Source organism: Sminthopsis crassicaudata, chromosome 1 (assembly GCF_048593235.1).
Source record: "Sminthopsis crassicaudata isolate SCR6 chromosome 1, ASM4859323v1, whole genome shotgun sequence".
NCBI lineage: Eukaryota > Metazoa > Chordata > Mammalia > Dasyuromorphia > Dasyuridae > Sminthopsis > Sminthopsis crassicaudata.
In genome coordinates this window covers 386,336,600-386,442,472 of record NC_133617.1, presented here as the reverse complement: position 1 = coordinate 386,442,472, position 105,873 = coordinate 386,336,600, and the positions used below count along the sequence as shown (strand labels likewise).

Here is a 105,873-nt window from a genome sequence, read left to right as displayed (position 1 = left end):
CAATTGAGACTTCTCTCCTCAGATACTAAATCATTATTTCCAACTGTCTACTGGATCTCCTTCTTAGATTAACCATGTTTAAAACCAAATTCATCTTTTGTTCTACAAAATCTATTTTTTCAGACTTCCTTATCTTTCCATGATAACACCATCTCCCAATCAAAAATGCTTATAGCCTTATGGATTTTTTTTTAATGTTATGTTTGACTATTCCCTTTCCTTTGTCCCACAACAGGCACTAAATATATTGATTCTACATCAGTGACTAGTGTTTCCATTAATCCTATCCTTAATTACCCTCATCATCTCTAAACTAATTATTCCAGTGGTCTCCTGGCAACAATTAATTATTAGTGCTTATTAGTGCCAGTCACTGTGTTAAGTACTTTGTGATTTTATTATCTCATTTGATTTTCACAACAATACAGAAGGTGAGAACTATAGCCATCACTATTTTACAAATAAGGAAATTAAGGCAAAAAGAGGTTAAGTGAGTTGCCCAGGGTCACATAACTAGTCTCTGAGGCCAGATTCAAATTCAGGTCTTCTTATCCCAGACTCACTCTATCTACTGTCCCACCTAGCTGCAATTGTATAAATGAATAAAGCAAGCATTTACTATGTTAAAATACACACACACACACACACACACACACACACACACATCCCATTGGTACTAAGCAATATGCTACAAGGAGAATAGTAAGGCAGCCTGCTCTTAATGAGCTTAAATTCTAATACAAACATATGGAGAGTTTCAGCTGTAAGTCAAATAGATGCCTCCTATAGTCCTTAGCTACAGCCAAAGCAGAAGATAAACTTCTTCTTTAATGTCATTTCCACTGATAAATCCTGCTGTTGTTGAAACATTTGACAATGTCAAGGATTTTGATGTAAGACCTTTCTTTTCAGGGTCTTCAATAGCACCAGCAGGAGTAGTAGCTGCTGCTCTCTCCACAGGGGTTGCTTCACTGGATCATATCAAAAGAATTGGGCTGGAAGCATTGCTATCCCCAAGATTCTTGAGTTCATAGTCTTAGAATGTCCCAGCAGGGTCCCCCAGCAGTTAAAATGATAGAGTTAGTGATTTGACTTGCTTGGTATTTATTGCCTTCTATGTCTCCCTCAGGGTGACCTTAGATAGCAGTCCTTGTGTGTATTCACTGTTGCCTAGTTGTTGGCAATGGAGCTGACCATAGATTTGCTTCCCAGGATGATGGTTGCAGAGGCTGGCCATAGGAATAGGGACAGTGGTTTGGTGGATGTTGCCACTCTAAAGATCCCTGGCAAAAAAAAAAAAAAAAAAAAAAAAAGCAATGCAGTTGACATCCAATTTGTCCATTCCAATCCTATAAGAATTTCTAGTGAATTCTATTTCTTCTTCTTTTTTTTAAATAAAAATAGTTTTTTTTTTTTATTTTTCAAACTACATGCAAACTATTTTCAAAATTCCTTGCAGACTTTGTGTTCCAAGCTTTCTCCCTCTTTCTCCCCCTCCCCCTCCCCCTATACAGCAAGCAATCCAATATAGGTTAAACATGTGCAATTCTTTTAAACATATTTCCACATTTATCATGCTTCACAAGAAAAATCAGATCAAAAAGGAAAAAAGAAAAAACAAGCAAGCAAATAACATCAAAAAAACAAAGAGAAAGAAAGAGAGAGGAAGGAAGGAAGAAGGAAGAAGAAAGAAAGAAAGAAAGAAAGAAAGAAAGAAGAAAGAAAGAAAGAAAGAAAGAAAGAAAGAAAGAAAGAAGAAAGAAAGAAAAGAAAAAAGAAAGAAGAAAAAAGAAAGAAAGAAAGAAAGAAAGAAAGAAGAAAGAAAGAAAAAAGAAAGAAAGAAAGAAAGAAAGAAGAAAGAAAGGAAGAAAGGAAGAAAGGAAGAAAGGAAGAAAGAAGGAAGAAGAAAGGAAGAAAGGAAGAAAGGAAGAAAGGAAGGAAGGAAGGAAGGAAGAAGGAAGGAAGGAAGGAAGGAAGGAAGGAAGGAAGGAAGGAAGGAAGGAAGGAAGGAAGGAAGGAAGGAAGAAAGAAAGAAAGACACTCTTTGCAGATGATATGATGGTATACTTAGAAAACCCCAGAGACTCTAATAAAAGTTATTAGAAATAATTCAGAACTTTAGCAAAGTTGCAGGATACAAAATAAATCCACATAAATCTTCAGCATTTTTATACATCACCAGCAAAATGCAACAGCAAGAGATACAAAGAGAAATTCCATTCCAAACAAATGTTGAGAGTATAAAATATTTGGGAATCCATCTACCAAAGAAAAGTCAGGAATTATGTGAGCAAAATTACGAAACACTTGCCACAAAAATAAAGTCAGATTTAAATAATTGGAAAGACATTCAGTGCTCTTGGATAGGCCGAGCGAATATAATAAGATGACAATACTCCCCAAACTAATCTATTTATTTAGTGCTATACCGATCAGACTCCCAAGAAACTATTTTAATGACTAGAAAAAATAACAACAAAATTCATATGGAAGAATAAAAGGTCGAGAATTGCAAGGGAACTAATGAAAAAAAACTCAGAGGAAGGTGGTCTAAGTGTACCTGATCTAAAGCTATATTATATAGCAGCAGTCACCAAAACCATTTGGTACTGGCTAAGAAATAACCGGTAGATCAGTGGAACAGATTAGATACAAAGGACAAAAAGGGTACAATATAGCAATCTAATCTATGACAAACCCAAAGATACCAACATTAGGGACAAAAATTCATTATTCGGAAGAAACTGTTGGGAAAACTGGAAATTAGTATGGCAGAAATTAGATATGGATCCACACTTAACACCATATACCAAGATAAGATCAAAATGGGTCCATGATTTAGGCATAAAGAATGAGATAATAAATAGATTAGAGAAACAGAGAATAGTCTACCTCTCAGACCTGTGGAGGAGGAAGGAATTTATGACAGAGGAGAATTAGAGATCATTATTGATCACAAAATAGAAGATTTTGAGTATATCAAACTAAAAAGTTTCTGTACAAACAATACTAATGCAAACAAGATTAGAAGGGAAGTAACAAATTGGGAAAATATTTTTAAAGTAAAGGTTCTGACAAAGGTCTCATTTCCAAATATATAGAGAACTGACCCTAATTTATAAGAAACCGAACCATTCTCCAAATGATAAATGGTCAAAAGGATATGAACAGACAATCTCAGATGATGAAATTGAAACTATTTCCACTCATATGAAAGAGTGTTCCAAATCACTACTGATCAGAGAAATGCAAATTAAGACAACTCTGAGATACCACTACACACCTGTCAGATTGTCTAAGATGACAGGAACAAATAATGATGAATGTTGGAGGGGATGTGGGAAAACTGGGACACTGATGCATTGTTGTGGAGTTGTGAAAGAATCCAGCCATTCTGGAGAGCAATCTGGAATTATGCCAAAAAGTTATCAAACTGTGCATACCCTTTGACCAGCAGTGCTACTACTGGGCTTATATCCCAAAGAAAATACTAAAGAAGGGAAAGGGACCTGTATGTGCCAAAATATTTGTAGCAGCCCTTTCGTAGTGGCTAGAAACTGGAAAATGAATGGATGTCCATCAATTGGAGAATGGTTGGGTAAATTATGGTATATGAAGGTTATGGAGTATTATGGCTCTGTAAGAAATGACCAACAGGATGAATAATACAGAGAGGCTTGGAGAGACTTACATCAACTGAACTAGGAGCAGAACTAGGAGATGGCTGTACACTTCAACAATGATACTGTATGAAGATGTATTCTGATGGAAGTGGATATCTTCCACATAAAGAGAATCCAACTCACTTCAGTTGATCAATGATGGACAGAAACAACCACACCCAGAGAAAGGAACACTGGGAAATGAATGTAAATTGTCAGCACTACTGTCTATCTACCCAGGACCTTCGGAATCTAATTCTTAACGTGCAACAAGAAAATGGTATTTACACACATATATTGTATCTAGGTTATACTGTAACACATGTAAAATGTATGGGATTGCCTGTCATCGGGGGAGGGAGTAGAGGGAGGGAGGGGAAAATTTGGAAAAATGAATACAGGGATAATGTTATAAAAAAATTACTCATATATAAATATATATATATGTATATATATATATATATACTGTCAAAAAATTTTAAAATATAAAATAAAAAAAGAAAGGAAGAAAGGAAGAAAGAAAGAAAGGAAGAAAGAGAGAAAGAAAGAAAGAAAGAAAGAAAGAAAGAAAGAAAGAAAGAAAGAAAGAAAGAAAGAAAGAAAGAAAGAAAGAAAGAAAGAAAGGAAGGAAGGAAGGAAGGAAGGAAGGAAGGAAGGAAGGAAGAAAGAAAGAAAGAAAGAAAGAAAGAAAGAAAGAAAGAAAGAAAGAAAGAAAGAAAGAAAGAAAGAAAGAAAGAAAGAAAGAAAGAAAGAAAGAAAGAAAGAAAGAAAGAAAGAAAGAAAGAAAGAAAGGAAGGAAGGAAGAAAGAAAGGAAGAAGAAAGAAAGAAAGAAAGAAAGAAAGAAAGAAAGAAAGAAAGAAAGAAAGAAAGAAAGAAAGAAAGAAAGAAAGAAAGAAAGAAAGAAAGAAAGAAAGAAAGAAAGAAAGAAAGAAAGAAAGAAAGAAAGAAAGAAAGAAAGAAAGAAAATACTAAGTTGTAATCCACATTCAGTCTTTCTCTCTCTGGATGCAGATGGCTCTCTCCATCACAAGTCTATTGGAATTGCCCTGTAATTCATTCTATTTTTAAGTTTCATTCATGCCTTCTACTTTTATATCACATTCTTTTCCAAATATACTCTCCTACCATCCCCCACCTAGGGAGCCTTCCCTTGTAACAAGATTAAAAATAAAAGCAAAAACAGTTTAGCAAAATCAACCAACACATTGACAGTATATGGCAGCATATGCAGCATTCTATCCTTAGAGTCTGTCACTTCAACAAAAGAAGAGAGAGGTGTATTTTTTCATGTTCTCAGAAAATAAGGTTGTTCCTTATATTTACATAACACATAGCTTTTTACATTTTTTTTTATTTTACGTGATATAGTCATCTTGTATTTTGTTTTCTTGACTTAGTTCATCACATCTCTCCACAAATCTTTAAGTTCCTCATCCTTCTTTTTTTTTTTTTTTCTTATGGTACACCTATATTCTATTACATTCCTATACAACAATTTGAAGTATGAGCATGAAAGCATTTACTTTCTTCCCAGTTTTCTGCTACCATGAAAAGCATTGTTATGAACATTTTTTTGTGTATACAGGACTTTTCTTTCTTTGATTTAGCAGGAATATAGAAACCCTTAGTGTTGAGGATATTTGGGTCAAAAAGTATAAACATTTTAATCATTTTCACACTTTATAAATCCAAGGAGACAGAGTAGTACACCAGAAAAAACATGGATTCTAGAGTTAAAGGTTCTGCATTCAAATCTCTCACCTGACACTTATTATCTGTATAATGTTAGGGAAATCATTTAACTTCTCTTGGTCTCAGTTTTCTCATCTAAGAAATTAAGGGAGGGGCAGTTAGGTGGCGCAGTGGATAGAGCACCAACCCTAAAGTCAGAAGGACCTGAGTTCAAATGTGGCCTCAAACACTTAACACCTCCTGGCTGTGTGCCCCTGGGCAAGTCACAATTGTTTCAGAAAAAAAAAAAAAAAAAATTAAGGAGTTGATCTTGATAACTTCAGATTTCCCTTCTCATTTTAAATCTATGATCATATGTTCTCAACATCAACAACAGTACTAAACTGGAACCTGGATGGAAAACTCTATGCCATGAGACCACATTGCTGATGAAAGCATTTTATTCTATTGAATTTAATAAGTGCTAATTAAGTGACTAGTGCAGCTTAGTCACTGTGCCAAGTTCTAGAAACAGATACTAAAATTAATAGTTCTTGTCCTCAAGGAGTTTATATTATGGGAGTGACTGGGGGAAGAGCTTGTGCATACAAATAAATGCAGAATGCATACAAATTGTTCTGGAGGAAGGGGAAGGTAAATCTTTGTAAGGAACACTGTTAAGAAGAATAGATGACAAAATAGTTTGGACCCATGAAATCCCTTTGGAATCTAGACCCATAGTCAATATAGTTACTGATTTGCAATTCCACTCCAACACTATTTTATTTTGTTTTGGTTTTTTGTTTGTTTTGTTTTGATTTTTTTTTTATTTTTATACCAATAGCTTTTTATTTTCAAAATACATGCAAAGATAGTTTTCAAATATTCACCCTTGCAAAACCTTGTGTTCCAAAATTTTTCCCTCCCTTCCCCACCCCCCCTTCCCAGAGAGAAAATAATCTAATATCTATTCAACATGAGCAATTCTTCTACATATTTCCACATTTGTCATGCTGCAAAAGAAAAATCAAATCAAAAAGGAAAAAAAATTTTAAAAAAAGGAAAAAAATGAAAAAGAAAAAAAAAGGAAGCAAACAACAACAAAAAAGGTGAAAATCCTATGGTGCAATCTACACTCAGTCCCCACAGTCCTCTCTCTGCATGCAGATGACTCTATTACAACACCACTGGAACTTACCTGAATCACCTCGATGTTGAGAAGAGACAAGTCCATCACATCCAACACTATTTGGGTCTTTTGTCATCTCTACTATTTTTCTGGGTAGAAACTTTAGAGTTATTTTGATCTTTTCTCTTATTAGAGATTTGGTGTGATCACAATTTGGCTATTAATTGTTGTACTTCTTTTGAAAACTGATTGTTCATATCTTTTGACCCCTAATTCATTCTTATGCTTGCTTCATCTTACTAATTTACAGGTGTACCTATTATTCCACTACAGAAAATCCATTAGTTCCCAATTGTCTAACAAAACCCAAACTCCTTAGCTTACATTGACTGTCATCCTTACCCCACTCCCAATTTCATGGTTAGGGTATTCTTCTTCTCCCACTTTTATCTATTAAAATTTTAGCCAAACTTCAAGAAACATTATTCCAGTTCTAGTTTCACTTTCTTCCTTCACAGTATTAGGAGTGTGCAGTAAATGGTAAATAGCTGGTTCTCCAAAAAATAAAAAATTTAAAAATGTACACACAACATATTTTAAGCTTAACCTACATTACTAACATCTTCTCCATCACTTTCTTTAGTCAATTAACAAAACTATTTCAAGATAATTTGTAGTATTTGCCGATTTCTAAAGTATAAATGCTCACAATGAAAATTTAACAATTAGCTCTTGAATGCCAATTTTGGCTAACTACAACACATATCTATAAATTATTGGCCCTATTGACTAGTTCATGTCCTACATCTTTGTATCCCTTTCCATTTTGTCCATACCTTGCCAGTCCCTTGAAGCCCCACCACTATTTATCTCTTTTACTTCTACTAATTTGCTATTAAATGCTGCAGGAAGTCACTGGATTACTAAGTCAGTAGTCTGCAAAATGGGGGCTATGGCTTGACCCCAGAGATTATTCAATCAACCAATTGGCAAGAAGGGGATAGGTCATCCCACTCTTGCTCTGCTATAGCCAATTATGAACTTGTCTCTAGTGCAACTCCCTGATGTTTTACTCTCTCCCATCAATGGCATCTAATGTGGATGCTTTCCCTTGGTTCTTTGGGCTGGTTGTAACTAACTTGACCCAAGTGCCCATAACTGCCATACACGTAAAACTATTTAGCATCCAAACAATTCCCAGACTCTATCCATAGTTGCAACTCTAGACTTTGAGTAGAGACTAGTAGGAAAGAGTTCCCCATGCACTTTTTTCATTTTGCCATAGGAAAGGGTGAACAACACAGGATGAGCAGACTCAGGTAAATTTCAATTGTATTATCTTTTTCCCTCACATCTACCCTAGTCCCTAGTCTAATTTCACTATCTCCATCAAAGTCACTATCATCCTTCCTGGCTCTCAGGTTTTCAGACTGTTTCTTGTTCTTGAGTTCATTATTCATATGAAACATTTCTTTTCAAAGTTACTAGTGATTTCTCAATAAGCCAAATCTGATGGCCATTTCTCAATCCTATTCTTTCTTGTCTTTGCAACATTTAAAATTGTTGAACTATCTTTCCTCTTGGATACTCTTTCCTTTCTGGGTAGTCATAATCCCTTTTCTCTCTATTTCTTCTCTGTTTCCCTCTCCCTCTGTCTGTCTCTGTCCATCTGTCTCTATACATACACGCACATATGCATATATATATATATATATATATCTCATTCTCTTTTTCTCTGTCTCTCTTTGTCACACAGATTTGACTGGTCCTTTTTAATCTCCTTTGTTAGATCTGTATCATGACCGATATCTGTAACTATATACTCCAAGCCTCTGTCCAAGCCTACTCTCTTTATGCTACCTTGGTGGCTTTAGCTCTCATGGTTTTAATTATCATTATCATTCCACACCTTCCACATCAGCAACTATTGGATATTTTGAATTAGATGTTACAGACATTTCAGACTTAACATGTCCAAAAGAGAATTCATTACTTCTCCTCCAAACTCATCCATCTTCTGATTTCCCTTACTTATTTTGAGGGCAAATAACATTTTTCCAATCATACAGGTTTGCAAACTTGGCATTTTCCTTGACTTTTCACTTACTGTCAATCCACATAAACCAATCAGTTACCCAATTTTGTCATTTCTATTTCCACAATATCTCTTTCATTCACTTTTCTCTATTCACAAAATCACCACCTAGTTCGGGTCCTCATCACTTCTCACCTGGGCAATTACAAAATCCTCCCCATTGTTCTCCCTTACTCAAATACTGTCTCCAATCAATTCTCCACATAGCTGCTAAATTGATATTCCTAAAATACAAGCCATTCCCTCCCCCTCCTCAGTAAAATCCATTGTCTCCCTGTAGACTCCAAGAACAAATATTATTTTTAAATTGTTATTGTGTTTTATATCATTCATAATAAATACATGTATATGCATATTAGAATATGTATATCGTATATAAGAATAAAGATGTAGCCAATGATTTCATTAGTATAATGAACTTCCCAATGAGGAAACACTCTCTACCATAGCAGTTCACTACTTTCTCTGCAACATATAGTCCTGGAGAATTGCCCAGAGATCTTGAAGGTTAAGTGACTTGCTCTTGGTCACACAGGGAGTGAGAAAGTATAAAAATAGACAAAAAAGAGTTTTGGTTGGGAAGAGCTTTAAAAGACAGAGCATTTTTACATTTGAAAATGTTGTTATTTAAGTCATTCAGTTGTATTTTATTTTACATGATCCTGGAGACATTGTCATTGGGGTTTTCTTGGTAAAGATACTAGAATGGTTTGCCATTGCCTTTTCAGTGTGTTCCTGATGGAGTCCTTAGGAGTTCTGTGGGCCATTGAAAGGAGCAGTAACAGGAGAAGGGCTGAATTACCATCCAAGCTACTTCCTGAGGTAAGCAGGGAGGAGCACTGACAGGATTATCTCTCCTTTGGGGGACATTTGTTCCTTGTTGAATTCCTTGCACTGAGAAAATTATCATGATTCCACAGTTAATGTATTCAATCAAAAGGCCAAATGGTGATATCTATCCCTAATGTTATTGGATCAAATGAGATAATATTTTAAAATAACTTAGCACAATGTCTAGTATACAATAGACACTTTATAAATACTAGCTATTATGTTGTACAGTATTAAATTGCATTGTGTTGTGTTGTGTTTGTTATATAATGTTATGGTATTGTATCATTTTGTATAAGATTGTATGATATATCATATCATAAGTTATCACTCACCCTCTCCTTCCTTGCTCCAACTTCTGGGAAAGCTATGAACCTTCTCCTTTTGAAGACCAGCCTACTACTGATTCTTGATCTTTTCTCCCTTAAGAGGTCACCCCTTCTTTGCCTATTATTCCAAAAAAATTTATTTAATATTGGAATATATGTTTGGTAGAATTCATCAGTTCAGCTAGTCCTGATGTTTTGGGATTTTTTTTCCCCTTAAGACTCTCACTTATGGCCTGTTCATTTTTTTTTTCCCCTAAAATAGGTTTATTTAGATATTCTATTTCTTCTTCTGCTAATCTAGGCAGTTTGTATTTTTGTAAGTATTCTTCCATTTCACTTAAATTAAGTTTATTGGCATATAACTGGGCAAAATAACTCCTAATAATTACTTTGGTTTCATCCTTATTAGTGGTAATTCATCTTTTTCATTTTTGATTTATTTTCTTCCCTTTTTTTAAATTAACCAATGATTAATCTATTTTGTTGGTTTTCACATAAAACTAACGCCTAATTTCATTTATTAATTCAATGGTTTTCTTACATATAATTTTATTAATTTCACCTTTATTTGTTAGAATTCTCAATTCGATGTTTAATTGGGGATTTAAAAAATTTGTTCTTTTTCACGTTTTTTAAATTGCATACCCAATTCATTTATCTACTCTTTCTTTGTCTCTCTTTTTTAAAATTGATGTAAACATTTAGATATATAAACATTCCTTTGATTGCTGCTTTTGCTGCATCCCATAAGTTTTGGTATGTTGTCTAATTATTATCATTTTCTTTAATAAAATAATTTATTATTATTTTTTTTTTTATGAATTGCTCTTTAACTCACTCACTCTTTAAGATTAGACTATTTAAGGGGCAGTTGGGTGGCACAATAAATAGTCTGGAGAATCTGAATTCAAATCCAGCCTCAGATACTTGACACTAGCTGTGAAATCCTGGACAATCATTTAACCCCAATTGCTATGCCAAAAAAAAAAAAAAAGATTATTTAATCTCTAATTAATTTAAGCTTAATCTGTATGGTCCCTTATTAAATATAATTTTTTGATTATGATCTGAAAAGGATGAATTTAATATTTCTGTTTTTCTACATTTAAATGTCAAGTTTTCATGTCCTAATATATGATCAGTTTTTGTAAGGGTACCATATACTTCTGATAAAAAAAGTAGATTCCTTTCTATTTCCATTTAATTCTGTCTGATATCATGGTATTTTGGCCTGATCTTATGTGTTTATATTCTCATTTATATTTGTTTATATATATGTCTATTAGATTATAAAATCCTTCAGAACTCTCTCTCTCTTTCTCTCTCAAATCTCTCTGTATGTGTGAGCAAGAGAGTGAGATGTGTCTGTGTGTCTGTGTATATGATAACACCATCTCAAACTCTCAAAGCTGTAAGGAATTTCAGGAGTTATCTAATCCAGTCTAAACAAGAATTCTTCTTAAAATTCCTGACAAGCACTCATTCAAGTTCCCCTTGAAGACTGGCAATGTAGGGGAATCCACAACTTCCTAAGGCAGATCATTCCAATTTGGGATAGTTTTAATTGTGAGAATTTTTCCCCTTATAACGAACTGAAATCTAGCTCTTTGTTCTTTCTACTCTTTGCTCTTAATTTTCTAGTCTTTATTCTTAACTTCTATCTTCTGAGATCAAATACTGTAGAGCAAGCCTAATTTCTCTTCTACATGAAAGCCCTCAAATACTTAAAGGTGGTTATCATGAATTTCCTTCACCATCTAAATCTCTTCAACCAATTCTTGCTTGGTATAATCTTAAAAACTCTTATCATCCTGGTCACCATCCTTTGGACATGTGTCACCATATCAATAGTCTTTCTAAAATATGGCACCCAGAAGTAAATTTTCCAGTTATAATCTAACAAAGACAAAATCAGCAGAACTATCAGCCTCCTCCTTTTACTTTGATTCTATTAATGCATCTTGATTTCATTTGCCTTTTTGGCTACCATTTTTCTTATATGAGTCATTGTTATTAATATGTTACAACTACTTACACATAGCAGATATTTTTCCACTTTCCATCAGGTCATCTGTGATTCTTATTATTCTAAGAACATGATGTCCCATGATTTGTAATCATAAAGACTTACTCTAAAAAATATGAGTTTTTGTGGAGAGAAGCAATTTAGCATCATTGAAAGGATTTCATAATTTTCCACATTCAATGCAGCCCTCTCTCCTCTGCCCAACATGTATTATTTATTTGTACTACATATCCTATGTATTGATAGATTAACTCAATGAGGTATTTATCACAATTTGGGTAATGTGTATTTTTCAGTAATTTGTAACAATCCTATATATATATTAGAACAATTATTTTAAAAACAAGTCTTATTGTTGGCTTTTATTTTTATTCTGCAGTTATGTATATTCCACCACACACATACATTTAAGACAGAAAAACATTTAAGCAAAAATAAGTATGATAGTAACTGTGGTATATGGAACATTCCACAGCTATAGGCCTCCACTGCTTTTTCAAAAGGAAGGTCTGGAAAAATGCACCATTCCTGGAATTAGGAGGACCTGAGTTCAAATCTAGCCTTTGTCACTCACTAGCTATGTCATCTTGGACAAGTCACAATCTTGATTATCTCCAAAAAAAAATTTTTTTTTTCAAAATGAAGGTTTGTCTCATCTTCTGTTCTCTCCAGGCTTTTTTGTTTGTTGGTTTTGTTTTAAATGATCTGATTGAGGGGATCTTGTAGTGTAGTACAATCAGAAAAATGCCATTCGTGGACAGAGGAATCTAAAGAATTTACCACCTTTGGGAATGCCTCTAAATTTAGTCATTTAGTATATTGTATTCAGTTTAGTTCATTTTTGTTCAACTTAGTTATGTTTTTAATATTCTTAAAAACATCAGTGAATTCTTGCGACTAGCATTGATTCTTCCAAGGATGGTCCATGATTTGCACTGAAAGAAAATGTAATCAAGTTATGTGTCTTGTTTGTAGTAATAATTATTGAACAGGTGATATCTATGGAGGAATTTTACATTATTTTAACTTAGGTCATAGAAAGGCAGGACAGTATTCATTGCTAGAAGAATTCTAAAATGTTATAAGGAAAGACTTGGACTTAATTCTCAGTTCCAACATTTAGTAGTTTTATGATTTGTCTAATATCACGTACCTTTTTTGTTTCCCCATATGGCATATAGAGATATTTGCTTTGCCAAATCAAGTGATGTTTGTTGTAATCAACCAACAAGACAGAAAAATCTTGTGTTCGCTCAACTTCTCAGTGTGAAGATGTATTCTGCTGTAGGAAATCATTTGCAAAATGTGCTCCTTCTCTTCTCATAGTTTCATCAAGGGTATATGCCTAAGCCATTCCAATGCAGATTTATAGATTAGAGTGCAAGCAGTTAATAGTTGATGTCTCCTTTTTGATAATATTACCATTGCCGATCTTTTCTATTCTTTAGCGATTCTCTCCTTTTTGAGATATCATGAAAATTATTCTCTAAATTTCTTGTGAATTAATGTCTAAAAGGGTTTCTTCTGTGTATGTTTGATTAGATCCAGTTACTTCCCCCAATTTTATCTTCTTAAGCACTATTTCTTCTACTTATACAGCATCTCAAATTTTGAAGGGGTGGGGTTGAAATATAGTGTAAAAGATGAAAATAGATCAAGGTAGAGCCCTTGGCAGGTCTGCTCCCTTTAGTGTCTCTTTGTTGTACTCCTGCCACTTACATTAATAAATGTTCTCAGAACAACTTGACTTAGACAGTCTTGATTTCTCTTCCTCTGACTTGGGCACTTTTGTGAAGCTATATTGTTCTTAGTTTTACATAGTCTACCTTCTCTGAGATTGCTCCTAGTTCGGTAAATTGAAAGACTTTATTGAATGAATCCACTATGAAATTATGTGTTATATAAATTCAACTTTGTCTTCATTTCCAAGTGTGACCCCTCTTATTCTTCCTTGCTTCGTTCTCTGTGCTGATCTTCAGAGTCCATCCTAAACTTCTCTCCTTATGGCACCAACACCAAGTGTCCATGCTTCTCTCAAAAGGGGAATGTGACTCATCCTTTGTTGAAAATATTGAGGCTGGCTGTCCTGAGTTCTCTCTTCTTCCCATTTAATTAATTCATTATGTCCATGTATCCCTTTCTCCCATATTCTTCTTCTTTGCTCCAATTTCAAAGGAGGAAACTTTTTCTCCTTGGGAACACTAACCCTTCTACTTTTGTTCTTGATCCCATCCCTTCTCAACGGTTGTAGAAGGGAAAAGATTCCCATCTTCCAGAGGACTGTCGTGTCTCCTGTTCTCTTCTTTTTCTATTAACTCTCTTTCTATTTCTCTCTGACTCTGTCTCTTGTTCTTCAATCTCTATATGTCAATCTCTCTCTCTCCTTGCTCTCATAAGGTCATCTTATATTTACCTCCAGATCTATATAGCCAGCCCTATTTTCAAGGGAAACTCTGACTCCCATTGCCAAATGTCTATTAGCTATCTCCAACCAGATGGCCCAGAAGCATGTAAAACTTAAAATATTCAAGATAAACTCATTTTCTTTCCCCCAAATATACCCCTCTTCCTCATTTCTCTTCCAGTCACTCAGGTTTATTATTTCAGGCCATTCCCTTGTCTCCCCTCCCCTTTCATATTTAATCAGTTACCAAGTCTCCTAGCAACTGGCTCCATAATATATCTCACTTCCTGCTCCAAATCTCACTAACAAAGTCATGACTTTCATCACTTCCCACCTAGACAATGGAAGGAACCTCTTAGTCTCCCTACTACTAATTTCTCTTCTCTTCAATCTATTTTCCAAAGAGCTGCTAAGTCAGTACCCTTAAAACATTGATCTGATCACATTACTTACTTGCCTGTTCAAGAAGCTCTAGTTAGTGGCTATCCTCATACTTCTAGGGTAAAGTGCAAATTTTCCTGTTTGTCTTTTAAAAATCTTTACAATATAGTTCTTTCCTACAATTCTGTATCATGCACTTTGGTTCCAACCAAAATGCCCCATTTTCTGTTCCCCAACATTCCATCTTCTATGTCTGATTCCATTCCTGGGTACATGCTCTTCCCCCCTCCCCCAGGGCCTGATCTCTGCCTCATAGGATCCGTAGCTTCTTTCAAAACTCAGTCTGTCACCTAGCTTAATCTCCCACTCCCCTGCTTTTCTAATGTCCCTCCCTGGAATTAATCCATATCTACTTTGTAGAGATTCTACACGGAACATTGTAGACTTTCTGTATTTAATGTTCTTTGTACATGTTGTTTTTAAGTTCCTGCTCCAAGTCCCAGCAGGGGTCCGACATGTGTGAGTACAAAATAAATACTTGTTGAATAAATTAATGAGTGAAATGATACTTTTCCTCCATGATGCCTTTCCAATGAGCCTGCTACCTCTTCTCCAGATGATTGGAGGCTGGCTTCTTTGAACTTCTGGTTAAACTTCCCATCTAGACATTTCCCCAAATAAGGAAATCACAGGTCCTGCCCCTTTCCTAATATGAAGACTTTTCTAAGAGATGGTGATAATCAATCTGTGGTTTTGCTTTTATTGCATTCAACATGCCAGAAACTTTCCAGAACACAAAGCAAGCTCCTCCCTGGCTTCTTCTTCCCTGTATGTGTTCTTTCTTTCTATATTAGAATATAAACTTCTTGAGGGCAGGGACTGGTTTGCTATTGCATTTGTGCTTATTACAATTTTCAGTACATAGTAAATGCTTAATAAGTGGTTTTTATTACTTCATCCATTTCTCATTTTTCAGAGTCAACAGCTTAATTAAATAAATCAAGTTGAAGCTGTTGTAATTGTTATCCGAGGACACATTTCTGCCACAAGGAGACAGAGTAGGACTTCTGAGCTTAGTATAGTTATCATAGGTTAACTAGAATATTTGATTAATTACAATATCCTCCCTGTTACATTCTTATGCTATGCTGCATACCAGAATTAATTGTAATGAACAATCTTCATTCCACCCTTAAAATCTCTTTTTAATGATCTTTTAGCTTGTGTTCCACCTATCTGAGTAAATTCCAAATCGAACATGAACTCTTCTAATACAGGTTGATTTTTTTTTTTAAGTATCATTTGGGATGGTCTAAAAAACAAAACATGGTTGCTTAATAGTAGATATTAATGTGATCTCTTCAAATGAACTTTCTTTTTTTTAATTTTATTTATTTATAATTTTTTTCACAGTATATATGCATGAGTAAATTTTTTTTATAACATTATCCCTTGTATTCATTTTTCCAAATTATCCCCTCCCTCCCTCCACTCCCTCCCCCCGATGACAGGCAATCCCATACATTTTACATGTGTCACAATATAACCTAGATACAATATATGTGTGTGAATATCATTTTCTTGTTGCACAATAAACATTAGAATCCGAAGGTACATGCAACCTGGGCAGACAGATATTAGTGCTAACAATTTACATTCACTTCCCAGTGTTCCTTCTCTGGGTGTAGTTATTTCTGTCCATCATCAAATGAACTTTCAATCAGAGACGAGCTAGGGCACTTCCTATGGGCTGTCTCACTTCTGGAAAATTCATTCTAGTACTTTGTAGTGAATCTCCTAGCATTTATATCACATCCTAGAGAAGGGACCTAAATGGACAAGCCCCTCCCACATTTTTGCCTTCCTGGTTCACTTGCTCTCCGTGAGGAGTGAGCCACATTCCCACCGGAAACCAAACACAAAATTGATGCTACAAGCCTCTATATTAGACAGGTGATTAACAACTGTACAACTTTTCTTTGCCTTGTAACTATTTGCAATATCAAACCCCAGTCAGTCTGTGCCCTGAAAACAGCTCATCAAAATTCCAGACTCATCGAAATTTCTTAAAAAAAAAAAAAAAAAAAGTACAATTGTAATATCCTATTGTGGGAGTTATTCTATTTACAGGAACAAAAGAACAACATGCTTTCACTGAACACCGATAACCTTTGCTTTGGGCAACATTAGGAATCTGGAATACAATGCTATTCATTCTCTAAGAGCACAAAAAAGGAATTAACTTTCTACATTTTATCTTTCTGAAAATGGAAGAAATAAATATCTTTGGAGCACATATTGAGTGGGATGTTAGGGACTCTCAGATTTCTACTTTTGAGGGTCATGAGAAGTGGTTTAAAAAAGAAAAAAAAAAAGCAACTCGGACAGTCTTCCTGGACTGGCATGGGTAGTGAAGATCTTGTGCTATTTTGTTTGCAAATATTAGGGGTAGAGTCTGCTTCACACAACCAACTCTTTAACCATCTCAGTAGGAAGTTAGGACAAGAGAGGAAAGGAGGTTAAAGAAGTGCTGGAAGAGGTAAGGAGGGAGATGGATAAGTATGAAAGGTTACTAAAAACAGGTATTCGGGAAAGGAGACCACCAGGGGGGGAAGAAGAGAAGTAAACAAGTTAAGGCAGTGGGAATGCTAAAATGGTTAGGAGCAGAGCAGGGGATATGTACGAGATCTGTGGGATTTCTGGGGCCGCACGGCGGGTGGGTGTAGGTGTGGGTGGCTGTGGGCGTGATGGGGGGGGGGCCCGGAACGCTAAGACAGAACAACGTTTCGGTTATTTTTGGAAGGGTTTTAGTTTCATACCACTTCTCCCACTCTTCTCTCCCTTCAGTCTCTAATAGAGGTTAGAAAAACGTCCAATTCCTAATTCCCCAGTTAAAGAACCGCTGAAACTGAACCGACAAGAAAGATGCAGAGAGGAAGAGCGGAAAAAAGAGAGGAGTGAAAGAAGATAAGCCGAAAGTGAAAATAAGCGAGGATACTTCAAGAGTAGGAAAAGGGGGGGGGGTAGAGGAGGGGGAGAAGGGAGCGTAAGGAGAGAAGGGAGAGTAAGGGGAGGAGGAGTAAGGGGAGAAGGAGGAGTAAGGGGAAGGACGAAAGCGGAGGGGGAGTAAAGGAGGAAGGAAGAGGAGGAGGAAGAAGAGGAGGAAGGAGAAAAAAGGAAGAGTAAGAGGAGGAAGATAGAGAAGGGAGAGAAGCAGCAAGGGAAAGGAGAAGGAGGAGAGAAAAAGAGGAATAAGGGGAGGAAGGTAAAGAAGAGAAGCAGGAGGAAGAAGAGGAGGGAGGAAGGGAGAAAAGGAGGAGGAGGGATTGCCAGGAGGAGGAAGAAGAGGAGGAGGAGGAAAACGGAGAGGCAGAGAGAGGAGGTGGAGTGGACTACATCTCCCAGGGTGCCCACGACCGGTAGCGCCTGCGCAGTGAGAGCAGCGGCGGGTCTGTTCTCCGCCGAGGAGGAGCCGGGTAGAGGAGGGGAGGCAGCGGGTGAGAGTTCAGAGTTCAGCAGCAGCAGCCCGAGCCCATGATTCCCATATGCCCTGTAGTTTCCTTCACCTATGGTGAGTATAATTTACCCCCACCGTGAGCCCCTGTCGCCCCTAGCCCTTCTGACGGGGATGGCGAGGTGAGGGGGGGGTGGGGAGGCGGGGAGGGGAGGAGGCCTCGGGGTGTGTGTGAGGCGGGAGGAGGGAGGAGGAGGCGGCGGCTGCTGCGGCGGCGGCCTGGGCCCCGCGGGCGAGGGCGGCTTCTCACCCAGCGTGTCTCTCTCTCTCTCTCTCTCTACCCCCTCCTCTCCGCTCCCTCCTCCCTACCCTGTCCGGTGTGTGCGCCCCTCCGTGTCTCCCTCCTCCCGCCATGGGACCCGACTCTCCGCGGCGCCCGCCGCAGTGCCCAGCCGGCTGGGGGAAGATGCCAAAATGGCGACCGGCAACTACTTTGGATTCACCCACAGCGGGGCGGCGGCGGCGGCGGCTGCGGCCCAGTATAGGTAACGGCCCCCTAGTCGTGCTGCGCCCTTGTCCGAGCCTACCCCTCCCGACCCCCACGCCCCTCCCGACCGAGCCCGAGGAGGAGGGGGAGGAGGAGGAGGGAGAGCGACCGCCGGCCCAGGCCTCCATCCGCCGCCCCTACCCCCCCCCCCCCCGCCCTCTCAGGGCTCGGGTAGACCCCGGGGCGAAAGAGGCCCCGGGGGAGGCGGAGAACTGAGCTGCAGGCCCATAAACTAAGATGGCCTCCCGCGGCCTGGGCCGGAGTGCGGAGCCGACGAGCGACGGGCGGCCCGGCACCCGGAGAGGAAGCGCCCGCAGACCCCTCCTGTCGCTAGTCTCCTCCTCCGCCTCCTCTCTCAGCTTCCTCCCCTCTCTCCTCCTCTTCCTCTGCATCCTCTCCTCTGCTCCTCCTCTTCTCCTCTCCCTCCTCCTCCTCCTCTTTCCTTTCTCCCCTCCTCCCCCTCTTCTCTTTACCCCTTCCTCCCCATGCCCTCTACTCTTCACCATTTCCTCCCCATTCCTGTTTCTCCATTCCTTTTCCTCTTCACCCTTTCCTCTCTATCCTTACTTTTCTTCCTCTCTATCCTCTCTTCTCGTCACCTCCATGCCTTCTCCTCTTCCTCTCCATTTCTTCTCTTCATCCCTTCCTCTCCATCTCTTTCCTCGTCACCCCTTCCTCTCTATTCTTTCTCCTCTTCACCTCTTCTTTTCCATCCCTTCTCTTAACTCCTTCCTCTCTATGCCTTCTCTTCTTCCTTTCCATCCCCTCTTTTCCTCTCACCCCTTCCTCTCCATTCTCTTTGCTTCCTCTCCAACCCCACCTTCCCTCTCATCCCTTCATTCTATCTCCTTAACTCCATCTCCTTCACTTCCTCTTCTCCACCCCCTCCTCACCTCTCTTTTCTTCTTCACTCTTTCTCTGCTCCTTTTCCCTGCTTCCATTCCTTTCTTCTCTTCCTTGTTCTTCCTCCTCTCCCCTTTTCTCTTTTTCATCCCTTCTTTTCCCATTTCTTCCATTTCCCCCTCTCCCTTTCCCCATTCTTTCTCTTTATCTCTTCCTCTATTCCTCATCCTTCTTTCCCCTCTTCTTTCCTTCTATTACCTTCTCTCCATCCCTTCCTCTTTTTCCCCTTTATCTCTTCTCTATCCCCTCTTCTTCAAGTCGAGAGGACTTTGGGCTAAGGAACCTTGGGAAGTGAGCCAGATCACCTACCAGCCTTTTAAGGAATGGGAAAAGAATAAGTCTTTTGAATTTCCCTTAGAACAGTACCTACCTCTCTGCTTTCATCCTCTCCCCATCTTCCCCTTGCCTTGCCATCCTGTTGTGGTGTTGGGGGGTCAGGGTGGGGGTGAGTTTTTCTGGTGAATTTTTTCCCCTTCTTTGGAAACTACTTTGGTGGTCAACTTAAGTCTCAGGAATAAAAAATAGTAAGACTATTAAGTTCTACAGTGAGACATTTAGGCTTCAATTTATCTAAGACCAAAGAAGTTATCCTAAAAAGTACATAGACAGAAGGTATCAGATCCCACTAAATGTATAAGGTACCTGTATTACAGGATGTGTGTTTGCAGATAAAATAAGAATCTTCCTTAGTGTTATTGTCTTACCATCTTATGAAACATGTCTAGTGCAAACATTATAGTTCTGAGTCATTGATATATCTATCATTCTTTATTATTTTAGGAAGATCGTTTTAAGGTTTCAGCACCTACAAATAAGGGAATTTTGGCATCTGCCTCAGGGAGAAAATAGATGAATAGGTCTTAATGTAAAATAACTGAGGGATAGAGATTCAACCTATGGTTTCATTGGTATTGGGAACTCTCCTAGCAAAACATATTGGTTTCTAAATTTTGTCCTATCCTTTGCATATTTTTTATCTTATCATTGATTTTCTTCTTTACCTTTGAAGTAATCTTAAAACTTCTTTTTAAAGCTTGTCTTTAAAATATTTTTGAAATCCCATTTCATCACTAGCTACAGAAAAAAGGCAGTTTTTTCTTTAATTTTTTTTCCAGATAAACTCAAAAATAGCTATTTTAAATATAAGCAATTAGAGAGACAGCATGGTGTAATAGTTGGAGAGTTGGCCAGGAAGTCAAGAATACCTGAGTTTCTAGTATGACACCTATTGCTTGCATAATCCTGAGCAAGTCTCTAAGATTTGAAGTTGATAGTGTTTGCTTTGATAGAGGAAGGGCCTCACTAAGAGAGCTAGATCTACCAAGATTCAGTTTTTAACAAACCTAATAAAATGTAAATACTTGTCAAACACTCTAAATGCTCATATCATTGTGTTAGTCTCTTTACCTAACCAGTATCTGAGGAGTGGAAGGAAATTAAAAAAGAAAAAAGCAAAAACTCAAACATGTTACACGATAGCAAGTTGTTTTTTTGTTTGTTTGGCTTTTTTTGTGCCATCAGTGTTTAAAAACTAGCAAAAATTGCATTTGATATAATTGTTGAGAACCGGGATATTGCTTGGATGGAAATTTTTAAGAGGTATTTGGAACTTCCCTGTTCTTAACTACAAAAGAGGTTTCAGATCAAAATCAGTGGCAGTAAATCAAACTGCCAAGTACTGAGTGTTCTTTAAAAAAAAAAAGGATATGGCTCTTTTACTGCTTTTATATAGGAAAAGGCCATTTTTCTGGTGTCTTATCTCATTAGATGCTAATTCTATTGGAATTCTAGTTGTTAATTGATACATTTGATTGGATAAGAGAGCAATTTAAAAAAAATTTCTAAAAAGTTTTGAAGTAGAAATTTGCAGTATGGGAAGAAAATTCACTTAGGATGTACTTAGCTATTATTTATTTTTGAATATGTTTGCTAGCTTGGAACTCCTAAGATATTAGGCTAATTCTGTGGAGAACCTTCTATGGAATATATTTTTATAACCTTGAATAATTAAAAATATGTGATTAAAATTTACTGACCATTTTACATATTAAGTTCATGAATATGTCACAAAAATAGTACCTTAAATTGTACTTAATGTTTGTTCACGTTATCAAAAATAGTTAAGACAGCTTGTCTTTTTAATCTCACAATCTGGGAAGCTACAAGATGCAAAGGAAAGTGTGCTAAATTTAGTCAGACCTAGATTCAAATCTCAATTTTGCCACTTGTGTGTATGATCTTAGTCACTTGATTTCTCCAGACTTCATTTTACCTAATTTGTAAAATAATGGGGATTGAATTACAGGTCCTTTTTAATTGTAAATACACTGATATTGCATAAAAGGAAAATTGCTTGTATTTCACAAGTATTTCTAAATTACACAGTAAATAAAATGCATTTTTATATAGTAATTTCCTTGACAATCTCTTAGAAACAAAACAGGAGGATTAATTTGGCTTAATTGTACAAATCACAGTTAATACATTTAGCAATTAGTCTTCCCTGACATTAATGCCATACTTTCATTAAGAGTGATTATGAGACTAAGAAAATAGATGTTCATACATTTACCCCTTGTCCAACAAGATCAGATCATGGAGGAAAAACTAAACTATTCATATATTCCTTAAGAGTTACATTGAGCATTTACACATTTTATGTAGAAACATGGGACATCTATGTGTGCTATTATCTTGAAGGATCTTGAATTTAGCAAAGTAAAAATATGGGGGTCTTTAAAATTTTAGTGCTATTTTAAACTTCTATAGCTTTTGGAACCTCCAATATAGGTATAACTGTGTGTGTGTGTGTGTGTGTGTATAAAACCTATATAGATTTGAGTTCTTACTGTCTTGAAATGTACTTACTGGAAATGGAAGCTTAACCAGCTACTAAATGGATTTATCTACAAAGTAATGTTAAATTTTTGAAACTATGTTCTCATTTTTTCATGAGATCCAGAATGTTTAAAAATTTTCCTCAATTTCAGGCAAATTTGAGGATCCTACTCTTACACTTAATTTTTTTTTTTTTTTGGTTCAATGTCAGAAGATCTATCGATCAGACATTTATGTTTTTGCACTTAACAATGGGCATAAAAATGGTCTGAAGAATTTTCTTTTAGGGGTGAGGGGAACACATGGTTACAGAAAAGTAAAATACACGGTATGTGCAAAATATGTATTTAGTAACAACAGTTGAGGGGAAGGTAATTACTAATAACTAGAAGAATCAAGAAAGGATATAGCATTTGAACTAAGCCTTGACAAGACCAAGGAGTTGAGTTCTAAGGGTGGAGAGTAAGGATGGGGAAAGCATTCCTGGCCCAAGGGATAAACTTTTCAGGCTTAGAGGTAGAAGATGTAATGTCATTCTTGGAACAACAAGTAAAGGAAGCTTGTCTGGAGCTTAAGAGTGTGAGGAAGAGAATAATAGATAAGTAGCCTGCAAAGTTAGGCCAGAACCCGAGTATTAAGAACCTTATCTGTCATACAAAGTGATTGTTATCCTAAACACTGGGGACTCACTGAATAGAGATTTGACTTGGTCAGACTTGTGCTTTATAATTAACAGCATGCAGTTCTACGAAGAGTAAAGATGCTGGAGGTAGGGGGACCAGTTAAGCTATTGAATAGTTCTGAGGAGAGGTGATTAAGGCCCAGACTTTTGGTGTTAGTGAAAAAGGTGTGAAAATGAGAAATGTTTAGAAAGTGGAATTGATAAGAGTTGGTTACTGGTTGTGAGGAGGGTGAAGTTGGGTGACCTATATTTTACATTCTGGATAACTTAAAGAATCATATTACCCTCAACAGAAACAATGAATTTAGGAGGAGAGAGAGGCAAAGGAGTAAAGATAAATTTTGTTTGGAACATATTAATTTTGAGGTGCCTGTGGAATATAAGTGGAAATATTTAGTACGCAGTTGGACATTTCTGGAGAGGGAAAATTTTATTCTATTTGTCACACCTATTTTTGTTTTAACATTAAAAACAATCCTTGATGTGCATAAACACACACGTGTGTGTGTATGTGTGTGTGTATATATATATATGTATACATATATACATATATATACACACACACACGTGTGTGTGTGCTTATTCACATCTTCTATTTTTGTAATAATTAAACCAATTTGTTAAGCTATGTCACATCCTCACATATTAGGAAAAATTGTTGCATGTTTTTGCTGATGTTGCCATCATCAGTCATATGAAAGAATCATGGAGGACAGGAGAAGAAACCCAAGGACTGAAGAAAAAAAAAAATATCCCAAATTTTTAAAAAAGGGAATAGTCAGAATCTAAAAAACTCTACACTAATGAACTTGATTGTGATTCTTGGGAAAATTCTACAATAGATTATTAAAGAAATGGTTGGTAAAAAACTGGAAAATGAAGTGTTGGTTACAGAAAATCAGCATGGCTTTGTCAAGAACAGGTTGTGCTAGATTAACTTTGTTTAATGTTTTAACAGAGTTATTAAATTAGAAGATGTGAAAATGCTATGGATATAGGGTTTTTCGTAAGGTTTTATGCAAAGCAAATGTATTCTTATGGAAAATATTCTTCTCATGGAAAAAGATGAATCAATGACATAAAATTAGTTTTAGAATTGATTGAACTCAAAAGTAGTCATTAATGTTCTGTATTAACTTGACAGAAGATTTTCATTCGAGTGTTTCAGGGACTTGCGCTTTGTTTTCTGCTCTTTTAATATTTATTCATCACTTTTTTTTTTCTTGCCCAGGGTCACACAGCTAGGAAATGTTAAGTGTCTAAAGTCCTGATTTCAGGGCTGGTGTTCTAACCATTGCACTACCTAGCTGCCCTATTCATGACTTAATAAAGGCCTAGATGACATGCTTATCAAGTTTGTAAGAGATAGAGTTCTGAAGAAGACACAAGAGCACAACAGTCAAGATCCAAAAAGATTTTGACAGTCTAGAAGAGTTCTTAACTTCTTTTTGAGTCATATGAACCCATCCTGAAGTCTGGTGAAACCTATGAACTCCTCCTCAAAGCAATATTTTAAAATACATATTAACTACAAAGGAAACCAATTACATTGAAATTCAGTTATCAGTATATTTTAAAAAGCAAAACAAATTCATATACTTGAGGTAAAAACCTGGGCTAGAGCTTTAGGCTAAATCTTGTAAGCTGAAATTCAGTAGGAATAAGTAAACTTGCCAAGTTTAGGTTTGGGAGAAGCCATAGTTAAATAGTATTTTTAGTGAAAAGGATTCCACAGTTTTTAGTATATCATAGATCCAGTATAAATCAGCTGTTCACGATGGCAGTTTCCAAAGTCAAATCTTGGAGTAGCATTTATAGACTCATAATTTATAGGAATACAAAAGTAATAATATATCCTTTAAGGGAGACCATAGATCAGACCACTTTTTTTTTTTCCTCAGTAGTATTTTATTTTTCTAAATACATGCAAAGATAATTTCCAACATTTGTTTTTGTCAGACTGTTCCAAATTTTTCTCCCTTCCTTAATTTCCCCTTCCCCTAGGTAGCAAGCAATTTGATATAGGTTTGATATGCAATCCTTTTAAACATATTTTCATATTTGTCATGTTGTAGAAGAAAAATCAGACCACAAGGGGAAAACCCACAAGAAAGAGAGCAGACCCAAAAAAAAAAAAAAAGGTGAAAATGATATGTTTCGGTCCACATTCATTTACCTTAGTTTTCTTTCTGGATGCAGATGACATTTTTCATCCCGAATAAGATCTTTTCTAATAGATCATATTCAGATCTGAGGACCAAATTTTAAAAGAACACTAATGAGCTGAAGAACATCTAGAGGAGTACAATCAAGACAATTAAATACCTTGAGTACATAATCAGGAAAGTGAATGAGTAGACTGGAGTTGCTTAGTGTGAAAAAGAGAAGACTTCAGGGAAGATAGTATAACTTTCTTCCAAGTAATCAAAGGACTCTACTTTGAAAGAGGAATTGAAGGTGGGGTTTTATTGGCTGCAAGAGCAGGAGTGATTGACAAAAGCTGAAGGCTACCTTGGGCTTATTAGGAAAAACTTGGCAACCAGCAAACTGAATTATTCATCTTGGGATTGTAGGGAGAAGGGTGTTCCTCATTGAAATTTTTTGGACAGAGGCTGGTTGGCCACATTGATTGAAGCTTCTGTTCAGGTGTAAGTTGAACAAATGATTATTGAGGTCCAATCCAACACTAAAATCCTGTGACTTTTAGATTATTTTTTCCCCTTTCTAACATTAAAAACCAACTTTTGAGTAGAAATTCCTTTACATTCACATTTGTTATTTTTAAGCCTTTAAAAAATATATGAGGACTATGACAAAAATACTGAGAAAACTTGAATGGCAGTCTGCTAGAAATTAAATGTAGATCAGTATTTCACATTATACACCAATGCATGTATGACCAAAATAAAAGAGGTCATGGGGAAGAAGAGTTCATTACATTTGATAAAAAAGATCACATGAGAGAAGACGGACAATTTATATAAAATTTAAAAACTATTGTACAAACAAATCTAATGTAGTAAAAATGAGAAGGGAAACGTATTGAGGGAAAATCTTTGTAAAAGCATGATAAAAGATCTTATATCCAAGATATATAAGGAACTAATTCAAATTTGTAAGAATGAATCATGCAAAGCCCTTTGTTCCAAACTTTCCTCTCCTTCCACCTCCTCCCTCCCTACTAGCTGGACTAGGTAGTCCAATACATGTTAAATATGTTAAAATGCATGTTAAATCCTATATATGTACACATATTTATACAGTTATCAAGGTGTAAGAGTGGATGGTGGGCAAAATCACCAAGACGACAGTTCCTTTTAGGAAATTCTGACTTTTGAGAAGTGGACTTTCCTCAGCTTCTGTCCATCCCAAAATGCTTAACTTATCCTTATCCCGAAGAGTCTTGCTTATAGTATCTCTTTCAAAGCCATAAATTAGAAAGGAGTTTCCTTTCTTTTGGAGAATGTCTGAACAAATTGTTGATATATCAATGTAAAGAATATTATTTTGCCATATGAAATTATGAAATGATAAAGAAATGGAATTGTAATCATTGAGGAAAAACAACTTTGAAAAACTTTACAATTCATAAAGACAGTGATAAACTACCAATTGAAAAGAATGAAGCTAAAACAACAACTCACTTGTGTTATGAGCTTAAAATGCAGAGAGAAAAATATGATTTTAGAGTTGGCTAGGCTACTGTGGACATATACTTTACAGGATTATGTAGCTATACATTAAGCCTTTTTTTTCCTTCCAGTTTTTTAAGATGGCAATACTCAATTGAATTGGGGGAGTGTAGTGAAAAGGATAGATTAACAAAAATAATTCTTAATTGAAAAAATAAACAATTTTTTAAAAATCAAAAAAAATATACAGAGAAATAAATAGCTTTGAATAGTGGATAGAAAGCTATCCTTGAAAACGGGAAGACCTGCATTCAGATTTCCCCTTTGATATACTGGTTTTGTAAGTGTGGGCTAGCAACTTAACTTCTCAGTGGACAACTTCTCAGTTGTCCACGTTAGAGTTGTCAGACGTAGCAAACGTAACTGGCAACACAGCCAAATGAGAGTGTGATTTGAACCAGATTAAAATGTTAATTAGAAAAATATTTGATAAATATTATAATTACTTTTTGAGTTTGACTTGAATAGGTTAGGCAAATCCCTGACACTTAAATTGCCTTAAAGATGCACACTTGATTTGATTTATAAGAGAGAATTTGCTTACTCTGGTAATCCTTGTGCCATGGAAATCACAGATGTAGTCATTATTCCCATGAAAACATACATCTTTCTAATTGTACAAACATGTTTACATATATTAGATTTAACATATTTTATATGTAATCACACATATTTGATTACTTGCCCATCTAGGGCAGTGGGTAGGGGGAAGGAGGGGAAAATTTGGACACAAAGCTATGCAAGGACCAATGTTGAAAAATTATCTTTTCATATGTTTTGAAAATAAAAAGCTTTAATAATAAAAAGAAAAGAAAACATACATCTTTCATAGAGTAGTAGTTTTCTTTGTGAATGAATTTATAGTTATAAGGAACACATCTCGCTGTGAAGTGAAAATCTTTTTTGTTATACAAGCAATTTGTTTATAATAATGGGTTTTGGAAAACACTCAAAAGGTATAAAGTGTTCTAGAAGTTTAGATAACCAGAAGACACAATCCTATATATAGAAAAGGATAGTTTTAAAGTAGGGGGGGAAATCAACTTTAATTTTAGCCCTTAATCAGGACCAGCATTTTACTTTTCACTGATAGCATAATGGCCTGGTATCAAATCCTATCTCTTCTACTTATTCTTGAAGAATCATGAGAGAGGTCATTTGCAATCTTTGGCCCTCAGTTTCCTTATTTAGAAAATTGGAGATTTGGACTAAATGATCTCTAAGTTCTTTTCTAATTTTAACACAAATCCTGCCTGTTCTTTTGTCTCACACACATAATTTAGTATGAATAGTATTGTTTTTTCAAATGCATATGTTCAAGAAAACTGTTTTTAAAATTATCTCTTGGTAGGAATTTTAACTGTGCATTTCTTAGAATGTGCTCTCATTGGACCATAATGAAACATTATGACTTTTTACCTTAAGCAGATTTTGTTTTCTTTTGTTTTTGTAGTCATCACTTGAAGTCCAGTCTAGCCAGTTGAAAGTGACATTTCTTGATTCTTAAGATATCTGTAAAGGACAAAATGTGCTTCAACTTTTCTCTTTGAATTACTAAGATTCAGTGAGTTCAATTGTGATTAGTGAATAGGCTTTTTTTTTTTTTTTTTTTTTTTTTTTAAAGATGATGTAAGGGTTTTTAACTATAAAGAATAAGAGTAATGTGAGTAAGATAGTTCTGTAAACTTGATCATTAACTTTGAAATTTGACAAAGCCAGGTGAACTGGTTTGGGAAATCATGTTGATGGAAATTTACTGGCCTTACAAATGATCTACAAAGTGGAATTCTGAGTAATGCAAGACTTTTAAGAGAGCTCTGTACTTTTGAGAAATGCTAAATATAGTTTCACAAAAATGAAGTTAATAATATGTTAAATATACATTGTTTTGAGAGCTTGGTTGGTATGATCTATTGCCAATTAAATTTTTTATTTGAAGAAATATTTTCTTTAAGAAGCAGGTAAACCTGTTTTTCAATCTTCAGTCAGCCCATTAAAGTAAAAATAGTCATAGCAAACTTCTATTTGTTTTACTATAGTAGTTGATATAGTTTCCAGAAGATTTTAGATGAATTCATGGATGCTAATCATAACAGGCAATTAGGAACATTTTAATCATCAGTAATGCACCTTCTGTGGTTATTCCCAAATTGTCCTTTGATACCACAGTTAAGTGGGAGAATAAAAGACTGGATGTATATTGTATATGTCTGACTATGTTTCTTAGTCTCATGCCACATAAGTCACTTTGTAGAGACCAAATAAAATTTAAAGATTCATTTCATATTTACTTTAAATTTAAAGTCTTCTCATATGTTGTATGATGTAATCAATTTTGAGAGGTTGAGATTAGAGATTAAATAGTTACAAGATTATAGTTGATGGAACATTGAACTTTTAAGGCCAGGAAGTTAGGAGTAATTTTTTTGAATTCTAAAATTACTGATCTACATATTTGATTTAAATAGCTTTCCTTATTCATTTGAGTTTTTATTTAAATATAGAAAAGGTCAACCTACTTTAAAATTCTACACTGGTGCTTCGTGAAGGTGACTTAAAATTTTCAAAGGCTGTGTTAGTCTTCTTGATCTTACTAAAATGGAAAACTATGACTATAGATTGGATGATGGTACTGATAGGCTTTTCTGTGGAGGATAATCCTGACTTTGGAGAAGCTCAATCACAGGATAACTTTTATTTTGTGTACCAGAGGTATCAACATTATGACCCACAATACTTTTCAGTGTGATCCAAAGCCAGATAAAAATGCAGCTGGGAAATTAATGAATATGTGAGTTTCTAAATCAGTATGAGGACTAGATATTGTTATGTATAGTTTAGTGGTCCCCAATTCTATTTGAATTTGACACCACTGTTGTAGACTGTGAAGAAATAAATTCAATTAATTGTTTTCTGAGTAAGAAAAATGTGTTTTTTCTTGAAACAAGCTAGAATTATAATGGACCTGAGGTAAATGGTGAAAGTCTGATCTTTTTGAATTTACCTGAGAAAATAATATATTCAGCTCACATTTTGTGTTTTAGTTTTTAAAAAGTTGGCCTGTACCATAGAATTATGCTACAAATAATTAAAACAGACATTAAATTAGAAGCTGTACCATAGTTGATAGAGAGTTTAAGAAGACCTAGTTTTAAATATTGTCTTTGAAACATTGGCATAATGATCCTGAAGAGGTTACTTCCTTTTTATTACTTTAGAGCTTAGGGTCTTGGCAGCTCTCCAAAACTCTTAAGATGTAAGTTTTGAAGAAAATGGGTAAGCATTCCTTCAGAGTTCCCTATTTCACTAAAATTAAAAGTCCAACTTTTAACTATGCTTAACTATATAATTTGTGATTTTTCCCATTATTGAAATAATGATTTTAATTTAGTTACAGTCAATTAACAAGCATTTATTAATCACTGCACCAAGCATTATCATAGTTGCTGATGATGTGAACACAAAAAGCAGCTTCATGTAGAACATAAATAGAAACAAAATCATATGCACTATACATACTATATAAATAGAAACAAAATACATATTACCCCAAAATCCAAAGAGCTGGAGTTAATAATGTAAGCCAGCAAGACTAGTTAAATTCTCACATAATACTTGGGCTGAACTTTGAGAAGTGGAGCCTGAGCAAAGCCATAGATTCTATTTTAGCTGGACTATATATAATAATTTTGGAAAGATATGCTTAAATTAAGTAAGGACTCTTGCTTGATGCAAGGGGGGGGAGGTGTTATTTGATTGTAAGGCAAGTGAGAGCCATTGGAGCACGGGAGTGGCAGCAGACCTGTGCTTTACGAAATGATTTAACACCTATGTAGAATATGATTAGAAAGACAGTCCAGGCAGCTAGGTGGTGAAGTGGATAGAACATCAGCCCTGAAATCAGGAGGACCTGAGTTCAAATCTGGTCTCAGACACATGACACTTCCTAACTGTGTGACCCTGGTCAAGTCACTTAAACCCAATTGCCTCAGCAAAAAAAAAAAAAAATTAGACAGCCCAATTAGTTTACAATTGCAGTAGTTTAGGAGAGGTTATGACAGTTTGAATTAGTGGTGGCTATGAGAGGGAAAGAGATAGTGACGGATTCAAAGACGATAAAATTGTGAACCTTGGATAGTGCAAAGATAGTGCGACTCATAGAAATAAAGTTAGGAAGAAGGATGGGATTAAGTAGCCTTTGGACTAGTTGAATCTAAGATGTTTCTGAGATACACATTTGGATATATCCAATAAGCCATTAATAGTGTAAAACTGGAGTTCAAAAAAGAGAATAGAGATGTATTTGTAGATTTTGGGAGTTTCATGCATAGGCATAATTAAACTCATGGGAGTTAATGAAATCATTGAGAATATCTGCTTTAACTCAAAAGCAGGGACTGAGTTCAATTGTTTGGTAAACCGGGGAAAAACTTCTGGAGGGAGAAGGTAGGTTAGCAGTGTCAAATATTAACAAAGGATGAATAAGAAAAAGCCATTAGATCTAATTAAAATATTGTTAATTATGGAGAGAAGAGTTCCATTGAGTGGAGTTGAAGCTACATTTCAAGGTGTTGAGAAATGAGACAAAGTAAGTGCATAATTATGCTCTTGGGATAAAGACAGTCTTTCTGAGAGTGTGTCTGTGAACAGGATAAGGAGAGATAGATGTTGGGAGAAGAAATTGGATTAAGTGAGGATTTTATAAAGCTAGAAGAGATCTGGATATATTTGTAGGCTTCAGGGAATTGGCAGATAAGAATTTGAAGATGACAAATTAATTCAGTTGTAATAATCTAATGGGAAGTCTGTATCAGGTGGACATAATTAAGACAAAAATAATTGGGCCTTACCATCAAAGAGCTTACATTTTACTTTGGCTTTGAAGTAGGTATTTATGTGTCAAGTCAAAGTACTTCCAGGATGGAGATTGTACTAAAAAGGAGAAGAGTATTTAAGGAAGGCATTTAGGAAGAGGTATGAGGTATCAGCCTTGCCAAAAGATAAAAGACTTTTAAGATGAAATTGTACTACAGGAATAAAAAATAGTTCATATGAATGTTGGAGATTGGATGTAGAATGTCAGTTCAGAGAATATGGAGTCCAATTTGCTTGGAATATGGGTAAAGGGAAGTAATGTGAAATAAGCCTGGAACTATATTTTGTTAGTTAAAGGATCATTCATGAGCCTAAGAAATTAATTATATTCTAAAACTTATGCAGTTAGAATTCAGCTTATTTCCCCATAAATATAAATAGCTAAATTCTCAGGATAAAAAACTTGGGATGTTATGGACATAATGTATTTGTAAGGAAAAATTAAGTGTTTTCCTTCTGCCATTTTAGGAATAAAAAGTTTCTTAGCAACAATAGATATGTATCATTTCCTGGTGTAGTAGCTGCCTAACTCACTACAATACACAAATGTTAGCTTTCCAAAGAAAATTGGTTCATGGGACGGACCAGCAGTATAGGACATTTGTAAGTAAGCTTAGTGGAATATGGACTACAGCCAGAATATAGAGGAGGCTGAAAGTGAGGCCCAGAACTGGGAATGAGTTGAATTGACTGAAGCCAGCAGTAAGATTTAAAGCTAGATTCATAGGTTTGAAAGGAGGTTGTTGATAGGTGTAGGAGTCCCAGTCTAGGGTCTTTCCATCCTTGCCATTCTTCTTCTTATCTTGTTATTTATAATGACAATTTATTTTATAATTGGCTGTTGAATATCTTAAGTATAGACTCAAAATTAGCTGAGGTTAAAGAGTAAAAGGTAAGGACAACAAAGAATTTTTGTGGGAGTTTTTTTAAACTACATTTAGGGAAAAAAGAGAACTAAGGAATGGTTAAGACCCAATGAAGATGAAAGGGTTAAATGAAAGGATAGCTAAAGCTAGCCATGGATAGTGTTCTGTAGATGGGACCTGTGTGCCCTCAATGAGTTCATATCCAAGGTACTTAAAGAACTGGTAGGTGTCTTTGAGCTACTTTTACTGATCTTAAAAAGAATGTGATGAGAGAAAGTGCTGCAGAACTGGCAAATAATTTTTTTTAAAGGGAAGAGTGAATCTGCCAGCAAACTTGAGTTTGATTTCTGGCAAAGTTCTAGAAAATCTGCATTACAGGGATGCAAAATGAATATGTAGAAAAGTCTTTGATCATAAAAAGCCAGAATAGTGTGGATATGAAGAGACCATCTGGATTAATCTCATTTTAGACTAGCAAGAAATTGTAGGAATAGTTTGCTTAGATTTTAGCAAAGCATATGGCAAATCTTTTATACTTATGGGTAAGATAAAAATGTGGCACAAATGCAGTTTGCTGTTTTTGGAAATGGTATAATAGCTTGACTCATAAGGGAGTCATTGACTGCTAGATGTCAACTTTGAAGGAGTCTTGAATGGAATCTGAGCATGGCACTGTGCTAGCATTATTATTGCCTTGGGGAAAAGTATTAGTTGGCATTTTTATCAGATTTGTACATAACACAGTTGAGAGGAATAACCAACATATTGACATTTTAGATGATGGAGTCAGGATCAAAATTATTTCAGAGTCAAAACCAGTAGATTAATTTAAACAAGACTAATTTGTAAAATCTCACATTTGGTTGTCTTTATATTCCCTGTACTTAGCATGATGCCTAACATATGGTAGATCTTTTTCCCCCTCCCCCTAGGCAATTGGGATTAAGTGACTTGCCCAGGACCACACATCTAGGAAGTATTAAGTGTCTGAGGCCAGATTTGAACTCAACACATGATAGGTCTTAATAAAAGTTAATTGAATTAAATTAGGTTCTGAAAAAAATCAAATTCAAGTACAAGATGACAGAGGAGTGGCTAGGTAGTATTTTATAGTATCAGGGACTGATGAGATAAAAGTATATAGATAAAGTGTGTCTAGAGGAAAGTAACTAGAATAGCTTAAGCACTGATAAATGTACTAAATGAGAATTGATTAAAGTAGCTGGTAATATTTAACTGGAACAAAAAAAAAAAGTTGATTTGGGGAGGGGATATGATAGGTTTTCACATATTTAAAGAGTTGACTACCAATCATGGCTTTCTCTTTTAGTTGAAGTCTCTTGAGAGGTGGAATCAGCCTTGACATAAGGGGGAAAGCTATTAGAATTGACCAAAAACTAAAGGCCTTCTGTCAGTAAGATTATTGTGAATATCATAAGCTTTATTTGTTTTTTTTTTTTGTTTGTTTTTTAATGGGATTCAAGCTAATACTATAATCAGTGAAAATACCTAGTTTTAAATAATTTAGCATAAGAATAGTAATATAGACTGGAGTACATTTTGTTCATTGGACTTAGCAAAAGCTAGTAAAAGTCAGTAATGGTATAGATATTTTAAATTGATGGATAAAGATGTTAGTCTCTCAGTAAAAGAAGTTTGTCATGGGAAATGAGTCCTAAACACTCCACTATTGTAGGTATCTGACTGAATTATGCTAGTAGTCCCACTCCCAATTTAATGATGTTGGAGAAGACTTCAGATTGTTCTTAGACTAGTATAGAGTTGGAGAACCCTGTCAAAGTGAGCAGAGGAAGGTGTTTTGTTTTGGTTATTTTAGTGTTCTAATGTATTGTAGCTCAAGATACAGCAAAATCTATCCCATCTAATTCTCCAGGCTATCTAGATCATATAAGGCTAGGGCCAGAGACAAAAATATTTTTAAAAAAAATCCGAACTAGAAGTAGCTTGGTTCAAATTGACTGTGCCTTATTCCCACTGTTTCCATTCTGCTTTCTTCTTAACCTCCTTCTTGCCCCAGGACCAATAAACTAGTTCCAGCTCAGGACCTTGCTGTGATATAGACTACAATGAATATTGGAAGGAGAAATGGAAGTTTAGAAACAATATCAATAATCTTAATCTATCTGAACCACCATATCATAAAGCAGTACAGAAGAAACATTGCTGAAAAACGACGAAACTACCTACAATATTAAATATTTTGTTTTAATTTTTATGCCTTTAAGATTAGTAGAGCTTTTTATTATATAGCCAGGAAAAGTATTTTCAACCTCAGATTTCTTCTATACGTTGCATTTGTTAATCCTAATTTCTTAGTATAGATTTTCTCACTCCATTATCAGAAGCAGCTGTTTCTTAATATATCATATGAATTGAACTTGGGTTAAAGGTTCTAGAACAATATGTAGTATTTTATAGTATAATACCACATTTCTATACTTTATATGATTCATGCTACTGTTTTATTTAAATATGTTGAGGTGAAGAATTAATATTAAATGGTATTAAATTTATTTTTCCATTCTGTAACATAGCCAGCAGCCAGCTTCGGGTGTAGCCTACTCTCATCCAACTACAGTTGCTAGCTACACTGTCCATCAGGCTCCAGTAGCTGCTCATACAGTTACTGCTGCCTATGCACCAGCAGCCGCCACAGTTGCAGTTGCCAGGCCTGCTCCAGTAGCTGTTGCAGCTGCTGCAACAGCTGCTGCTTATGGAGGTTACCCCACCGCTCATACAGCAACAGACTATGGTTATACCCAGAGGCAACAAGAAGCTCCACCTCCACCACCTCCAGCCACTACACAGAATTACCAGGTAAGAAAACTCATGCTTTTGAATATTGGACAAGAAGAATTGGAAAGGGTCTTTAATAGGACAACTAGTTAAGCTCCAGGGACTATTATTTTCTTAAAAATCATTAGGGATATAAACCCAGGAAGCCATTGAAGAGGTTTTGTAAAAACCTCTTCTGCTTTAATTTAAAGACGTTGTTTTATGTGTACATAAGGAACAGTAAGTAAAAATCTTTTATGTATATGAAAACAAACACTAGGTTGCCATTTAGCCTTCTGTTTAACATAACCAAGCCAAAATGTCTGGAATTTCTTCTGATAAACTTAATTTTCCATATCTTGGATAATTTCGATCTCTCATTGAGACCTTTCCTACTTCTTTTTGAAGTATGCTACAAGAAATATGTAAATCATCCATTATATCTGCACTCAAGTATTTGAAAGTATATTTTTAATGACTAATTTTTCATTTCCATGCACAGATTTTGTTTATTTTTACTTTAGGAAGCTGTAGTCTCGATATGCCCCAATACAAAATTAAGAAAAAAAATCACAAAAGAAACTTTGCCAAAAATAGCTGTAATAAGAATCTCAAAGAATTTTTAAGTATTAATTCATGTGTATTGGATAGTAAAATTTGACTTGTAGTCATTTTGTTTTTTCTCGGACCAAATCTTCATGGAGAGGTCCAATATTGATGAATTTAATGCCGAATTCAGTTTCATGGTGTTATATATAAGCTTCCTTTTATACTCATTTTCTTTTCTTTCATCAATATTTTCTTGTAAACTTTGTCCCTTACTTGTCACCATTTTTTTTGAGTATTTACTTGCAACAAGATTTTCTTAAATTCATTTTTTACATTTTTAAAGGACTCATACTCATATGTGAGATCTACTGCCCCAGCTGTAGCTTATGACAGTAAGCAGTACTATCAACAACCAACAGCAACTGCCGCTGCTGTAGCTGCTGCTGCTCAGCCTCAGCCTTCTGTTGCTGAATCCTACTACCAGACAGGTGGGTTGTGTTCAGATAACTTATTCAATGTGTAAAGCATTGTACTCTGTATAATTTGTTGGGAACTCCAACTTTATCTGTGAAAAGGTTTGATTTTGAATTTCATGAAGCTTACTTATTTTGAAATGTTATCACAAAAGACATGACTTGAGGGTCTAAATTGGCAACTTCAAATATGACTTATATCCCCTCTGGAAATATCTAAGATAACGGAGACCTTGGCTTTGATTTTTAGCCATGCTCTTTTTCCTTGTTGAAAATAAATATATGAGAATAACAGCTGAAATATTAGCTGCTACTATGATTAGTCATTTAGGGACCCTTTTGGCAATTTTTTGTTAGTTCCTATTTTATGGATCTCATATTTAAAGTTATTTTTTTCCTTCCCAACACAGTTTTACTCAAATTGCAAACATAATTCTAGTGGTTTACGTTATTGTCCACAGCAGAAACTAACTTTCTCTAAATGAGTGTGCCTTTCTGGAAACTGGGAAGTAATATTTGTCTAAATATATAGAAATTTGGTTTCTGGCTTTAAAAACATTTTGGTTAACTTTTATTTTGCTAAAATCTTCTTTTGCAAAATGATACTGTTTCTAATAAGAATATCTCTATGGCTGTGGAATTACAGTATGGGTTACTAGAGACTAGCCATGCTATCTAAACCAACTTGTACTTGGAATAGAAATCCCCAATAAGTGTATCTCAAACTTTGCTTAGTGATCTTTTTTGAGGCTGAGTTCTTTACTTCTGGAGTAAAGCCCATTAAACTTTTGAAATAACTATAGTGGTTAGAACTTTTTTCACAGAAATAGAACCTAACACTACTTTATGCAACTTCTATTCTTTCCCAGTTCTCTTAGACATCTGGCAAATCAAACCTTAATTCCCTTTCTACACGATAGCCTTTCAGATACATAGACAAACCTGTAATGTAACCTTTAAGTTTTTTTTCTGAAGTAAATACTGTAGGTGCTTCAACCTACTCTTAACATTGTTATTTGCTTCTTCACCATCCTAGTTACTTTATTCCATACTCATAGCAGTTTGCCAAAGTGTTCTTCTTAAAATGTTCTTTGAATAGTACTTATGATTCAGAGTATATATAGTAGGGCTGTAATTTCCTTTGTTCTGGACATTCTCCTAACTCAGCCTAATATTGCATTAGCCTTTTCACTTATTTTTTATTAGTATTTAGATGGTGAAATGACTGCCTCTTGTGGTAACTAACATAAGATCTTTTAATTATTGAGCATGCTCATGTTTTCACAGTTACAGTGATTATAATTATATAATTCATAACTATATTGATAAAAGTGTTTTTAAAATTATTTGTTTTCTTCTTCTAATTATCTAACATCCCCGTTTCTCCTTCTGTTTAGCTCCTAAAGCAGGCTATAGCCAAGGTGCAACTCAGTATACTCAAGCCCAGCAAACTCGGCAAGTGACAGCCATAAAACCAGCCACACCAAGTCCAGCAACAACTACTTTCTCCATATATCCTGTGTCATCCACTGTACAACCAGTAGCAGCTGCAGCTACTGTAGTGCCATCCTATACCCAGAGTGCTACTTATAGTACCACTGCAGTTACTTATTCTGGTAAGTATAATATGTGATCTTTTTTAAATAAAAGATTAAGGAAATCTAAATCTTTTGTTAGATATCACAGATAAATGTGTTCATGAGATAGTGTTCTGCTATAGAAATCTAATAGTAAAGATAATAAAAGGTTTTAGTTGTAGTGTTGTAAATTGTAATGAAATAAAACTCTCCCCAGTAAGAGAAGAATTCAAAGACTGTTTATGGTGACTAGATATAAAAATTTGCTTTTGTTATTCTTTCCTTTATTAATAGTAGATAGCTACATTGATCTGGAAAACTATGGGAGGAAAAAAAAAAACTTAAGCTATTGTGTTGCCAAAGGAGGGGAAGGTATTTGAAAGATTAATAGTTATCATTATGGGGAAAGGAAATAGAAACTAGGTGGTGAATAGATGAAATAACATAAGAATGTGAAATAATTACTAGTTTTTTTAAACTTTTTATTTTCAAAACATATGCATAGATAGTTTTCAACATTCATCTTTTCAAAACCTTGTGTTCCAAATTTTATTCTCCCTCTCTTCCCCTCATACTCTCCCCTAGATGGCAAGTAATCCAATATATGTTAAACATATTGCACTAGTCTTGTACCTAGATTTTAAACATCTTGCTTTACTGTTTCATTCATCCTGTTTTACTTATGCCTAAATTGAGCATCTAGGTGGGGCAGTGGATAGAGTGCCGGGCCTGAAGTCAGGTCTGATCTTTAACACTTGTTAGCTGTTTGCTACTAGACAAGGTACATAACCTTGTTTGCCTCAGTTTGCTCATCTGTAAAATGAATAGGAGAAGGAAAGTGAGAACCATTCTAGTATTTCTTCCAAGAAAATCCCAGATGGAATCAGAAATAGTTGGATGAAACTAAAACATCTGAAGAACTACCACCACTTTTGGTTAGCAGTAGTCTTTTTTTTTTTTTTTTTTTGCCTGAGACTGGGGTTAAGTGACTTGCCCAGGGTCACACAGCTAGGAAGTGTTAAGTGTCTGAGACCAGATTTGAACTCAAGTCCTCCTGAATTCAAGGCTGGTGCTCTATTCACTGCACCACCTAGCTGCCCCATGGTTAGCATTAGTCTTAGACTTGACAGGGACTTTGGAGGTTTCCTAGTCTAATGTGGATCAAACTAAGAATCTTCTAAAATGGTCATTGAGTCTCTGACCTGAATCCCCCAAATAAGGTTATTAAGCAGCTTCTTCCATTTTTGGATAGTTCTATTTGTTAGGAAGTTTTTCCTTATATTGAGTCTAAATTTGGTGAGCTGAAATTTCCACTCATTATTTCTGAAGCTGCCTTGTTTTGCTAAATACAAATCTAATCTTAATTAATCCCTCTTTCATGACAATTCTTTGGACACTTGAAAACATTCCCTAAATGTATGTATCCCCTAAATTTTGTTTTCCTCAATCTAATAATATACCCACCTAGTCAGCATACAGTAAGTTTTTTAGCCCCTTAAAAAAGGAGTCCTCTTTGGACGTGATTCAGGCAGTCTTTGCTGAAATGGAATGAGTAGTACTAGAGGGTTCCATTGTGACCTGACAAAGTCAAAATATATTAAGAAATTCTACTTCTCTCATTCTGGAAACTATACTTCTCAGTTCATTAGCTTTTTTTGACTGCCATATCAAACTACTGGTTCCTATTGATATTGCTATTCGCTAAAATTCTCCTTTCAGAGATATTATCATCTAGTGATACCAGTACCATATTGTAGTTGGGAGATCGATACTCAAGTATAGAACTTTGCATTTATCTTTGTTAATTATTTGATTTGGCTTATTCTGGTCTATCACTTTTTGGGGGGATAGACTAATTCATATCTTGTTTTTTTCCAAATTTCATTATTTGTAAATATAAGTATATCATCTATCTTCAAGTCATTTATTGATAAAGTTATTAAATTGTACAATGACAAGGATAAATTCTTGGAAGATTTCACTAGAGACCTCCTTTCAAGTTGATATGGATCCACGTCTGGTTATTCAAACAGCTTTATATAGGTCTAACTTTGCTTTATGCTGTTGCATATCTGTGTAGCAAATATACAGATCTATAGCATTCAACCAGTATAGTTAGCCTCCACTAAAAAAGAAATAGCTAAATTTGATGTAACCCAATCCATAATAGCTTTTAGTGTCTACTGCTTCCTTAAGTGCTCACATGTGAGTTTCATAATTCTGGAATTTGGCTATATTTTTCGATCTCTTTCAAGAAGTGATATTGGTAGATTATTTTAAGTGTTTATTTTACCTTCTGATGTTAGGATACCAGAACAGTTTTCTTAGGTAATTTCTTGAAGCATGCTTTCCAGGTCTTTTTTTTTTAAATCATGACTTTCAGGTATTCCAGTAATTCTTAAATTATCTCTTCTGGATCTGCTTTCCTGATCAGTTGTTTTTTCAGCAAGATAGTTTTTATTTTTCGTGTGTGTGTGTGTTTTACTGTTGATTTTGATTGATTCTTGATGTCTCATGTAGTCATTTGCTTCTGCTTATCCAGTTTTATTTTTTAAGAAGTTATTTTCTTCAGTTAGCTTTTTAATCTGTTCTATTTGACCAATTCTACTTTTTAAGGAGTTAGGTTTTTTCCCCAGTAATTCCAATTTTTTTGTGTTTTCCTTTATCAAAATATTGTCTTTTTTCATGATTCTCATATCATTCTCATTTCTCTCATTTCTTGTTTTACTTCTACCTCTTAGTTGATTTTTTTCCCCCTGAGGCAATTAGGGTTAAATGACTTGTCCAAGGGGGATTAAGTATCTGAGGTCAAACTTGAACTCAGGTCCTCCGGAATTCAGGACTGGTGCTCTATCCATTGCGCCACCTAGCTGCCTCATTAGATTTTAAAAGTCCTTTTTGAGCTCTTTCAGTAATTTTTGGGGATCTGAGACTAATCTTTTTACTTGAGATTTTGAATGTAGTTATTTTAGCACTGTTATTCTTTTCTGAATGTGTTTTGATCTTCCCTGTCAGCATGATTACTTTCTATGGTCAAGTTCTTTTTTTTCTTTTTTGTTAATTTTTCTAGTCTGTTTTGTTATTTTTAAAGTTGAGTTCTGCACCTAGGATTGAGGGGGCACTGACTTATGCTTCTTGTGACTGCAACTGAAGGCTTGGCAGTTAATCTGGTGTTGTTCACATGCCACACGAGGCCTGGCTAATTGGTGCTGCTCTAGTGATCGCAGAGAGGGTAGAGCTACCCTCTCACTGCTACACTGGAATTTCAGGGCCTTCTTCACGGACCTACACTGGAGCTTGTCTGGATGTTCCCTGCTTTGAATTGTGTTCTCCGTTTCACCAAGTGAAGTAGAGCTTTCCTTCTGACCTTCCAAGTTGTTTTGAGCATGGAAAATCATCCCATCTTTTTGTTGGTTCTGCTTTTCATTTTGAAGGTCTGGTGTTACAGTTATTGGTGAATTTGGTTGAGTTCAGGCAATATCTTGCTTACTCCACCGTCTTGACTCTCAGATTCTATCTGCTATTTCTTTCAATACTATAAGGTATTGTTTGTCTAGACCAACTAATTAGAACTCATTGAGGACAGCTATGTATTGCCTGAATATATCCCTTATTCACATTCCTTATTTGCAATAATTTTTGTGTCCCAATCAAAAGATTATTAATTGGAAGAAACAGTTGAAGTAGACTTTCTCATTACCATTAACCTCAAGGAGTAGTCCCATCTCTTCTTTATTCTTCTTCTTGTCCATAATGTAGATCTTTTAAATTAAACTACCTTTTTATTGTCTATAATTTATAAGCTTAGGTAGCATAATTTTTAGATAAGGTTTTAGTGGCTTTGTGGACAGAGCACTGAGCTTAGAGTCAGAGAGACCTGTTCTCAAGCCTATGATAATTCCCTATCTATGTAGCCTCTTCCAAAAAAAACCCACCAATAACCCAACCTCTGTTTGCCTTAGTTTCCTCACCTGTAAAATGTGAATAATAATAGCATTGACTTCATAGGGGTCAAATTAGATAATTGTACAGTATTTATTGCAATACCTGACATATAGCAGCATTATATAAGTGCCTATTCCCTTCCCCTTGGAATCAGGAAAACCTCAGTTCAAATTTGATTTCAGACACTTGTTAGTTGTGTGATTCTGCATAAATCACTTATCCTCACTTAACCTAAATTTTCTGTCCTGTAAAATGGAAATAGATAACCCACTTCTCAGGACTGTTGTGAGGATAAATTGAAATAATATTTGTAAAGTACTTAGTACAGTGTTTGGTATATAGTAGGTTATAAAATGTTGACTATCACTATTCATATTTATTAGTATTACTATTACCAGCCTCGTTTAATTTTGGGGATTGGTGTCATTACATTTTTAGTTGCTATCTTCTATTTTTATATAACCTACTCTTTTCATTATCCCTCTGCTCCTTTCTTCCCAGAGATCCTCTTCTATAACAAAGAATGAAAAAGACTTCTTTTTTTTTTTTAATATGAAGTCAAAACTTATATGCTGTATTAAATACTCTTAGCCCCCTACTTCTACAAAGAATGGAGAATGAGTGTCTTCTCATTTCTTCTTTGGAGTCAAGATTAGTTATTATAATGTCACACCATCCAATTGTACTTGGTTTGTTCACATGTATGTTGCAATTATGATGTATGTTGTTTTCTATTCTACTTTCTTAACTTTTCATCATTTATGTTTTCTTGTATTTAACACAGTTGTAATACTTTATCCTTTCATATTCATGTAAAATCATTTCTATTTTGACACAGTTTTGCCAGTTTTTCTGTATTCAATCTGACTTTAGCCTGTGTGTGTGTACCTTTTAAAAACTTGAATTAATTTGAAAGTATTTACTCCTACCCAAGATGCTATATATAAAATATAAAGTCCTTTCTCTCAAGAAACATATTCTAACTGGGAGACAACAGGTACATATTTAAGTATATACTGTAAACATATAAAAAACAAATATAACTCAATAGAAAAAAGGAAGTGGGGGGATGATTGCAGCAAAAGTTTTATGTAGAAGTAGAGCTTCAACTCAGTCTTGAAAGAAGAGAAGGATTCCTGTGTATCTACTTTAATCTTTAATCTTAGGTTTCTTTGGGGGTGGGAGAAGAATGCTATGAATTCCATACATTACAGTCAAAATTGTGTTTTTCTGCTCTTCTCTGCATTAAAGTTTCATTGGTTCTTTTGGCACTGAACCCCTTCTATTCTTTTAGTCACCTCTTTCCTCCCCTATGCTCATTAAAAACTAAGAGAAAGGAACGGAAATAACCTGCTAATAAAGCATAATCAAGTAAAATGAATCACCACCATGGCAATATCCAAAAATGCTTGATACTTTCTGCACCTTGAGTCCATCACCTGTCAGGAATTGCTCCATCCTTCTCTGGAGATACGGTTGGTCATTACATTGACCAATTTTGGGATTTTTCAGAGTTGTTTTGTAGCCAAGATAGTAGATTAGAAGCAGCATATAAGCTGAACTGTCCCAGTATACTCCTCCTCAATTGAATTCTAGAGCAGCATAGCCAACAAAAGACTAGGGTGAGTCATTTTTCTAGCCAAGACTTAGAAGATAAGGAGAGATCTATGACACTGGGATGGGGACTAATCAGGAGCATAGAGGGCAGCAAGATTAGCTATGTACTTTGGAGATAGATGGTAATAGCAGCAGTTTGTGGAGCTCTCATTACCCAGAGGCAGTAAGATTGGACAACAATGTACCTCCCATCCTGGCACTGAGCACAGAACCAGAAGCTATTTAGCAACCTGACTGCCCATTTACCAGTTCCAGGTCGCATTTCAAGGACAGAGAAGAGTGCTTGCAGTCACAAGGAGATCAGGAATCTTAGTTGCAATCTAGAACAAGTGGAGGGATGTTGCACTTTCAGTTGCTATCTGGACCAGGGTGCAGATGAAGGAAGAGAAGAGACCACATCTCTCCCTGGATCACACCATCTTGAAACCCTTTTTCCCCCAGCCCAGTATTAACTTTGAAAACAGGGCAAAAAAAGCCTGAAGCTAGAGACAGTCTTTTGCCCCTAACAACTACACCCTTTTAACATAAAATTCGACATCAAGAAATAAGCTAGAAAGATATGCAAATAATAACAACAACAATAAAAAAAGGGAACAAAAAAAGCTACCATGGTGACAGGGAAGGTCAGGACATAAACTCAGAAGACAGTGGTAAGAACACTTTTTTTTTTTTTTTTTTTTTTTTTTTTTTTTTTTTAAAGCAAAATCTCAAAGAAAAATGCAGATTGGATACAGACCTGACAAGAATTCCTGGAAGAGCTAAAGAAAAAAAAACTTTTTAAAGATTAGAAAAAATTGGGGAAAGAGCAATACGAGAAAATCATGATTAGAGAAGTAACATCTTTGTAAAACAGGTGTAAAAGAAATAGTAAATAAACTAACTTAAAAACCAGAATTGGCTATATTGTAAAAACAGGTACAAAACCTCACTGAGGAAAATACTCTCTTAAAAATTAGAATTGGGCAAGTGGAAGCTAAAGACTCTATGAGACACCAAAAAAACAACAAAGCCAAAAGAACAATAGTGAAAAAAAAATATGAAGTATCTCATTGGAAAAACAACTCACATAGAAAATGGATTGAGGAGAATCAACCTGGATATGGAAGTAATAATAATAAGCACAGTGATTTTTATGAAAATATAATTTTATTTTCTGGGTTAGTAAATAATGGAATGTATTAGGTTATGTGCGTGTGCATACAAAGATTGAGAAAGAATGAATAATAATAGTTTTCTTTTGGTCAATCCAGAAAAATATAAAACATAAGTTGGTTATTTTGATTTGTTTTGAGGTTTGTTTGGTTTTTGTTTTCTTAGCCTGTGGCACTGATTAGAATAATAATTTTTAATCTTTATCTCAGACTATTTTAAATATCTTTGATTGATGGGTTCTAACAATTCTATATATTCTTCTTTAGGTTTCCTTTTTTCATGTCTTTCATTTCAGCAACATATTCCAAGAAACAAACCCAATTGAGCTTTTCAATATTACTTAACCTTCATATCATGTTCCTTTTGTTGCCTTTCTAGATTCAGCCTTACTTACTTGGCTGTTTTTAAATTCTACCTATCTCACCTTTTCTTCCAACTTATTTTTATTTCTTGGTTTGGTGATAGATTTCAAACCTCAAAAAGGCCCACAACAGTAGAATCAGATTTCTGTAAAGTAAAAAGTGCTTCATTCCTCTTTGTTCTAAAAACATTTCTTTCCCTAACATAAATCTCTATCTCTCAACTCCCAAGAAAGAACTGCAAACCAAATATACTATGAAATGTCAACTTAGCAATTTTCACTTTCAGAGATTTTAATTTAACAGAATTGAATATTATGGAGATGAGTGAATTTTTTTGATTTTAAATAGACTTATGAGTCACAAAGCTCTTTTATCATGTAAAAGAAATTTTAGCTAAAACTATCCTATTTAAAACAAAAAGATTATTCAGAGAGCTAGCAGAATGTCATAGGAATATCATGGAAGCTAGGATTTAGGATAATTATTCTAGAACTCTTTGCATTGTTGGCCAAATGAAATAGAATTTATAGTGTCTGTTCAATCTATGGGAGAGGCAGAAAAGGCCATCTCTTGTTCTTTGATAATGCTTTCAAAGCCATTATAACTTGGCTTTAGTGTACCTCTCCAAACTAATTTCCCCACTACTTTCCATTGCAAATAAATCCCTCACTTCAGGCAGGCCATTTCTGAGGCTTTCATGTTTATTCATGCTTAATTGTATGCCTTTCTTCCTAAATTTTACTCCTCCATCCAAACTCAATTCAAGAATGCCAACTCTGATGCTTTTCTAATATGCCCTTTTTTGAATTCCTATAATATACCCTAGACTTTGCCATTTGAGTATTTTCTTTTTAAAAGTTGTTAATTATGTCAAGTATATGTCCTTGTTTCTTTTGCCCAAAATTGAAGAATTGTATATCCCAGAGCATCTAGCTTATTTCTAAGTGCAATAGGTAGGCATGAATGCATAGAAAAGGTAAGTACGGTTCCTCTTGGGTTCCACGAAAGTAGTTATACAGTGTTTAAATTATATATTTGAATATTATACCTATTAATTGAATTTCGGTAATATCACTTGATAACGTAAACTTTATTACTGAATACTTGATTTTAATTATTATGTAAATAATATTTGTTTGATTTTTATTTGTAAGGTACCTCTTATTCAGGTTATGAAGCAGCAGTATATTCAGCTGCATCCTCCTACTACCAACAACAACAGCAGCAACAGAAGCAGGCGGGCAGCGGCAGCAGCTGCTGCTGCTGCAACAGCTGCCTGGACAGGGACCACCTTTACTAAAAAAGCACCATTCCAAAATAAACAACTGAAACCAAAACAGCCTCCCAAACCACCCCAGATTCATTATTGTGATGTTTGTAAGATCAGCTGTGCTGGACCACAGGTATCTACATTTTATGTTACTGCAAGTCTTAATGATCATCTTTGATAAGTGTGGACGGCATTCTAAGATTTTTTTCCTGAAAATATTAGTATTTTAGACAAAACATTTTTCTATGAAAGGAGTTAATTGCTATTAAGTTTTGAAAATAATAATTTAAGAGAACAATGATTGATATTAATGTAAAGGAGAAGCAAAGATAGCTATATTGTTAAAGGGTATTTTTTTTTTAAGCCAAACTTCAGTTTTTATGTCTTGTTTTGAATTTTGCCTTCTTTCTTTACAAAAATATATATTTTATAAAGCCTTTGAAGAAAGCTCCTCCAATTTTGGAAAGAAGATATCTTTTTTTCTTAGTCTCTCTGAAGTTCTGTTTTATTGCTGAAAATTTCATAAACTCATAGACTTTAGGAACTAATTTCTTCATTTTAAAGATGAGGGAACATTGTTTAATGCAGTATTTTAAGGGATATAAACAAAGATATGAAATTAACTGAAATTTCTGAAATATTGTAAGAACTTTGAGAGAACCACTTTTAGAAGAACTGTAGTCCACCCCAATATAAAAATGGATTTTTTTTTTTTTTTTTACAAGTTGGGACTAAAATGACAGTATGCATGTGTAGCATGTACAGAACTATCTAGTTGTTTTATAGTCATATCATGTATAGTGAAAGACTTAAAAGATTTTGGCAGCAAGAAAAGTGCAGTGAAAGCTTATTTAGGGTGCTGAATAAATTATCATGAGACCACCTGTTTTTCCTTGCTCTTTTTTTGTTGGTAACTAGTAGTTCTTGTTGTATATGTGATATGATTATGAGCCTATCTGTGTCAGTATCAAACATTCATCTCTCTTCCCAGGCATAATCTGTTTTCAATTTTTCTAAAGGGATTAAAAATATAGTGAGAATTTAGTTGCTAGAAAGTTAAGGTATGTTTCTGGGAAGAAGGCCCTTGTTTCCCATAGTGAGTCTTCAAAACTTTTAATTCGTTTTAAGCCTATAGGATTAGTTTGTTTGATAGGTCTTGTATTGCCTGTAGTTACTGAACCCTTGGGTCATTAAGAAAAACAAATACAAGCACTGACCAAGTTGCAGGCACCCAATTTAAGTATATTTTGTGTATGTGTATGATTGATGACTGATTATATCCCGCCTTCCATCCTCTATCCCAAGAGAGTATGATATCATTGGGGTTGAGTACATGTATATGGCATGTGAAGGGGTATTGCCATTGAGGATAAATATGCAAGGCCTCGGTCTGGGTATATCATGAGATTATTGTTTTGGAATATGAGTATACAAGGGTTAATGTGGAATCCTCAGGTGAGTGTAAGATAAAATGATATTTTGAGATTCAGATGTGAGGTTTTTTCAGGATGAGTATCAGAAATATGTTTTTTGAGAGAGGATGATAATGGAATGAGAGAAATACTTTGAAAGTTGGTAATAATTTTATGTCCTTTTTAGTGAGACGTAAAGACTAGAGCATTTCATGTGAGAAAATGTTCTTAAAACTGGGTGTGTATTACTAGACATGACTATAAAATAGTAGAATATAATGGATATGGAACACAAAAAGAAATTAGGAATTTAAGGCTGGATATGACGCTTGTTGATCAGGAATGATTACAAACTGAATGAATAGAGGTAGTATAGCGTTCACTTCAGCAAACATTAAGCTGCAAGACACTTTTAGTCTCTGGGAATAAAGAAACTGGAAAAAAATCCCCAAAATAAGACCATTCCACACGTTAAGAAAGCTTATACTTTTTTGGTTAAGGGTATGGAAGGCAGAGCAGGCATACTATTAAATAGAAAATTATTTGAGGGAGGGAATGCATACCAAGGCAGAGTGGGTGATAAGATAGCTAGGGTAGAAGATGAAGCATGGATGAGTCTTGTCTAGATATTATATTCACTTGAGTTTGCACTTAAAAGTTTACCAATAAAGACAACATAGGCCCCAGGACAGAAATTCCAAAACTGAATAGGTTAAGTCCCCCAGGATATGTAGTCTCTGGAGTTAACTTGGTCTGGGGGAAATGGCAAGAACATAGTTGGACTGATGAGAGTGTCTGAAGCTGTCTAGGAAAAGAGTATTAACATGGGGGGGGGGGGGAACACATGTATAAAGTATTGGACTGACAGTCAAGAAACAATATACTAGGTTTGTCTGCCACTCAGAACTGATTTGGAAGTATTTTAACTTGACAAATGTTTATTAATCATCTGTGCTGTGCGTAGCTCCTGTTGGATCACAAAATAGAAACAAATTTAAATATTAGAACTAGAGACTGTAAGTTTGACATCTCTTATTTTTTTCATCTATAAAATGAAGGCATTGGATTAGATCTCTAAGGTTCCTATCAGTTCTGAGTCTGTTGTGTGTATGAGTAAAGGCATAAATTTTGAAATCAAATATGATGTGAATAAAGTCTCACTGTTAGCCTTTAGAGTCCTGGAAAATATCTTAAAGACCCTGACTTGGGCAAGTCACTAAGTTTTGTTAGGCCTCAGTTTCCATATCTGTAAAATGAGGGGGTCTAGATAGCTTCTAAGGAAATCACTAGTTCTATTATTTGCCGCCTCATTCTCTTATAATTAAAACTGCTTTTATTTAGGTAGTTCTAAAATTGAAGATGTGTTGAAAATTTTTTGCTCTCTTTTTCTTGTTAATGTTAAAATTTTTTCTTCTTAAAGTACAACATATTTCAGTTAGGTTATAGATTAAGTGAGTTTTTATGAACCAGTTTGTGAACTTTTATTACCATTTGCAATGTTTCTCTGGGAAATTGTATAGTTCCAAACAATTAAATGACAAATGGCATTTTGGAACTCAGCCTATTTGTAAGTTGGTGTCCTCCTATGTATTAGACTATAGCTAGAGTTTTTGTTGATGTAGAATATTTATTTATGGAATAGCAATGTTTTTTTCCCCTACTTGCTTTTGAAACTCTTGCTAATGGTATAAATACATTTACCACCACTGTCTTTTGATTTAAGAAAGAGAAGCATATCCTTTTTGTCTCATCAGTTGTGTTTTTGGTAAAGGACGACTCCCATGATTCTGAAAATTACTGCATTTATTAGGAACCATAGTCTATAAAAGTCACCAATAAGGTGGACTGAATTTGCCTAGTTTGTAAGGAATTCTATAATCCATTCTTCAGCTATTTCTGGAAATTAGTTATCTTGACTTTTAAATGAGTGTTAAGAGATTTGTAAATTTGATAATACTGAATGGTGTACAAATGAAAGAAAATGTTTTCTTTTAAAACAGACTTATAAAGAGCATTTAGAAGGACAGAAACACAAAAAAAAGGAAGCTGCATTGAAAGCTTCTCAAAACACCAGCAGCAGCAGTACCTCCATTCGTGGGACTCAAAATCAACTACGTTGTGAGCTGTGTGATGTGTCTTGTACAGGAGCAGATGCATATGCAGCACACATTCGTGGTGCTAAGCATCAGAAAGTAGGTGCCTTTTCTCACACACAGACACAAACGTATACACACACACACATACATGTACGTACACATATACACCTCTTATGTCATCATCTTTGGGATAGGAATTTAGGTAGAAGTAAAGGTTATTTTTCAAATTTCAGAGAGCTTAAAAGCATTGTTTCATAATTCATGTGATAATTAGGGAAAAGATTTATCATCTTTACTTTCACTAAAATACAAGATGCATTACTGAAGTCTAGTTATAGAAGCTGAATTAAAGAACTCATTTTATTACTTAAAAATTATCAGGTGCTAAATTTCCTTTCTATGAAATTGTTGCCTTGGTTTCCTTATCTAAGTAAGGTAGAAGCAATGAGTAGACATACTTGCTTCATAGTCATGTTGTGAAAATAAAAATTCCTTAGAAGCAAAGTATTCTAGAAATTTAAAAGAAATCCTCTTCAAAGAAAATTGTGTCCAAAGATACATGTGGATGTACTAGGAATTCTATAGTGAGGTTAAAATTTATGTTTTTATTATTGAGAAATTTAAAGCAAAAGAATAAATAGTATTTTTTAGAGCTTATCACGGCTCCCTAATTTTACAGGTGAATAAACTGAGGCCTAGAAGTTTAATGAATTGCCTAAGGTTACCCAGCAAGGTGATAGGCAGATTTAATTTATACATGAATTTAACAGGAAGCAAATAAGTAAAACTATGTACCACATTATTATATTAAATTGAAAGGAGATAGTTGGACTTGGGTAGTTGGACTTCATGTTAAGTGTTGTTTATTACTTTAAAAATATGCATGCTCAAACAACTGTCTGGTCATGTATACATATATTGTATTTAATTTATACTCTTAATATATTTAACATGTATTGGTCGACCTGCCATCTGGGGGGGGGGGAAGGAAGGGAAAAATTGGAACAAATGGTTTGGCAATTGTCAATGTTGTAAAATTACCCATGCAAATATCTGGTAAATAAAAACTATTAAAATTTTTAAAAAAAATATGCATGCTCTACACAGTTGACTGATACTAATGAAATGTATTTTTATAGGTGGTAAAGTTACACACAAAACTTGGAAAACCTATTCCTTCAACGGAACCAAATGTTGTTACCCAAGCTACTTCTTCAACAGCTGCATCTGCTTCTAAATCAACTGCCTCTACTTCTGGTATTGCAGCTAGCAACAGTACTGTGAATTCTTCAGTGGTAACATCTGCAGTCAAAGTTCTTACACCTGCTACAAACACAGGTCTCAACACAGCATCAAACACTAAAGCATCAGTTGTGCCTGCAAGTATGGCTGCAAAGAAAACATCTACACCCAAAATAAATTTTGTTGGCAAGTATAGATGTTCTTTGCTATCAGACTTCTATTTAGACAACTCAGAAAATTCACAAGATAGTATTTTATATAAAAAAAATAATTGGAAATATAAACAATAAGATTACTCATTTACACCTGTATACTTTTACTTTTGTTTCTTTACCTATTCAGCAGGGTACTCACCACCAATAGTTTTAAAAAGAATCTAAGTGATTTTTTTTTTTTTATTCATTTTTATAAAACACTAAGCAAAGTGAGATTGAGATTAGATTTCAAGTAAACAGAAATTAATAAAAATTTGAAAAGAATTAGAAAACAAGACTGTTTTCTTCTGTCAGTTGTTGAACTCAACTTGGACAGCACAAATTTTAAAAATGAAAATTCCACCTAAAAAGTTGGTAGTGTACTTCTAGCTCTATTTGTGAAGTAAATGTAAGTATTAAATAATTATATATTATACTTATAGTATGTGTGTGTGTGTACTTATAGTATAAGTAATAAAAGTAATGAAGGTGAACTGTTAAATAGGTTTTTGAGTTTCTCAGTGAAGATATGTATACTTTCAGGTAACTTGTTATTAAACATCAAAAGATAAATATTTTCAAGTCTCAAGTCCTTAAGCTTAAATCCCTAATTACTAAATAGTGGTATCATTATAGGAAGATTATAGACATTCCAATTTAATTCATGTGAAATTTGCTCATGTTTAAATTAAAATTTGCAAATTTATATATGTTCTTTTTCTAGGTGGCAATAAGTTGCCGTCAATTAAAACCGAAGATCTGAAAGGTACTGAAAGTATTAAACCTACCCCTGCCACTTCTGCTGTACAGACCCAGGAAGTAAAATCGGACCCATCAGACCCAGTAACGCCTACAACTCTTGCTGCTTTGCAGAGTGATGTGCAGCCTGTAGGCCATGACTATGTTGAGGAGGTATTGAACTGAGAATATGCTTATTCCAAAATTCAAACTAGATTTGTTATAAAAATGTGTTTCTGGGGAGAGGATTTTACAAATCTCCTTCTCCCCCCTCCCCCACAATAATTTTTGTGTTAAATAAGATGATAATTTCAAAAATTTGTTCACTGCAGACTAACTCCATACTATGGCCTAGAAAGGCTTTTAGTTCCTTTATTTTTCACCTTCATATGCTGCCTTCTAGCAATTCACTTAATGATGTTTAAGTTTCCAGAATGGGAAAATAAGCACAAAAAAGCCTGTTATTAAAGAAGATAGCTCCAGACAAATCGCTGACATTTTACTTCATAGAAAAGAAAAATAGAGCTTAGTATTTATTATGTGTAAAACTGAAACCTCATTCTAAAAAATTATTTAATTAGGAAGCCAAAATATCCTTGAGAATGAGAATTTGGAAAACAGATTTAGTTTCTCGGTGTATTCACTCGTATGAGAAGAATTGGAAGAGATAGCTTCAGTACTCCCCCCTAAATTTGTGATTCTTTGAACCTTCCAGATGAAAAGACAAATAGAGTCTTAGCTATAGGAGAAGGCTTCAAAAAGCAACACATTGAAGCAGGGGAAACTGTTATCTAACCACCAAAAACAGGAGCAACTGTGCTTGTTAAATAATTATACTTTGTAAAAGCATGGCTCTTTGAAACATCTTCTTATATTAAGATCATTGTCATAAGATAGTCTATTTCAGTAGCCTCCAAAAGCATTGTTGTATTATAACATTGCATGATAGTTTATATTCTCAATTATGACCCTAAGTCATCAAGGAAATATTATTGTGTTCTTTATCCTCTGTATTTTGAAAAAGGAAAAGTTTTAGGGGAAATGATACTATAAATTACTGAATGAAAACTATGCTAGATTTTTAAGGGGGTGCTATTATTAAGGTTTCCTGTTCTGAAGGAACTTACAACTAATAAAATAAGCTATCTGCAAGTAACTAAGATTATATTTCAATTAACTTGAAAAGTCACTCATCCAAAATAAAACTTTTTATGTTTCTGAATTAATTAAATTATAAAAGGGGTCTTACTTTACCAATAGAAACTATTTATAGGACAGAGTCAAAAAATGAATCCTAACTGAAATTCTTACACAGGCCATCTGGTCAAGATCACAGGCAATTAAGACATTTTGTGTTTTTTTAGTCTGGCTACAACTAATTGTGATTAATTATTCTTTTTATCATTAGGTTTCAGAAATTTGGAAAATGAATGAATAAATTATGTCAGTTCTATCATATAAACATATCTTTCAATGTTAATGTTTTTCATTTTGTTTCTTTAGGTACGAAATGATGAAGGGAAAGTTATTCGGTTCCATTGTAAGCTGTGTGAGTGTAGCTTTAATGATCCCAATGCCAAGGAGATGCACTTAAAAGGAAGAAGACACAGACTTCAATATAAAGTTAGTGAAGATTGCTATTGTTACTTTATATTTGTTTAGCATTTACCTCCTAGAAAATAAAAAATCAAAATGATAGCATTCTGATCATATGGGAGCTTTTAAGGGTAGTGTAACTCACAGGACATGTCTAATTTCTCACCTAAGTCTGTTCAACTTCCTAGTTTTTACATATTTGAAACTATATACCTATGTGTCAGTCCACTTCACTTTTGGAGCTTGAGTTTATATTATAAAATTATATTTATGTTGGATTTTATTTTTAAAGAGCATACTAAAATGATAATTCCTTGACTATTGAAGTATGTCAATTCACAGGGTCTTGGGTATAATTTATGCACATATATAGCACTTTGAGAGTCTAATTTGAGTTACTATATGTGTATCTGAAAACTATAGTGATTTTACCAACTTTACTGAATTTTTTTTCCTCAATTATTTTGAATTAGTGAGATATTACTGTAATGTAATGTAACTGTTTTCCATGAAAAATTTTTGAAATACATAACTAAATGAATGCATAGAGTATTAAAAACATTGTGCTGAAATGACTGATGAAAAATTTATCTTAAAATGTTTATGTAGAAAAAAGTAAATCCAGATTTGCAAGTAGAAGTAAAACCCAGTATTCGAGCAAGAAAGATTCAAGAAGAGAAAATGAGGAAGCAAATGCAAAAGGAAGAATACTGGAGAAGACGTGAAGAAGAAGAACGCTGGAGAATGGAAATGAGGTATTATTTTTCACTTTTAATAAAACGGGAAATTGTTTCATACTTGCTAAAATAGTTGAATGGCTGAATGAACAAATTAATGGCAACTGGTGTTTTTAAGCAAAGTAAGTTTGCTTGGTGTACTTTCAGGGAATAGCAGTAGGGATCTCATATTGTGGAACCTTAAATAAGATATTAGGAGCTTTTTAAGCAAAATTAAATGAACAATGTTAAATTTCATGTCTGAGGAATCATTAGCTGGCCTCAGGTACTAGTAAAGCTCAGAGCTAGATCTCTACTGACTTAGTAGTATCTCTACTGGTACTAGAATTGGCCTCTTCTAAGTCATTGCCATCTTTGATACCACCGCAATCCTTACCCCTCTCCAAAACTTTTCATGTCTCTTTCCTCTTCCTCCTTTTTCTGTGCCTCCTCTCCTTTGGGTCAGGTTCTTCATATTTTTCAGTGTAACAATAAATCTGACAAACTTGTGTTATTGATATAATTGGGAAAAGCTATAAGAGTTCCCTTCGGGTCTTAAAGTTTCTAGGCCTCACATATGCATTACAACAAAGACTTTTTAAAGACAAATAATTTGATCTTTTGGTTCTCGTGTATTAACTATTATAAATTAAATCAGTTAATAAAAATGTACAAACTAGTGCAGATGAAGCTTTGGTATTAATTGAAAAAAAATCATTAGGATACAAATACTCAAAACATTTTAAGACTTTATATATTGAAAATTGTTTTGATAATTATGTAAATTTTAGAATCTTTGTATTGATAATCAGGTAGGTGAAGAAACAATATAACAAAAGTAACTTTCTTCTTTGAGAACAGAATAAGAAAGAACAAACTTCATGAATTTGCATTAATTAGATTATAATAAATAACATTATATTGTTTCCAAGAAAATTGATACTCACATACTCAAAAGAATATTTAAAAATATTTTCTTAAGAGTTTCAAATTTAGTGATTTACAAAATGCTGAAATTTTGTGACAGCATAGAAGCAGTTTTATTAACTCATTTGGGTCCAGTTGACTAAATTGTTCTTAATTGTAGTTTTCTTAAATGATCATAAGGTAACTGCTCTCTATATTTGATATACCTATAACACAAGACAATGTAGTGAAGTCAATAGTAAACTTGAGTGACTTCACAATCAAGAAAACCTGGGTTCAGCTTGCTGAGTGTTTTGTCTAGGGCAAATCATTTTGTCTTTCAGTCTGTTAGGTTTCTCTGAGACTATAAATTGCAGAAAAGGTACATACCTGTGTAGAGGGCCACAGACAGACAGTAGAGGAACTCTGGGTGAGGCATAAGACCCTTCGGCCCAGAGGGAACCTGCTAACAATGTTTGGTTTGGCTCCCATATCCCCTAAGAGTTCTTGGCCTTCCTGAGAAGTCAGGGGGTAATGACAACCTGTGTTGTGATTGAAGCAGTGTGATACCAGGTGGCAAACTATGTACAATAACAAGTTATGTGGTCCCATGTGCTCAGTGTTGTTTTGGTTACATAAGGGTATGAGGGTATAAAAAGGGGGAAAAACTGGGAATAAATGGACTCCATGTTACCCCTATCCTCGGGAGTCTCACCATATCACTTCTCCACTAAGATGGTATATTTTAATCACTCCAGCATGGGGGTTCTAGAAAGCACAGTACGCATTGTCACTCCAATTTGGGGACTCTAGGAAGCAGGACACAACATATCTTCACTTTCAAAGAGTTCCAGCTATCAATAAAATCACACATCTAGGACCTATCCTTGCTCATAACACATATATACTAGTTTCTCTTCTTTTTTAATACAATTTCATTTGGTGATCTTTTCCATGCATTTTATTATCATCTCTATACTGATCATTCTCAACTTCATTCATTCAGCCCCTACCTCTCTATTGACCTCTAGTCTCAAATCTCCAACTACCTATTAAACATCTTGTCCCATAGACAATCTTAAATTCAATGTGTTCCAAACTGAATTCATTAATTTTTCCAAATTTCTCTCTTACTTTCAAGGATACCACTATCTCCCCAACCCCCCAGTCTCAGAAGCTAGGTGTCAGCCTCAGCTCCTCATTTTTATTTTGGCCATATGTTACACATATTCCTAATTCTCTCTGTTACTGACACCACTCTTGTGAGGCCCTTATCACCTCATTCCTAGACTTCTATAATAGCCTGCTGATTTCTCCTGCTTGTCGCAAATCTTTCTTTATTCTTTCTGTCCTTCAATCAGCAATTAAATAGCTTTCTAAAGCACTTCCATACTCAATAAGCTCCTATGATTCCCTTTTTGTCTCTTGGACCAAATAGAAAATCTTCTCTTTGGTGTTCAGAGCCCTTCATAACTTCCCTCACACCTACTTATCCTCATCTACATACTCTTGAGATTTCATTGACACTGGCTTCCTTACTACTTTTTGGACAAGGCACTCCTATCTCATAATTCCAGGCCTTTTCATTCCCTTCTCATTTTTTGCTTTTTGACTTCTCTGAATTCCTTCAAGTCTCAGCTAAAATCTAATGTTTTCTTAATCTCTTGTAGTTCTAGCACTTTGTCTGGGTTAAATGTTTCTATTTTGTCCTGTATATAATTTGTACAGTTATACATGTGTTGTGTTCCTCTTTAAACTCATAAGCTGCTTAACAATAGGAATTCTGTTATACTTTTCATTGTATCCCTAGCACTTACCACAGTGTCTGGCACATAGTAGGTGCTTAATGTTTATTAAGTACTGAAGTAGTCCCTCCCATATCAAACTGACTACCAGCCACATGTTTCCTGAAAATTTGGTTTGTATGAACCCAAATCTAGAGCCTTCACTTGCACACAAATTTAGTTTAAGCTTTATTGATCTCATCAGTAGTAAATTGGTGCTATATAATAACATACGTGTAATATTTTATAGTTTACAAAGTAGAGTCTCGGTTGATCCCCATAGTAAATCTTTGAAATAGATACTACAGCTAGTATTCCAGTTTTACAGAAGACAAATCTAAGGCTTAGGTTAAGAGAATTGCACATGGTTATAGAGCTCTGTTGTCAACAGAATTTGAATGCATTTTTGAGTCCCAAGACCTATTTGTCCTGCAGTATACTATACTACACCACACACACACACACACACACACACACACACACACGTGTATACATGCACTTATATATGTCACATGTCATTCCTACTCGAAGAAGAATCAATCTGTCCTTGTAATCTCTGAGCCAACTGTCTACAGCTCCATTAGCTCTTAGGACTTTTCATGGCAAAATAAAATTGTCAGTTCTCAATTTCTATTTTGTAGGAGACTGTCATTAAGACTTTAGCTTAGAGTGAGGAATGGAACAAGAAAGAATAACTGACTAAGATGGCCAGGAAGAATTAAAAGGAAGAAGTTGGGAGAAATGATACCTTTTCTCCATTCAAGTCCCCAAACACTTCCTTTGTTGTTGTTGTTGTTTTTTTTTTTTTTGTCTGCTACTGCTCCATAAAGTATTGCTTTCATTATAATATCAAAGGAGTGTGATTAGATAAAGTAGAGATGAATGTGTAACACATACATTTAACATGAATCTTCTCCAGTTTTTGTTTTTTGCTCTTCATTAGCATAATCTAATGGCTAATCCAAAATTATTTTATTAGCAATATATGTATTTATATTCATAAACTAATTTCAGACGCTATGAAGAAGATATGTACTGGAGAAGAATGGAAGAAGAACAGCATCACTGGGATGACCGCCGTCGAATGCCTGATGGAGGATATCCACATGGTCCTCCAGGGCCACTGGGCCTCCTTGGGGTCAGACCAGGAATGCCACCTCAGCCTCAGGGACCTGCAGTAAGTTTTTGTTCTATAAATTTTGAATGAGATTGAGTGAATACCATCTTGGCCTTAGAAGAGGGGGGAAATGTTCTTGAGCACTCATTACTGTTAATATTTTCATCTAATCTACTACCTTGGTTCTGGGGTATATGAGAACTTCCTGTGAGTTCCTTGATTCTTCTACAGAACTCTTTTATTAATATATTGGTTTTCACTTGTCATCAGCTTGACCAAGATTGTCTTAAATTATTTTTTGTCACATAAAAAGCTACCTAGCTCTTGTTGTCTTCTAGCATAAAAGTATATAAGAAAGATGGTACACTTTTTGCTTTGACCTCAAAGCACATGCCTTTATGTTACAAATAGCTCAGATCCTTTTGATTTCCTACTTTTACTGATCATATGAACTTGTTCCTATTAAATATGTGAAGAAAAAAGTTAAGTAGCTCTCTCCTCATTTAAAAAAAATTAATTTTAATCATGCTTCAAATTTAGCTCTCCTTTTCTCATCAGGAGAGGTGCAAGTCATTCAAGGATCAACAACAGGAAAACAACACATGAATGTTAGGGCCATGTATAGAGGAAAAAACCTTAATTCTGGAGTCAGAGGATTAGGGTTCAAATTCTGCCTCTGCTGTTTTGCTACCTCTGTGACCTTGTATGGTAGGTTACTTAATCTCTCTCTCTCAGCTCTCAGCTTCCTCATCTCTAAAATGAGATTTCCCTGGTAGGTATCAGAAGTCTCTTCCAACTCCAGATTTATATTCTTATATTAATACATTTCCTAGGGGAATGAAATCAAGAGTGGGAGAGTATTTGTGCATAGAGAAAGAGAGAAAACTTTTCTTTTTCACTTCATCTTTCTCACTTGTGGCTCGTGGAAATGTATAGAAGAAGAGGTATCATGGTGGGAAAACTGATAACCATTTACAGGAGAAAAAAAGTATGAAAATGACTGATTTATAAAATAAAAAAGCATACCAAATGGTTCTTTTAACTTTAACTTTTATGCAGCTTAGTGTACTATTGATAGATTCTCTGTCTCACAAAAATTTTATTTGTTTTAGGAAAAATCCTCAATAAAGGTTTTATACACAAAATATCTATGTAAAAACATTGTATGTTGTAAATTTGCATTTTTCTTTTTATAGGTATAAAAAAGCATAAGGGTAGATCTTAAAAGTTTTGTGTAGTTATTGCTTATTTAAAAATAGAAGAAGAATTTCTGGGAAAAAAAGTCAATTCAATTTTAGGATTTCAATTTAGGATTTTTATTTTGCATTTTTTTCCTTAGTTGTTAAGCATTTCATTCTTCCCTCTACCCACTCTCTGCAAAAAAATTATTGTAACAAATATACATAATATTAAAACAAATTCCTATATTATTAATGTCCAAAAATATGTCTCATTCTGCATGTTTAGACCATATAATAATTCTAATTCTTCTTCTCCTAATTTTATGCAAGTTCACAAAAGTCTTACTCAGGTTTGTCTAAAATTCTCCCTTTTGTCATTTCTTGTGCATAATAATATTCTATTATAATCATGTGCCACAATTTACCCATTCCCCAGCTGATGAGCACTCCTTTTAGTTTCCACTTAATTGCAACTACTAAAAGCCATTCTATTTTTACCTACTTAAGACATTTATTTCTTTGAAATCTTGGCAGTATAGGCCTGCCTAGAAGTGATAAAATAACTGCATCAAATGGTGTCCATAGGCATGATTCTATATTTCTTCATAATTTTACTAACCATGCAGCTGTGTCCATGTTTTTCTAATAGTTCCACAAATATTTATCATTTTCTCTCTCTTTTTAAACTGTAGCCAATTAGTGCTTTAATTTGCACTTATTTTGGAAATTAAATATTGTTTCGATAGAAGTAAATTATTTCCTTTGTTTAAATGAAGTAATAAAGATTTTTCTTCTATATAGCCTTTACGCCGTCCTGATTCATCTGATGATCGTTATGTAATGACAAAACATGCAGCTATATATCCAACTGAAGAAGAATTACAAGCAGTTCAGAAAATTGTATCTATCACTGAAAGGGCTCTCAAACTTGTTTCAGACAATATGTCTGATCATGAAAAAAGCAAAAGCAAAGAAGGTGATGACAAGAAAGAAGGGGGTAAAGACAGGTATGGGTTTTTTGGTTTGTTTTTTCTCATTTTCAGTAAATAAAAAAATCTACCTTTTCCCTTTCCTCCCTTTTATCTCATTGAAAAAAAAGAAAGAAAGGGGCAGCTACTTGGAGCAGGGGATAAGAGCACCAGCCTTGAAGTCAGGAGGACTTGGAGTTCAAATCGGACTTCAGACATTTAACATTTCCTAGCTGTGTGACCTGGTCAAGTCACTTACCCCCAATTGCCTCAGTCAAAAAAAAAGAAAGAAAAATCAACTCTTAACAGATACGTATTGTCGAGTATAACATTGACCATATTAAAAAACCATGTCTTGGTATGCACCATGGGTTCATCTCCTATCAGGAGGCCAGTAGCATGTTTCTTAATGAGTTCTATGGAATTGATTGGACATAGTTTATCAGAGATTTTCCGTGTCAAAAAAATATAAACTGTCCAGATTAATGGAAGAAGAAATAGAATATTTAACCCTGTTTCAGAAAAAGAAGTTGAGTAATCTATCAACAAATTCCCTAAAACAAAATACTTAGGGGGCCAGATGGATTCATAAGTGAATTCTACCAAAGATTTAAGGAACAATTCAAAAATCACATAAACTATTTGAAAAAAAAAAAAAAAATAAGAGCCCTACCAAATTCCTTTTATGACACAAAAATGGTTTTGATTAGCTTAAGCAAGGAAAACAAAGAGAAAGAAAAGTATAAACCAATTTTCCTTAGTGACTATCAATGCAGAAATTTAAAATAAAATACTATCAAAGAGATTATATACCAAAGGTCATACCTATGACCCAGGTGGGATTTATTCCAGAAATGTCGGGTTAGTTCAGTATTAGGAAAGCCATCAGCATAATTAACAACATAAGTAACAAAGAGCAAAAACCACCTGATTATTTCAGTTGATAAAAAAAAGCCTTTGACAAAATATAACAGCCATTCTTATTAAAATCACAGGAATCAAGTGATCTTTCTTTAAAAGACAAAGTATCTATATGAAACCAAAAGGAAGCCTAATCAATGAGTATAATCCTTCCAATAAAACTAAAAATAAAGCACAGATGTTCATTATCAGCAGTGTTATTCAACATTCTATTAGAAATGCTAGGATAGATATATAAGAAAAATAGATATAAAAATTGAAATGAAGAAACAACATTATCCCTCTGCAGATAATATGATGAAATAGAGAATCAACAGAAAAATTAGTTGAAATAATAATTTTAATAAAATTGTAGGATATAAAATAAACCTATTTATAAACTATCAATATTTCTATATACTACCAGCAAAATCCAGCAGGAAAAGGTAAATTCCACTTAAAATAATGACAAGTAATAAAAAATATTTGAGAATCTTAAGTGCCAAGATAAACCTGAGATTATATGAGCATAATTACAAAGCACTTTTCACAGAAATAAAGCAGATTTAAACAATTGGAGAAATATGAATTACTCATGGATAGCCATATAATAAAAAATGGCATTTCCATCCAAATTGCCAATAAAACTACCAAAAGAATTATTTTATAGAGTAAGAAAAAATAGTAGCAAAATTAACGTGGAAGAATGATAAAATCAATAACATCAAGAGAATTAATGGGGAGAAAAATGTTAAGGAAGGTAGCTTAACAGTTCCAGATTTCATATTGGTTCACAAAGCAGTAATTTTTACAACCATGTGGTACGGGCTAAAAATTAAGAGTGGTGGATCAGTGGAATAGATTAGCTACATAGTATATGATAGTAAATGACTAGTGTTTGATAACACTCAAAAATCTCATCACCATTTGACAAAAATTTCTAGGAAAACAGGAAAGCAGTTTGGTAGAAACTAGGCTGTATACCAAGATAAAGTCAAAATGGATAAATGATAGAAATTAGGCTGTATACCAAGATAAAGTCAAAATGGATAAATTATTTAGACATAGTGATATCCTAAGCAAATTAGAGAGAAAAAATGCCCCTATTAGATCTATAGAAAAAGGAAGAATTTATATCCAAATGAGATAAAGGGATTACGGGAAGTAAAGTAGATAATTTTACATGAAATTAAAAAGCTTGTACACAAACAAAATCACATGGAAAATAGGAGAAACAAGGAGGGAAATTGCAGCAGGTTTCTCTGATAAAGGCCTTATTTCTCAGATACTTGGGGAAATAGAGCCAAATAAATAAAAGCCATTCTTTAGTTGAACAGTGGTCAGAGGATATGAACATGCTATTTCCAGAAGAAATCAAAGCTATCAATTATCACCTGGAAAAAAAAAAAAGGGCTCTAAATCACTATTGATTGTGTTGTTGTTCAATTGTATCTTGACTTTTTGTGACCACATTTGGAATTTTCTTGCAAAAATACTGACTTCTCCAGCTCATTTGAAGAACTGAGGCAAATTAATGCATACAGGGTTAGGTGACTTGCAGGGTCACATATTAATATATAACTGACTGAGGCCAGATGTAAGCTTAGGTTTTTTTTAAATTCGCACTAAACTACCTGCATCACCTATGTGTCCCTATATTACTGATTAGAGAAATACACATTTAAACAGTTCTTGAGATTATACCTCACATCAGATTGGTGGGTCATACAACAGAATTTTGCTCCCAGAGAACGATTATAATTTAGAGAAACAGAACATCACACTTCCCCCCAAAAAAACAAACAAACAAACAAACAATTTTTTTTTCAAAGTTGTTAATGGTTTTGTTTTGGTTTTTTTCAAATTTTTATTTTCATTCCCAAATTTTCACCCTTCTTCAAGTCATTCCCCCACTGTTGAGATAGCAAACAATATGATACCCATTATATGTGTGTGATCATGCAAAACATTTCTGTATTAGCCAAATTGGTCCCCTTCTATCTCTGGGGGGGAAAAAAATAAAAAAAGTAAAAAATAAGGCATGCTTCAATCTGCACTCAAGAGTTCTTCAGTTCTCTCAAGAGATATCATTCATCATAGGTCCTTTGATGTTGTGAATCATATTGATCAGAATAGCTAAGTGTTTCACAGTTGATCTTCTTTACAACATTAACACTTACTGTGTATAATGTTCTCTTAGTTATGCTTGTTTCACTTTCTCAATTTATAGAAGTCTTCTGAAACCATACTGCTTGTTATTTGTTACAGCACAATAGTATTCCATCATAATCATGTTCCATAACTTCTTTAGCCATTCCCCAATTGATAGGAATCCTCTCAATTTCCCATTCTTCGCAACCACAAAAAGAGCTATTTATAAATATTTTTGTTCATATGGGTCTTTCCCCTTTTCTTTTGATCACTGGGATACAGATCTAGAAGTGCTATATTTGAGTCTCTTTTGACACTGCCACCATCCTATGGCAGGCTCTCATCACTTCATACTTGGACTGTTGTGGTAGCTTTTTAGGTGGTCTCCCTGCCTCATATCTCCCTATTATGGTTAATACTTTACTTCACATTTCATTAGTTCTCTGTTACCAGCAACATCACATATAAATCTATCTCATTGGCTTTTAAAATCGTTTAAAAACCTGGCCTCTTCTTATCTTTCCAGTCTTTATTCTCTTCTATATATTTTGTTCAGTGACATAGCTATTTTTGGAAATGGGAAAGGAATAACAAGCTAGTATTAAATATCTCCTGTGTGCCAGGTACTGTGCTTAGCACTTTACAAATATTGTCTTGTTTGAGCCTCAACAACCTTGAGAGATAGATATTCTTATATCCCCATTTTATCATTGAAGAAATTGAGACTGACAAGATTACACAACTAGTAAGTATTCAGGGCTAGTTTTGAATTCAGGAATTCCTGTTTCCATGCCCAGTGCTCTCTATCTACTGTGCCTTTGGCTGGAAAATATTTCATTTCCCATCTTACGTTTTCACTGCTGATCCTCATACAATCAATCATGAATGCCTTGTCTTTCTTTGTGGGCCCAGTGCCTGGCACAATGTTTTTGTCCAGTAAGGTCCTGCTCTTTGTGACTACATGGACCATACTCTCCGTGGTTGTTGGATGTGATTGTTATTGTTTTGACAAAGATATTGGAGTAATTTGCTGTTTCCTTCTCCAACTCATTTTGCAGAAGAGGAAACTGAGGCAAACAGGGTCAAATGATTTGCCATGAGTTACACAGCTAGGCAGACTTAAATTCAAATCTTCCTGATGCTAAGCCTGTGCTCTATTCATTGAGATACCTAGCTGCCTCCTAAGGTCCTGCACATATTAAGCCCTTAATAAATGCTATTGACTTTATTACTCTGTAGCTAAAGCATGGTTTCTAACCATATTCTTCCTTGCTGTTGCTGGAATGTGACACTTCATCTTTTGCCTCCCTACCTTCATATTCTCCCCATTCTGTCTCCCCATTTCTTGAATGTTTTGTTCCTATTAAATGCTGACCATTATTCTACCTTACCTTAGCTTAAATCTTAGCTTCCAAGCTTTTAGAGGACTTTGCTCATCTCTACCTGTTTTTCACATAACTAGTTACTAATGTCTTCTCTGACACTACTTTCCATCTACTCTGAATATAGCTTGTATGTTCTTAATTATTTGCATCTTGCCTTCCCAATGAAAATGTAAATTCTTGAGAGCTGAGAACTTCATTGCTTTTCTTTTTATCCCCAATATTTAGCATATTATCTGGCATAGGGTAATATCCTTTATAAATGGTTATTGACTGACAAGTTGAATTCTAATTTTGATAATATAGACTGCAAATTTTTAGTGGAAACTTTAATTGTGTGGCAAATTTTTATCTTAATTTTATATATTAGCTGGTAGATATTCTTACTTTTAATAATTTTATTATTTTCCATATATATCTTCTGATTGATTCTTTTTCTTTCCCTGTGGCAATTGGGGTTAAGCCACTTGCCCAGGGTCACACAGCTAGGAAGTGAGTCCACAGTTGAACTCAGGTCCTCCTTATTTCAGGTTTGGTGCTCTATTCACTCTACCACCTAGCTGTCCCTATTTATTTGTCTTTTAAGGCAATTGGGATTAAGTGACTTGCCCAGAGTCACACAGGAACTGTTAAGTGTCTGAGCCAGTACATAGATGTTCTTATTGGATAAAAGAATATTACATTGTGATGAAATTTGATTTTATTTCAGAGCTTTGAAAGGAGTCTTGCGAGTAGGAGTATTGGCAAAAGGATTACTTCTCCGTGGAGATAGAAATGTAAACCTTGTTTTACTGTGCTCAGAGAAACCTTCCAAGACATTACTGAGTCGTATTTCAGAGAATCTTCCCAAACAGCTTGCTGTGAGTATTATCTGGAATGTTAATTTTTGCTCCTTGGTTGGGTTTAGAGTTATTGTCAAGACTGATCTTTAATTTATACCTAAAAACTCAGCATTAACTAATGTAAGCTTTCTAGGCAAACTTTTTTTTCCCAATCATGCATGCTTTCTATCCAAGTTTTTTTTCCCCCCTCATTCTACAATTTTATATTTTGTAGTGAATGCATTTGGCATCATATAATTTACCAGTTTACTTTTACAAGGTAACACTGAAACATTTTATCTTTAGTCTCCTCTTTTTTTTTTTTTGAGACTTGAATAATGAAGAGGAAAGCCATTTTTAATTGGGACTAAAAAGTAGCTATGTAAGTAAGTATATCTTTTTAGGTTTTAAGCCATTTACCAGTAATCTCTAAGTAAATGTCATCCTGCCTTTCTGATATCTTTTTGCCTTTTGATGATGCCCTCTAAAACTTCCCTTTCTGAAAACTTGTAGTGCTTTGGAATGTTTCTAGTGAAGCCTAAGAACTCCAGATATAACTGATAAAGAATACTTTTTGTTCTCTTTAAATTTTTTTTGAATTTTCTGAAATTTGGGTTCTATTTAAATTTTTGTCAGTAGAATTGATTATAGCATTAACAGCACTTTTAAAATTCCTCATATAGTTTAGATTGTCCTGAAGTTTATGAATTTTTTTCCCCTGGCACCAGCTTATCTGTAATTTTGGGGTCAAACAAGAGTCACTTAATATGTAATCACTTTGAGACCTCTATTTTAAGTGTTGAGACAATTCCCCTTCTTTTCTACCAATGCACATTCTTTAGTGGCAGTTTTGTTGTGTTGATATTGTTATATTTAGGCCAGTCCACAAAATATCAGAGTGGAACAAAAGTGATAGTTCTACTACCAATGACCTGACTGGGACCTTGACAAGATAGCTAAGGACAATATTATAGAATGGGTCCAGTGAACCATGTAAAAATTGTGGGGCTTTTAATGGTAATTAAATCAATGCAATCAATGAATTAAGAAATTTGCCTCAGCCAGTAACTTTATGCATTATCCCCTATTCACTCAATTCTTATGCAGGTGAACAATTAGAGGATTGGAGAGAGAGGTGAAAGGATCATAAACCCTGAGCCATATGGAACCTGAGGGGCCATCTAATCCAATATCTTTGTTTTAAAGATGCGGAAACAAGGCTAGAAAAAAGTGTCTTTCCCAATGGCCAAACTAGTAGTCAGTAGCTAGTAAAGAGTCAGAAGTAAGATTTGTACTTATGTTCTCTGACCATCCAAAGAAATTAAATTCATAGGAGTTCTTTTCACAGTACTATCTAGTTTATAGGAATACCCATGAATTAGAAGGGATATGAGTTTTGTGTTCATAAAGGAAATGAAAAGCCATAAATGGAAATACCAATTGATAATTTTCTTAAAATTATTTGTTTATTTTCTAAACAAATGCTTTTTTTCAGTCTTTGTGTCAGATCCCAGAGTCTTTATTATTATTGTTATTGATGTATCTTCTATTAATTAATTATTTTATTTTTTATTTACAAAACATGCGTGTCTAACCCTTCTACACCAACCCTGGCAAAGCTTTCTGTTACAAATTATCCCCTCCTTCACCCCACTCTCTTTCCTAGATGGCAGACAGTCCAATACATGTTAAACATGTTAAAATATGTTAAATCTAATACATGTATACATATTTATACAGTTTTCTTGCTGCACAAGACCAAAGAGTCTTTATGACACCTGAGCATCAAGGGACCCTTCTCTTATGACCCTGTAAGATTGCACTTTACAGATATTACTCCATGATCTAGCAAGAATTCCTTTTGATTTCAGGAAGTTTGTAAAAGAAATTGTTTCTGGTTTGTGATGAAGTTACATTTTTTTCCCCATATATTTTTCTTTTTAATGAGGAGGCAAACAATGATCATATTTCCATTGGATGCTTAAAAAAATGAAACGAACAAAAGTAAGATCCCTAAAATAGGGTCATAGAGTTAAGGAAACTATTTATATTGTTAATGCTGAAGGGAGATGAAAATTAGATAATCCTCAGTCATACTATTACCAGGCTATAGTATAAAATTCATTGTTCAGGTTTAGAACAGAAACTTCCATTTTGAGGATAAATTTATCTCCTGGCTTCTGAGCACACCCATTTCAGACTGAGCCACAATGTGGTTATTCTTGCATATTAAAAAATAGCTAGAATATTCATAGTGAGGGATAAGATAAAAATTTTTTTTTTCCTTCACAATTTTATGCCAACCTCTCTGCCATTATTCTCTTTTATCCAATTGGGTCAAGGCTGTGTTTCTACTCCTCACAGTTGATTGACAAGCATATTTTGGCAAATTTACAAATTTGTTTGTGTAATAGAAAATTGGAGATTGAAAAGCACTGCTGTAAATATGATTACAGTTAAAGCACCAAGAAAGCAAATAAAAAATATTCCCTTTATTTGACAATACTAAAGGTGTCGATTGATAGATTTTATTTTATTATTATTATTATTTTTTTTATTTTTTTTTTGTCACATAGGTTATAAGTCCTGAGAAGTATGACATAAAATGTGCTTTATCCGAAGCTGCGATAATACTGAATTCTTGTGTGGAACCCAAAATGCAAGTTACTATCACGCTGACATCTCCAGTTATTCGAGAGGAAAACATGAGGGATGGAGGTTGGAAAGTTGTTAAAGATACTACTTTTCCAATAATTGTATCTATTCTGTTTAAGATGGCATTAAGCCCTAGAAGGCAACATGCTGGCATTACATATGTATTAGGGAGAATTGACTTAGCAGACATTTCTGTTTGTGACCATTTCCTGAAAAGTTAATATTCTATTTGCTAATGTACTTTATTTCTTGATCAAACTTCATAGCATGATAGATTTTGCTTTTTTTTTTTTTCCCTTCCTTTTTTTTTTTTTTTTTCTTTTTTCTTTTCTTTTCTTTTTTTTTTTTTTTTTTTTTGCTAACCTCAGTTTTCTGGAAAAGTTCAAAATTATTTTTACCTGAGAATTTCAGGTATTTGGAAATTTTAGAAAAGTGTTATTTGTAGCAAGGGGACTTTATAGAAGTTTTTGCCCCTGCATTATAATTTTTAAGACTGAAATATTTTAGAAACTACTGGATTTTTTAACTAGATAAATAATGTTTAATACATTCTTAAGAGGCATTGTTACGCATCTAACGTAGCTTTTCCTTTTATATTAAAATAAATGTCATTTCCAGTTTTCTGAGGTTGCTCTTTGGTCTGGAGTGCTTTCATAAATACACAGCCTCCTGACATTTATAGGTTTGAGCATTTGACCCAGACACTATACAGGAAATATTTTAATAATAAATGGCATAGTTAGTGAGTTCAAGTCCAAGTCCGAGCTCTTAAAATCAATTTATATTTATAGAATATTAAATCCTGGTGCCAGCAGTGTTGCTTTAGGGACTGTTCTGTAACACTTTCAAAGCTTCCAAAGCTTTTAAGCCAACGAGCATGATCAGTGTCTGCAGTATGTTGGTTCTATCATTTTATGGGTCAGATAAAATTTACTTTGTTTCCTTTTATGTTGTTTCCGCACATCTTACTAATTTGTTAAAATTGAACTTAGTGTAGATCAGTATTATTGTTCATAATGTAGTCTTTGGGAAAAACCAAAGTAATATAAAATACATGCATATAGCAAGACAATTAAGAACTTTTATATAAAAAATGGTACCAACAGTTTTTCATTTCCCTTAATATATGAGGGGTTTTATCATAGCAGTATAATTTGTAAAGTCAAGAACTTTGTGATAACAACTGCATTATGCTTTGTTGTCCAAATTCTTCCATGCCCCAGAAAACAAAGTTTCATTTCTTTTAACGTGTTCATTGGAAATCTGTTGAATTTCATGTGCTACACATTTCATTTCATTTTAACAATCTTTAAAGATAAAATAAATTTTGTGTGAAGAATTTTTTCTGGGGGCTTTTTGTTTTATTTTGGAGGTTTTTTGTTTTTTGAGTTTTTTTGTTTGATACCCCTCCCATCACTCCTTTCTTTTAAAACAGACCCTATCTGGTCTGGTCATGGCTTTTGCCAAGAAAATACTGTTTTTAAATTGGTCAAATCAAGTCATATGTAATATGTGACTCTTCATTTAAGATTTGGGAAGAAAAAAATTTTGCTATTTTATAGTAGAGCAAAAGTCTTTAGGTTATGAGCTATAGGCATAATAACTTAAAAACTTTAATAACTTACCCCTTCCAAAGGAAACAAAACTATTTTTGTCTGACCCACATTTGAATTAGAATTACTGTTCTGAGTTTCATTTATCTGCTAAGTATTATTCTGAAGGAAAATAGCAAAACCAAAAATTAATAGATTTCACTTCAAGACACTGAGCTGAAAAATGGATATACAAAAATGTCAGATGTTTATATGAGTGTTGCTTCACTGCAAATAAGTGCAGTAAATCATGTCTTCAGTTTTATTATGAAGATTGCTTCTTTCTTGCTGCAGAATAACGGTATGTGTGGTTTTTCTCTTACTGCAGCTCCCAATGCTCTGTGTCTTAAAATGGTTTAAAGCCTTTAGCTTGCTTCGGGGAGTTAGTTCAGTTGGTAAGGAAGGCTTTGCCGGAAGAATTCTTGTAAATGAAGACTTTGCATATAGTTTGGAATCCTGCTGATGGCCCCATTTAATTCCCCCTCCAAAAAAAAAAAAATGGCTTTTAAAAATCAAATTAAATTATTGAAATAACTGTTAATCGCACAGCAGTCATATCCTTCAGTAGTTTGCGTTTGACAGTTATCCATTTCACAGAATTGACTTTAAATTTGATATGTTCAAAATGCTCTAACCCTTGCTGTGGAATCTTTTCTTCAGCAAGTCAAGTATGTGTGTGTGTGTTTTTTTTTCCATCCTTAGCTTATCAGGCCCGGTCCAAAGCCTTCTAGCAGAGGGAATTGATTCCTGTCAGGGGTTGCTGCCAAGACATCGGAAGGATTTTTGACCAAGGTTTTCAAAAGCTCAGTGTCACACCTGCCATGTTGAATAAGGAGGGGTTTTGGATGCATAGTTCTAGCATTTTACTGTCCCTTTTGTGTGTTTTTTTGTTTTTGTTATTTTTTTGTCCTGGTCTCTATCTTTCATAGAATTAAGCGGTGTTCACACTAGCTTTAAAATGGTTGACTGGATTTTATAACCACATTTACTGAAATTCATTTACCTGTTAACTTTAATTAGTAATTTAATTAGTAAATAGTGTGGACACAGCATGTTTTCTAACTGACGATTAACCCCTTATTCATATATATATATATTTTAGAATACATTCACATAGGGTAAGAATTTGCCTTCTGTTTTTGTAAATTAACCTAGTCTCTGTTGTATGTTAACAGGGTGTTAAGCAACAAATGTAATTTTAGTACATACAGTGAACTTTATTAAGGGGTTAATCCATTTGAAATGTAAAATGGGTACAAAAATCCACATAATAAATTTTATTTCAAATTCCCTAAGATATAGCCCTAATTTATTTTGAAATTGCAATAGGTGTCTTGGCATCTTTGGACTTAGATTTATTAGCTAAAAATTTCAAGCTTATTTATGCTGTCCATCAGTGATATATGGAATACTTCTGAACCACAATGTAGAATTAAGATTTTCTGCTTGTGGATTGGGCTGGGGGTGGGGGGAGGTTTTGTATGAATTTGGAATAAATTACAAACAAAAAATTTTAAATTAATAGGAATTAAAATCTACTTTCAATTCTAAGTTTTTATTTTTTTTTTAAAAAAAGATTGCACAGTATCACCTATTTGCACTCTAGTTTTAACCAAGTAAATATATAAGGGACCTTAAAGGCTTTTGGCACATTATGCCTTTTGTTCTTTTCTGTTTTTTACTACTTTCCTGGCTGTGCTTTCCAGTAGTCCCTTTTCCTTTCTCAAAAAGTGGCACAACTATCATTTTGTTCAGTTTATATTCTGGCTCCCAAAATTTGTCTTTACTAGTTTTTCTCTGAATGTCTGTTTACTAATAATTTACCTGAATATCTTAATTTTCATTACATTTGCTTCATAAAATATTTTTTGTGATAATAGTTTATCTTCTGCTTTATATTAAAATGCCACAAACTTTTCATTCCTAGTATTTCTCGACTTTCAAAAGATTCTGAAATTTCTTTTCATCTCATTATTACCTTTTTTACCTTAATCTGGGTTGTAAAAATTAAAGATATCCCAGATTTTATAATAGAATTGATAAAGTGTAGCCTCTTACTTGACACTTAAAATATGCCCAGTATCTTTAAATATTTCTGATTTAAAATCATTTAAAACAATAGTAAATTTTCTAATTGAAAACAGTATTTTAAAAATAAAATAATAACTTTTTTTTTCTTAATCCTATTGCAATGTCCTGCCCTTAACTTGTTACATTAATGATTTTAGTTTTTCTGTGTTGTTTTCTAAATTCCCATTACATTTAGGGGTATATTGCTTAAGCATTATATGTAATCAGTAAGTTATATAATCTAAAGCTTTTCCAAGTGTAACATGTCTTTATACTGGGTTCAACAAACAGTCCCTATGAGTTAGGCTACATTCTACCTTTTAAGTTTGCCAGCCATGCAATTTTTAACAAGACGTAGGGAGGCAGCATTATATAGGGCAAAATTATGGAACTTAGAAATCTGGGACCTCTGGTCTAATCCTTGCCCTGCCGCTTACATTTATGACTTTGGGTAAGGCAGTCTGGCTCTCTTGGCCTCAATTTTATCATCTGTATACAATGAACTTTGATCTCTAAGGTGTTTTTCTACTCTAACATGATGAATACTAGTAAGTCACCAGTTAAGATTTATTTCATTACCAACTGTGGATATTTTTAGATGTATACATTCTTGCATTGAGATATGTTAATTGAATATTGAACTGGCTACCAGTACCATTAAAAAATACATAATTATTTTCATTACTTGAAGTAACTTGTTTTGCCCTGATCTTTAGGTTTTCTTCCCAAAGACTTTTGTGTTCTCCCTCTAGGGTGACAAATACATGATATCATAACCTAGAAATCATTTATTGAATTAAAGTATACAAAATATACTTTCTTTTTTTAGTAAAACACTGTGCTTATTGCTTCCACTTTTTATTATGCTTTTATCACAATAGTACCTGTTTCTCCTTTTCTGCTTTGTATACATCCTCTCCAATTCTACCATGATGTGCTTTATTAAGAATTTTAAAGGGCAGTTCATAATTCCTTTTGCAGTAAGTCAAACTCTCCAGGAAAAATATTTCTTCAACTCTTTTCCTTTATTTAAAATCTTCCTTTTCTATAAATTTCAAAATCTCTTTCAAACCTTGTTCACAATGATTTCCTTTCTGAAATTAGGTCCAAAATAGCCTGTGACCATTTAAGATGATGAGCAAATTCCATAAGTTTGTTGTAAATTCTACTTTATTGAAGTGGATTTTTGTGTTCCCTCTGTCTTGTGTTCTTTGTGCTGGTGCACTGTGTCCAACCATCCTTCCTTTAACATTTAATTTTGGAGGGGATTTATTTTTCTAGAACATTTATTTTAAATCTACACTGTTGCAATAATTACAGTGAAATAATAAAGTGACTGAGAGTTAAACTTCATTTTGCTCTCAACCTTCATATTGGGTTAACATTCTATGAATTCAAAAGAATTTTGCTAAATATATAATCATTGGTTTAAAAGTGCTAGTAAAATCTCAAATGGCATGTGTGACATTGAAGCTACTTTAAGGAAGTGTCTTGCTCACCTGGTCAAACACCCATTCCTCACTGCATTTTGCCAATTCAATCCATTTTAGATGTAACCTCGGGTATGGTGAAAGACCCACCGGACGTCTTGGACAGGCAAAAATGCCTTGACGCTCTGGCTGCTCTACGCCACGCTAAGTGGTTCCAGGTTCGGAACATCATTTTACTTTTTTCTTGTAGCCTTATGAGAGAGTAGTTCAGTTACAGTATGTTTAACTGTATATAAACACTCAAAGGTTGCCTATGGCAATGCTACTTTAAATTAAATGAACGGAAAAATGTTTAACATAGTTCAGTACAGATCTGCTTTATGCAGCTATTGCTGATTTGACAAGAAACTTACATTTTGGGGTGTTTGGTTTTTTTTTTGTGTGTGTGTGGTCATTGAGAAGGCGATGTTGAAAGCTTGACTCGCTCTGGATCACCATATGCTGTGTATTTATATTATATTCCATAAGGCTGCAGAGTACCTTTGCTTTAAATAATGGAATATGTGTTTAAAGCTTTGTGTTTAGTTTTAAGATTTTTTTTTCCTGTTTCTCTAAGTTTATAAGTGTAGGGAGTGAAAGGTGAGGAAGCAGCTGTTTGGTTTAGTGACTTTGCAGTCTTGCAAAGGCACAGTAAAGAAACCAAACAGATTCCCTCAACCTTTCAGTCCCTAGACAAAACTTTTTAGCTCCTTACTTTATTCCCTTTATTTCTAATATAGGCAGATTTTTAATTTACTGTTATAAATGAACATAGGTCAAAGTTCACAGGAGATCAAGAAATATTATTCTTGTATAATCTGTGCACTCTGACTTAAAGTACAGCTTAAAGTACTAACCCTGGCATAAAATACTGCTGTAAATGGCAGCTCATGGAATGAAATTTTGGAGTGATTTATTTCTGTCATTATTGCTGAGCTTCCATTGAACAGTGGTGTTTTAGCTTTTTTCATCAAGGGATATTTTCAATAGTTTCTAGGATTAATTAATTTGATTTTTGTATTGCTCTCAAGGCTAGAGCTAATGGTCTGCAGTCCTGTGTGATTATCATACGTATTCTTCGTGACCTCTGTCAGCGAGTTCCAACTTGGTCTGATTTTCCAAGCTGGGTAAGTTATTTAAAACTTGTGTGCTGTGAAAAAAATGTGTTGGTGATATTACTAATTTTTGAACCTAAAATTAACTTTATTTTACTTTTTATATTTCGTGTCTTAAAAATAGCATACTTTTTTCCCCCTATGAGGGGGTGGGGCGGAAACCAGGAACTTTGATTTTTTTTGTTTTTTGAAAAGAAAAAAAGTTCATTTCTTCTAAAATAATTTACCATCTAAATATAAAGTTGCTAGCTAAACAAACTGTATTATTTCTGAAGAAGATATTTGATAGGTGATTATAAATTTTGTCCTGAACATGCATGGTGTTAGGGTTCCAATAACTTATTTTGAATGATATTTTTGATTGACTGCTTCAGAGTCATTTCATTTACTGATGCCAAATAGCTTTCTATATTACCTAAGATTCAACCATTTTGCTTAAGGTACCATGACCCTTTAAGGCTTTATATTTTATAGTGGCTATTTGGTGGATAATGCTGAAATAGAATTATTTCATATAAAATTTTGCTTTGAGAATGAAACAGTAAAAATTCTATACAACCTTATTTTTGAAAAAAGGAAAAAAAATACTTTTACTATAATATATAGAATTTAAGGATTATTGGAAAGACCTTGGAGGTTATCAATTCCAGCCTGCATCTGAAAACAATCTTCTACAACACATTAAGTTGTCATCAGACCTTTGGTTGAAAGTTTCTAATTGTAAGTGGGGGGAGGAAGGGAGTTGGCAGCAGTGTCTAATCTCCCTGGGGAAATCCATTCATGGAAGTTTTTACTTAAGATAATCCTAAAATTAGTTCTTTGTAACTCCAATTCATTGTTGCTGTTTTTGTTCTCTGGAATAAGAGAGAACTGGTCCAATTGCTCTTTTATGTGACTAGACTTCAAAAATCTAGAGACAATTGTCCTCAGTTCCTCTAACAATCCTCATTGGGCATGAAGCTGAAACTAGCTCATCATCCAACTTATCAATAGCCTTCTGAAACAGGTGGTTGGTTCCCAGGTCCTGAGCACAATCATATGGTTTCACACATTAGAGAGTAAGGGGCCCAAGACCTAAAAGCACTCTGCTTCTTTTCGTGGCAGCCTAAGGTTACATCGACGTTTGACATTATCTCTTCAGCTTCTAGACCTGTGACATGTCCACATTCTTTTCCATTGTGCTTCTATCAGGCTGTAAGCTTTTTTCAACTTCTACTTTGAGTTTGACTCAAAAATATAAGACTTTAAATATTTATCCCAGTTAAATTTAATCTTAGATTCAGCACAGTATTTTAGTGTGTCCTGATCTTTTTCCCTAGTACTGTATTACTTAGCTATTAGCCTTGTCAGCTTCTTGTTTTTGGATGATTAGGTAAGCTGCCATCTATACTTTGATTCATGTCATTGGGGAAAAAAAGCAAAATAGCAGAGCTCCCATGGATTATAGCTCCTTGGAATGCATTTAAAATAGTCATAATTGTACTGCTTAAACACAATAGGTACAATTCAATGCCTACTCTGGTACCTCATATGTAGTAGATACTCAAATAATGTCTTTTGATCTGAATACATTATCAGTGAGTCATAATTAAGGTAAGGGCTTCTTAATTTTCGTGATGTGTTAAGGATTCCTTTATCAAATTAACAGAAACAGTATTTTAAAAATGTTTTTAATAATTATTTCTAATTTTAAAGTCTGTTCTCCAGGCATAAGTAAAAATAAAGAAGGATTAGTTTATGGATATGTGAAATACAAGGAAAACTATGCTAGTTTGGTGATTAATTTCACTTAGTATTCTTCTTTTTAGACCAGATGGTTGACATTTGAGTACAGATGGGTTATTAATTTAAGCTAATATACTTTGCTGATTAATGCAAATGTAAGTCATCAAATAAGTCAACAATCAGCATGAACAATCTGAAGAAGTATCAAAACTTGTTATAAATCACTAGTAAAAATGTTTGGCCTCAATCATAATTAGAAATGAAAGTGGCAGACCATTTTGAGGTCTCTTTCCATCGCAGCACAACCAACAGATTAGGCAAAGTAATAAAAGGCATCAAAACAATGCTGACAGGGTTGCAAAAGAAAAAGTATACTTGTCATTAATGCTTGAATTATAAACTTGAGAAGAATTTTACTCAGACCTGTTGATTTAGTAATTCTATTGAAATATAACTTGAAATTATTGTGAAAAACTAAACCAAAAAAGTCCTTTTCTCAGAAATTTATGTCAGTTATATATGAACTTGTAAAAGAAAATAATCTAGAGGCGGTCTAAATGTCTAATCATAGGGAAAATGGTTGAATAAATAGTGGTACATTAATATATACAATACTATATTGCAGCTAAGACCAAGTATAGGAATGCAGTAGAATCTGAAAATACTTTTATAAAATAAAGCAAAATAGAAAAGGCAGCATATCAAAGCACATTTTAATTACAACCACATGGAGAAAAAAAAGAATAATTGAATGAGAATAAATGGATTAAAAATTCTGGTGGTAATTTAAGAATTGACCAAAAATTAATTTTGTTACTGTATGTAATAAAAATAATTAAAATATAAATTAATGCCTAATTAAGTTTAGCTGTACCAATGTTCATCTTGTTAATAAAACAGTTAATGTTTTAAAATGAAATCAGAAAGTCCAAAGATGGCAGTACCTCTTCCTTTTTCCTATGTTTATTGATGTCACAATCTTATATTTTTAATGATTTAGTATGAGGTGCTATTTTATAATGTCAATATTTTATCTACCATCATGTTTTACCTATTCTAAACATGTAATTCTTTGATTTTAATTTCATTTCTTCTCATAATCTTTTACATTCCAATTAGGCCAAGTTAACATATATTCCAGAGTCTCTAAATTTATAGTGAATTATTACTGAGTTACACTAAATTCTTTTTAGACACTGTACCGAAAAGAAGATATTTTTGAAAGCTAAAATTTCTTATGTGGGCTTTACAGTATTGTTTCATAAGCCAATGAGCTGTGAGTCTAGATGGTTGCTTTTAACAGGCATTATATATACATTTATGCCCTTCATAATAAATAGAAGTTCATGGTTTTTCTTTTCCTCCTTATGCCCTCATATATTTTGTTTAAATAGAAAATCCAGAATCCTATCTTAAAGATTAAATCACAAACTAAAACTTTTAAAGCATGGAGTCATTAAGGTTGATTAATTTTTCCTTATGCCAACCTTGAACTCTTTGTTATCATTCCCATATTATCCTTTCTAACAAATGCTATTAACAACATTGTATAAGAGTGCCTTAATTAGCCTTGCTGGAGAATGAGACTTGTTTCAGGAAATTTTTTGGACTTCTAAAATTCAGCTTTTAAGTAACAAAATATTTGGTTGGCCATTTTTGATGAAAATCTATCTAAAATGTATTGTTAGATACTTTGGCCTCTTTAAACAGTGTACAGCACAATAATTTCACCTTTATTTGATGGTTTAGAGTCATTGTTGTGAATATGTCATTCAGCAAACATTTACTAAATGCTTATTTTTTCAGTCCTTTCAAATTCTAGGGGGGGAGAGGAAGTCAAAAACAGTCCCTGTTCTCAAAGTATTTACATTCTCAAAGAGTAAATAACTAGATACATAGAAGATATAGATGTATGTGAAAGTTAATATCACAGGTTAAAAATTAGCACTTTAATAATTGGGAGTTGAAGGAGGAGAAGGCCAAAAGAGCCTCTGGCAGAAGGTGAAATTTTAACTTGAGTCTTGAAGGAAGCTAGGGAAACAAAGTGAGGGAACTCCAAGGATGGAGGGTAAAGGCAGGAAGCGGAACTAGAGTATTATTTTCAAGGAAACAGCCAGAATAGCCAGACCTAGAAATGAAGAAAGACTGGAAAGGTGGGGAAGGGCAAGTTTATGAAGACTTTTAAATGCCAGCCAGAGGAAAAGGCAAGTAGCAGAGTTGACAGTAGTCACATTTTTATGGAGAAACCATCTTAGCAGTTGTATAATACTTTTATGTTTTATTGATGTTTTAAATTTTTTCTAATAACACTTTAATGTTCTTCTTTCGAATGGAATCCTCCCTCATAACAAAGAAACCAGTTATACAAAATCAACTAACATAACTTTCTAATATGGTTTAGCATTCCACATCTGTAGTCCCCAGTTCCTGTGTTTATAGGAGAAACATAATTGATTTTAAAATAAAACTTAATAGGTACCAAATCGGGGCTTGGGATAGAAATTGAACCCAACATATAGGCACTGACCTTTCCTGGTTCTTGCTGTGTTGCAGGCAGTTGAAGTTGCTAGGTAAATGAAGTCAGGATAAGTGAGGTGACATATTTAATGTTCATTGTTGCTAAATGATTCATCATGTATGCTTTCAAAGCTAGCACTAATCTGAAAGCTAGAAAATCTCAAGTTACAATCATATTCTCGAAATTAATACTTTGTTTTGAAAGTTAGAATGCTTACAAATTTCAAATCACATAAAATAAGGCATAGATTAGTTTGACTTTTATATAATTTGTAATTCTAGATTTTTAATTAGTCCACTTGAATAATAAAAGTGTATATATAGATTTTAAAACCTGTCTTTGACCTGTTACTGTTTTCTTGTACAAACATACTTTTATATAATTGTGGTTACACTGTGAACTTTCCATTTTACTTCTTAAGAGTTCTCCAAGGGCAGGCATTATTTGGTTTTTGTCTTTGTGTTCCCAGTGCCTAACACATAGGAAGTAGATATTTAATAATAGATTTAATTGAATTAGATATTATGAATTATCACTTGAGAAACTATGGTGCAATGCAAAACAACATTAGATTTGGATGCCAAGTACTTGAGATTTTATTGTTAAATTTGTGTTTTAGTTCTTCCTAATTGGGCAAGGTAATCTCTTTGTGTAGGGTTACTTCATTTATAAAATGAAAGTAGATATACAATCTTTCCAGATTTGAAGCTATTCTCTTTTATGTATATTATTTTTGTCACTTAAAATGGCAGTGTATTATTGTATTAAGAGAACTATAATCTCCCTAGACATTCTTCAACTTTGGGACATTTGGATTGTTTCCAATTGTTTGCTGTTATATATTTAACTGTTGTTTTGTACATACTTTTTTAAATTTAACTTTTTTTTTCCATTTTAAATTCTCCTCATTCCTTCATTCCCCTACCCAAAGAGAAAGCAAGAAGAAAAAATAGAATTTGTTACAAATATGCATAGATATGCATAGATATGCAAAAGAACTTAACATATCAGCCAAGTGTTCAGGGGAAGAAAGACTTCACAATTCTATCCACTGAGCTTTCTCATTGCTCTCATTTAGTAGTACTGGTCACTTACTTTTTGGAAAAGTAATTTATTAAAAATTAAGGCATAAAAGATCATTTCCAAGATAGGCATTTATAGTTGCCACTAGAAGAGTGATATCATAGATCTAGTTGTGCCTCAAATAAAAATTACAGTTTTGTTGTTTATAAACAAAGGGGGAGAACCTTATAATCATTAACTTAAAAGGATCAGAATATTACATTATGAAAATGTGCTTGAGTTCTTCAAAAGCTATTTAGATGAAATAATTTGAGCCTTTAAAATTAGAAAATTTTCATGCACTTTCACTATAAAACTTACAGATGGATTTGTGATCTTCTCATGTGGATATTTCTTCAACCAGCTTAGGTCACAATTCATATCTCATGTTGTATGAGTTTTGTCTTTTATTTTTCCATATATTCTCTGTTGAGTCTTGAGTCACATCTGTAGCTTTTGGTAATTGTGAATGCTAATTTATTTTATAAATAGTTGCCACAAATGATTTCAAAATTTTATTTACTTTTGTAAATGCAAACTGCAATGAGTTTAGAATGTAAGTTGATGCTTATGTTTTCTTTATACTAGTTTAATTTTAGTCTTCTAGCACTTTTCATTTTTTATTGACAAAATTGTATTTTCATTAGCATCAGTAAAACAGCATTGCAATTTTTTTGGCGTTAACTATTAAAACATTAAAATTTTTTTTAGGCTATGGAGTTACTAGTAGAAAAAGCAATCAGTAGTGCTTCTGGACCTCAGAGTCCTGGGGATGCATTGAGAAGAGTTTTTGAGTGCATTTCTTCAGGAATTATTCTTAAAGGCAAGTTACACTTAATCGATTTTTTTTTTAATCTTATAGCTATAATCTTAGAGGACTGAATAATTTTTAAAAGGTAATGAATATATTTAATTGGTAATGTTCTACAGGTGGTCCTGGACTTCTAGATCCCTGCGAAAAGGACCCATTTGATACACTGGCTACAATGACTGACCAACAACGGGAAGATATTACTTCTAGTGCCCAGGTAATATTAATATTTCTTATAATGGAAGTTTTATAGCCAACTAGCTGTAAGGGACTAGGATCATATAGCTTGTAAATATCTGAGCTCGCATTTAGCCTAGGTTTTTCTGACTCCCAGATCCAATTGAAATTGCCTTCTACCCCATACTATTGAACTATTAGATTGTCCTGGGGATTTCTGCCATTTCACTGGCATTGATGAGATCATTGGATATTATCACTTGGCTAGAATATAATATAGATCTGTTTTTAGATGTGAAATGCCATTAGTAAAATGGAGTGACATTAAATGGTCTCCTAAGGTTTTTCCTGGTTCTATGTGATCCTAGGTAAGTGACCTTAGTTTGTCCAATTTGAGGTCATATGTAATTTAAAGGGGGGGAGGGCTTAAACTTTGTATTTTACTTGTTACAGACTCTAGGTTTTTAGAATGAGTTCTTCTTACTACACTATCCATAAGATTTAAAAGTTTTCTTACACAGGATAAGGGTATATGCTTTGTGCTTAATAGGGAATTTCATACAGTATCTGTTTTCATATGACAGTTTTATAAATCCACATATTAATAAACCTATTATTTCAAGTTTAAAGATTAGCTCTAATTTTCTAATCTGCTAAATTTAGCTGGACTGCTGTGCTTAAATAAGTGTAGCACAGAGGTGTCAAACATATTAAGATGCCATTGCATGCATGTAGGAAGAGGAGATAAATCAGCTTACGATTTTAGTTAGAATTTTTGTTCAGTGTCAGATTCCTTGCTGGCTTGGGGGGAGAAGGAGGGAGAAAATTTTGGAATATAAAAGTCTTTACAAAAATAATTGTTGACCTTTACATGTATTTGGAAAAATAATATACTATTGAAAATTAGAATTTTTAAATTTAAATTGAATTCAATTTTATTTAAATTGCAAATTAGAAAGGAGTATCACAAATTAAGACTGTAAAATCATAATTTTGAAGTAATATCAAAGGAAATTATTTTATCTAGCCTAGTAAAAAAAGCTAAACACGTGCTGTTTTCCATTACCTTGAAAAAAACAAGGCTAAAATATCTTAAACAATGGCAGAAAAAAACTCATTAGGAAAAACAGATTTGTTCAGAGTGAAGGTCGTGAAATATTGGAATGGAAGGTTGTTGAATTTCCAAAAATGTTTTTAGTAATAAATGAGATTGTTTTTATAATCTTCCTCCAGTACTAATATTCAACAAAATCATTCGAAACATGACTAGAATGAATTTGACAGTTTAACCTAGGCATGAAGCAGTAGAGCATTGGTTATATATAAAGCTATTTGTTAATGAAACCATGGAAATGTATTATTGGTGTTTTTTTGTTTTTTGTTTTTTTTTTTTTTTTTGTTTTGTTTTGTTTTGTTTTTTTTAATGAAAAATAAATTTTTTATTCATATATGTAAAGTTAATTATGGTTTGTTGTTTTTTTTTTTTTTAGTAAATACATTCTTTTTTCTATTTTATTTTTTAATTTTCAATAGTATTTTATTTTCCAAGTATATGTAAACATAAAGTTTTTAATATTCATTTTTATAAGACGTTAGCATTCCAAATTTTTCTCCCTCCCTCTTTCTTCCCCAAGACAGTAAATAGTCTGATGTATTTTTTTTTTTTAAATAACATTATCCTTTGTATTCATTTTTCCAAATTTTCCCCTCTGTCCCTAGATGACAGGCAATCCCATACATTTTACATGTGTTACAGTATAACCTAGATACAATATATGTGTGAAAATCCAATTTTCTTGTTGCACGATGAGTATTAGATTTTGAAGGTATAAGTAACCTGGGTAGATAGACAGTAGTGCTAACAATTTACATTCACTTCCCAGTGTTCCTTCTCTGGGTGTAGTTGTTTCTGTCCATCATTGATCAACTGGAAGTGAGTTGGATCTTCTTTATGTTGAAGATATCCACTTCCATCAGAATATGATGTATTTTTAAATATTTCCATAGTAAAGTTAATATTTGGATTTAACCAAGTCTGATTGAGTAAATTAATTGGGTGATATTTTTTCTTAAATATATAAATATGCCGGCCTTTGAAACTTGGTGGGTTTGAAGATGAGTCTTGTTATAGAAAAGTAGTGATACTTTGCAAGGGGGGGGGGTTGGGATTTTTAGTAATGTTTAGGTTGTTTGTTTAGTTTTTTTCTTTCTTCAACTGCACTCCACAATGGCTCTTTCTCTTAACAGTTTGCTCTAAGACTCCTTGCATTCCGTCAGATACACAAAGTTCTAGGTATGGATCCTTTGCCTCAAATGAACCAGCGCTTCAATATCCACAACAACAGAAAACGAAGAAGGGACAGTGATGGAGTCGATGGATTTGAAGCTGAAGGAAAAAAAGACAAAAAAGATTATGATAACTTTTAAAAAGTTTTTGTAAATCTTCAGTGTTAAAAAAAAAAACAAAAAACAAAACAAAACGGTGTGCCCAGTTGTTGGCTGTTTTTCATTCATAATAATGTCTACTTTGAAATGCTTTTCAAAAAGTTAGAGGGTTAATTTTATGGAAAGAACCAGGTGTTTCTGTGAATTTAAAAACTTTTAACGAATGTACAGTGTTAGGTATTTTATGAATGGAAAGACACCAAAAATATTTGTACTCAAAATGGGGGGGAGGGCTGGTAAAATATAAGTTTAGTTCAGATTTTTGCCATTATTTTACTCTTACTTTACTAGCTACTTCTTAGAGATTCCCCCCATCTCTGTGTCTTTTATTAACTAATGCATTGTCTTCTTAAATCTTAACTGTATTTAATGCAGCATCCGTGCTTCTGTTGCTACATGTATTTTGATATTTTTATTTAGAGGTTTTGTTTGCTCTTTGACACTAGTTGTAAGTTACTTTGTGTTATAGGTAATATACAGCTCCCCTCTCCCCTTAATATTTTACAGCAGAACTTTTTTTTGTAAAGTGAGACTGCAGAATTTTTTTTGTTTGTTTGTTTCTTTTGTTGTTGTTCTATATGTGAAGGATTACAACACAAAAAAAGTTACCTGCCATTTAAGTGCTCAGAAATGAATATTTCTGCAGATCTTGTGGCATTTGTCTCTTTAGTGTGATATAAAGGTGTAATTAAGACAGATTTCTGTTATTCTAATCAAGTTTGCTGTTAGTTGTGCATTAGCAGTATAAAAGCTAATATATACCGTATGGTCTTGCAACAGTTTTAAAGCATCTGCATAATTGATAATAAAAGTGCATGACATTTTTGTTTTTAATAGACGGACTTTAAAAACTATCATTTTAGGTTTATTGCGTAGATCTTTGTACAATTGACTTTTGACATAGCAAGGCCAAAAAATAACTTTCTGAACATTTTCTTTTGTGCATGTTGAAAGGGCATTTTCACATTTAAGTGGGCTAACATATTTTCAAAGAACTTTATCAGTGTGGACTAACACCAATAATTAGCCCTTAATTATGATGGAATTTTCTCTTATTGGTGCCTGTGAGGTTATTCTAGCAGCTATTTCACTATAACGCAGTTCAGTGATTTCCTCCCTCATGCCCCAATAATTTGCAGGCTGTTAAAGTAAGGTTGATAAAATATTTATTGGACAAAAAAAAGTAAGATTTTTATCAAAGAAAAACCCAGAAAATTATTTGATATGGCCATCTTATATGCTTATGTCACCTTCAAAAAGCTAAATATTTTAGCAGTGGTGTAATGAAAGTGACATCGGATTGTTGATGTATGCGCTGGTACACAGGTGTCATTTTGTTGTCACAGCACTACAGTGAAATACGCAAATAAAAACTTAAATTCATTTAATGAGTTAAATTCATTATATGTTAGAACTGAAACTTTAGTAGCTCTGTTTGTTCTATACTATCTAGGTCAAGCTATATTAAAACTCAAGAATTGGCATTCACCCAATATTCTATTTCTAGCTAATAGTATTCTTGGAATGTTTTTTAAAATTAGTTATTAATACTGGAGATTTCTGAATCTTTGTTTTATTATTTAGGCTTGATTTTGATATTTGATTTTAGATTTGAGGCTGCCCCAAATTTTTTGAGAGGCTGAACAGTCTAATGGGGGGAAAACACTAGACAAGAAGTTGACTCAATTTCTAGTCTAGACACATCCACAAATTAGCTGAATAACCATGGATACTTCTTCACTTGTCTGCCTCAGTTTCCTCAGTAATAGGGTTGGATTCAATCCTCAGCTTATCTGCCCTTTTCCAGCTCTAGAGTTCTATGATGAACTTCTGTTTTGCCCTTCCTACATCTCTTGAAGGTGCAGACAGGTTCAAATGTATTTTCAGTTCTCTTGTAGAAATTTTGCACTTAATTCAGGTTAATCTGCAGTTGTAAGTGGAATGTCAGGGCTGTAGGTCTTAAAATAGATCCACTATTTGACTCCTTTATGATCTTTTCTTTAAAAATTTTAATGTCCTTATGTGAATAATCATTTGGATTCTTGTGTCTTTGACCAGCTTAAGTAATTATGATTAGCACATGAGAATTAACTAGCCATGGTTTTGTTAGAACACAAAATATGATGAACACCGACAATCAGTTTGCTGCATGTGTGGCTTCATAGATGTCTACTTTTAAATTCTATATATGGCAGATAGTACCATATAAGCATACTTATTTGAAAGAAAAATACTCTAGAAAAGAAGTTATTGCATTTGTGGGTTTTTTCTTTTTTTTAACCAGTAATACTTGAAGACGACTACCATGTGAAGTTGTGAATCAAAAAAAGATAGGACATGATATTTAATTAATTTCAGATTAGCTATTTTTAACATGTTTGACAAATGAAATGTTTATCAGTATGTAGTCATTTCTCATATGTCCATGTGAATTCTAATCTAGCTTTTCCTTTGATATTTCAATATGCTTTTGAGCTTCTGCTCTCCATCTCTCCTTGTTACTGTATGTCCAGTTGTGTACATTAATTTTAATAGCTATAACGAACTACTTAGGAAGGTGAATATCATTCCCACCCCCAAATTCTATGATGCAAATCAAAACAAAATGATCTTTTCATATTTGTATTACTTGGCTCATCTCCATAACTTTGAGTAATCAAGTTAATGGTATTTTGCAAAATTCAATGAGGGAGTATTACTTGACTTTTGTATTTAAATAAATGAAGTCATCATTTCAACTCTGAAATATTGGTCATTTTATTTTGGCCAGAAGAAAATTAATTGGCCAGAAGGGAAACAAAAGGAACAGCACTTTAAGATAATTTTTTCTTTGTTTTCAGAGCATGCCCATGGCAACATACTAAATTGTTTGAACATTTTCTAAACTAATGAGCAGCAAAAAAATCCCCTCATATTGAGTCACCCGATTTCTAACATACCAAATTTTCTAGTGCTGTATATTTTTTTGAAATTCAATGTATATAGGACTTTAAATGAAAACTTTAATAAATATAATAAATTCCTATTCATAATCTGAAAAAGTCTCAACCATAATTTATTTTGTAATTCTCAGTATTTTGATGGATCCATCATCTCATTGGTGTGAGTACACTCCACTGGTGCAGAAAGATCCAATTATATATACATATATACACACATATTTTGTCAATTTTGCTTTCTAATTTTTTGCAAATTAGACATCCTAATGTGAATATTCAATTAATCATATGCTCATTCTCTTAACCGTTCTGTATTAATGAGTTTATCACATTTTAGTATCTAATTTGCATGTTCTACTTGCTGTAATTTGGGTAACCCCTAAATTATTTTTTGTTTGAAGTGATTCTGAAGTAATTACAAAATAGTTTTGTATAATTATTACTCTGTGGAAATGCAAAGTTTCTAGGGAGTAGATAACATAAAAGCTAAAGATTTAATTGCCAAGACTCAAATTATTTTCTCTTTAGCGTACCAAAGTTTATTTCCAATAAATTTATCAAAATTTACTATTTTCAACCTGGAACAAATTATTTCACACAATTAATGGTAGTAATAACAGATCCATGACAAGCTTTGCCACAGAACAAAATCTTGGTTCCCTAAGATTTTAATATGGCCCTAATGAAATTATGTAGTTTGTGACTCTGATCCAAGGTTCGGGCCAAAGTTCAGAGAGATTTATCAATAGATGATTGGCTTTCAATGTCAAAATTTTTCATTTGAGCAGTCCCATCATGAATTGGAAACTTGAGTTTTATGTACCCAACAAGCTCATAATGATCAAACCTAGTTGTTTGAAAGTATCCAAATATAGATATATAATGGGTCAGCATTCTCTATACACCATAACTGATGAAGTACAAAGAGCACTCAATGTGGGAGTTGGAAGACCTAGGATCCAGGCCAAACTGTATGCCTAGGGACAGCTTATCTTCTTTGGGCCTGTTTCCTTTCTCATCTTGAAGTGAAACCATATATGAAGTTGAATGCCTGTTGTAAGTCTAACATGTAATTATAGTAATTGAAATGATCCTTTCTTTCCCTCACAGCCAGAAAAACCATAAACTTGTGATATCTTGCGTGGAACATGAGTTCTTTATTTTATACTCTGATTTTTTCCCCCTCATTTTCAAAACTAATTTTAAATTTATGATTAGAAGAATTAACTCCAAAAAGACTCTTTAATGAAGAACCTTTTTACAATCCATTCCAAAATATGAATATTTATTGTTATAGCAGCATCCCACAAATGCTTTTAAGTGCTAGAGAAATTTTGTTATAAATAAGCATGTAAGCCCAGCAATAAGTTTTGTTTGCTTATGCTGTTTTCCCCCAGTTATTAGCATAATTAGGACTTGCCTCTTCAATCATAGATAATCTTGCCAATACTATTTATTGCTATTGTAAATAATAATGACACGTACTTTTCAGCATTGATCAATCCCATTTTAAAAATTAAATAACAAAACAATAGATTAAATGTAAGTGGGTGTGGTTGGGACAGAAATAAGTCACTAAGATGTGAAAAAAATAATTGGGTCCATATTCGTCAAAATTCTAAAAGGTATAATGAAATCATGTTGTCAAGAGATCAATGTGTTATTTATTCCTTAGTAAAATTTTAAAACAATTAGTCCAATATAATAAAAATACATCACAAAACTTCAAAAGAAAATAAATGGTTATTCTAGTCAGAAAAGCTCAACATCTCAGCATCACTACACTAATTTGATTTTAAACATATTTTAGGCCTTCTACCTATGTGTACTACTGAGTGCTAAATTTGTGGCTGAATGGTTAGCCCTAAGTTCTTGAAGGTTATGTTAGCAGAATTCAGACCTGACACAAACTTGCTGACCTTTTTTTCAGCTACCAAAGCCATTAGACCAACTGACTCAATGATGGAGAAAATATACACCCCTATAAAATCATAGCACCTGGTAGTGGAGAGCCTTGTTTTGGGGTAAGGGATCCAATTACTGCTCTTTTTTAAACTTGTGTGGGCTGGGGCACCTAAGTGGCACAGTGGATAGAGCACCAGCTCTGAAGTCAGGAAGACACTTATAGACACTTAATACTTCCTGGATGTGTGACCCTGGGCAAGTCACTTAACCCCAATTGCCTCAGCAAAAACAAAACAAAAAAAACTTGTGTGGGTTGACTTTGATCAAATAAACCAATCCTTTGGGGCCCCAAATTCCTTACCTGAAAAAATGAAGGAATTGGTCAAGATGATAAGAGTATAAGACCTCTTTAAGTTTCAATCAATCATTCAAAGTTGGAAACATCTATCCATCTAGTACAACTGCATTTTATAGATAAGGAAATTGAGACCTACAGAAATGAGGACATATGTATAATAGGAAGGACAACTAAATTTTGAACAAGATTTTGACTTCAAACCCAGTGTTCATTTAATCTATTTCAAAACTATACTGCCTGCATTCTCCTTCCAGTGGCATTTGGACACAACCCCCGTTTCTGGGCTCAAATAAGTTTTCACTGAATCTTCCCCAAACAAGGCCACCATGCTACTTCCTTGTTCTCCTCTCTACCCACTAGCACTGTTTTCAACTCTAGCTCTCCTTTGTAGTGTTATCTTCAATTAGAATGTAAGGTTTTTGAGGGCAAGGCCTATCTTGCTTTCCAGCATTTTCATCAGCAGCACTTGTAAGATAATCTCTGATACATAGTAGGTACTTAATACTTTGTTTTGTCTCTAAAAGCCTATGATCCTTTGGTGAAAATAGTTTCAGAGTACCTTGTAACAGCAGGCAAATTTAAATGTCATCCATCAGAAAATTGTATGAGTCACCTCTATCATTCTTTAATAATAACTAAAGATGTAGTCTCTTACTGAGTTTTAATTCAGTCTTTAAAGAATTATGTGAAACTTATAAAAACCAGATGTTTGTATGAAATGAAAGAGTAGAATATATCCTCCCTTAATATGAAGGAAAATGATATGATTTTATTACAGATTAGGTCATAGAAAGCATGGAAAATACTAGTTTATTTCTCCTCACACTGCTATTGTCTGATTAAGCCCTCTAGAAATAGATAAGATTCTAGTTGTCCTAATTAGCAAGTTCAAAGAACTATCTCTGCCACTTGCCTCTCAGGGCTTTAAGTTCCTCACCTGTAAAATAATGGTGGTTTGGATTAAATAACTGAAGATCCCTGTCACTTTAAAATCAGTGGTCCTGTCACTAGATAGAAAATTAGATTTGTCAGTTTTGAGTAGTTACAGAGCTTGATCCAAGAGCGTCCAATAATCAGGAATGTGACAAACAACCTGTGCTGGAATCACTGGTCTATTAAAAAATGTATGAAAGACTGAAACAAGTGATAAGGGTGTTTTTCCTCTATAAAATTAAGGTAAGGACCATTTTTTTTTTAATTTTATAATCATAACATTTTTTGACAGTACATATGCATAGGTAATTTACAACATTATCCCTTGTACTCCTTTCTGTTCCAAATTTTTCCCCTCCTTCCCTCTACCCCCTCCCCTAGATGGCAGGCATTCCCATACATATTAAATATCTTATAGTATATCCTAGGTACAATATATATGTGCAGAACCAAATTTTGTTGTTGTTGCAAAGGAAGAATTGGATTCGGAAGATAAAAATAACCTGGGGAGAAAAACAGAAAAATGCTAACAGTTTACACTCATTTCCCAGTGTTCCTTCTCTGGGTGTAGCTGATTCTGTCCATCATTGATCAGTTGGAATTGGATTAGCTCTTCTCGATGTTGAAGATATCCACTTCCATCCGAATACATCATCATACAGTATTGTTGTTGAAGTGTATAATCTCCTAGTTCTGCTCATTTCACTCAGCATCAGTTGATGTCTCTCCAAGCCTCTCTGTATTCATCCTGTTGGTCATTTCTAGGTAAGGACCATTTCAACTAGAAGGAGCTTCCTTCCACATGTCATGCCAGCAGATCCTGAAATATTTTTTGTGTTTAAGATTATTTCATGGTTATCCATTATAATCTAATTTAGAAGTACAAGGTGTCAAGAAGAAATGCAGAAAACTGCTTATATACTCAAAGGAGTTAGGGATATAAGGAACTCTGAAATATTGTTAATGATTAGGAATTGTTTTCATCACTACTATTAAGTAAAAGCAAGGAATTAAAAAAGAGCCAGATGTGGGAATTCATTCTTTCTTGTTCATGTTAGGTTTACTTCTCTCCCTGATCAGAAGCCTGCCATACCTGTATATTTTAAGCTGGGATCCAGAGAGGCAAGTCTCATTTTGAAACACTCCTTTCATAATTATTCAATTCCCAGATGACCCAAAGAGCTGCAAGTTGAAAGAAGGGAGGGGGAAGAGAGGGAATTCAACACTATGTGCAAGGTTCTGTGCAAGTATTTCATGCTATTCCTGTGAAAATGGAGCTTGGCTAAAATGATAGTTGAACTAAATGGATTCAGAATTGGTAAAGGGCTAGACTCTAGTCATTGATGAATGGTTAGATGTCATCTTAGAAAGTCTCCAAAGAAGTGCCTCAGAAATCTGGCACTGCTAAACTTTTTTTTTTTTTTTTAATGATCTGGATAAAGGTAAAGCTACATCCTTATCAGATTTGCACATTGACACATTGAAGAAGTGTAAAGATTGAATGACAGGCTCAAGAAATTCACATGCGTATGGTTTGTGTAGGTCTGCTTAGACAGTGAAAAAGATCTGGGGAATTTGTTCAGTAGACTATAAACTCAGTAGGAGTCAATAATGTGAAGTGGCAACTCCAAAAGCTAATGTAATTTGAGGCTACAATGAGAGAAGCAGAGAAATAGTAATACTGTACTCTCCTGCCCAAATTCTAGGAAAGATATTGATAGGCTAAAAGTTTCCAAATGAGAGTAACCATAATGGTCAAAATCATTCCAGTCATTAGAAGGAATAGGACTTTTAAACTAGAAATGACAAGAATTCAGAGAATTGTTTTTCCCCCAAAGAGCAAAAGTATGAACAATAGGTGGAGATTGCAATGGGCAAATTGATCACTAGCAAGCTCTTAAAAAGCACTACTCTAGGGCAGCTAGATGGTGCAGTGGATAGAGCACCATTCCTGGAAATCAGGAAGATCTTCTGTTCAAATCCATCTTCAGACACCTAACAATAGCCATGTGATCACACTTCACAACCCCAGTTGTCTCACAAAAGGGGGAAAAAAAGGCACTTTTATGCTAGCACATGTGCTAGGTGCAGGGAACACAAATGAAACGATCCTCTTGAAGACTACATTCTACCAAGAGAAATAAAGGGTACACAAGTAGTTGTTCATAAAGTGAAGATAAGACAATTTGAGAGAGATTGAGATCAGGAAAGATTTTATGTAGAAAGTGAGCTGAAATTAGGAGGAAATAAGGGATGCTAAGGGCAAGGAAATGAAAGTGCCTTCTAACCCATGTTGGATACTAGCATAAAGATATATAAACAAGAGGGAGGGACATGGCTGACAACAATGAAATGGCCAGTTTGACTCTACCAGAGTACAAGAAAGAGAATAATGTAAAATAAGGCTAAAAAGTTAGGTTGGGACCACATTGTGAAGGGCTTTTAAGTGCCAAACAAAGACACTTATATTTGTTCCTAGAGTTAATCACTCTAGTTTTGGAGTTTTTCCTTCCATCAAACCCTCTGTCTAAAATAGTACTCATGATTTTTTTTCTCACAACTCTTTTTCTGAGTTCTTTTTTTCTAGTAATGTGCACCATTATCCTTTTAGTGACCTCAGTATGCAAGCACAGTGTTATTTTCAACTAGTTATCTTCCCTCACCTCTCGTAGATACTAATGTGAAAAATCAGTTGACATATCTTTTCTATCCATATCCTTCTCCCTATGTACATACACCAACATAATTCAGCTCTTAACACTTCTTGTCTTAACTTTTGCAACAGATTCCTAATAGGTCTGTTCTAGTTTATCATCCCAGAATTTTGCTGTTATTGGAGGTCTTCCAGAAGGGCCTTGGTCTCAGCAGGACAGCTACCAAGAGAATGGTCAAGAATAGAGTTATAGAGTCTTTATTCTGGCCCACTCTTGATCTTAGTACACAGGCAGGAAAGCCACCAGGAGCATGGTCAAAGATACAATGTCTCTCTTCCAGTCTTTCTTAGTCTTTATGTACCTTATTGTAATTACATCATTACAAATTCTGGTACCTCAGAGTTGTTTTAACTTGCATTTCTGTAATCAACAATGATTTTTTTTTCTTTGCATAATTTCACATGTATAATTGATATATTGCTTGCCTACTCAGGTGGAGGATGGAAGAGAGGGAGAGAATTTGGAATTCAAATTTAAAAAGAAGGGCAGCTAGGTGATGCAGTCAGAAGGACCTAGTTCAAATCTAGCCTCAGACACTTTACAATTTCCTAGCTGTGTGACCCTGGGCAAGTCACTTAACCCCAATTGCCTCAGGAAAAACAATTAAAAAGAAAGGGATGTTTAAAATAAATAACAAATACAAAAAATCCCTTTGGTGGTTTAATGAGGATATATTGGAGCAGGAAGAGAGTGAGCTGGCAAACCCAGAAACAGACTATTACAATAATCCAAACATGAGATGATGCAGGCTTGCCCCAGAATGGTGACTCAGAAGAGAAGAGACATATTCAAGAGACTTAAAATTCTAATTGGCAGCCTTAGTAACAGACTGGAGATAGGACTGTAAGATGGGGAGAGATAAGGAAGAATCCAATATGGCTCCTATATTCTAAGCCTGAGAAAGTGCTACTGTCTATTGGAGAGCAAGGTTTAGGGGGACAGATAATGAGTTCAATTTGGAATATGTTTAATTTCTCTACTAGATATCCAGTTTGAGACGTTTAACAGGGAGTTACATAAGCAAAATTGAAAAATAGAGAATTTGGGTCAGGAAAGGCAGATTTGAGAATTACCAGCATAGAGAGGATAATTTAATCCATGGGAGCTGGTGAAGTGAAAAGTGAAAAAGTACAGAGGCAGAAGAGAAAAGGAACTAGGACAGGATCCTGAAGGATGCCTATAGTTAGAAGGTGTGATGTGGTCGAGGATCTGGCAAAGGAGACAGAGAAGAAGCAATCAGGAGAGAAGCCAGAAGATATTTCTAAAAACATAGGAAAAAATATCAAGCAGGACAGAGTGATCAGCAGTATAAAAGCCTGCATAAAAGTCAAGGAGAATGAATATTGAGAAAGGGGCACTGGATTTGGCAACAGAGATCATTGGTAACTGAGCGATTTTAGTGGACTGATAGACGTTTGATTTTTTTTCTTGCACAACATGACAAATATGGACAAATGTTTAAAAGGATTGCTTATATATAACCTATGTCGGATTGCTTGATGCCTTGTGGGAGAAAAATTTAGAACACAAAATTTTACAAAAATGAATATTGAAAACTGTAATGCATTTGGAAAAATAAAATACTATTGGAAAAAAAAAAAGAAGAATGAGAAGAAAGGTAATTAAAGGACTTTAGTATAGAAAATCTTTATGAGGAGTTAGCTACAAAGGGCAGAAGAGATAACAATGGGATGGAAGGACCAAGTGCATTTTTTTTCAGGATGGGGCAGATATGGACATATTTGTAGATATTAGGTTATGAGCTGGTGGGCAGCAAGGGGCTGGGTCAAGGAGTGGAGATGACTGAGGGGAAAGTCTATTGAATGAGAGGGGATAATTTTAATAGATAGAAATGTTAGACTTAGTAAGAAATATGATCTCTTCATTATGTGAGAGGGATGAAAGAGGAAATAAGTGGTAAAAAGGCATCTGAATGATAAATAGCAAGGAAGAAAGGAAAAAAGAGAAGTCACGACAAACGGCCCCAATTTTTCCTGTTAAATAAGGCAAGATTCTCCATTGACAGAGTAGGGGGAGGGCAAGCCATGGGCAGTTTGAAGAGGAATGAAAAAATTTGAAGAACAGTAGTGGGATAGGGAATTAATAAGAGAAGCACTGCCCAGCAGCAGCAATAAGGGCCCACTTGTGATTGTATAACATCAATTTATAGTAGACCCAATTGGAACAGTGGGATCCTAATGATGAGGTCCTGGGTCACTAGGTGGGGTTGGCAGAGAAAGCCTGAAGCACTGATAAAATTACTACTTGAGGCAAGCGTGGATGGGCATGATGGGAACCAGCTCAGCCTTCCAGCCCTTCCTCTGTGGAGGTCTTGGGAGACCCCACCTTACTGTATCCAGTCAGAAAGCCAAGTGATGATGGGTCAATTATAAGGGGAATTTCATCCTTATAATTCTGCCCATGGCCCACACCATCTTTGCCAACATCCTTTTTGACCAACTATGTACTGCCTCATAGTCTCTTTCTCTTTCTTATAGCTAACTCTTTTAGGGTGTTAACCTCCTTTACCGATTTACCTTGTCAGTCAATGGCAGACTCCTTCCTCCTGGTGTGTTCCCTTTCTCCTGGTTAATTGTGAGAGGGAACTTGTCTTTTCCCTTGTTAATTGTTAAAATCCTTTTTCTTTGCTAACTATTATGCTCTCCCAAATCTATTTCATATCTACCATTCCTGGTATCTATTTTACCTCTTCACTTTGTCTGTAAATGCTTCTGGAAAATAAAAGTACCTTTTGGCAAAGAGAACACCATTGTGAATTCTTCACATCTGCCTTGTTCTTTGTGCCTAGACTAGACTCTTTTTGGACTAGAAATTGCTACTCCAACCTCATCATTCGGTGACAAATCTTATCATCAAGATCAGATATTTAAAGCCGAAAGAGGTTATAAAGGTCTAATCCAGTGGTCTCTAAACTTTTTAAATCATGAACTCCTAGCCACAGAATAAACTTAAAGTATAATTACCAGTTTATAAATTATATATGTACTACTCCATTTTCCATCAGTATCTCTGCTTGGTTTGCTTACATAGCAAAGCCTATAGTGCTCTAAGCCAGGTACCTCTTTTCAGCTTCCTTTTATTTCCCCCCTTATATTGTAAACTCATTGAGGGCAGTGACATCTCTCTTTTTCTTATTTCTATCTCCAGCACTTAGCATGTGCCTGGCACATAGTAGGTGCTTAATAAATAACTTGAAAATTGAATCACTACTGTACTACTATGTATATGGTAAAACATACCCACAAACATTTAATGGATAATCTGCCAGCAGAAGATTGAAGAAATTGAAAAACCAGGAAAAATTTCTCATCAAATATCTGTAGCCCATAATCCAACAATAAATGGGTAAAATTTTTTTGGAGGGGGGAGAAAGAATTTGAAAACAACCAAATCAAAGGAAATACAGACTTCTCCAGACTAGACAGGGATCTAGAGCACAAAAAAGTTAAATTAGCTGTTGGGGTTGTTGTTTCAGGTAAGAGGCTTAAGATGAAGGAAAGAAAACTTATTGATATTTTCTGGCTCCCCCAAATCAGTCCAGGACATAGGATGAGCCAGCAGTTTTCTAGTCCCTAATATTTAAAAGTCAAGTGGGTGTTAAGTTAAATGAGATTGTTTCTAGTTTGCTCAGAATCCTTGTCTCCAGAGTAAGCCTCCCATTAGTGATGATGTACTAGAAAGAATAGGAGTCAAGAAGTCCGAAAACCTAGATTCAGAGATGTGCTGGTAAATGTTTAACAACTGGCTTTCCATGTATGCTGACAAATGTTTAACAACTGGCTTTCCAGCAAAGCACTTCATAATATAATTTCATTATCGAACAAAATGTTCTTCATCACTTTATTAAGTCTAGACAATCAACAAAACAATCAAGCCTTCATTTGTATCAGGTTTATGAGGTGTAAATAAATGTTCACATTGAAAATTTAATAATTGGAGGCAGCTAGGTGGATAGAGCATCAGCCCTGAAGTCAGGAGGACCTGAGTTCAAATGTGATCTCAGACACTTAACACTTCCTATCTGTGTGACCCTGGGCAAGTCACTTAACCCCAATTGCCTCAGGGGAAAAAAAAGAAAATTTAATAATTGATTCTGTAAGTCTATATGAGTTGATTCCAACATTCTCTCTGCCTTGGTTTTGTTTTTGTTGGTTCTTATTTCTTGAAGAGGGCCATGGCATCAAGAAAGTCATATCATGACATGCAAGTGGATTGGATTTAGGTAAGGGAGGGCTTTGCTAGGTCACCTGCCTCACTTTCTCCTCCAGAGCCATTGGGTCTAGTGGCAAGATCAGGATGGCTGGAGATGGTCCTAGATGCAGTGGCAGATCTTGGCCTTTTTAAGCTAAGGTCTTCTATAGTTCTCAGTTTGACTAAGATCTTACCTATTCAGTGATTAAAGTAAGTAAGAAATGCAGCAGAGAATGGCCTCTTTTACCTCGTTAAAAAAAATCAGTCTGGGAAGGGAAGACTCAGAATTTTTAACCAAAAATAGCTGTTATTTATACTCTAGTAGGACACAAACAATGAGCAGGTGGGGCATGGGCTGGAATCTATTGTTGGGTAATCAGTGAGAAGGGATCTGAGTTTAAGGCATGTTCCTCAAGAAAGAAATCTAGCCTGTGAACCCCATGTTATCAAAGTTATCTTTCAAGATTTCAGCAATCAAAATTTACATCCCTTTGGGCAGAGCACCCACGGATAAGGGTATGATTCTGTATGTGCACAGGAGAAGAGAGCAGAGAGGAAGGGAGAAGAGGGCTGGTAAAGAAGGTAAAGGAGGATGAGTGAGTTTTATTCTTTACAGAAAAATACTACTATAACATGGAATATTATTTACTTTCCTGGTCCTCTTAATCTTCATCTATAAAATCAAGAGATTGCACAAGAAAATTCAACCAAAATTTATTAAATACCTATTCTATGTCATGTACAGTGTGGGGTGGGAGGTGGAGGTAGATATAAAAACTAAACATCACCCCCACCCCCTTCTTGGAGCTTAAAATTTATGAAATTCTGACTAGGGTCCCTTCCTTTCCTAAAATTCCATGTTTCGACAATTCTCAGATGAAGAAATTGAAACTATATCCACTCATATGAAAGAGTGTTCCAAATCACTACTGATCAGAGAAATGCAAATTAAGACAACTCTGAGATACCACTACACACCTGTCAGATTGGCTAAGATGACAGGAACAAATGATGAATGTTGGAGGGGATATGGGAAAACTGGGACACTGATACATTGTTGGTGGAGTTGTGAAAGAATCCAGCCATTCTGGAGAGCAATTTGGAACTATGCCCAAAAAGTTATCAAACTGTGCATACCCTTTGACCCAGCATTGCTGCTATTGGGCTTATATCCCAAAGAAATACTAAAGAGCGGGAAGGGACCTGTATGTGCCAAAATGTTTGTGGCAGCTCTTTTTGTAGTGGCTAGAAACTGGAAGATGAATGGATGTCCATCGATTGGAGAATGGTTGGGTAAATTATGGATATGAATGTTATGGAATATTATTGTTCTGTAAGAAATGACCAACAGGAGGAATACAGAGAGGCCTGGAGAGACTTACATCAACTGATGCTGAGTGAAATGAGCAGAACCAGAAGATCGCTGTACACTTCAATGCTGTATGAGGATGTATTCTGATGGAAGTGGAAATCTTCAACATAAAGAAGATCCAACTCACTTCCAGTTGATCAATGATGGACAGAAATAACTACACCCAGAGAAGGAACACTGGGAAGCGAATGTAAACTGTTAGCACTACTGTCTATCTACACAGGTTAATTATACCTTCGGAATCTAATACTTAATGTGCAACAAGAAAATGGTATTTACACACATATATTGTATCTGGGTTATATTGTAACACATGGGATTGCCTGTCATCGGGGGGAGGGAATGGAGGGAGGGGGGCGATAATTTGGAAAAATGAATACAAGGGATAATATTATTAAAAAATTACTCATGCATATATACTGTGGAAAAAAATTCTAAATAAAAAATAAAATTCCATGTTTCTATGATCATGTTTCTCTTATTTATTAATAATACTGTTCTTTTGTTCTAAAATGATCTTGCTTCCTCTTTTTTTTTTTTTTTTTTGGTGAGCCAGTCTACACTCCCTCTCATTTTGATATTTAGTTCTAAATTGCAGGGAGAAAGAAACAAGAACTTAGATTAAAGGTAAAGCTGGAAAGGAAGTCTGGCAAAGCACAACTGTCTCTGTTCCTGATGTATCAGGGAAGGAGGTCAGAAATCCAAGCCAACTCACTCATTGATCTGGAAGCTTAGAAATAGCTTTGTACCTAAGAAGGGGAAAGAGAAACTTTTTTTATACTGAGGAAAGTCTATTTCAAATCCTTTCACTAATCAACCCCCGTCATTGGCAGGTGTCAGCTTAGTACCCATTAGTGCACATTTTCCCATGGACTCTTCCGAAATCACCCTTGAAGTTCAAGGCACATTACAGGTTAGAACACACTCAGTCCCCGTTGAAATGTTTATATCAACTATAAGACATATTAGATCAAAGCAAGAGCTTTTTAGATACACAAAATAGCAGAATATGTGATAAGACATTACCCAAGGGCACACTGTCCTACAGGTTACTAGAGAGGAAGCCCACGTGTGACGTATATGACCAGGGAATGCTAGAGCAACTCACACGCAGATGCTTGCTCTCCTGCAGAACTGCCAATATCCTCCCTCTGGAGGTATCACTCAACAATTGAGCGTTTTCTCCCCAAAGTCACTTACTAGTATTTCTGTTGAATTAGTTTCTCCTGCCATCTGCTGGTCATCAGCAGCTATGCAGCTACAGCTTGCCCACACTGGACAGTCCCAACAGTTAATTAACTCTCTTGTGTTATAGATCCAACTGGAGAAGTCCATAAACATTGTGAACTTTCCTTTATTTGGCTATTGCTCATACTCTCTCAAAATAAACTCTTTGTTACAGTAAGTCCAAAATTCCATTGCAACCCTACCACGCTCCTGTTTAGCAAAAATCTCAGGGATTTTGTTTAGCAGAAATCTCAGGGATTTCATTTAACAAAAAAATGAAAAGGACATGAGTTGAGTGGAGGTGAGAAAAAATTTTTTAACCCTCACGACGACTCCAGCAATGCTACTAATTGTTGTGCAAATCAACTCAGGAGAAAGACTAAAAAGGGAATTTATGAAAATGACTTTAACTCTATCCAGACCATCATCAACCCCTCCCCAACCACTTTTATTATTGCTCTGCCTGCACACATACTTCTGTATCACCCAAATGTGCTGCTGTATCACCTTGAACATATGGAGGATATAAAAGAGTTTATATTCTATAAAAATAAATGCAAGGTTAATAAATATAATTATTGAAAAGAGAGATTGACGGCTAGATGGCTGCTGGGCAATTACAAAGGTTTTTTGATGACTTTTCTCTGACACAAAGACTCTTAATGGTTTCATCACATACTGTAAGACATGGAACACAACAGTCTCTGAAGAATTAAAATTGAGAATGCCCCAAAGAATAATGGAGAAGAGGAGGATAAGTTAGATTAAGCCACAACATGTGACTGACAAGGAATTGTGTTGAAGTATTATCAAGGATATGACCAAAGAAATGTATGATTAGAAAAAACAATAGGCCAGCCATGGTGTGAGAAAGGGAGACGGTCTACGTCCTCCAGTGGTAGCTCAGCAATATTCAAAGAATTCAAAGAAGGCTTTAGGTAAATGGAGTGGATCCTCTGTGTTGAACTTAAAGAAAAAGTCACATAGAATTATCAGTTATGAATGGTTTGCTAAATGAATAAGTCTGAACATTTACTAAATTCTTATTCTATTTCAAGCACTGTGCTAAGCCAATCTCTTTAGGGACTACCCATGTTGATGAAATAATAGGTCACTCAGAATAATGGTAGATATTAAATAAATATTTGAAGTGCTAAACAGTAGGATTTTTGGAGTCAGAGGACATGACTTAAAATCCTAGCTCTGCTATTTATCACTTGTGTGATCTTAAACAAGTTCCTTCTCTTCTGTGAATCTCAATTTCTTATTTTTTTAAAAATTAGTATGTTGCTTCATCCAGAGCTCTAACCCTGGAGTTTATGGACTTTTAAAATATTGTGATAACTGTATGAAATATAATGGATTCCTTTATTATCCTATATATTTCATTTTATGGATTTAAAAACATTGTTGTGAGAAAGGGTTCATCAGCATCATCAAAATACTAAAGGGGTCCAGATCACAAAAACATTAAGAACTTCTGGCCTTCATGATCTTCAAGCTCTCCTGTAGCTCTAAATCAGTTAAGATAATTGAGCCTTGGATCTCTAGGGAATGAATAAGAAGTTAGAAGTAGATAAGTATATTTCAGGGAGGGAGGAACATGGCAAGAAGATCTGAAATGGGAAGATAAAACCCTGTTTTTACTCTGGAGATAAGTCATTTCAAATACAATGCTGGCCCATCATATCAGTCCTATTGTTCAAGGAACAGACTAGGGAACACACTGCACCATTATTCTGGACCAAACCAAATTCTATTTGATGGATAAAAGTCATCCCAGCAACAGTTCATATTCACATAGCAATTTTTTTTCCCAAAGCACTAATTGAACTTAATTGAGAGAACTCTGCACCTACTTAAGGTCATCTTGTCCAAAGCAAGTCTTCACCAGATTAGATTTTTTGCTTGCCCTCAGACAAGTGATGGAAAATAATAAGGGAAACACCTAGCTCTAAGAGTTGTGAGAGAGCCTCAAAAGGTAGGATTGACAAGGGACATTGGGTTTCTGTTCATCTGAAATCTTACTTCTACTCTAACATTATTGACTAAAGGAAGAACAATAACATTCTCAAAGATAACACTCCTTTTGTTTTCCTCCTCTCCCCCTTGACTTGAAACTACTTGACACGCTATAATCTAAGGCTAGGCCATCTGTCTCCCTGTCTTATGCATCTTATGCATCCTATCTCTTATCAATGTTCTTCATATCTGGAATTATCTTTTTTCATCTTTGCTTCTAAGACTCCCTTGATTCCTTCAAACTTACCAAAAGTGCTACCTTTTGCTAGAAGTCTTTTGTGGTCCCCTTCCTCCAGTTGTGAGTACATGCAAATCATCTTGTATTTAATTATCTGACTAGATGCTACATCTATTTCACTTACTTTTCATTCCCAGTAAAATGAGAGAAAAGATTGCTTTGTTTTGTCTTTGCATCCTTATTTCTTCATACAAAGGATATTATTTACTTAATTTCACTGAATGGACTTTCTTCAAAATAATTCTGAAAGATAAGTATTATTATCCTATTTTACAGAGAAGGAATCTGAGAGTCAAAGTGGGGAATTATCTAAGATTATGTAGCCAGTTAATGGACAATAGACACCCAGACATCCTGAATTCAGAATGAAAAAAGGCAAGGGAATCAGGAAAGTGTAGGATCACTTGAAAATCATCTACCTCACTACCTCACATCTCTCAGATGGCTGATGTGACATAAAAAGAAAATTATAAATATTGGAGGAGATTTTGGGAAATTGCGACACTAATATGCTGTTGCAGATTTTGAACTAATCCAACCATTCTGGGGAGCAATTTAGAACCATGCCAAAACTGTGATCCAACTGTACCACTACTAGGTCTATATCCAAAGAGATTTTTTTAAAAGAAAAAAGATTATGTTTGTTTAAAAAATTATATTGTGGGGGTTAAGAATTTGAAATTGAGGGAATGCTCAACAAGTGGGGAATGGCTGAAGAAGTTTGTAATGATTGTAATGGAATATTGTTGTTCTATAAGAAATGACGAGCTGAATGATTTCAGAAAAACTTGGAAAGATTTAAACATGAACTGAGAGAGTGAAGTGAGCAAAATCAGAAGAACATTGTTCACAACAATATTGTATGATAATTAACTTTGAATGAGTTAGCTATTCCTAGCAGTATAATGATCTAAGACAATTACAAAGGACTCATAATGAAAAATGGTATTCACTTCCAGAAAAGAAACTAATGGTCTGAATACAGACATTAACAAACTATTTTTCATTTTCTTTCTTTCTTTTTTATGGCTCAAGTTTTCTTCCACAAAATTATTAATATGAAAATATGTTTTATATGATTATGTGATATATAATCTGTACCAGTATTGTACCTGTCTGCTCCAAAAAATAGGAAAAGATCTTATATGAACAAAAATATTTATAGCAGTTCTCTTTATAGTTACAAAGAACATTTTTTTTTTTTTTTTTTTTTACAAAATACTACTTTATTTAGACCCTTATTTAGGAAAAGTAAAATGAACTGTTGTATTATGGTATTCATATAAATGTCAGAAACCAAAGCTTTGATATTGATTTTCACACTTAAATTGCACAAAGAGAAAAAACATCCAAATACTGATTGGTTATTGATAACTGAATATAAAAGTAAATCGAAAGCAACAGATTTCTTTTTAGATATACACTTCAAAGAGAAATACCAATTATTAATGCTTTCTTAAATTTCTACCTCACAATAATATAAACAGGGGTAGTTAGTGATTGTACTGATTTAGTACTGCTGTTAGAGGCTATTTTCCTCTCAGTGCAGACATACAACATGGCACACATAAAAATAAGTTCTCTATTATTCACAATAAAGCAATAGCATATACAGAGTAGGGCCTACCTACTGCAAGCCTATATGTATTATACACAACGGGAGCTTTAGGTGGCTCATGTGGATCACGGGAACATTTTGATTCTGATCCACTGGATAAGAATCTCATCCCTTAATGGTAGCTGAGCTAAACTCCATGGGAGCTGTGATAGATACTGAACCATTTTAGTGGTCTCCTCAGAAATCATACTATGGAAAAATTGAGCTTAAAATCCAATACAACAGTCCATCAATTTAGAAATAATAGATATGATCTTCTTCTTCAATCTAAATTGGAGAAAGTTGTCTTTTCTCAGTGTGTGGAGTCACATTACTTGATGAAGTCAAGGTTGCTGGATTGAACTCACTGGATCACAACAACATGGCCAGGGTCAGCCACAGTCAGATTAAGAACCTTCCACAACCTGTCTCAACTCTTCAAATAATGGGGCAAGTTCCTTTTCTAGGCTGACAATCAGTCCAGTATTAGCACTGCTGCTTGCTATGAAACTCACCACCAATAGTAACCGATTGAATTGGACTACTTGGTATGTATTGTAGTAGCAAATGATACTTTTGTTTTTTGAAAGTCCAAGTTTGCTGCCCTGGTCTGTTGCAAGTGCAAATGTAGATAGGAAACCAGGTCTCAAAGCATGCTCTCGAGCATTATCATTTGCCACTTTGATAACAGGTACTCCATCCCTGTCTGAGACTACAATGGCATGAAGACCTTCAACATTTGGTAACTTTTTGTAGAGGAATTTCTTCAAATCATCCGCCATGATGAACCCCTTTCTCCCGCGGGGACAGTCCCCACACCTAGTTCAGGCTACCAGGCCGCAGCAGTCCTGGGCCGCAGGTAGCTCCAACTGCTACAGCCGCTTCCTCTAGAACCTGCGGTCACATGATTGCTGACCCCTCCCTAGTTACAAAGAACTACAAAATAAGGAGGATTTCCATCAAGTAGGGAATAATGGAGTACTATATGAACAATAAAATAGTTTCAGAGAAACATAGGAAGACTTCTATAAACAGACACAGAATGAAGTGATCTGAACCAATCAATCAATAAACATTTATTTGACGCCTACTATGTGCCAGGCATTGTGCTAAGCACTGAGAATACAAAAAGAAACCCTTACCCTCAAGGAGTTTATAATCTAACCAGAATAATTTCTACTGTAATATTAACATTATAAAAATAAACAATTCTGAAAGACTTTAGAACTCTGATCAACACAATTATCAACCATGATTCTAGAGGACTGATAGTGAAGGATGCTGACCGCCACCTGAGAAGGATGGACTTAGGGCAACCAGGCCTATGTGGGAATTAGTTTTCCTTGGCTATGCTTGGATATATATGTATGTGGAATGAAGAATGAGACACATTTATAGCCAACAAGAGAATTTGTTTTCTGTGTCCATATTTATTTATTACAAGTATTTTCTCTTTCCCTACCCACAATGAATGGGAAAATGAGGAGATAAAGAAATAAAGGTAGCATCTGGCCTTAGACACTTAATAGTTATATGATCCTGGGCAAGTCAGTTAACCTTGTTTGCCTCAGTTTCTTCATCTAGAACATCACCACTATTTATTGTGATATTTGAATATTTTCCTAACCCTTAAGAATGTATACAACTGCACTGCCATCTTAATTAGGTTCCTACATGATTTTTTTGTCACTGATACAATTTTTGAGGGTTGTACCCCTATCCTCTTTTTCTCATAAGCTCTGCAGTTTTTATTAAGTGACTTTGTAGAATACCCTTTAATCCAGCTGTCTCACTACAGGATCTCTATCCCAAAGAGACCATTAAAAAGGGAAAAGGACTCATGTAAGAAAAGAACCTGTATGGAGAATGATTGTAGATTGAAGCAGAGTATTTTCACTTTTTTGCTTGTTTGTTTGTTTTTTTTCTTTCTGGTGATTTTTTTCCCCTTTTGGTCTGATTTTTCTTGCACAACATGACAAATATGAAAATGTTTAAAAGACTAGCACATATATAACCTATATAAAATCACTTGGTGTCTTGTGGAAGGGGAGGGGAGAGAAGGAGGGAGGGAGAAAATTTTGGAACACAAAGTTTTACAAAAATGAATGTTGAAGGGGCAGCTAGGTAGTATAGTAGATAGAGTACCAGCCCTGAAGTCAGGAGAACTTGAATTCAAATGTTGCCTCAGATACTTTATACTTCTTAGCTGTATGACCCTAGCCAAGTCACTACTTACCCCAATTGCTTCAGAAAAAAAATGTTGAAAATTCATCAACTTTTCTTGCCCCATTCCATTCTTCTCCAAGTAACATTCTTCAAGTGTCTTAGTCAAGTGATCCTAGGATCTTTAAACACTTTTTGTCCCAAAGTCCAAAGTCTTTTCCAAGTCTCTCAGCTGATTTGAGGATACCTTTCACACTGCATGCCTCTTTTTTTTTTTTTTTTTTTTTTTTATGGCTGTTACCTAAGGTGTCAGTCTCACAGGGTGGTCAGAAAAAGCAATACAAGGACACTGTCAGGGTCTCTCTTAAGAACTTTAAAACTAATTATATGACATTGAGACACTGGCACAGGACTGTCCAGTATGCCGTGTCATCATTAAAGAAGGTCCTGTGTTCCATGAGCAAAGCAGAGTTGAATTAGCCCTAAAGAAATACAAGATGTTCAAAGTTAGAGAAGCTACCCCAAATGTTCTTAGTATTTGTGTCTGACCTGTGGCAGAGTGTTCCAAGCTTGCTTTGGAATCTGTTGATCTGGTTGGATATACCAAATTGATTCTAACATAATGATGTCATATTAGTCTTCTTTGACTTTGAAGGACAGCAAACAACCAGCCAATCAGATCTCCTACCTATGATGTCGTCAGTGAAAGCAGTAAATTTTAAATCATGTTTATTTTCAAAATCCAACAAATATATTTCCATACTTCAAGGCTCCATGGTTTTGTTTGTTAGTAGGCACATCTAGCAAAGAAGATTTTTGTCCTTCCTTGTCTTAGTAAGTAATTTTCAAGAGAAGCAGTGGTCAAAAAGTAAATCATTCTGAAGCTCCTGCTGTTTCAGCTCTCTAAAAGTAGTGGTTGATCCTTGGAAAAAAGAAAGAATCTGTTGATGGGTCCATATTTGAAGTACTTTCAACGTGGTTGACTTGCTAAGTTCGATTCTACATTGACTTTATTTTCAAAGTCCCTATTTCACCTTCATACTACAATGAGTCCCCAAAGGAGGACTTTAGTAGATTCTGCATAATATAGCTTCAAAATTAAATTACAGTAACACCACTGTAAAGGCTTTTCCATCTTCCAACTCCTCTGTTAAAATTCATATATAGTAATTTTTGTCCCAAGATTAGCCTTGCTTTTGTCCCAAATCCAGTTACATTTAACC

At 34.5% G+C, this 105,873-nt stretch overlaps 1 protein-coding gene and 1 pseudogene across 1 annotated transcript; one reads left to right on the top strand and one right to left on the bottom strand.

Moving 5' to 3' along the window:
* The first annotated feature begins 17,944 nt into the window (after positions 1-17,944).
* Positions 17,945-84,353, top strand: ZFR (zinc finger RNA binding protein). Its single transcript, XM_074279486.1, is given in 21 exon segments — positions 17,945-18,100; positions 18,429-18,528; positions 34,942-35,224; positions 36,075-36,219; positions 37,602-37,820; positions 46,012-46,097; positions 46,099-46,260; positions 49,540-49,731; positions 50,775-51,063; positions 51,796-51,983; positions 53,313-53,432; positions 54,015-54,160; positions 57,826-57,988; positions 59,911-60,116; positions 65,220-65,370; positions 67,908-68,049; positions 73,199-73,296; positions 74,149-74,244; positions 80,249-80,360; positions 80,468-80,565; positions 82,773-84,353. Coding segments are annotated over 21 exon segments (3,213 nt in total). The 5' UTR covers positions 17,945-18,063; the 3' UTR covers positions 82,953-84,353.
* An 18,399-nt stretch (positions 84,354-102,752) lies between these two features.
* On the bottom strand, positions 102,753-103,393 carry LOC141554415 (ragulator complex protein LAMTOR3 pseudogene; annotated as a pseudogene).
* Positions 103,394-105,873: the final 2,480 nt, after the last annotated feature.